Here is a 144179-nt window from a genome sequence, read left to right as displayed (position 1 = left end):
GAGACACTATTACAGTTTTTTTATGGCAAAAAAGTGCCAAAAACAGGATAATACAGAGATTTGACCCGTGGAACTGCAAAACCACAGTTATAGTTATGTTGCGTACACCAGACTCTTTTAAACAGATATATTGGTGTCTGACCAGTCAGGGAGACACTATTACTGTACTTTTTTACGGCAAAAAATGCCAAAAACAGGATAATACAGAGATTTGACCCGTCGAACTGCAAAACCACAGTTCTATTTTTCTGGCCTACACCAGACTCTTTTAAACAGATATATTGGTGTCTGACCAGTCATGGAGACACTATTACTGTATTTTTTATGGCAAAAAAGTGCCAAAAACAGGATAATACAGAGATTTGACCCGTGGAACTGCAAAACCACAGTTATAGTTATGTGGCGTACACCAGACTCTTTTAAACAGATATATTGGTGTCTGACCAGTCAGGGAGACACTATTACAGTTTTTTTATGGCAAAAAAGTGCCAAAAACAGGATAATACAGAGATTTGACCCGTGGAACTGCAAAACCACAGTTATAGTTATGTTGCGTACATCAGACTCTTTTAAACAGATATATTGGTGTCTGACCAGTCAGGGAGACACTATTACTGTACTTTTCTACGGCAAAAAATGCCAAAAACAGGATAATACAGAGATTTGACCCGTCGAACTGCAAAACCACAGTTCTATTTTTCTGGCCTACACCAGACTCTTTTAAACAGATATATTGGTGTCTGACCAGTCATGGAGACACTATTACTGTATTTTTTATGGCAAAAAAGTGCCAAAAACAGGATAATACAGAGATTTGACCCGTGGAACTGCAAAACCACAGTTATAGTTATGTGGCGTACACCAGACTCTTTTAAACAGATATATTGGTGTCTGACCAGTCAGGGAGACACTATTACAGGGTTTTTTTACAGCAAAAAATGCCAAAAACAGAATAATACAGAGATTTGACCCGTGGAACTGCAAAACCACAGTTCTATTTTTCTGGCCTACACCAGACTCTTTTAAACAGATATATTGGTGTCTGACCAGTCAGGGAGACACTATTACTGTTTTTTTTATGGCAAAAAATGCCAAAAACAGGATAATACAGAGACTTGACCTGTGTAACTTCAGCAAAACCATAGTTCTATTTTTCTGGCCTACACCAGACTCTTTTAAACAGATATATTGGTGTCTGGCCAGTCAGGGAGACACTATTACAGGTTTTTTTTACGGCAAAAAATGCCAAAAATAGGATAATACAGAGATTTGACCCGTGGAACTGCAAAACCACAGTTCTATTTTTCTGGCCTACACCAGACTCTTTTAAAAAGATATATTGGTGTCTGACCAGTCAGGGAGACACTATTACTGTATTTTTTACGGCAAAAAATGCCAAAAACAGGATAATACAGAGATTTGACCCGTGGAACTGCAAAACCACAGTTATAGTTATGTGGCGTACACCAGACTCTTTTAAACAGATATATTGGTGTCTGACCAGTCAGGGAGACACTATTACAGTTTTTTTATGGCAAAAAATGCCAAAAACAGGATAATACAGAGACTTGACCTGTGTAACTTCAGCAAAACCACAGTTCTATTTTTCTGGCCTATACCAGACTCTTTTAAACAGATATATTGGTGTCTGACCAGTCAGGGAGACACTATTACAGTTTTTTTTTACGGCAAAAAATGCCAAAAACAGGATAATACAGAGATTTGACCCGTGGAACTGCAAAACCACAGTTCTATTTTTCTGGCGTACACCAGACTCTTTTAAACAGATATATTGGTGTCTGACCAGTCAGGGAGACACTATTACAGTTTTTTTATGGCAAAAAAGTGCCAAAAACAGGATAATACAGAGATTTGACCCGTGGAACTGCAAAACCACAGTTATAGTTATGTTGCGTACACCAGACTCTTTTAAACAGATATATTGGTGTCTGACCAGTCAGGGAGACACTATTACTGTACTTTTTTACGGCAAAAAATGCCAAAAACAGGATAATACAGAGATTTGACCCGTCGAACTGCAAAACCACAGTTCTATTTTTCTGGCCTACACCAGACTCTTTTAAACAGATATATTGGTGTCTGACCAGTCATGGAGACACTATTACTGTATTTTTTATGGCAAAAAAAGTGCCAAAAACAGGATAATACAGAGATTTGACCCGTGGAACTGCAAAACCACAGTTCTATTTTTCTGGCGTACACCAGACTCTTTTAAACAGATATATTGGTGTCTGACCAGTCAGGGAGACACTATTACAGTTTTTTTATGGCAAAAAAATGCCAAAAACAGGATAATACAGAGATTTGACCCGTGGAACTGCAAAACCACAGTTATAGTTATGTTGCGTACACCAGACTCTTTTAAACAGATATATTGGTGTCTGACCAGTCAGGGAGACACTATTACTGTACTTTTTTACGGCAAAAAATGCCAAAAACAGGATAATACAGAGATTTGACCCGTCGAACTGCAAAACCACAGTTCTATTTTTCTGGCCTACACCAGACTCTTTTAAACAGATATATTGGTGTCTGACCAGTCATGGAGACACTATTGCTGTATTTTTTATGGCAAAAAAGTGCCAAAAACAGGATAATACAGAGATTTGACCCGTGGAACTGCAAAACCACAGTTATAGTTATGTGGCGTACACCAGACTCTTTTAAACAGATATATTGGTGTCTGACCAGTCAGGGAGACACTACTACAGTTTTTTTATGGCAAAAAAGTGCCAAAAACAGGATAATACAGAGATTTGACCCGTGGAACTGCAAAACCACAGTTATAGTTATGTTGCGTACACCAGACTCTTTTAAACAGATATATTGGTGTCTGACCAGTCAGGGAGACACTAGTACTGTACTTTTTACGGCAAAAAATGCCAAAAACAGGATAATACAGAGATTTGACCCGTCGAACTGCAAAACCACAGTTCTATTTTTCTGGCCTACACCAGACTCTTTTAAACAGATATATTGGTGTCTGACCAGTCATGGAGACACTATTACTGTATTTTTTATGGCAAAAAAGTGCCAAAAACAGGATAATACAGAGATTTGACCCGTGGAACTGCAAAACCACAGTTCTATTTTTCTGGCGTACACCAGACTCTTTTAAACAGATATATTGGTGTCTGACCAGTCAGGGAGACACTATTACAGTTTTTTTATCTCAAAAAAATACCAAAAACAGGATAATACAGAGATTTGACCCGTGGAACTGCAAAACCACAGTTATAGTTATGTTGCGTACACCAGACTCTTTTAAACAGATATATTGGTGTCTGACCAGTCAGGGAGACACTATTACTGTACTTTTTTACGGCAAAAAATGCCAAAAACAGGATAATACAGAGATTTGACCCGTCGAACTGCAAAACCACAGTTCTATTTTTCTGGCCTACACCAGACTCTTTTAAACAGATATATTGGTGTCTGACCAGTCATGGAGACACTATTACTGTATTTTTTATGGCAAAAAAGTGCCAAAAACAGGATAATACAGAGATTTGACCCGTGGAACTGCAAAACCACAGTTATAGTTATGTGGCGTACACCAGACTCTTTTAAACAGATATATTGGTGTCTGACCAGTCAGGGAGACACTATTACAGTTTTTTTATGGCAAAAAAGTGCCAAAAACAGGATAATACAGAGATTTGACCCGTGGAACTGCAAAACCACAGTTATAGTTATGTTGCGTACACCAGACTCTTTTAAACAGATATATTGGTGTCTGACCAGTCAGGGAGACACTATTACAGTTTTTTTATGGCAAAAAAGTGCCAAAAACAGGATAATACAGAGATTTGACCCGTGGAACTGCAAAACCACAGTTATAGTTATGTTGCGTACATCAGACTCTTTTAAACAGATATATTGGTGTCTGACCAGTCAGGGAGACACTATTACTGTACTTTTTTACGGCAAAAAATGCCAAAAACAGGATAATACAGAGATTTGACCCGTCGAACTGCAAAACCACAGTTCTATTTTTCTGGCCTACACCAGACTCTTTTAAACAGATATATTGGTGTTTGACCAGTCAGGGAGACACTATTACAGGGTTTTTTTATGGCAAAAAATGCCAAAAACAGAATAATACAGAGATTTGACCCGTGGAACTGCAAAACCACAGTTCTATTTTTCTGGCCTACACCAGACTCTTTTAAACAGATATATTGGTGTCTGACCAGTCAGGGAGACATTATTACTGTTTTTTTTATGGCAAAAAATGCCAAAAACAGGATAATACAGAGACTTGACCTGTATAACTTCAGCAAAACCATAGTTCTATTTTTCTGGCCTACACCAGACTCTTTTAAACAGATATATTGGTGTCTGACCAGTCAGGGAGACACTATTACAGGTTTTTTTTACGGCAAAAAATGCCAAAAATAGGATAATACAGAGATTTGACCCGTGGAACTGCAAAACCACAGTTCTATTTTTCTGGCCTACACCAGACTCTTTTAAACAGATATATTGGTGTCTGACCAGTCAGGGAGACACTATTACTGTATTTTTTACGGCAAAAAATGCCAAAAACAGGATAATACAGAGATTTGACCCGTGGAACTGCAAAACCACAGTTATAGTTATGTGGCGTACACCAGACTCTTTTAAACAGATATATTGGTGTCTGACCAGTCAGGGAGACACTATTACAGTTTTTTTATGGCAAAAAATGCCAAAAACAGGATAATACAGAGACTTGACCTGTGTAACTTCAGCAAAACCACAGTTCTATTTTTCTGGCCTATACCAGACTCTTTTAAACAGATATATTGGTGTCTGACCAGTCAGGGAGACACTATTACTGTACTTTTTTACAGCAAAAAATGCCAAAAACAGGATAATACAGAGATTTGACCCGTCGAACTGCAAAACCACAGTTCTATTTTTCTGGCCTACACCAGACTCTTTTAAACAGATATATTGGTGTCTGACCAGTCATGGAGACACTATTACTGTATTTTTTATGGCAAAAAAGTGCCAAAAACAGGATAATACAGAGATTTGACCCGTGGAACTGCAAAACCACAGTTATAGTTATGTGGCGTACACCAGACTCTTTTAAACAGATATATTGGTGTCTGACCAGTCAGGGAGACACTATTACAGTTTTTTTATGGCAAAAAAGTGCCAAAAACAGGATAATACAGAGATTTGACCCGTGGAACTGCAAAACCACAGTTATAGTTATGTTGCGTACACCAGACTCTTTTAAACAGATATATTGGTGTCTGACCAGTCAGGGAGACACTATTACTGTACTTTTTTACGGCAAAAAATGCCAAAAACAGGATAATACAGAGATTTGACCCGTCGAACTGCAAAACCACAGTTCTATTTTTCTGGCCTACACCAGACTCTTTTAAACAGATATATTGGTGTCTGACCAGTCATGGAGACACTATTACTGTATTTTTTATGGCAAAAAAGTGCCAAAAACAGGATAATACAGAGATTTGACCCGTGGAACTGCAAAACCACAGTTATAGTTATGTTGCGTACACCAGACTCTTTTAAACAGATATATTGGTGTCTGACCAGTCAGGGAGACACTATTACAGGGTTTTTTTACGGCAAAAAATGCCAAAAGCAGAATAATACAGAGATTTGACCCGTGGAACTGCAAAACCACAGTTCTATTTTTCTGGCCTACACCAGACTCTTTTAAACAGATATATTGGTGTCTGACCAGTCCGGGAGACACTATTACTGTTTTTTTTATGGCAAAAAATGCCAAAAACAGGATAATACAGAGACTTGACCTGTGTAACTTCAGCAAAACCATAGTTCTATTTTTCTGGCCTACACCAGACTCTTTTAAACAGATATATTGGTGTCTGACCAGTCAGGGAGACACTATTACAGGTTTTTTTTACGGCAAAAAATGCCAAAAATAGGATAATACAGAGATTTGACCCGTGGAACTGCAAAACCACAGTTCTATTTTTCTGGCCTACACCAGACTCTTTTAAACAGATATATTGGTGTCTGACCAGTCAGGGAGACACTATTACTGTATTTTTTACGGCAAAAAATGCCAAAAACAGGATAATACAGAGATTTGACCCGTGGAACTGCAAAACCACAGTTATAGTTATGTGGCGTACACCAGACTCTTTTAAACAGATATATTGGTGTCTGACCAGTCAGGGAGACACTATTACAGTTTTTTTATGGCAAAAAATGCCAAAAACAGGATAATACAGAGACTTGACCTGTGTAACTTCAGCAAAACCACAGTTCTATTTTTCTGGCCTACACCAGACTCTTTTAAACAGATATATTGGTGTCTGACCAGTCAGGGAGACACTATTACAGGTTTTTTTTACGGCAAAAAATGACAAAAACAGGATAATACAGAGATTTGACCCGTGGAACTGCAAAACCACAGTTCTATTTTTCTGGCCTACACCAGACTCTTTTAAACAGATATATTGGTGTCTGACCAGTCAGGGAGACACTATTACTGTTTTTTTTATGGCAAAAAAGTGCCAAAAACAGGATAATACAGAGATTTGACCCGTGGAACTGCAAAACCACAGTTATAGTTATGTGGCGTACACCAGACTCTTTTAAACAGATATATTGGTGTCTGACCAGTCAGGGAGACACTATTACAGTTTTTTTATGGCAAAAAATGCCAAAAACAGGATAATACAGAGATTTGACCCGTGGAACTGCAAAACCACAGTTCTATTTTTTTGGCCTATACCAGACTCTTTTAAACAGATATATTGGTGTCTGAACAGTCACAGACACACTCAATTTTTTTTGGGAGGGGGAAAAAATACCAAAAGGTTAATAAGACAGGTATTTGTACAGTCTGACTGAGGAAAAAAATAAATACAGGATTTAGATGAAAAAAAAAAATTTTTTTCCTGGCCCTGAGACCGGGGTGATAAGTCTAGCAATTTGACCAACAGGAGCACACAGAACTGTAATGCAGCGTTTGCTGGTATAACCACTGCGTCTTCTATACAGCCTGCCTGCCTGATATCTGGGATGGATATTAGTCCTGAGAAGGACTGTTTGTTTGATCTGGCAGGCTTTAGAGACCCTACACTACCTATTTCGCACTATATATCTCTCCCTAACTCAGCAGCACTGACCCTACACTGGCTGATCCGGAGTGACTGTGTTCAAGATGGCGTCGCCCGATTTTAAATACTCGAGGTGACGCTGTGCGGCCAGCCAATCACTGTAATGCCCACAAACAACATGGGTGCGGCACTACAGTGACTGGCTGGCAATCCCTGCATGTTCATTGGCTCTGTAAAGAGCGCCAAACGTGCAGGGCGGAGACCTGAGCTCCCGCCCGAGTAACCCAGAAATGCTTGGTGCTCGCCGAACATGCCGAGTAGCGTGATACTCGGGTGAGTAACGAGCAGTGTCGAGCATGCTCGCTCAACACTAATAAAAATACATAATGATATGGCACATGCAAAAACCATTCTGTGAGACCCACATGAGGCTATGTAGCCATGTGTACTAAACAATGAGTACTCAATAAATATTGACTGTGGTCACACTAATGTAGATCTTAAAATTTGTGTGTCAAAGGTATGGCAGCTATTGATAATGCCAGGTATATACTAGTTGTCACTAGATAGCAATGCATTTGACGCGCCCCCGGGGCAATGGGGTACTCGGCAGCCAGGCCTCTATGGATGTTGGTGGGAGATATCACAGTGGCTGGCCCGGTCCGTGACCCAGGGCGGTCAATAAAAAGGGGGGTGTTTTTCTATTTATAGGGGATTTATAAAGTTCGTGACGCCACCTGTGGAATGTGGCCAAAGGGAGCCACCGCTGCGGTTGCAGTCCTCTGAAGCTGATGTTACTGCAGCAGGGATGGTGTGGCTCTCCACAGGAAGAGCTAGCTCCAGGGCAGTGTAGATATTGTCGTCACTGCATTCTTGGTCTTCTATCCTTTGGATTACGATATCGGAGAGAAGAAGACACAGGACAGGATGTTTGTGTCTAAACATACTCTAAACTTTATTACAAAACACAGAGCTAATATACACCCTGAAGGCAGGAAACGGATTTGCCATATATGGTTCGATTATACAGTTTAGCTGAACAAGCGAAAAAAGCTAGTTTCTGTATGCTTTAAAATATTTAATTAGACTTATCTGGTTAGCAAGGCCATTTATCTTCTTGCAAGAACACATTATTGCTACAAGAAGAAACATCTGGCCAGGGAGAACACGTTATCTTTTTAGCAAGGACACGCTATTGATACAAGAAGGAACATTTCAGCTTGCTGTTTTTTTTTACCTAAAATAACTGTCAGACTTATATAGCATAGATGGGGCCCTTAAACTTGAGGGACTCCATCTTCTGCTATAACATTCCATCCTTTTGTTCCTTCATTTATCAATACGAATCTCTATGTTTTCTTTTAGTACAACGCTGAATACACATTAGAAAAAGCTTAAAAACCAAATAAACCGCAAGACACATTAGCAAAACCTGTAAAATAGCTTGCACTATACCAGCCAACCACCCACCGATACCTTTAAACCAATTTGCGGGATTTAGAAAGGAAAATCTCTGTGTGGAATTATTGGCCAAAGTATCTGAACAGTTCACCCAAAAGTTTATCTCTTCCCATGAGACTGGGACAGCGAGAAAGGGTATGCTAGTGGACGTCACAGGGGCATGTGTACATATCCAACAGTTAGCAATGGTCTGGTTTTGCTCCTTTAGTCCATCGATTAGAGCAAGATGGTGTTTAATGAATCTATTGTCGTCTCCATCTGTGGCGCTCAACCTAGTCCATGCACCTGTGGTTGTAAGGATGCAGGTAAGTATAAACAATGTCTTCATTCTTTGTCCTCTGATTCTCCTAGTATCTTTTTGCAATGGGATGCGTGGATCTAGGTCTCTTTTCCCTCTAGCTTAATGGCTGTACTTGTGGTCAGCAGAACTTGAAAGGGTCCGTCAAACCGTGGATCTAGGCTTTTCCTCACGTGTCTTTTTATAACCACCCAGTCTCCAGGTTGCAGCGTATGGCTGCTAGAGTCTTGATCTGGATCTGGAAGAGAACTGAAGACATTATCATGTACTTGCTTAATCTTTTTGTGTAAAGCCCTCACGTAGGAACTTAGCACATGGTTGTTCATTTCTAATGCTTGCGGATAGAAACACCCTAGGCTGGGTACGTTGCCAAACAATATCTCATATGGAGAGAGTCCAGTCTTTTTATTAGGCGTGTATCTTACTGAAAACAGAGCAAGCGGTAAACAGTCCGGCCATGGTTTTCCTGTCTCAGCCATGGCTTTCTGAATTTTTAATTTCAATGTCCCATTCAGTCTTTCCACTTTACCACTACTTTGCGGGTGATATGGGGTGTGGAATGCTTGTTGAATTCCTAGAGCTGACATGACTTCATTCATTATTTCACCTGTGAAGTGTGTACCTCTGTCACTCTCAATTACCTCTGGTACCCCATTCCTGCAGACCACCTCCGCAAGCAGTTTCTTTGCGGTTGCCGCAGCCGTGGCTTTGGCAATCGGGAAAGCCTCTGGCCATCCTGAGAACAAATCAATACAGACCAACACATATTCCCATGATCAATTTGCAGTCTCTGGAACGGATAGAGGGGCCGGGGTGTGTGTTTGGGTGGTGTTTTAACTACTCTACCCTGATTATGTGTAGCACATATCATGCACCCTTGTACCAGGTTTTCAATACAGGTGGAGAATCCTGGTGCCACCCAATGTTTCTGCATCACACTCATCACACCCGTTTAAGATTGGTGTGTCGGCCCATGTAGTATCTGGGCAGCTGCTGGGTACAGTGCCTTTGGAAGGCATCGTCGTGTCCCTTTCCCCCATACCCCATTTGCTTCATTCAGGCATGCACCTTCCTTTAACCACTTATCAACCTCCTCCTTTTGAGCCTGAGCCTGCATTTGGGATAAGATGTCCTCCGACACAAAGGGGTTTTTAGGGGCACTTAACTGACGTACTGTTGACCCTTGTTGCGGCTTACAGGCTGCTGTTTTTGCCGCTGCATCTGCCATCGCGTTACCTCTGCTTACCTGGTCGGTGAGTCTGGTATGTGCTCTTACCTTTATGACAGCTACTTGTTTGGGTAGTTGTAGCGCATCAATTAACTGCTGGACCGCATCAGCATTCTTAATGGGGTGTCCTGCTGCCGTCAGGAAACCTCTTGACTTCCATATGGGACCAAAATCATGCGATCTGTGTAAATGTTAACAATACTACCTTCCGCTACTTTACAGGCCTCGGTTAGGGCCCTAAGTTCAGCTTCTTGAGCCGATTGGTGTGGGAGCATTGGTTCTGCCTTGATTACTGCATTGAGGGAGACAACTGCATATCCAGTATGGAAGGTACCTGAATCGTCCTGATGACGGGATCCATCTACAAAAAATTCAAAATCTGCATTTTGTAATTCATGTTCAAATACAGTAGGTAAACCTGCCGTTTCTTGTGCCATCATTTGTACACAGTCATGAGGAACTTCCTCTCTTGGATCTTCCTTAAAAAGCACAGTACCTGACTCCTCCTTTAGATCCGAGAGAGGTAACAAAGTTGCTGGATTCAGGGTAGTACACCTCTGTAAAGAAACATTGGGAGGCATTAACAGTGCACATTGTAACCTGAGATGACGTGCTGCTGAGAGGTGAGCGGGTTGCACTTGGTTCAACATAGTGTAGACATCATGAGGTGTTAGCACGGTGAGCGGATGATCTAGAACAATGTCTGTGGATTTATGGAGTAATAGTCCAACAGCATGCAGAGCACGTACACAGGATGGTGCACCTCTGGCTACCGCATCTAATCTGCCACTAGAATAGGCAACAGGTCTCTGATTATCACCGTGTGTTTGAGTTAAAACTCCTGCTGCATGTCCAGCTTGTTTATGAAGGTACAGAGTAAATAGGAGCTCATAATTAGGTGTACCTAAAGCTGGAGCGGCCAAAATACGGTTCTTGAGAGAATAAAAACAGTCTATTGCCTCTGGTGTTAGTACAAAAGGTGTTGGAGTAAGACAGTCATAGAGGGGCTGCATTAAAACAGAGAGGGCATGAATCCACTGTCTGCAATAGGAAACAAGTCCAAGAAAAGTTCTGAGGGCTGCAACATTAATGGGGACGGTGAATGCCTGTACTGCTTGTTTGCGTGCATTTGTTAAATGATGAGCTCCTGGTGTAATGCAATGTCCCAAAAAGGTGACTGAAGATTTACAAAACTGAAGCTTATCTTTCGATGCCTTGCAGCCAGCGCAATAGAGAAACAACATAAGCGATATAGTTGCACTATGATATTGTTTCCTGGAGGGGGCACAAATGAGCAGGTCATCGACATATTGCAAAACAACGATATGTGGTTCAGACCATCCCTCCAGTATTTCCTGCAGACTTGCAGTGTACATTGTGGGTGAATTCTGGGCACCCTGTGGCAACACTGTCCATGTATATTGACTGCCCTGGAATGTGAAAGCAAACAGGTACTGGCAGTCAGGATGTAATGGTACACTGAAAAATGCATTTGCCAAATCGACCACTGAAAAACAAAGAGAGTTAGAAGGTATCTGTGACAGAAGAGTATGCGGGTTGGGCACAACTGGTGTTAGAAGTTCTGTGGCTTTGTTAACCAACCGGAGGTCATGGACCATTCTATATGCGGCTGGTTGTCCTGGCACACTCTTTTTCTTTACTGGGAACAGGGGAGTATTGCAAGGGGACTGGGTTTTGACTAGGACTCCTCTGTGTAGTAATTTTTGGACTTGCTGGGCTATGGCATTCTCCTGAGCCGAGCTAAGGGGATACTGCTTCTGTTGAGGTAAGATTGCTCCTGATTTTAATTTCACCATTACTGGTTGAACTCTTAACCTACCAACATCTGTTTTGTCTGAGGCCCAAAAATCATGTGGTACAGCATGCTCTAATATCAGGGGAAACTCATTTGTCTCTTCTATGCTGGCAATATCTAGTGACATAATTTTGCAAAGGGTACTTGGTTTTAAACCTGGGGTCATGGTCACAGTGCCATCGGGATGATACTCTATATGTGCTTGTAATTGGGACAACACATAATTTCCCAATAGATTACATTGGCCTTGGGGCGATACCATGAGCTGGCTATGTACAGTAGCTCCTTGAATTTGCAGGGGAATTCTTTTAGTGACAGGAAGCAGGACAGACGGGGAATTGAAGGGGGTGGCAATGACATGATGTGAAAAATCAGTGTCAGTATATGGCCAATCACCTTGCGTAATTACTGAATTGTCGGCCCCCGTATCTACTTGGAAATCGATTTCATGTCCCCCTGGTAGGTTCACCTGCACTATACAACTGGGAGTTGGGGGTAAGGAGATGAGGGGGTTCATGTGCAAACTACCCTCATCCTATGGGGGCGTTGTTTGGTCGGCTGGAGGACCCGTACTCTGAGCATTTGGATACAGGTTGGTCCTACAGTTCTTTCTAAAATGTCCTGGCTTTTTACATCCGTAACACAGTTTCTGTCCTCCTCCTTCAGTCCGTCCTCTGCCTCTGTTGTTTCTGGGGGTCGTCTCTACTATGTGTATTCTGGCAGCTCTTTTTGCCTGCGCTATGTCATGCTGTGCCCCCTGAGCTATTCTAGCTAAATCTTCGGCCTTCGCTGATCTCCAGTCCGGTCTACTTGCTTTTACCTTCTCTGCAATCTCTTTCTTTAGTCCATTCATGCAAGCACTTGCTAATACCCTCTAACTAGTCTTATTCCCGGGGTTGAACCCCATTTCTGACCAGGTTTTCTTTAGTGCATAGAAATAATCCTTAGGATCTTCCTCCTTCCCTTGCACTCTATCTTCTAGTGTAACTTGCTTTTCTGCTTGCCTGTCTTGACATGCTTTTACCAACGCTGCTGCGAATAGGACTCCAGCTTCTGCATCATTAGATTCTGCATCTACGGGTCCGGTCCTATTGGCATACTGTTTTTTTGTCTCATCTATCAACCTATCATAGCGGGCTTCATCTGCCAATTTTCCCTTAATTACCCCCTGCAGATCTATTCTAGTGGCATGGTACGTATCCTGTATGGTGGTGATCATTTTAGCGAAACCCATCAGTGCCAACTGCTCTGAAGGACTCCATGGTCTATACATTAACATTGTACGAGCTTCCTGACCTGGAACCACTGCATCCCCCCCTGCTGCTGCTGCTGCTCCTGGTGCTCCTGGCGCAACTACCGTCCTCATTGGGAATAGACTAGCTGGGTGGGGTCTCGGTCCTCCACATGCCACACAGATGTCTACTGTCAAGGGGTTCTGCTGTCCACATCTGGGGCAAACTCAACATTTAGGTTCCTGGGAATTCTGATACTGGGGTGGGGGTGACGTCGGGAGCGGACAGGGAGGAAAATCTGTCATTCCGTTTTTTGTCAGTCTGTAACGTCCGTCTCCTAATTTTTCAATCTTTCCTTCAAAATAAGTGCATGCATTCATCCATACATCTACTGTCCCTAACAGACCCTTATCTTTCAGCCATCCATGATAGGAGTTAAAGAAGGATTTCCATTTCTCTCCATTCATCTCTCCATTCTCATTCATTCCCGCTTTACACAATATTTTGTCAATTCCAATCAGTGCTTGTTTCCCTTCTCTGCGTACCACTAAGTCTTTGGCTATAATGCCTTCCTTGGCATTTTGGTTCCCCATTTTTTTCGGTTCTCCTCACCTAGAAGAGACTCCTCAGTCACTTAGACAATGGTCACTTAGACAATGGGCCACAAAGGTTTCTGAACCATTCCACTACTAGCCTCTCTAGGACTTATATGCCAGCCAGAAAAACAGACCAAAAACATCAATCCTGGGACACATCCACAACACAATCATCGGATCCATACTTTCATTCTTAAATTCTCCAAAGGATAGAAGGCATGACTGATCTGAGGGGATTCTACTGGTTCAAAGGGACCTGAGCCAGACAACAATCTGTGAATTACCTGGGGAGCCGACCGCTCGGGGGTGAGGGAGTCTCTTCTATGCAGTGATATAATTAGGTAGAATATAACAGTTATTCTTACCTCAGCGCTGTATATATCACCAACAGAGAGCCTCACTCGTCCCACGTCTCGGACCGGTCGAGCACCCCTGGGTAGATTAACTCAAGGTCCCTGTTCGAGGCGCCAGCTGTCGTCACTGCATTCTTGGTCTTCTATCCTTTGGATTACGATATCGGAGAGAAGAAGACACAGGACAGGATGTTTGTGTCTAAACATACTCTAAACTTTATTACAAAACACAGAGCTAATATACACCCTGAAGGCAGGAAACGGATTTGCCATATATGGTTCGATTATACAGTTTAGCTGAACAAGCGAAAAAAGCTAGTTTCTGTATGCTTTAAAATATTTAATTAGACTTATCTGGTTAGCAAGGCCATTTATCTTCTTGCAAGAACACATTATTGCTACAAGAAGAAACATCTGGCCAGGGAGAACACGTTATCTTTTTAGCAAGGACACGCTATTGATACAAGAAGGAACATTTCAGCTTGCTGTTTTTTTTACCTAAAATAACTGTCAGACTTATATAGCATAGATGGGGCCCTTAAACTTGAGGGACTCCATCTTCTGCTATAACAATATTGTTGGTTGTGCTGGGCGTTGCAGTGCAGGGGGAAAGATGGCGCAGCTGAAATAATGGACGGAGGCAGTGCGGTGCAGTCATCTGAGTCTTTACTCACAGTTCTCATGTACGTTCCACTGATACACTGCCCGGGTGCCAGCCTCCCATGTCGCGCTGCGTTCACCAGACTGGGGTTCAGCTCTTCCTCAGGTAGGCTAGGAGCACCTGACGGAACCCCGCTTTCTCGTGTTCCTCTCTAGACCGACTTCACGCTGGGTCTTCTCCCTCCTGCCCTGCGCTTCCCCACTCGCAGTCCCGCTCGGGTGCTCTGAAGTCCCTCCTGTCTAACTGGAGTTCCCGTACCTGCTTGACCCTCACGGTGATTGGAATGAGGCTTTGGCAACTGAACTATGAAAGCCAGAAGCCTCCGGTTTTCCTAGCCGAGACCTGAAGTGACACGACTGGTCCAGGGGCCGGTCCCCTTCTTGTGGCCTGATCCCTCTGTCTTCTGATAGATTCGGGGCGTACGGGTGCCCTCCTGCACTCACCGTACCCCTTGGGATCCCTTTAACAGAACGAAACCTACTCCTCTGCTCCTCTCCTGGGTCCTGGGCCTCTAGCACTAGGCCCGACTTGTGGAGCAGAGCTCCTAAGGAGACTCTGCTTCCAGACTGACTAACACTCTCCTCTGAACTAACCTGCCGCCCTAAGATGGCTTCCCTATATACACCTCCTTCTATGGTGCTCCCCTAAACTGCTTCCTCCACCCACACCCACTACTGGTTCCCCCTACTTTTGGGTTCCCCCCACTCCAGCCAGGGACAGGGCTCAGCACTGTGCACATGCATCTTGCCCTTCCTGCCGGCCTGGAGCAGTGTAGTGTTGGATGCAGGTGTTGGGGTTCCGGGCAACACTCCCTCCTTACCTGAGAGAAGGGAGACACCACACCTCTGGGTGAGGTGCAGTACCTCTGTGGCGACTGAACCCTCTGGGGTGCCACACATTTGTTTGTATACTTATAGATAAATGAATGTTTTCATACCCAGGTAGAGGACCACAGGATACAGGAGCTCACAGAGGGGCCATGCGTCCACGCGTTTCGGCGCTGCCTTCTTCAGTGGGCATGAGGCCTCTGCTATTATATAATCCATAGGTGCTATTTATTTTGTGCCACTAATTAAATACCATGGATTTGCACCAGTTGAAAATAATAATATATATATACAGTATGCAGTATATCCATATATATTTTAGCAACAATAGTAAGTATTGAATTCCTATACATAAAATAGAATTCCAGACCAAACTGTATAACATAATATAAATCACCCTTTACTATATTACAATAAAATCCCTATAAAGAATACCTGGCTGGTAATAGTGGCTAAATGCACCTAAAGTCAGTACACCTACAAAAACAGCATGCAAGCCAAAGTATTAATATCAGTCTTATAGGGGTTGACCATTATTTGGACCACCCTTTTCAATCCGTTTGTTTCTCCCTCATAAAATAATAACATCTATATTCACCTCCGCGCTGCTCCAGCTGATTGACTGCAGGTATCGGGTGACAAAACAATGTCACGTGATTCCTGGAAGAGCCAGTCCCAACACCGCTGTAACAGCACGGGCACCAGAGGTGAGTATGAGTGTTAATTATTTTACTGGGGCAAACATATAGATTAATAAAGGGTTGTTTGAGTAGTGGCAACCCCTTTAATGAATCAGTGCTTTAATGTTTATCAACTCTGTGTTCCCAAAATTTTTTTGTACAGTGGGGAAAATAAGTATTTGATACACTGCCGATTTTGCAAGTTTTCCCACCTACAAAGAATGAAGAGGTCTATAATTTTTATCGCAGATACACTTCACCTGTGAGAGACAGAATCTATAACTAAAAAACAGAAAATCACATTGTATGATTTTTACATAATTAATTAGCATTTTATTGTATGTGTAAGGTGGCTAATGGTCGCATAGTCGATGGGAGGTAGGTATCACAGATATGGCTGGTCTCTGATGTAACCCGGAGTGTTTCTCTAGTTCACGCATGCACTAAGTCGTCTTATTGGTGTACCTGGGAGACGGGTTATGGGTTGTTAGGAGAGAATGGGTGGGTCCAGCAACCCACATACCTCACCTCTGGGTGTGGTCACCAGTCTATATAATGGAGGCTGTTGTTTGGCACATGGTCTGTGTGTCTTGAGGGAGAAGGCCTCCGGTGTGTGGTTGTTTCCAGACTAGGCCGTGTACTGGATGCTACACCAGCCTGTGTGACCACAGTGCTGACTAACCAGAGACTTTTGCTAAAAGGACTGTTTACTTTGCTTTTTGCCTGCACTAAAGACTGTTACGGATCCGGGTGGTGGAACCTCTGTGCTGCGGTGCAAGGAGGGACCAGAGGGGCGTAACTAGGTATCAACTCGGACCGACCAAAGTCGACGGCGGCTTAATCGACTCCGTGACCAGGGAGGGACCGAGCAGAGGGACCAGGTGCTACTCTGGGGACCGACCTTGTATGAGAGCAGGTGCCTCCCATGGGTCAGAAGGCAGGGACTGACCGGTATAGCAGATGAGCACGGCAGGCAGGCTGACGGGTGATCCAGACAGACGGACTGGCAGGCAAGGCAGGTAACAGGCAGGAGCCTCCAGGTAGGCTGGCTGGTAAGCACGGCAGGTAACAGGCAGGAGCTTCTAGGTAAGCAGGCTGGCAGGCACGGCAGGTAACAGGCAGGAGCCTCCAGGTAGGCTGGCTGGCAGGCACGGCAGGTAACAGGTGGGAGCCTCCAGGTAGGCTGGCTGGCAGGCATGGCAGGTAACAGGCAGGTGCTTCCAGATAAGCAGGCGGGCAGAGCCCATAGACAGACTGGCGGACTGGCAGCAGGCAGACTGTCGGGCTGGAGAGTAGACAAGCAGACGGACTGGACTAATAGCCCGGATGGCGGACTGGACTTGTAGTCTGGCTGGCGGGCTGGACTTGTAGTCAGGCTGGCGGGCTGGACTTGTAGTCTGGCTGGCGGGCTGGACTTGTAGTCTGGCTGGCGGGCTGGACTTGTAGTCTGGCTGGCGGGCTGGACTGGTAGTCAGGCTAGCAGCGGGACCTGAGGGCTGAAGTAGAGTATCACACACAAAGCTACAACCTTGCACGGGCACCTCCATATTGGAGGAGGCGCCTTCTATAGGGGAAGTCCTCCGGCCAATGGCCGGGGAATTTTTAGGACGGAGCGCGGGGCCCCTTTAAGAGGGCGGGAGCATGCGCGCCCTAAGCACAGGGCCAGGGAAGCTGCGTGCACCAGCAGCAGCTGCAGGGAGGCCAGAAGACGCCGGAGCAGGACCGCGGGGGTAAGGGTGACGGCGTCTCTGCCGGGCAGGAGGCAGAGACGCCGATGCTACAAAGACTACTTGTTTGCATTTTACGTTCTGGTCGGTTTATTAAACCAATAAACCGTACTGCACCTGAGTGAGTATACATGAAATAAGTATTTGATATAATAGAAAAACAGAACTTAATCTTTGGTACAGAAACCTTTGTTTGCAATTACAGAGGTCAGAAGTTTCTTGTGGTTCTTGACCAAGTTTGCACACACTGCAGCAGGGATTTTGGCCCACTCCTCCATACAGATCTTCTCCATATCTTTCAGGTTTCGGGGCTGTCGCTGGGCAACATTGAGTTTCAGCTCCCACCAAAGATTTTCTATTGGGTTCAGATCTGGAGACTGGCTAGGCCACTCAAAGACCTTGAAATGCTTGTCACGGAGCCATTCCTTAGTTGCCCTGGCTGTGTGTTTCGGGTCATTGTCACGCTGGAAGACCCAGCAAAAGGTTCTATTTTGGTCTCATCTGATTACGTGACCTTCTCCCATGCCTCCCCTGGATCATCCAGAAGGTCTTTGGTGAACTGGGCTGATTCCTGACCTTTCTCATAATCATCCTTATCCCACAAGGCAAGATCTTACATGGAGCCCCAGACTGAGGAAGATTAACAGCCATCTTGTGTTTCTTCCATTTTCTAATAATTGTGCCAACAGTTGTTGCCTACTAACCAAGCTGCTTGTCTATTGTCCTGAAGCCCATCCCAGCCTTGTGCATGTCCACAATTTTGTCCCCTGTGTCCTTAGACAGCTCTTTGGTCTTGGCCATGGTTGGAGTGTGATTGATTGAGTGTGTGGACAAGTGTCTTTTGTACAGGTAACGAGTTCAAACAGGTGCAATTAATACAGGTAATGAGTGCAGAGTAGGAGGGTTTCTTAAAGAAAAATTAACGGTGAGAGCCAAAATTCTTCCTGGTTAGTAGGTGATCGAATACTTATTTCATGCAATAAAATGCAATTTAATTATTTAAAAATCATACAATGTGATTTTCTGTTTTTTTTTATTTTAGATAAATGCAATTTAATTATTTAAAAATCATACAATGTGATTTTCTTTTTCTTTTTTCTTTAGATTCTGTCTCTCACAGTTGAAATGTACCTACGATAAAAATTACAGACCTCTCCATTCTTTATAGGTGTGAAAACTTGCAAAATCGGTAGTGTATCAAATACTTATTTTCCCCACTGTATGTGTCTTTGTGTGAGCTTTTTAATGGATGTAATTTCTATTGTTTATTAAAAGAAATTTGTTATCTGATTTTAGCTATGTAATCTGAGTGCAGCATAATATAGGGCAAGATAGTTTCTTACTGGACCGGTTGGTGCAGTTTTGATAGAATCCCTGTTTCTTCTGCTGTAGATGTAGCAGTGATCAGAATGGTGATCAGAATGCTGAGCTGTGTATAACCCCACACATACCCTTGACTGGTAGTTTCCTGTGTACACTTGCCAATCAGTAGTGGGGGCGGGTTTACACAGATTAGTTTGACTGCTGTGTACATGAGACCTTGTCAGGTAGTGATAATCTCTTACTGATAAAACACTGATTGCATTGAAACTACAACACACAGCCTATTAAGTGACACATCTTTGGAATCAGGCTCACTTGCTCTTGGTTATGCTGCTGTCAGATTAAAATGAAAAACTTGCTGACAGATCCCCTTCAATAAGGGATTTATTTTTATTATGTTGATATTTGGCTTTCACGGTGTTTTTGTAGTTGTACTATATTATAATAAAAGTAAAAAAAAAAGTAAAAAAAAATATAATAGTGAAATGCTCCATAAAAACATGGCTAAGAGAATACTCATCACAGTAGGACAAAATAACACTACATGCAAATTCAAGATCATCAGTAGTCAGATATTACATATATCTATAACCAGTACTATCAATGAAGTAACCTAGATCTTATTACCTTAAGACAGAAAATGTTGGGTTTACAAGACACGATCCAGGTTAATACGATTATTCTGTGCCCATAGAATGTTGTGTTATCGGCAGCATATCTCTTTTTTATATGGGGCGATGTGATGCTGATTACAATTATTTTTTAAGCCAACTTAAAAATCATCGCACCCAATGACAAGAGTTTGGCTTCATCGTCTGGTGTTTGCTGGCCTGTTTTGATAGGTCGATAGTCAGGAGTCAGCTTTCCTTTCCTTGGTTTTTATACCTTGAGAAAGGTGCCGGTACGGCGCAGAAACGCGTTGGTATTAGTAAAAAACGTTTTGGTATCCCAAAGCTCTTCATTCCCACAGCGCAGCCCGCCTATATGTGCCAGCTTCAATTTTTGCCCTTCCTATGAACACTCATTGCCCAATTGATTCATCTAAATAGTCCAAATGTTAGTTTCACATTTGTAAATTCCTTCAAGAAATGTATGCTGCTGATGGTAAACTTCGATTTGTTCAGGGTAACGACTACATACACTGATTAATTAAAGGGTTATTCCAACTACAAACATTATGTTATTTAGACAGATAGTTAATAAATTGCAAAGTGGTCGTGCTTGTACCCGACTCTATTACTATGGGAGTGTGGAAACTGCTGAGCAGCATTCATTGTGTAAATGTCTAATATTTATGCAGTTGTTTTGAACCCATGACAAGAGTGGAAGTAAAAAGGAAAACATCTTTAAGGCTGGGTTCAAACCACAAATTAAACCCCATTCATGACACCGTCTTCGACTTCCTTTTAGAGCCTTGACAAAATGGATTCAGACTGGCCCCCAGTGGAGCCATACACTTCAAATATACAAAGTGAGTCCAAACAATGCAACTTTAGATTCTGTTTGACTTTGTTTCACAGTTCATCTTTTTTAGCCTAGTAGATTACAGTGTTGTGTCCAGCCTAGAAGACAAACAGCAGAGAAGAAAAGGTTAAACAGAGTCCAAAATTGCATGTTTTCAGGGCACGTCTGAATTCTAGTTTTCAGAAGGAAGTCTCCCCAAGTCTCTGCACAGTGACCTCCACCCCAGGACACTTAGAACTAATCCTAGAAAACTCACCAAAATGGGGATAAAAAGCATAATTACAGAAAAACGGTGAGGTTCCAGTAGACTGATTTACTCGACTATTAACCCCTTAACAACATTTGACGTACTAATACACGTCTGTGCCCTGGGACTTAAGAGCCAGACCCGTAATAGTACGTCACGGCGATCGCGCGCGCACACAGGCTGTGCGGCCGCGATCACCGCCGGGTGTCAGTTGATTGTCACAGCTGACACCCGGTACTATGTGCAGGGAGCGGTCACGCACCACTCCCAGCACATTAACCCCTGCGATGCTGCGATCGAAGTCGATCGCAGCCGATCGCAGCATTGCGGGGGCAAGGGGAGGTGATCGCAGATACTCACCTCCTCTTCCGGCTTCCAGCGCTGTCTGCCGTGGCTTCCAGGATGTTGCCATGATGACCCGATGTCGTCATGACAACATCCGGGTCACCAGACAGCAGGAAGATTTTTTGGACATGCGCAGTGCATCTCCAAACAATCTTCTCCCTGTCCAGCGCTGACAGCCTGCATGACACAGGGATGGTCATGGTATCTGCTAACAATTTGAGCCGATTTTCCATTCAATTTGTTAGCGGACACCATGTTGCATTTGGAGAGTCCCTGTGTGCCCAAACATTGGAGCTCCCCCACAAGTGACCCCATTTTGGAAACTATACCCCCCAAGGCACCCATCTAGATGCATAGTGAGCACTTGTAACCCCTAGGTGCTTCACAAATTGATTCGTAAAAATGAAAAAGTGAAAAAAAAAACACTTTTTCATTTTTACGAATCAATTTGTGAAGCACCTGGGGGTTCCAAGTGCTCACTATGCATCTAGATAGGTGCCTTGGGGGGTCTAGTTTCCAAAATGGGGTCACTTGTGGGGGAGCTCCAATGTTTGGGCACACAGGGGCTCTCCAAACGCAACATGGCGTCCCCTAATTATTCAAGCAAATTTTACAATCAAAAAGTCAAATGGCGCTCCTTCCCTTCCGAGCCCTGCCGTGCGCCCAAACAGTGTTTTTTCCCCACATATGGGGTATCTGCGTGCCCAGGGGAAATTGCACAACAAATTTTGGGGTCCATTTTTTCTTGTTACCCCTGTGAAAATGAAAAAAATTGGGTCTAAAGTAAAATTTTTGTGAAAAAAGTTAAATGTTCATTTTTTTCTTCCACATTCCAAAAATTCCTGTGAAGCACCTGAAGGGTTAATAAACTTATTGAATGTGGTTTTGAGGGGTGCAGTTTTTAGAATGGTGTCACTTTTGGGTATTTTCTGTCATAAAGACCTCTCAAAGTGACTTCAAATGTGTTGTGGTCCCTAAAAAAATGGTTTTGTAAATTTTGTTGGAAAAATGAGAAATCGCTGGTCAACTTTTAACCCTTATAGCTCCCTAACAAAAAAAAAATTTTGGTTCCAAAATTGTGCTGATGTAAAGTAGACATGTGGTAAATGTTATTTCTTAACTCTTTTGTGTGACATATCTCTCTGATTTAAGGGCATAAAAATTCAAATTTTGAAAATTGCAAAATTTTCAAAATTTTTGCCAAATTTCCATTTTTTCCACAAATAAACGCAAGTGATATCGAATAAATTTTACCACAATCATTAAGTACAATATGTCACGAAAAAACAATCTCAGAATCAGGGGGATCCGTTGAAGCGTTCCAGAGTAATTATCTCATAAAGTGACAGTGGTCAGAATTGTAAAAATTGGCCTGGTCATTAACGTGCAAACCACCCTCGGGGGTTAAGGGGTTAAAGGCGAACTCAGCGAGAGGTAAAAATGAAGATCAGTCCTCTTGCTGAATCGCCACAAAGCACCTTAAAATTTGTTCCAAACATTGATTCGTCCTCTCGGTCTGACCGTTGGTTTCAGAGTTATCTTCATACACATTTTCTCTATCCTTCCTTACTTAGTCCTCTGTCTTCACCACCACCCAGCACGGCACTTCAGGGACTTCCATTATCTCCAACAACGGTACTACAGTCAGCAAGTGAGAATCCTGTATGTCAACCCACATAGTTTTCCCCTTAGGGGAGCTACTTGGTCATTATGGCAATTACTCAGCTTCTCTACTGACTGATGCCTGGGAACTACTGCTCAAGGCACTCTCTTCATCTCATATTCCCTGCTCTGATCGGTCCCGTTATCTCCTGGACTTGCATGCTCGGTATTGTGTTGCTAGGTTTCCTGCCCCAGGACCCGTCTTCAGAAAACCACTCACACTTGTCACTTTCTCTTGCCTCTTTCCTGGATCTTGCTATCCGTTCCCTTGGTCTTCACTTACTCCAGGGACATACACGTCATGCAACTCTGCTTATTTATCAGACCATAGGCCTGCTTCTGCTGCAGACTGTGCTCTAACTTCCTGCCATGAAACTGTGTCTGTCCCTTCTCTTTTGCTCCTCCCACTCTGGGCTAGTCCCAATAATTAACCCTAACTCTCCCTACAACTCCGTCACTAATAACGCATGTCACAATACGCATTACAACAACCCATGTGTCTTCATGGGTGAACATAGGCAGCATGTCTACCTCCTTACACAAGGTCTCATATGCTTATTCCTACGTTCTAAATTAAGTCTTCCTTTTTTCTCTACAAATAGCTATACTCAAGCAAGACTATTTCAGCGATTTGAACAGGTGGGTGCAGAAGGGGTCAGAATGCATTATTACTGAAACGCATTTCAGAAAGAAGCATCTATAATTAGACTGTATCATGGTTTGTGTGACAACTCTCCGTAGATTGGTAGGAGGGATCTGCTTTCAGAGAAGGGGTAAAAAAAGGGAGGGTGAGAAAGAAGGAGAGGGCTGGAAGATTGACACGACATGTGCTGGGGAAACCACTGGCTTCATCCCAAAAGTATCACTGACTCATGGTAACAAGTGGTGAAAGTCTCAGAAGAGTTAAGAGCAGCCAGGATCTCCACTCCTGCTGTTTGCTTTTCTACTTTTGATACACGGGAAAGAAGTTGTGATGGAGATCAAACCTGCAGAATAGGACAAAGAATTATGGGGAGCAACGACCATATCCTCATCACCCTATCCGGAGAGGGTCCTTGGGGCTTTAGACTGCAAGGGGGAGCTGAGAAGAGCTTACCTCTCCTTGTGTCAAAGGTATGCACTCGTTTTGAGGCCTAATACTACAAGGCCAAGTGGTAGCATGCAAAACCTCATCAAGTTACCACCATATCTAAAAAGATGCTTTACACTGATTTACATCTTAGTAATGAATATTCATGTTATTGAGATTAGCTGTGAAAGTTTCTGCTTTTTTGCACAATATGCATGTACCATTCGTATAAAATAGGATAGAGACTATTGCATATCATTACCATTCTTTAGCACTGCAGCACTAGTATAGGAACTTACTGCTTGTATAGATGCTAGATTTTGCTTAGCTAAGGCCCCTTTTTTAGCACAAGAAGACTGCCAAGAGGAGGCATAATACTGGCACCTTCTGGTGGACTGTCAGAAATCTGCTTACATTTTATATGAATTACTTGCTTTAATATTATATTTTTGCATTTGCTTTGATTACACAAGTGATGAATATATGGTGTTTCTTCGGCTCTTGTTAGGGACAAGTTCTAAGGCTCAATTCTCACTTTAAAAAAACAAAATTGCAGTCATTTACAAATATAGTTAAGTGTATAGACACACAGTCATTGGCGTAACTATAGGTATAGCCGCTGCTATGGGCTTAGAGATTGAGACTTTGTACCTTTTTGTAAGCAATAAGAAGTTGATGGCTTTCTGCAATCTAGAACTACTTTTATGTTTTCTGATATAGGGTAGGGCACAATTATTCCATGCCTTAAATTATTTCTACTTATGCTGCCGTTTCAGTCTCCAATTAGTACACATCAAGAGCCCATATCACGAGACCCTATAAATTCTCGTTATGTCCCTGCATACAGTTTCTTACTACATTACTATACCATGCTGCAGAAATAACTGTATCCAGTTGACAATTTTCAGTCTCAAAAATTTCCTAGTGTGGATTGTGTCATTTTAGTGATTTTGTAGTCAGTCATGTATATATCAAAATGCCACATTGTTTTTTTCCAGGCATTAATAAAACTTAAAACTGCCCGAAAAAATAGGGAGACATTTATCATTGGACTTCTACCAAAATTTTCACTGAAATTCCAACATTTCATAGCGTGAATGCATAGGCCAAATTTATAGATGTTTGAAGGCATTTATTGCACCATATTTTAGTCCCTGCGCCAGAATTAAAAAATTTTTGAGCGAAATGAGCATGGTTTACCATTTTGGCATGAAGTATGACATATTTATGATTGCATTTTTACAGAAAGAGGCGTAAAAAAGTCATATATTCTGCACAGTCATAACTGTTTTAAAATAGTATGTGAAACCAATACATTTTTGTCGCAACCATGCATAAATAGTCAGAGGTATCACAATATTTGACATTAACTTGCAAAATTTGTCACATTGGTCTCAGTATCAATGTGACGAGTATCAATTAGCATGCTCAAAAGTTGCAATTTGTACAGAATTATGAATTAATTTAGACATTTGACACATTAATCTTAGGTTGTTATCTAACATTGGGAAGTACACTAAACATACTTTAAAAGTTGCGTGGTTATAATTTGTACAAAGTGTATCACTAAGGTGTGTTCAACAATTTGCAGGATCCTGGTTTAGCGTCCACGTTGGTGGTCAGTGGCTGCTGAACCAGTGCCCTACGTACCTCCTTTTTCACGCCACATCGATGACGTCGTGCCTGGCCACTAATCAGAAGAGGTGCTAGCATCTAGGAGGAGGTTTTTATGGCAGCCATGAATTGCTACTATGTAGCCACTTGACAAGGAAGGGTGTGGCAGATCTTTTTTGCTGACCTCTAGTGACTTCTTAAAGGGACCTCTACTATGGCCATGCAGGTGATAGAAAAGTAAATCTATACTTACCTGTATGGCCCATAGTAGAGGTCTGATTGCAGAGAAATCTGGTTTTATAAAGTCTGTTTTCCAGAGGCTTGGCATCCGGGGGACTCCAAGCAAACCCCTCCTATCTGCTTACTATTCCCCTAAATCGCCACCTCTGTGCTAAATTACCATATTCCCTCCTCCCCTGCACATCACAGGGCCCTGTGACATGCCCTGCTCTGCCTCCCCTTCCGCACATGCGCAAAGCCCCGCTCCCATGGAGCGCGCATGTGCAAAGCGCTGCTCCCATGGAGAGCGTTTTGTTTCCCTCCAGCCCCGTTTGGCTGCGTATTGCGCCGCAGCCTTGTATCGGTCAAGCAACAGTGAGTTACTGAGACTTCCGCTCCGCTGGCGATATGCAGCCAAATGGAGCCGGAGGGAAACAAATCGCGCTCCATGGGAGTGGCGCTTTCTGCATCCGCGGGAGGGGAGGCAGAACAGGGCACGTCACAGGGCCTGTCACAGGGTCCTTTGACATGCAGGGGAGGGGGGAATATGGTAATTTAGCACAGAGGTGGCGATTTAGGGGGATAGTAAGCACATAGGAGGGGTTTGCTTGGCGTCCCCCGGACGCCAAGCCTCTGGAAAACAGATTTTATAAAACCAGATTTCTCTGCAATCAGACCTCTGCTATGGGCCATACGTGTATGTATAGATTTACTTTTCTATACCCTGTATGGCCATAGTAGAGGTCTGATATCGCCCAGGGGGTGACAGATTCCCTTTAAATTTTTTGGTGCAAATTATGCCATTGTTGAGTTTGTATAAAAAGACACAAATTAAAAATGCAACTAAAATTCACGTAAAACACTTTTAAATTGTTCTACATGGCTGGTGTTTTTTTTTACAAGTGCAGGACAAAAAGCCTGTGTTAAGTAGGCCATTGTAGCTATTTTGGCTATAAACTCACACAAAGTAGAGTTTGACAATAATAAAATTGTTCTAATAACTGGAGTGCTTTAGAAAAGTGTTGCATGTACAATTACAATGATTTTAAATATGTGACCCCATTAAAAAATGCAATTTACAAATTCTCAATAAAACAATTTTACTATAACGTATTAGTAACTTCTACAGCTCTTTAAAGTGCACCTGTCAGGAGACAGCTGTCCGTCACACTTGTCTAGCATTGTTGTAACTAACTAGACCGTACACCCACAATCACATATGTTATAAGGTAGAGCTGAATTCAAGAACGTTGGTTTAGTGATGCAGGCCACCAAAATCAGTATAGTTAAAGAAGCACTCCTCCCATCAAAATTTTTATCCTCTTAATATATTGCAATCATCATATTATATAGCACTCTGTACTTACAATTGCTCATTTTGCCTTTCTGCCCAGTTAATTCTTCTCTTTTCCATTAGGTCTATGACATCACATGATTAAAAACTGACTAGCTGAATCCTTCTAAGCTCTATGTAGAAACAGGAGGTCAATTTTCCCTGTAGGACTCATGAGTCACTGCAAAAGTCCCTGGTAGGGAGAGGAGAGAGCAGCGGGGCCAGGAGTTGAAGAGAGGAATGAGAAATGCAGGGAAAAGAGACTTCCTGTTTCTACATAGAACAGAGAAAAGAAAAGAATTATCTGGGTAGAAAGGCAAAATGAGCAATTGTAAGTACACAGCGTTATATAATATGATCATTGCAATATATTAAGATGATAAAAAGTTTGATGGAAGTGTTTCTTTAAAAGTTCAAGCTAAAGGAAACCAGACAGCAGGAATTCCCCCCATAAACTGTTAGAAGTGCTATATCAGTCTTCTAATGACATTTTTAATTATTTCTTTCCTACAAATATGTTTTTATGTATTTGCTGCAAAATTGAGGTTTAATCTTGGTGCTTCAGTCTCATGACTAGTCCTGGAGTGCCGTCACTCTGGTACAATATTTCTAACACTTTATGGGGTGATGCATCTCGACAGTAGAGAATACAGATATACTGGTGTTTACTGTGACCTGTAAAATGATCATAACAGCAGTCACAATCAACTGCAAAAGCTACTTCAGGACACATCAAAATTTTTATACAGACAAAATGTTTATGTACTGGCTAGGAATTTATGGACATTTGGCAACCTTGTCATGGGTCAAAGGTTAAGTTAAAACTCAATTATTAAGTATTCTCAAGTGAGATATATAGCATATAGCCTGTATATGTGTATGATAGATGCATGTACTGCTTCTGGGACTCGTGCAAAGGCCATGGCCCCACTATCAGTATTTGGACAGTATTCGGTCAGTATTTTTTCTCAGGAGTGGGAGCCAAAACCAGGAGTGGGTGATAAATGCAGAATTGGTGACTTGTTTCTATTCTACCTTTTCTCTGATTGTTCCTCACCTGGTTTTGGCTCCCACTCCTGAGAAACAATACTGACCGAATACTGTCCAAATACTGATATTGGGGCCGTGGCCTCATTAGAAAAATGGGAACCTACTGCCACCCTGGATAACTCCGGAGTCTGTATGTCTCTCTCCATGTGTAGGTAATAGGAGTTACAACTTTTATAAATTGCAAGGCCCATGTTTTATTTTCTCGTTGGCCTAGCAGGGTGTCAGGAGATCTGTATTCTACACATAATTAATTAGAGTATCTGTATCTATAGTATATCCTGAATGGAATACCACTTTAAGGCCACAGTCACACATTCAATATTTGGTCAGTATTTTACCTCAGTATTTGTAAGCCAAAACCAGGAGTGGGTGATAAATACAGAAGTGGTGACGTGTTTCTATTATACTTTTCCGCTGATTGCTCCACTCCTGGTTTTGGCTTTGATGTAAAAAACTCACCAAATACTCAACGTGTGCACGTGGCCCAAAGGAAATAGTCAGTGGTAAAAAGTTGTGTCAAGTGCAAAGCTTGTGGAAGCAGTTCAATATACATGGAAGAGAGGAACGTGCCCCATCACAGGCCTGCAACAGGCTAAATACCAAACTAATTTTGACTGGATATTTTGACAGCTGTGTCTTTCTGAACTATTTGGAGACAGATGGACAAGTCTATGCAGCAGCGGATGGGGACTACAAAAAATAGTATCCTCCGTAACATGTTGCCTTGAGCCAAAAGTTGTGACCCCTCGATCTATATGTTAAGTACACAGTGTTTGACCAGCTTGCTTTATGAACCATCTTACATCTAGAGACCTATTACTGTTTAGGCCCCTTCTCGTGGCTCTATTTCAGGCAGATTTTAGTGTTGTTATTACGGCTACAATACTTGAACTTCTCACAAAACCCTATTATGATCGAATTCAGATTTAGTTGAACCACAGGAGGTCGGGGAATAAGGCCGGTAAGACAAACTCTAAAATACATGGAAGTAATGTTAGTGTGAGAGCTTCCAGAGGTTATATTTCAGCTGGCCGCAGACATAAATGTCATCAACAGTGTCACTGATATTACGACCTCAATGATTATTACAGTATGTTTTTTGCGAAAAATGGTTAGTCCTAACTAATGGAAATCTGGTCAGAAGCACTTACTGTTCATTTCTAAAAATGTTCTTTGTTGTTAGAGGTAAATTGAAGTAATTAGTACTGTCTGATGATAATACCTGTAAGTCAATGCCAATGCATGGTATTTCATAAGAAACAAAACTATTTTCCGTAGAGAGAAGTATCTTTCCATGTTAAGGACCTTTTTCCAGCAAGCTTTCAATTGAAAAATAAAATGTCACTGCAAGTTGTATTGTGGTTATTAAAGGGAATCTGTCACACTTTTGAGGTTTTGGAAATAATAATATGGGCATACAGGTTGTATACAACTGAAATGAGTCATACCAGTATGCCTCCTGGATGATGCCTTGTTCAGTAAAAATCATCTTTTATACCTTCGCTCTCCCAGGCTATGGGGCATGCTCTGCCCAAAAAATAAGACTACCTCCGGTCTGCATTATACAGGTTTCTCCTCCTCTTCTCTTCAGATGTCCCTTTCAAGCCATGTGCGCGGCCGGAAGTCTCGTGCCTACGCATTCTGCCTGCCGTCGGTCCTCTGCTCTGTTCTATGGGCACTGTCTTCAATTTTGATGAGTGCAGACACCAGAGAGTCACTGTAACTTCCGGTCCCAGTGATCTCCGGCGCACAGTAGGTGAATTCATAACAATGCACAGGAGCGACTGCAGGCAGAATGCGCAGGCGTGGGATTTCCCGCTGCACACATGACATGAAAGAGATGGCTGAAGAGAAGAGGAGGAGATAACCTGTATATTAAAGACCGGAGGCAATCTTATCTTCTGGGCAGTGCACGCGCCATAGCCTGGAAGAGCGAAGGCTTAAAAGATGATTTTTACTTAACAAGGCCATATCTAGGAGGCATACAGGTATGACTAATTTCACCTGTATGCAACCTGTATGCCCATATTATTAACTCCAAAGCCTCAAAAGGGTGACAGATACCTTTTAACTGGTATAAGCCACTTGTCTACAAAGATTTCATTAACGCAAAGTTCTTTAAGACTAAGTACTGGGTTGTATGGTGACCAACATATGAAGAGTAGATCATCAGCTCAGCAGAGCTACCAAGGTCACAGTCCGGTCTGGACCGTTGGCCGGCCACAGTCTGCACAGTAACAAGCGAGTTAGTAGAGTTTATTCCTATCAATCAATAAAACTCTGCTCCAATGTTCATGCCCCATATGAGGTATAAACTTGGAATAGTTGTCATATCGAGGCCCAGTCTTTACGTCAGTGGCCAGCTTAATTGACTTCACTAATGTCAAAATGAAACAGTGAATGGTAAGTCTGCCTCAGACAGCTGCATTATGTTCATGGCTAAGCAGAATGTCAAGTGACCTTCAGTCAACCACAATGTGACTTGCTGAAGGTGCATTTGATGAGCACTTGACACCATGTTTCTCACACAGTATTTTAGCTTTCTGTCATCAACTGATAAGCCCCATCTCTAGTCAATCTAAAGAAAAGAGAACTGGGAGCAAATGTTACTATATGATGCATTAATTATCTGACAAAAAAAGCTGTTACAAGTAATTCAATTATTAAATACACCATAGGTTGAGAACCATATAGTGTTGAATAGTATACTATCCCACCAGAAATGCAAGCTTGAATGTCATCAATCTGACAAGCTTTTCTGCTACTTAAGACTTCATGAGTGTCCCAACCCCTGGGTCATTTATGACATATCAGCAGGATATGCCAGAAATGTCTGGTAGACGATGGTCCCACTTTGGGAACTGTCTAGAAAACGAGGCACGCAGGGGTTGGGACCCACATTTATCTGACACTTACATCATATCCTGTCAATACATCATAATTGTCCCACATAGAACAACACCAAATAATAGCAATAATAATTTTATTTCTATAGCGCCAAAAAATTCTGCAGCAATTTACAATTAAGCAGGGACATGTACAAACAATAAAGACATCACAAAGTAACACAGTTCAACAGTTACAGGAGGAGTGAGGTACCTATAAGGAAATAAGGGGGACACAATAGGTAGAAAGTGCTTGTCATATATGGTCCAACCATCATTATAATAAATAGGACATTTTAAAGAAGTATCTGTCTAGGTACAGTTAGCAAGTGCTATAGGGTGCAAGGAGGAAGTGGATGACGCGCCCCCTGGGCCAGTGTTGTTTGGGGGATACCCGGAGCCGGATCAGATGGGGGTTGTAGTCTCCGAGTGGCGGTGACCCGGTCCGTGCCCAGGGTGTCAAGCTCAGTGTGTGGCAGTCCTACAGATGTTACTGGATGTTCTTTAGTGTCGACTACGCCACCCGTTGATTTGCGGTCACTACGGCCGCCGCTGCAGCAGGGTCCGCTGAGGCTGGTGGTGTGTGTGCAGCTCAGGTAGTATAACCCCCAACGGGAGGGGTATAGCCTCAGGGGGTCAGTTGCAGAGGATGGTGGTTGTGGAGGTGCAGTGAGGATGGTAATGAAACTCAGAGTCGGGCTGTGCAGTTCAGGGTTTTTACTTACTGCTTTTGTGTTGGTCACTCCGGCCTTGAGTGACCGCCCGAGCCGTGCTGCGTCCACCAGGTCCTGGACTCGGCCAACCCCCAGGTGATTCTGGAGCGTGGTCCTGAGCTCCCTTTCTGACTTGTCCTTCTCTCTGGCCTTCCCCACCAGGGATCCACCTAAGTCCGGCTCCCTCGGGCCTCTTGTTGGTAAAACCCTTGTCTCTGGGTTCCCTGACCCTATTCACGGTTTGCCTTCCGGGTGGATTTAGTGGGTGGTCGTGGCAGATCCTGCCCACGACCTCCGGTCTCTGGCTAAGGATTAGGGCCCTCCACCAGCTTGGGATCCGGTACCCTTGTGCCAACTCTTCACCCTCTGGTCTAATTTTGGGTTCTTGGAGTTCCCTCTTCTCCCCCTCTGGGTCCTTCTTTCTCCTCTCTCTCTCTCTCTTGGCCTTGGAGCTGGCTGATCTTCTCTGCTCTGCTCCTCAGGTTACACTCTGACAGACTGACCAAACCTCTACAAAAGACCCTGTTCTAAGATGGTTCCCACCTTATATACTCCCTCTATGTGTGAGCTCAGGTGACCAGCACCCAATGAGCTCCTAGCATTACCCAGACTGCTCCCCCTATCTGCCCCTACACTACTGGGATGTTCCACCCCCCTCCCACTCCAGCCAGGGACAGACACTGTCGTACCTGCACATTTCTCTAGTGGGAGTACCATTGGTCTGTCCCCCGGAAATGGGATGTGTGTAGTGCATGCAGCCTACTGAGCTCAGTTCCACACTCCATCCTTACCCGGGAGTGGAATACCACACCTCTGGCTTGAGGTGTAATACCCCTGTAGCAGCCGAATCCTCAGGGTGCTACATGGACACAGATGAATAGGAGGGACCAGGTTCTGAGTAAAATTTAGAAAGAGGGAACAGGAGAGAGTTAGGTTGTTAAATTGAGGTGATAGGTCTGTCTAAAGAGATGTATTTTTAAAATACGTTTAAAAATGTCAGGGCTAGGTATTAGTCAGATCGTTTGGGGTAATGCATTACAGAAAACTTGGGCAGCATGACAGAAGTCTTGGAGATGGAGGTTTGGATTATGGAGGATATTAGTCTTAGATAAGTTGTGGAGCAGACAGCATGGGTAGGGTGATAGACAGAGATGAAGGAGGAGATATAGGGTGGTGCAGAAGTGTGGAGAGCTTTGTGGGTGAGAAAGATAAGTTTATATTGTATTCTGTAGCAAATGGGCAACCAGTGCAATCCCTGGCCCAGGGTAGAGGCATCAGTTTAGCAGCTGGATAGAAATACAACCCTGGCTGCTGAATTCAGTATGAATTGGAGAGGAGAAAGTTTGGTTAGAGGGAGATCGGTTAGTAGAATGTTTCAGTAGTCCAGACAAAAATTAATAAGAGCAACCATTAGAGTGGCTGCTCTCTGTCACTTTTCTGTGTGCTCTTATTTGAGTGTAGTTATATATACCAAAAGAAAAGTATTTATATGCTTTTTTGTGGATGTCAATGGCAGGCATATGTAACTACAAAGCTATAACTATGGAAGGTGCTGAGGCAGCAGTCTCACCTGGGCACTGGTGCAAGAGGAGACCAGAAGCCCTATCCACTTCATAAGATAACACCAGCAGTATAAATAGCACATGATAGGTGAGGGCCTTGTTACAGATTTTGTATTACTGTCCTGTGGCTTCAAGGTACATTTCTGGGGAACCGCATAGTTATACAGATCTGACATGTGTAACTGCAAGGGCATAGCTATAGAAAATACTGAGGCTGCAGACGCATCTGGGCACTAGTAGTGTCAGAGGAACCCCTAGGCCCGTCTACCTCATAAGACAGCACCATTAATTTACACAGCACATTGTAGGTACGGGTCCTGTTACAGAATCTGTATTATGGTCTTGGGGCTTCACGTTACACTTCTGGGAAACCACACAGTCATTCACACACGTTTAGGGCATATGTTAGGTAGAACATTTGAAACAGTCCAACAAAAGTAATCCCCAAATGTGATATGAACCTAGCCGTACTGACAAGTTGAACTTGTTCTATGACATTCCAATAGTCCTCCATGTTTTAATGCATAATTTGGCAAATTAGATATGGCATTCTCTTTATATATTGCATTTTGAGTGAATGTAAAAAGCTATTTTTTCTTGGGGGGGGGTGGGTTTTGTACATTCTAGAAGATAGGATAGTATGTTTCTATATTATTGATGCACAAGGCATTGGGATCACAACTTTTCCTTCTTATATAATATTCATGTTAGAATATTCTTAAAATGCTATGTTGTATCTAACTCAGGATCTCTTATATCTGATTATTGAGTTACAATTCAACTTCACAAATGTTGTATTTTGTCTTTTTAAGGGTCATTTCCAAATTGGAAAGTTATCATCTACCCACATTATAGGTGATGACTTTCTTATTGCTGACATCTTAATGCCTGAGAATGAGACTGCGAAATGCCCTCATAGCAAGGATTGGAAGCAATGCATGTGAGACACCAGTCTGTTCATTGTCTTTCGTACTGTTAGAGATAGCCTGCTACAATGTTTGGCCATTTCCAGCAGTCCCATAGAAAATGTCCACCTTCACATTTGCATGCACGAATGTCCACCTCCACGTTTTAATTCCATTAACTTTATTTAGTTTTATAAAAAATTATAAAATGGTAAGGGGCAGAAGTGGAAAGAGAAAATTAGGACAAGTATGTGTGTGTACAATATAGTATGGAGTATGGGAACATATAAGATCATGATATTATTGGAGAGTTATACTGCAAAACGCAAAAGCATACTCATAGGATGTGTGTATAAGCAATACAATAGTAGTAGTAAATATATGAATTTAATAGGTAAATCTTGAATATTCAGATGTAAAAAAAAAGTGCCAACTCAGGTGTAAAGTAGTATTGGAGGCTGGGAGCAAAGAAAATAGAAAGTGGAAATCTCAGTCCAAAATTCTGGCCGGACAGTATAGCCCCAAAACGTGTGGATAAGTGGGCTCACTTCTCCACAATTCCTCTACAGCTGTGAACTTGGAGGAATAAGTCTGTGTAACTTGAAAGAGACCAGATAGCAGTGAGAAATAATCGTATAATGTGTCTAATGAAGTGCGACATTTGACGAGGAATAGTAATCCCCTTGGATTGCAGCAGACTGTTTCTTCTGAAAAGAACGTCACCTCTACATTTTGACCTAGAGTTTCAGAACCCCATTCTCAGGATTAATGGGGGTCACAGAAGACAGTTAGACTTCCAACGGTCAACAAGTTATCTAATTTGATGTGAATAGGTGATAACTTGTCAAATTGAGAACAACCCTTCAAGATTATGTAATTATGTCCAATTTCCTACCAGTCAGAATGGCAATATGATTTCTCTAATAGCATTTAATAATAATAAAAATAATAATAATGAGAATTTATTTTACTATTAGGGGTTATGCTAATTTTCTCTGTACAGGAGCGAACCACTTCCCAACCTGCCAACTTTCGGATTGCTGGGTTGGCGTGCACTTCTGCTGGAGTGACAATTCGGCATTGAATAGATTTGCTTTTGGTCAGCAGCTGATGGCTTGAGGTGATCACCATTGTAAACCTGTTCTTGGGCTACTACATATGAAAAGTAAATGCTTAGGATACCTGTAGAATTTACTTAACAGAGAGAGAGGGGTGGCTGGGATTTATAGAGCTCTTGAAATCTTGCCCAGCCCTAAATAAATGCAGAAGCCAACATCAGATGCCAGACCCCTTGGATATGAGCTGTAAACAGCAGCAATATTCTTGGGGTTAGGAGGGGTTGTAAGGATCTATGCATATGGCACCTCCAAACTATTCTAGTTAAATCAGCACTTGAAAGGTCTGTTCATTCTAAACAGTGCTGTGTGTCCAAACAGTAGTGTCTGCCCCCCTCCAGGGTATTGCTGTGTTTTGCAAACTCAGGGATCCATTTTATCTTATTATACATTGTGAAAATGAAAAATTTGGGGCTTATTTTTTATGGCCATTACAATAAAAATTCTCTGGTACGCCCATTGTCAAAATACTCACTCCATCCCAAAATCAATTTATTTATATTTAATGGTGTAGTTTGCAAAATAATAAAATAATAATCATTTTATTTCTATAGGGCCAACATATTCCGCAGCACTTTACAATTAAGTGGAGACATGTACAGACAATAAAGACATTATCGAGTTACATATAGTTCAACAGTTACAGGAGGAGTGAGGGCCCTGCTCGCAAGCTTACAATCTAATGGTTTCACTTGTGGGGAGTTTCTACTGCTCCGGTACTTTAGGTATTCTAAAAATGGTACCCACAATCTGTTCCTGCAAAATCTGTGTTACAAATCTCAAATTTTGCTCATTACCTTCCGAATGTTGCTAGGAGCAGTTTCAGGTGCTGTCATAAAATAATTTTGTTGCATCTGTGAAGAAGATACAGTAGAACACTATATAATTGCTGTTCATACCAGTCTGCGTAGGGTCAACAAAATTTATTACCAAAGGCAAATAATATCTAACTAAAGACTTTAAAATATAACTTTTAATCACACTATTAAAGGAAAATCGTTTAAAACTTATGCATGAGTCAGTATACTCGGACACCAATGATCATTCATATATTGAGGACAACACTGTTTTTAATCTTTAAACACTCTATGCAGTTAGTGTCCATGCAATTTTATCTATCTAGTGGTTTGAGGATAGCAATGGTGCGGCCGCTACCTAAACTATCCTATTACTCATTATCAACTATTATAACTGACTGCCCCATTAAAATACAATCATAAGCCTCCCCAACATGTTTCATCAGTACAACTGGCTTCATCAGGGGATGAGGCTACAAAGATACAATGGTGTATAAGACTTACTGTTTAAAACAGAAACAGCTTGTTACAACTCCCAAAAACGGACCCTTCATCAGATGAGTTACATGATAGGAGTAGTATTGCAAGTCTTTTAAAGGAGTCATCCAGGACTATATTATTTTTTTACTATGAGCCAAAAAACTAACAGGCAGGTAGTTGCTAGCTTCCTAACCATTCAACCCGGCGCTGGCTCAGAGCAGTCATTGACCGCTTCTGCCGGCGATTCTGCTGCTTTATGTCAACAGTACATCCAACGAAGAAAAAATGCCAAGACCAAAATACATCCACATTGTTTAAAAATATGTAAATTTTATTGAATAAAAGACAAAAACAAATATTATTATAAGAATCCAACAACAAGTGTAATGATGCACAGAAAGGTGAGTGAGCAACAGAGATAGCCCAATACTATATATACTCTAATTAATTCTGCAGGCATAAAGTGACATAGTGCTCAATAAGTCTCTGATCATATAAATAATACATCAAATATATACAGTCATGGCCAAAAGTTTTGAGAATGACACCAAAATTATATTTTCACATGATCTGCTGGCCTCTGGTTTTTATTAGTGTTTGTCTGATGTTTATATCACATACAGAAATATAATTGCAATCATATTATGAGTACCAATAGGTGATATTGACAGTTAGAATGAGTTAATGCAGCAAGTCAATATTTGCAGTGTTGCCCCTTCTTCTTCAAGACCTCTGTAATTCTCCCTGGCATGCTCTCAATCAACTTTTGGACCAAATCCTGACTGATAGCAGTCCATTCTTGCATAATCAATGCTTGCATTTTGCCAGAATTTGTTGGTTTTTGTTTGTCCACCCGTCTCTTGATGATTGACCACAAGTTCTCAATGGGATTAAGATCTGGGGAGTTTCCAGGCCATGGACCCAAAATCTCTATGTTTTGTTCCATGAGCCATTTAGTTATCACCTTTGCTTTATGGCAAGGTGCTCCATCATGCTGGAAAAGGCATTGTTGGGCGCCAAACTGCTCTTGGACGGTTGGGAGAAGTTGCTCTTGGAGGACATTCTGGTACCATTCTTTATTCATGGCTGTGTTTTTAGGCAAGACTGTGAGTGAGCCGATTCCCTTGACTGAGAAGCAACCCCACACATGAATGGTTTCAGGATGCTTTACAGTTGGCATGAGACAAGACTGGTGGTAGCGCTCACCTCTTCTTCTCCGAATAAGCTGTTTTCCTGATGTCCCAAACAATCGAAAAGGGGATTCATCAGAGAAAATGACTTTGCCCCAGTCCTCAGCAGTCCACTCCCTGTACCTTTTGCAGAATATTAGTCGGTCCCTGATGTTTTTTCTGGAGAGAAGTGGCTTCTTTGCTGCCCTCCTTGAAACCAGCCCTTGCTCAAAGAGTCTCCACCTCACAGTGCGTGCAGAAGCACTCACACCAGCCTGCTGTCATTCCTGAGCAAGCTCGGCACTGCTGGTAGTCCGATCCCGCAGCTGAAACAGTTTTAAGATACGGTCCTGGCGCTTGCTGGTCTTTCTTGGGCGCCCTGGAGCCTTTTTGGCAACAATTGAAGCTCTCTCCTTGAAGTTCTTGATGATGCGATAGATTGTTGACTGAGGTGCAATCTTTGTAGCTGCGATACTCTTCCCTGTTAGGCCATTTTTGTGCAGTGCAATGATGGCTGCACGTGTTTCTTTAGAGATAACCATTGTTAACTGAAGAGAAACAATGATACCAAGAACCAGCCTCCATTTAAAGTGTCCAGTGATGTCATTCTTACTTAATCATGACTGATTGATCGCCAGCCCTGTCCTCATCAACACCCACACCTGTGTTAATGGATCAATCACTAAAACGATGTTAGCTGCTCCTTTTAAGGCAGGACTGCAATGATGTTGAAATGTGTTTTGGGGGTTAAAGTTCATTTTCTGGGCAAATATTGACTTTGCAAGTACAGTAATTGCTGTTAAGCTGATCACTCTTTGACATTCAGGAGTATATGCAAATTGCCATTACAAAAAATGAAGCAGTAAACTTTGGAAAAATTACTATTTGTCCCATTCTCAATACTTTTGGCCATGACTGTACAGTATATATAAAGAAAAGACAATATATATGTGTACACTCAAAGTGAGTATATAATCAACATAATCATAAATCAATATATTTGTGGATTAAACCTACATACATAATTGGGTACTATCCCTCAGCTTTAAGCATATAAACAATCCATGAATATAGAGAAATATAGTCACTGCTCACTCACCAACAACAAAATGCGCATTTCGCAATAGCCTCATCAGGGGTGATTAGTAAGGGAACAAGCCCTCCTTAATAAAGAGCATCAAGCCAATCAAATACATATATTTGGGGCGAGTACAGATGCTGCATAGTAAAAAAAACACTAACGTGTCACAGGGTCATCAGGCCACCGCATCATAAGGTCCTTTCAGATACTGGTGGAAGGTTCTAACCATATTGTAACATACCTGGCGGCGTCCTTGCACAGTGGTCCATCTCCCACTGTGCAAGAGCGCGCACTTGATTTCCGGTCCAGACTGCCACTCTGGCTTCTTTCCATACTGTCTGCTTTGCTCTGCTCTGGCTGCTTAGGGCGACGCCCGCCGAACTTCCTGTTTCTTGTAGCTGCTGCAGACACACCCCTAATGCGTCCTCAGCCTATTGCTGTCTGTCACCTGGTATTTAAACCAGCTCCTCCTTGGAATCCATGCCTGAGCATCTTGTTCTGTCAGTTGGCTTCTAGTCACTGATGTGCCAGGTCCTGTCTACGTTTCCTGCCTTGTGGTATCAGTTCTCATGTCTGAACTGTGTCCTGTCTGTGCACTCTAGCCAGCTGTCTTTCTGCCTTTCCTGGAGGCTGTAATTCCAGGCCCGTGTGAACACACTCTTAGCCTGTTTGTCCCGCCCTCTGGGGGCCGCATACCCAGACTCGCTCCTGTATCTCGCTGCAGTACAGTTCCTGTCTGAACTGTCTCCTAACCTGCTTCCTGTTTTTCTCTATGTCCGTACCTTCCCTTTCTCCTGCTTTGTCTGAACCAGCACTTGGCTTTACCTTGGCTCGTTCCTGTTATTGTTGCAGTAACAGTTCCTGTCTGAACTGTCTCCTAACCTGTCTCCTGTTTTTCTCTATGTCCGTACCTTCCCTTTCTCTGCAGAGTCTGAACCTGCACCTAACTCCTACTCGTTGTCGCTGTACTTCCGTTTGCGAGTTTAGAGTCCACTCGCTACTTCATTGCAAGTATCTTGTGTGTATCTGGTTCTGCCTTTCCCTTCCAGTCTGTTCCGTGTGTACTGAGCCCTGTCCCCTCTGCTCTGCCTTGTTCGCCGCTCCGGCGGTTCTTGCCTGCTCTGCCTTGTTCACCGCTCTGGCGGTTCTTGCCTGCTCTGCCTTGTTCACCGCTCTGGCGGTTCTTGCCTGCTCTGCCTTGCTCACTGCTCCGGCAGTCTCGCTCTGCTCTGCCTTTGCTCACCGCTCCAGGCGGTCTCGCTCTGCTCTGACCCTTTGCTCACCTCTCCGGCGGTCTCGCTCTGCTCTGACCCTTTGCTCACCGCTCCAGGCGGTCTCACTCTGCTCTGACCCTTTGCTCACCGCTCCGGCGGTCTGCTCTGCTCTGACCCTTTGCTCACCACTCCAGCGGTCTGCTCTGCTCTGACCCTTTGCTCGCTGCTCCGGCGGTCTCGCTCTGCTCTGACCCTTTGCTCACTGCTCCGGCAGTCTCGCTCTGACCCTTTCCTCACTGCTCTGACAGTCTCGCTCTGACCCTTTGCTCACTGCTCCGGCAGTCTCGCTCTGCTCTGACCCTTTGCTCACTGCTCCGGCAGTCTCGCTCTGCTCTGACCCTTTGCTCACTGCTCCGGCAGTCTCGTTCTGCTCTGACCCTTTGCTCACTGTTCCGGCAGTCTCGCTCTGCTCTGACCCTTTGCTCACTGCTCCGGCAGTCTCGCTCTGCTCTGACCCTTTGCTCACTGCTCCGGCAGTCTCGCTCTGCTCTGACCCTTTGCTTATTGCTCCGGCAGTCTCGCTCTGCTGTGTTTGTCCACCGCATCTGCGGTTCTGTTCCTGAGTCCCAGTCTGTACTGGGTCCTATCCACTCTGTGCTCCAACCTGTCGTACCTGCCAGTACCTCCCTGCCTGCATACCATTCGTGCTTGCCAGCATCCACCCGTCTGCATACCAGCTGTGTCTGCCTATACCCACCAGTCTGTGTGCCAGCCTAACCTGCCTGTTCCTGTATTCCCCGGTGTGGGTCAACAGCCGTGTCCGGGGTCTGACCTGGAGTAGCACCTGGTCCCTCTGCTCGGTTCCTCCTTGGTGCACTGGCATCGTATGTCGTCGCGCGACCTTGGTCGGATCGGGTGAATACTTAGTTACGCCCCTCCAGGCTTTCACTCTCTGGTACGGTCCAGTGGAATCACTACATATACACGCACACGCCAGTCAGTCCAGGCTCGTGCATTACAGCATGCTCAGGCCATAGTTCCCGTTGAGCCCCACGGCCTTCGCTCTGAGACGTTTTCCAGCGAATACGTGCATCTAGAAGAAATGTATTTTTTTGCTACTAGCTGACATCCAGGCGAATTACGCACCCGTCCAGATGGAGCTTTCTGCACCCGTTCCTGCGGATCCGCCGCGGTACTATGGGGATCCAAGACAGAGTCGTGCATTTGTGGAGCAATGCATGCTACACTTCAAGTTCTACCCTCTTTATTTTCCCACCGATCGGGTTAAGGTGGGATTCATGATGTCTTACCTAGCGGGTGATGCCTTGAAATGGATCACCCCCCTATGGGACGCACAGGATCCTATCGTCCTGGACCTGCAGGCCTTCCTGGTAGCCTTTCTAATGGTCTTCGATGACCCTAACCCAGAAGCCCCTGTTGAAGCTTCACTTCCCAATATCCCGGAGCAGCCCCCATGGGTAATGTGTGTGGGTAGCGCACTAGTCCTCCTGCCCAAAGAGACTACTGCCCACCCAGAATCCACACAGGATGACTACGCTCTCCGCAATACTTCTCCCAACCTCAAGAGGCAGTCCAGACGTGCTAGGCATAGAGGCAAGCTGTCACGCCAGGGTCTGTCCTCCCAAAGACCTCCTGACCCCAACCTTGAAGTCCCTGCTGAAGCTTCACTTCCCAGTATCCCGGAGCAGCCCCGACAGGTAATTTGCATGGGTAGCGCACCAGTTCTCCTGCCCGAAGAGACTGCTGCCCACCCAGAATCCACACAGGAGGACTTCCTGCACCCGGTATCTGATACTTCACCCACTTTACCCAGTGAGCCTGTCCAAGGGTACTCCGAAGCAGTGATTACCTCCGAGTCCGTGCACCTCTACAACCTGGCGGAGGACCCCCTGTTGCCTCCTGAATCCTCCGGGATACCACTTGATGACAAATGGAGAGAGTCTTCCCTACACCCGGTACCTGATACCTCGCCCACTTCGTCCAGTGAGTCCGACCTAGTGTACTCTGAAGCAGAGGTTACCCCCGAGTCTCTACACCCCTCCAACCAGGCGGAGGACCTCCAGTTGTCTCCTGAACCCTTCGGGGTGCTACCTGGTAGCGAATGGACAGAGACTTTCCTATACTCTGCACCTGATACCTCGCCCGCTTTGTCCAGTGAGTCCAACCTAGTGTACTCCGAAGCAGAGGTTACCCCTGAGTCTCTACATCCCTCCGACCAGGCAGAGGACCTCCAGTTGTCTCCTGAACTCTTCGGGGTGCTACCTGGTAGCGAATGGACAGAGACTTTCCTATACTCTGTACCTGATACCTCGCCCGCTTCGTCCAGTGAGTCCGACCTAGTGTACTCCGAAGCAGAGGTTACCCCCGAGTCTCTGCACTCCTCCGACCCAGCGGAGGACCTCCAGTTGTTTCCTGAATCCTCCGGGGTACCACCAGATAACAAAGGGACAGTGACTTTTTACACCTTGTACCTGATACTTCGCCCATTTCATCCTGTGAGCTTGACAAGATGTACCCCGAAGCAGAGGTTACCCCCGAGTCTCTGCACCCCTCCAACCTGGCGGAGGACTTCCACTTGTCTCCTGAACCCTCTGGGGTGCTACCTGATAATAGGTGGAGAGAGACTTCCTTGTGTGCTGTTCCTGGTACTCCACCCGTTTCGTCTGGTGCTGAGGATGGCTGGATAGGAGGTAGCATCCTAGCTACCCAGATGAGACCAGTTTTGTCTCTTCCTGTGGACAGTAGAAGTAATCTCCTTGAAGAGATGGATTGGCCCTCAAATTCCCTGCGGAAGATTCTGGCAGGCCTGAAGAAGAGGGGGCGTAAGGGGGGGGGGGGATACTGTAACATACCTGGCGGCGTCCTTGCACAGTGGTCCATCTCCCACTGTGCAAGAGCGCGCACTTGATTTCCGGTCCAGACTGCCACTCTGGCTTCTTTCCATACTGTCTGCTTTGCTCTGCTCTGGCTGCTTAGGGCGACGCCCGCCGAACTTCCTGTTTCTTGTAGCTGCTGCAGACACACCCCTAATGCGTCCTCAGCCTATTGCTGTCTGTCACCTGGTATTTAAACCAGCTCCTCCTTGGAATCCATGCCTGAGCATCTTGTTCTGTCAGTTGGCTTCTAGTCACTGATGTGCCAGGTCCTGTCTACGTTTCCTGCCTTGTGGTATCAGTTCTCATGTCTGAACTGTGTCCTGTCTGTGCACTCTAGCCAGCTGTCTTTCTGCCTTTCCTGGAGGCTGTAATTCCAGGCCCGTGTGAACACACTCTTAGCCTGTTTGTCCCGCCCTCTGGGGGCCGCATACCCAGACTCGCTCCTGTATCTCGCTACAGTACAGTTCCTGTCTGAACTGTCTCCTAACCTGCTTCCTGTTTTTCTCTATGTCCGTACCTTCCCTTTCTCCTGCTTTGTCTGAACCAGCACTTGGCTTTACCTTGGCTCGTTCCTGTTATTGTTGCAGTAACAGTTCCTGTCTGAACTGTCTCCTAACCTGTCTCCTGTTTTTCTCTATGTCCGTACCTTCCCTTTCTCTGCAGAGTCTGAACCTGCACCTAACTCCTACTCGTTGTCGCTGTACTTCCGTTTGCGAGTTTAGAGTCCACTCGCTACTTCATTGCAAGTATCTTGTGTGTATCTGGTTCTGCCTTTCCCTTCCAGTCTGTTCTGTGTGTACTGAGCCCTGTCCCCTCTGCTCTGCCTTGTTCGCCGCTCCGGCGGTTCTTGCCTGCTCTGCCTTGTTCACCGCTCTGGCGGTTCTTGCCTGCTCTGCCTTGTTCACCGCTCTGGCGGTTCTTGCCTGCTCTGCCTTGCTCACTGCTCCGGCGGTCTCGCTCTGCTCTGCCTTTGCTCACCGCTCCAGGCGGTCTCGCTCTGCTCTGACCCTTTGCTCACCTCTCCGGCGGTCTCGCTCTGCTCTGACCCTTTGCTCACCGCTCCAGGCGGTCTCACTCTGCTCTGACCCTTTGCTCACCGCTCCGGCGGTCTGCTCTGCTCTGACCCTTTGCTCACCACTCCGGCGGTCTGCTCTGCTCTGACCCTTTGCTCACTGCTCCGGCGGTCTCGCTCTGCTCTGACCCTTTGCTCACTGCTCCGGCAGTCTCGCTCTGACCCTTTCCTCACTGCTCTGACAGTCTCGCTCTGACCCTTTGCTCACTGCTCCGGCAGTCTCGCTCTGCTCTGACCCTTTGCTCACTGCTCCGGCAGTCTCGCTCTGCTCTGACCCTTTGCTCACTGCTCCGGCAGTCTCGCTCTGCTCTGACCCTTTGCTCACTGCTCCGGCAGTCTCGTTCTGCTCTGACCCTTTGCTCACTGCTCCGGCAGTCTCGCTCTGCTCTGACCCTTTGCTCACTGTTCCGGCAGTCTCGCTCTGCTCTGACCCTTTGCTCACTGCTCCGGCAGTCTCGCTCTGCTCTGATCCTTTGCTCACTGCTCCGGCAGTCTCGCTCTGCTCTGACCCTTTGCTCACTGCTCCGGCAGTCTCGCTCTGCTCTGACCCTTTGCTTATTGCTCCGGCAGTCTCGCTCTGCTGTGTTTGTCCACCGCATCTGCGGTTCTGTTCCTGAGTCCCAGTCTGTACTGGGTCCTATCCACTCTGTGCTCCAACCTGTCGTACCTGCCAGTACCTCCCTGCCTGCATACCATTCGTGCTTGCCAGCATCCACCCGTCTGCATACCAGCTGTGTCTGCCTATACCCACCAGTCTGTGTGCCAGCCTAACCTGCCTGTTCCTGTATTCCCTGGTGTGGGTCAACAGCCGTGTCCGGGGTCTGACCTGGAGTAGCACCTGGTCCCTCTGCTCGGTTCCTCCTTGGTGCACTGGCATCGTATGCCATCGTGCGATCTTGGTTGGATCGGGTGAATACTTAGTTACGCTCCTCCAAGCTTTCACTCTCCGGTACGGTCCAGTGGAATCACTACATATACACGCACACGCCAGTCAGTCCGGGCGCGTGCATTACACATATGACAATATATACATATATAACCATATAACAATGTGACCAACGCATCATCAGATCACCTGACCACTGCATCATAAGGTCCTGTACATAAATCAAATCAGTATACTAAATTACAATATACATACATATATACATACAGTACAGATCAAAAGTTTGGACACACCTTCTCATTTAAAGATTTTTCTGTATTTTCATGACTATGAAATTTGTACACACTGAAGGCATCAAAACTATGAATTAACACATGTGGAATTATATACTTAACAAAAAAGTGTGAAATAACTGAAAATATGGCTTATATTCTAGGTTCTTCAAAGTAGCCACTTTTTGCTTTGATGACTGCTTTGCACACTCTTGGCATTCTCTTGATGAGCTTCAAGAGGTAGTCACCGGAAATGGTCTTCCAACAATCTTGAAGGAGTTCCCAGAGATAGGTGTGTCCAAACCTTTGGTCTGTACTGTATATATATACACATACATATGTGACACCCCAGGGGTCTGGTTGTCACAGTAATAGAGATATTATGTCTGAGAGCAAGTGGGAGGTTTCTCTGGTCAGGAGCCCTAAGCATGCAACACTGCCCGCCCAGACCTGGTAGGGGAGGAATCTGCCCTTATAAACTGGGTCTGGGGCGGGATTAAGTCAGTCAGAGCCTGGAGTAAAGTTCCAGACACAGGAAAAGATAGATCAGGAGCTCTGTAGGAGCAGAGGCAGAAGGCCAGGGGCTGTGAGCAGAGATATAGCTCGCCCTGGCTGAAGTTAATAAAACCGGACACAGGAGTCCGAGGCTGTGGGGACTGATATATACCCAGCAGCAGAAACCAGCCGGCAGGGGATTCCAGGTCCTCTGGCCATAGAAGCCCGGAGGCTCAGTCACAAAGAAGGGACCAGCGCCGCCATCCAGGAGCGGAGGCTAACAGAAGGCCCCAAGTCACCAGCCATACGGGTGAGCACCACACGGTATACTCAGGGATGTGGGCTACTTGTAACCGCTGACAGCAAGGTAGCCAGGAAGAGTGCAGATAAACGGGGAGGCCTACAACTCCACCTGGCCAGGGGAACTCCTGCTTGCTCGCAGACTGACCAGGCCCCTTATACTAGCCAGTACTCCCGGGAGGGTCTACCTTGTACCATCAGTAAAGACCCTGAACTGCACCTCACGTCTCTGTGATTCCTTGCCGCACCAGCACCATTAGCACTGGAACCCTCACACCATCACTCCCATCATCTCTCACATTAGCTGCCCTGAGGAAAAACTTCTCCCGTGGGGAGTTATCCCATACTCGGCTGCGCAAACAACATCAGCCTCAGCGGTCGGCAGCGCAGTGGCGGTCCCCACTGACCGCAATCCACGGGTGGCGTAGTCGGACATTTGCTATACATTAAGACTGCCACTGGTTTGACCACCCTGGGCAGGGACCGGGTCACCGCCACACGGAGACTACAACCCCCAGCATTCTACAACAGGCCCGGTTCCGGGCTCCCCTGCACAACACAGGCCCAGGGGGCGCGTCACATACACATAGAGCGCACGTCACCAGATGGCCAGGTGGACACGTCAAAGTGGCAAAAAATGGGAGGTGAACCCGACAACCCCATGTAGCAATTATAGAGACATACTTAATAAATCCAACTTTATCTACCAAACCAAAAAGGACAAAACAAGGAGGAACAAAAGAGGAGGGGGGGGGGGGGAACAAAACAAAACAAACAAAAAACCCCCCACACAATAAAGTGATCGTGTACTAATTAAAAACATCAACCTGATATTGTTTTATACAACAAAACATTGGGAAAGGAGGTCAATTGACCACTGTCCCAATTGTTAGTGCATGCTTAAAATATATACATAAAAAAACACAAAATATTCATCATGTGCAAGTACTAAACAATTAATATTATAAATAAAAAGAAAAAGGAAGTACAAAGTGTATAAACATGATTAAATAAAATATATATAAAAAAGTGTAAACATTTATAGCAGCATATAATTACAATTGCAAAGTGAACAACACTCATTAGGGGGCCTCACCCCACCAATACAGGTGCATAAAACATATAAAGTGCATAAGCATATTAATAGAAAGTATCATCTAAGAAGATGCGGCATCTTGATAGATTCAAGGCGGAAAGTCCCCACATTACTCCAGCAGCATCCTAATAATGTACAAATTTCTCCATTGTACCTGCCACAATCAGATCCCTAAATGGGTATCACACTTCTGTGTAATGGAAAGGCTATGTTCAATAATCTAAAAATGAAAAATATAAAATAGTTAAAAACAAAATTAAAAGAGCAACTCTTGCCGGCACTGCAATAAAGATTCAGAGAGAGGCATTCAAAGGGAGGCAGAAATCATTTCTAGGGGGTCCAAGAACCGGGGTTTTCGTGTAATTCTCTGAAATAAGTGATTCAGACGGAACCCCTGGTGGAAGATTCCCTATAATAAGGCAGATGGAGGCACTGTGGATGCCGCCTGACCTATGATCCGACGGTGTCCATCTTTTTAGGCATTCATAACTGCGCAATCGACCACAGTTTTGTGCAAGAAGGACACAATTGAAAAGAGGTCAGACGGAATCCAGAGTAACTCTGTTGCCTCGTTAAAGTGAATGGATCCCTCAGGGTTTCATCTGAATCACGTCATTCAGAGATTTAGATGGAAACTCCAAAGTAAGTGCTCAACAAAGAGAGCAGAATAAATGTGATCCCAAAACATAATGTTCCCAATAAAAGCTTCAACTCGATCCACAAAAGCAAATCCCCACTCAGATCCATCATATGTCAATCGAAATATAGGGGGCTTCCTCATTACTGGTAGTACAAAGGCTCTGGAAAAACAAAACTGCTCCTTGCCCCCCCCCCCCCCCAAAAAAAATAAAATACAGCAAATTCTGCGCTTAAAATCCAAATGCCCCCTTCGTTCTGAGCTCCAGTGTGCCTAAACCACATTTAGCGTCCATGTGTTTGGCATTTCTGAAGCAATGAGAACCCGCCTAATTTATGAGTGCGTGTCTCAAGAAGCACGAGCTGGGTATAATGTACTGGGGACTACAATGTAGTGGGCACTACAATGGCAGTTTGCAATTTTCACTCAGCAACATCTACTGCTTCTTGTTTCTGGAAAATAATCACTACACCTGTAGATAAATTCCCAAAGGGGTATCATTTCTAAAATGGGGTTACTTGAGGGGGAATTCTGCTCTTCGAGCACTTAGGGGCTCTGAATATGGAGTCTGCAAACTATTTTAGGAAAATCTGTGCTCTTTGAGGCAAATAACGCTCCTTCCCACCCGAATCTCGCCGTATGGCTAAGCAATACTGTACAGTCATATATGGGGTATTTTCGCTTTCAGCAGAAATTGTGGGACACATTTGGGTGCCATTTTTACCTATTTCCCAGTGTGAAAATGTAAAATAAGGGACTAAAACAAAATTTTTGTGATAAAAATGTAATTATAATGTAACTATTTTTCTGCACCCCAGTTCCTATGTTTTAGTGCATAGGTGATTCACTTTGCCTTGCATTCATATTAATGGTATGGCTTTCTGTCTGCAATTCTTCCATGAAGACCACTTCTGGCTAGAATTCTCTGAACAGTAAACAGGTATAGCTGGGTCCCATTGGGTACTGCCAGTTCTGAGTTGATGGAACTGCTGGACATCTTTTGATTTTGAAGGGAAGTAGAATGATGTGTCTTTCATCTGTTGCACTAAGTTTCCTTGGCTAACCACTGCATCTGCAGTCTGCAACATTGTCATTTCTTGGCATCCTCAATGCTGAGTGAGCCCTGAGTCCTCCTAATCATAACATCATCAAGAGATCAAGGACATGAATAGACAGAAGAATTTGCACAAGCTTTTATTCACATAGATTGGAGAACATGTTTGGAACATGTTTGTACTTAGAAGAATTGATGCTGTTTTGAAGACAAAGGGTTGTCATTAGTGATGAGCGAGTGTGCTAGCCACTGCTCGACACTTGATCAAGCATTGTGGTGCTTGGGTATGTTCGTTACTCGATCGAGTATCGCGGGTGCTCAAGCGCCATGCTCGAGCCGACATCACGCATCTTTTGCGGCTGTTAGATAGCCAATAAACATGCGGGACTTGCCTGCCATACACGGTAATGCCGAAATCATGTCTTATTTAAGACCCGGTGATGCAATGCTTGGCACACTCTCCTCTGGAAGCAGTTCAGGTACAGTTGATCTAGAAAGTAGAGCTTAGATTAGAGCAGGCATATTGGCACTGTTTAATTGCTATTGCAGTACTCGTATACCGCTGCTCCGCTGCTGCACCATTAAAGCGAAAGTTCTTTTCATGGCTATATAATGTCCTTTCTCTAGTAAAACCACTGTTGCCTGCATTCAGTGTAGGGATAGCTGGTGGAGGAGGGATAGTTTTGGATTAGAGGCATATAGGCAGAGTTTATTACCTTACATTCCTTCTATAGGTATACTGCTGCTGGAGCCTAAAAACAAAAGTTCTTTTCAGGTCTACACATTTTTTTCCCTATTAATACCAGAAAGTTTGCAGGCATATATTATTTACCTAATTTACCTAGCTACCTATTATGTACCTAATTTAAAATACGCAAGGCGTGCTTTAAGGGAAGGAGAAGTGGACATGCTGCTGATGATGCACGCAGAGGCCGAGGGCCAGATAAAACTGTGCCGCCTACAGGTGCACAACAAATGTGCTCATCCACAAGATCTAGCTTTCAATCTCACTTTACCGGGGGGCGTGGGACACCACTTTTGAAGCTATAGCAGTGCGAACAGATGGTCGATTTGATGGCAGATAATGCTTCCAGTATGTTTCCCAGCACCACACTGTCTTCCACACAGACCAGTCTCACTAGCCAAGAGTCTGGACCACATAATCGTCACCCTTATCTTCCTTCCTCCCACCCAGGAGACAAGTGATATCACACTTGGATACTCTGAGGAGCTCTTTACATTTCCATTTATTGATTCTGGCCTCTCACCCTGCAAGTTTCAAGAGGGACATGAGGTGTGTAGTGATGCCCAAATATTTCAGCAGCCACAGTCAGAAGAAGACAACAGTGGGAATGGCAATTAGTGTCTCAAGAGGTAGATGATGATGAGACATAGTTGCCAACAAGTGATGTTGTTAAGTCAACAAGTCAGGAGGACTAGAGTGCAGAAGTGGACGATGAAGTCACTGACCTGACCTGGGAAGGTGCCATGTACAGCAAGGACAGCAGTGCAGAGTGGGAGGTATCCACAGCACCACAACAGGCAGGAAGAGGCAGTGTGGTGGCCAGAGGGAGTAGGTGGGCAGCTGTTCCCAGGCTAAGGGCTAGGTCTTCCCCAGTCTGGCGCTTTTTTAAAGAAAGTGTGGACAATAAAAAAATGGTCATTTGCAACCTGAGCCGTACCAAAATCATCAGGGGCCTGACCACTACCAGCCAGACCACCACCAGCATGCTCAGGCACATGTCATCAAAGCACCCAACAAGGTGGGCCGAACGCATGGGTCCACAATCAGTGTCTGCGTGTGACACCACTGCCTTATTCCTCATGTTATGTGCTTGCCAGTTTCCTGTCCAGGATGCCTTCCATCCTGCACTTGTCATTGTACATTCGCAAGCACCATCAGCAACCATGCCCAATTCTTTGTCAAAGGGCAGCATTCAGCTGTCCATACCCCAGGCTTTGGAACGCAAACACAAATACCCAGCCACCCACCCAGAGGCCGAAACACTAAACAGGCACATTTCCAGATTGATTGTCCTGGAAATGTTGTTGTTTAGGCTTGTGGACACTGAGGATTTCATGTCATGGCGGCAGGCCGTCCCTCAGTGCTCAGTCCCCAGCCACCACTATTGCTCCCAGTGTGCCGTCCCCGCCTTTCACCAGCAAGTGTCCCATAACATTTCCGGTGACCTGACCAGCACAGTTGCTGGGAAGGTCCACTTAGCGGCCACACGTGGACAAGTGCTTGTGCCCAGGGATGCTACATTTTTCTGAAGGCACATTGGGTGGACCTTATGGAAGCCGGGAGCAGGTCGGACCCTGGGATGACACGCGTGCTTCCGACGTCGAGGATTGCAGGCCCTAGTTCCATCAGGATTTCTTCCACCTCCAACACCAGTTCTTGCATGCCCTCATCCATCTCCAAATTTTTATCCCGGAGAATGTCGTCCATATCAGTCGCAAGCTGGAAGCACTGCAGCACTGCCTCGATGAAGCGGCAACAGGCTCTGCTGAAACTAATTTGTTTTGGGGACAAACAGCACACCACCACAGAGTTGTGGAAAGGTATAATAGACCAGACAAATCTGAGTCTCTCACCGCTGAACCTACAACAAGGCAGGGTTGTGTGATAATGGTAACCTGGTGGCAGCTCTGAAGCTTGGCAATCTCGCACATGTACCATGCCTGGCCCATGTGCTCAACTTAGTGGTTCAGCAGTTTCTGAAAACCTACCCAGATTTGCCTGAGCTACTTGTGAAGGTATGCCATTTCCTCAAGTAAGCTTCAGCTGCCGCCGGTCTGACAGTGCTGCAGCAGTGCTAGCAAATGCCAGCTCACTGAATGGTGTGCGACGTTACCACGCAATGGAACTCCACATTACACATGTTGGCAAGGCTTTGTGAGCAGCAGAGGGCTGTAGTTGAATACCAGCTCCAACATGCCCATCGACATTCCGGTCAGCCTCCACACATAAGAGCTCATGAGTGGTCATGGATGTCTGACATTTGTGAGGTTCTACAAAACTTTGAGGAATCAACCAAGATGGTGAGCATCGATGAAGCCATAATCAGCGTAACTATCCCGCTTCTGTGTCTACTCAAGTGCTTGCTGCTCACAATTAAAGAGTAGTGATGAGCGAATTTGTTCGAAATCTGATCTTAAACCTTAAATTCGACACGAATATGGCACATTCGGATTCGTGATCGGAAATGCGAGCAAAATTTCTTAAATTCTGTAAAAATCTGCAATGTTCAACTAATAAATGTGGGAACGTGATTGCGGGGCAACTACAGCGTTTTTAACTGTTTTGCTGGCATAGTGCTTGTGTATGATGAGCGGGGGGTATGGTATGTTAGATGACTTTGGGGGCTGGTGATAGCTTAGAACAGGTCAGATCAGCAGCGCGCTTGTCATTTTTTTTTCTTCCTGTAGGCGGTAAGGTAACTTTAAGTCAGGAAAGCAGAACTAGCCAATCAGAGACAGACGCTGCTCAGTGTGCTCCTCCTGTGTAATGAGAGATATTAGCTAAATAGATGGGCGCTTATTTGGAAGTCATATAGTGTAGATACAGGTGCATCCTACAAAATTAGAATATCATCAAAAAGTTAATTTATTTCAGTTCTTCAATGCAAAAAGTGAAACTCCTATATTAAATAGAGTCATTGCAAACAGAGTGATCTATTTCAAGTGTTTATTTCTGTTAATGTTGATGATTATGGCTTACAGCCAATGAAAACACAAAAGTCATTATCTCAGTAAATTATAATACTTTATAAGAACAGCTTGAAAAATGTTTTTAAAATCCGAAATGTTGGCCTGCTGAAATGTATGTTCAGTAAATGCACTCAATACTTGGTCGGGGCTCCTTTTGCATCAATTACTGCATCAATGCGGCGTGGCATGGAGGCGATCAGCCTGTGGCACTGCTGAGGTGTTATGGAAGCCCAGGTTGCTTTGATAGCAACCTTCAGCTCATCTGCATTGTTGGATCTGGTATCTCTCATCTTCTTCTTGACAATACCCCATAGATTCTCTATAAGGTTAAGGTCAGGTGAGTTTGTTGGCCAATCAAGCTCAGTGATACTGTTGTTTTTAAACCAGGTATTGGTACTTTTGGCAGTGTGGACAGGTGCCAAGTCTTGCTGGAGAATGAAATTTCCATCTCCAAAAAGCTTGTCGGCAGAGGGAAGCATGAAGTGCTCTAAAATTTCCTGGTAGACGGCTGTGACGACTTTTGTCTTGATAAAACACAGTGGACCTACACCAGCAGATGACATGGCTCCCCAAAACATCACTGATTGTGGAAACTTCACACTAGACCTCAAGCAGTTGGATTGTGTGCCTCTCCACTCTTCCTCCAAACTCTGGGACCTTGATTTCCAAATGAAAATTGAAAATCTGGGACCTTGTGAAGTGTGTGAATGACTGCCTTCTGGACATCTGTCAAGTCAGCAGTCTTCCCCATGATTGTGGAGCCTACTGAAACAGACTAAGGGACCTTTTTAAACGCTTAGGAAGCCTTTGCAGGTGTTTTTTGTTAATTATTTTAGTTTACAGAGATAATGACTTTTGTGTTTTCATTGGCTGTAAGCCATAATCATCAACATTAACAGAAATAACCACTTGAAATAGATCACTCTGTTTGTAATGACTCTATATAATACATGAGTTTCACTTTTTATATTGAACAACTGAAATAAATAAACTTTTTGATGATATTCTAATTTTGTGAGATGCACCTGTAAGTCCTGTGCTGTGAACCTGTTCAATCGACCTTGCAGCACATTTTTTTTTCTTGTGCAATTACTGAGATTCTGACAGAAAGAGCAGGGCCCATGCCAGAGTGTTGTGCACCGTTTGTACTGTGCTCCATGCAGGAGTATACCTGCAATCTATTTTTGCACTTGCTAATGTGATAAAGCAAGCAAGCAAGCCCTTGTAGGCCACCTTTCTGATTTTGGGGTTGTATTTCAGCTCTACAGAGCGTGCCAGTGCAGAGCTTCTAAGTGCAGAGCACAAAATCCTTTTTTTTTCACTTGCTAATGTGCAAGTGCAAGCTGTGTTAGCCCAGTTTGTCATTTTTTTGGTGGGTGAACTTCATCTGTATGCACAGTAAAACAAATATTTTTTTTCTATTGTCAGACAGAGTCCACAAAAGTATTTTTTGTGTGGAAAATGTCATACACTCTGCTATACGTCAGCTACTACGTCAGTGGCGGTGAACTTCAGCTGTTTTCAGAGTAAAAAAAAAATATTTTTTCTGTTGCTAGCAACATGCCACCAAAGATTTTTTTTGTGTGGCAAATGTCATACACTCTGCTATACGTCAGCTACAGAGTTAAAAAAAGAAGATTTTTTTCTGTTGCTAGGCAGAGTCCAAAAAATATTTTTTTCTATCGCAAACGTGTTACACTTTGCTATAAGCCACCTAGTCTTTTTAGTGGCGGTGAAATTCAGCTGTATTCAGAGCTTGTACAGAGTAAAAAAATAAATTTTTTGCTGTTCCTAACGTGATACAGCATGCTAGATCTGAGTTTGAAATAGTTTGGAGAATATCTCGTAAGTTATACAGGCGTCATCCACACTACAAAAATACTTTGTTCGGTTCCTAACGTTATACAGCAGGGACATCTCAATTTGAAACAGTTTAGGTAGAAAATCTCCTGTTATAAAGGCCTCATCCACAGTGAAAAAAATAGTTTGTTCTGTTCCTAACGTTATACAGCAGGGGCATCTCAGTTTGAATAGTTTGGAGAATATCTCCTATGTTATACAGGCTCATGCACACTAAAAAAATACTTTGTTCTGTTAGTAACCTTATACAGCAGGGACATCTCAGTTTGAAATAGTTTGGATAATATCTCCTATGTTATACAGGCATCATCCACACTAAAAAAATACTTTGTTCTGTTAGTAACGTTATACAGCAGGGACATCTCAGTTTGAATAGTTTGGAGAATATCTCCTATGTTATACAGGCCTCATCCACAGTAAAATAAATACTTTGTACAGTTTCTAATGTTTTACAGCAGGAACATCTCAGTTTGAAATAGTTTGGAGAATATCTCCTATGTTAGGAATTTCGGGGCCCCATACTGGCAAAATATTCGGGCCCCCTTGAGACTCCGCCTACACTCCAGCTACGACTCCACCCCCAAACATTCTACAGTCCCACCGCCCACTCTTGGAAAAACTCCACTTCTGCACCCCGTCCTCACCAATCACACATTACCAGTTCCCATAGCTCCCCATCTCACAAACAAAGCCAGCAGCTTTTGTTTTGGCCAAAAGATTTTAAAGCTGCCATCACAATAAGGTAGACTCTTCTGGTCGGGCCCTACTCTATTCTAACCTATTAAAATTTTCTTAAAATATCCAATACTCTTTTTAGGTATATTTTTATTTCTTTTTCTTTAAGGGAATGTGTCATATACATTTTTTAAAATGACCAATAATACCACATACAAGGATCAAATACCACCACACCATGATCACAGCACATATTACCTCCACATAGTGACCGAATCATACCACTTACAAGGATCAAATACCACCACACCATGACCAGATCACATATTACCACCACATTGTCACCGAATACTACAATACTGATCATTAATAAAAAACACAATACTGATATTACCATAAGTGCCATTATACAAGGGAGCTCTGTACATGGTATACAGTGTATAATGTAAGTGTACAGGTAATATAGTGATCACCAGTGACATTATACACAAGAGCTCTGCATATAGTGTCAGTGTACAGGTAATACAGTGATCACCAGTGACATTATACACAGGAGCTCTGTATATAGTGTACAGGTAATACAGCGATCACCAGTGACAATATACACAGGAGCTCTGTACATAGTGTAACGGGTCTGGGAGGCGGAACCTCTGGGCTACTATACAAGGGAGCGGTCCTTGTAAGGGAGCGGGTGGCGACCAGGCAGGCAGTCACAGCAGGTGACCGGGACAGTCTCTGGGTGTACGGGCAGGAGGTCACGGCAAGTGATCAGGGCAGTCTCTGGAAGAACGGGCTGGAGGTCACGGCAAGTGACCGGGGCAGTCTCTGGAAGAACGGGCTGGAGGTCACGGCAAGTGACCGGGGCAGTCTCAAGGTAAAGGGTAGGTACGACCTGTGATGGCTGAACCTCAAGGTAGGCTAGCAAGGCAGATGGAGGATGTGTGCTCCCAGGTGAGCAAGCGAGAGTCTCTGGAATAGCAGGTGGTCACAGCACGTGACGGCGGAGCCTCCAGGTAGGCAAGCAGGCAGGTAGCGGAGAAGCGCTCCCAGGTGAGCGGGCAAGAGTCTCTGGAATAGCTGGTGGTCCCAGCACGTGACAGCGGAACCCCCGGGCAGGCAAGCAGGCAGGTAGCGGAGAAGCGCTCCCAGGTGAGCGGGCAAGAGTCTGGAATAGCTGGTGGTCACAGCACGTGACAGCGGAGCCTCCGGGCAGGCAAGCAGGCAGGTAACAGGAAATCAGGCAGGATTAGGACAGCAAGCTGGCAGGAATCTGGCAGGTAACTGGCAACGGGACCTGAGGGCTGAAGCAGAGTAGAACGGTGCAACAACATTGCTCGGGCACCTCCATTTTGGAGGAGGTGCCTTATATATGGTAAAGTCCTCCGGCCATTGGCCGGGGACTCCTTAGGACGGCGCGCGCGGCCCCTTTAAGAGGGAGGGAGGGCGCGCGCGCGCGCCCTAAGCACAGTGGCCGGGAAGGAGCGCGCGCTGCCAGCACAGCGGGAGAGGGACGCCGGGCACGGAGCAGAGCGGTGAGGGGAACAGCGTCCCTGCCTAGCAGAGGGCAGGGACGCCGGCACTACACATAGTATATAGTGTCAGTGTTCATCTAATACCCTTACTCACCGGTGACGTCTCTAGGTGAAGTCCATCATCTTCGCTTTTCTCCTTCATCCAGCGCAGACCGCCATCACTTCTTCAAGCCAGGACTTGTCTCTACATAGAATAATACAGTTATGTAGCGCACATTCCCCAACTTCTACATTACACAGCTGAATACAGACGTGCACCCACCATTAATATACAGTACAGACCAAAAGTTTGGACACACCTTCTCATTTAAAGATTTTTCTGTATTTTCCTGACTATGAAAATTGTACATTCACACTGAAGGCATCAAAACTATGTATTAACACATGTGGAATTATATACTTAACAAAATAGTGTGAAACAACTGAAAATATGTCTTATATTCTAGGTTCTTCAAAGTAGCTACCTTTTGCTTTGATGACTGCTTTGCACACTCTATAAAATAGAGACACCATCTTAGTTCAGGCAGACAGTCAGAGGAGGAGAAGTGACAGGAGCAGAGGCTCTGTATGAGCTCTGCTTCATAGGCGGGCCTAGCCTGTGAGGCCCAGGACTGAGGGAGAGGGAGCAGGAAGGCTCCAGGAGGAGAAGAGAAGGGACCCTAGGGGTACGGGCCGTGCAGAAAGCCACCCGTACTCCCGCTGCTACCAGGAGGTAGAGGGGTCAGGCCAGATAAGGGGAACCGGTCCCTCAAGTAGCGGAGAAACAGCAAGGCTCAACTAGTAACCGGAGGCTGCAGCACTTTATGTACCGTAAGTCAAAAGTCCACACCAGTCTCACTAAGAAGGTAGCCACATTGGACCCAGGGGACGGAACACACGTCGCCCGCCAAGGCCCGAGGGTACCGGATAGAAGTGTCACTGGGTGTGAGGTGCAGGGAGAAGGCCAGAGAAAGGACACACAGAAGGGGGTCCTGCTAAATACTCCGGAGTTACCTGGGGGTCAGCTGAACCCCTCACTGAGTGAGCACAGCACGACGAGGGCCGTTACATGGGTCCCTGTAACCAGAACTGCAACAACTGTGAGTAAACATCTTGGGACTGCATTACACGGACTCTGTGTTCATTACTGACTCCCTGCACTACAACCACCATCATCCACCCACACTGCCCTGAAGCTCCTGTGGGGAGTTATACCACCCTTGATGCCAAACCATCAGCTTCAGAGGACTGTTCTGCAGCGGCGGCCTCATTAGCCGCACTCCACAGGTGGCCTAGTCGGACATTATAAAAACCCATATAAATAACCCCTTGAATTGACCGCCCTGGGTCACGGACCGGGTCACCGCCACAGTGACTACAGCCCCAGCATCTACCGGCCCGGCTCCGGGTACCCCACGGCCCAGGGGGCGCGTCATCTACCATGGGCATCAGAAGCGTACTCCAAATATTCACATAGTCAAGAAGAGGAGGAAAGCATCTGCACTGATGGCCAAAATTTTTTTAGGTTGGATTCGGGGCAGGGCGGAGTAGGGTCCCAGCAGGTTCCTGACCCTCGTCACCAGACGTTAACCACCGGGGAGGTGATCCTGATGAGACTCAGATACCTGAGGCTCATACGGACTGTTCCGTGCTGTCAGGTCAACAAGAGAAGGGTCACTCTGAGGGCGAGAAATGGAGTAACACATTGGATGATGACGAGGTTGAAGAACCTACTTGGTTTGAACTCAGAGTCATGCAGCCGAGTAGCTCATCTGAGGAAGTGAAGGAGGAAGATGAGGAGGTTACCTTTCGCCCTATGGTGCAGACACAGAGTGATGCAAGCACGAGAAGCACTGCATCCTTAGCCACAACTGTGGCTGTGGCCAGCAGCGGTCGCGGGTCTGCATCTCGCAGAGGTGGCAAGGGTTGCCTAGCCTTTTTTGAGACCGCAAAGTATGAGCCAGCTCACTTTATCTGCAAACTTTGCGCTTAAAAACTCAGTAGAGGTAAAAAGTGCAAAAATTTGACTACTACATACATCAACATTCACATGCGCAATCAACATGCGTTACTCTGGCAATCTCACTGCAATAAAATGCATACCTCAAAAACAATAGGCGGACTATAATGATGGCAATCTGGGCTACCGCCCGGGACCCGAGGCTCCGGGGGGACCCATGAATTGCCCCCAATATAATTTGCAATCCCATGTGTTTTTGTGCATCCTCGTAGGCCCTCTTGCACCAGCCGGTGACCCCTTTTCACATGTACCGTGCCACGGAATAAATGTCACTGTAATAGTAATAATAATTATAGTACTTGTACTCTGGGTCAATTGATGGCACTTTTCTTGTGTCTACCCTTATTTGATGTGTTTTGGCAGATTTTGGGCCCGTTTGAAGGTATTGTATATGCTTTATTTTGTCCCCCCCATTGAATCCTATGGTGTTCGGTAATGTTCGATGTATTAATCGACGAATAAATTCAACGAATTTCTAAATATTCGGCGAGCATTTCCGAACCGAACATTGAAACGTTCGCTCATCTCTATTAAAGAGGAAACTTTGCATGTGGACCAGGAGGAGAAGGGAGGAAGAAAGTACATAGGGTGATACTACCCAGCCTCATCTCATCTTCTCAGCGCCGATCAGATGATAATGAGAAGGAGGAGGTGGAGGAGGATGCTAAGGAGGAGGAAGAGGAGATGGTTGCCTGAACTACATAGGGTACTACCCACACCAGCTTCATCCCATTTGTTCAACGTGGACGGGCTGAAGAGAATGAGAGGCAGGAGGAGGAAATCGAGAATCGTCCTCCTGGTAGGGACAGAAAAGTCTTGCCTGTTTGAAGTTTGGCACACATGGCTGCCTTTCCCGTCACCCTCGCATTATATGCATTTTGGCCAACACTGACTACTGGTTGTTCTACCTTCTCAGCCCACGCTAGAAGGAGGACTTTCCATCTTTCCTTCCTGCAGCAGTGAGTGCTAGTAAAATGGTGCAATACCAGAAGGCCCTAGTCAAACAATTAGTCCAAAAATTCCCATCTGACAATGCTGGTGGCAGAGGTCATAGTTCCTTGGGAAACAAAGGAGAAGAGACGAGGGAGACACACACTAGGTCCATCAGAGTCAGGGTTTGGGACAGTTTCATTAGACCCTCCGAGCGCCCAGGCCCTGAAGCGCCAGGTAGACTGACAAGGAGGGACAAGTTTTGGAAGATGGTGAAGAAGTACCTAGCCGACCGTACCAGTGTTCTCCATGATTCCTTGGTGCCGTACAGCTATTGGGTATCCAAGCAGGACACATGGCATGAACTGGCTTTCTACGCCTTGGAGGTGCTGGCCTGCCCTGCCGCTAGCATTTCGACAGAGCGGGTTTTTAGTGCCACCAGGGGCATAATAACTGATAGACACATCCGCCTATCAACTGAAAATGCTGACAGACTGACTCTTATCAAAATGAACAAGGCCTGGATTGGCCCAGTCTTCTCAACCCCACTGGATGACAGCAGCGTAACATAAAGCCAATTCAAATGTTCCTTTTTTTCTGGTGTATTCAAATGCAACCCTTCCAACCCAAAAAGGGTATACAGTTCATTGTTTCTTCTTTTTCTTGTCCTCCTCCTCCACTATATCAACATCATCATCATGTGGCCCTCACTCATAATTTTTAGAGGGTCATTATGTAGCCCTTGCTCATAATATTTCCAGGGTGTGTTTGATGCCCTCCTTCAGTTCGTGCCTTGTCTGCATAGGCTTTGTGAGTTTCAGAGTCCCTTCTTCATAAATTAAACAGGTTGTGTCTGACCATGTCACACACACCACATACCCAGATAAGGTAGTAAAATGTTAAAATTACATTTACCAGTGACTACCGGTAGGTGTAGTTTTATTTCCACCTCTACTATGTCATCTACTGCAGTCATAGACAAAGGGGAAATGTGGTGAGAGATGACCTGGCTATTAAGGGGTGAAGGAGGCATTTTTTTTCTTTTTTTAATTTTTCCTTATATACAAGTCATTATACAGAAAAGGATTTTTCCCAACATTTTTTCCTGTAAAATCCATTTTATGTTCGGTTTTGTATGTTTTTTTTGTCAGTCTGTGAAAGTGGAGTAATACCCTGACAACATTGTTCCCAGCAGCGACCTGGGAGTCAGAGATGCGTCTATGCGTCTTCCCAATGCTATTCTCATTCCTTTCGAGTGCTGTTTCCATCCATTTCAGCGATTTTCCTGCCTCTCCAGGTAGGGTTTTCTGGAAAAATACTCAAATTTCCCATTGACTTCCATTACACTTGGTGCTCAAATCGAGTCCGTCCGAGCATCTGACCTGCTTGATTCGAGTACTGAGCACTCGAGCATTTTAGTGCTCGCTAATCACTAATGGTAACTCCAAATTTTGATTTCACTTAAATTTCTCTTGTTCTTCCTGTTTGTATTTTGTTAATTGTTAAAAACTATTGACATTTCTATTTATGAAAGCATTCTTACTTTGCACAATTTTTTTCTGACACCTGCCTAAACATTTCAACAGTACTGTGCGTTAAGGTCACTGTGAGAGTGTTATATACTTATTTTCAGCTAAATTGGAGTACTTACAATTTGCAGCAAATCAAATATTTTGAAAAAATCCAGTGAAATTGACAGATTATAATTTCAAAAGATTTACTGATCTTGATTAACTCCAAAATATTCCACTGTACAGGCATAAAGTGGCACATATCTTTTATATGCTTTTTTGTATGCAGATAAAAAAGATACACCTAACTCTACCAACCTGATGAAAGCCAAAAAGAAACTCTTTTCCTGGCATAAACACCAAAGTAGGACTCAAGTGATGTGAACAAAGTCATTATATATAAATGAATGATAACTAAAGACGCACCTTGGCTTTATTGTCACAGATCTAGAAAAAAACTTATTGTGAGCTCCTATTACAGTAGACAGACATTTTCCATCCACTTTGGCAACTGCTGTTTTCCTGATCTATTTATATATCTATTTGTAGTAACATTATATCACAGTGTCAGACAGACCTATTGGATACATTGTAGCTAAATCTCAGCTGTAAGAAGTATTATTTCTATCCACTGTCCCCCAGTGGCTACTGTTGAAGTAGCAAAAATCTGCATGGATTTTTTTTACTTTTCAGAACAGTACGCTATATTCTGCTGCAGGCAGGTGGCAGATTCCCATTTGTCATTTCCAAAGGTCAAATATCTGTCTATAAATATAGATTTTATTTCCAGCATGCTCCTTTTTTCTATGATCCAATAGGAATGAATGAGAACAGTTGCAAATATGGGTGCCTAACTCTTCATTCACTGTTCACATTAATGCAGCGGCCAATGGGAGGTGGAATGAAGGTCTGGCGAACACCATTCCTGGGATAGGTATGGGTCCCTGACATGGGATACATGGACATTCCAAACATTTTTGAAGCGGGTCTTTCCATTTTCCATGATCTTAGAAACTAGTAATTGTACATATTATGTCACTTATCTGTCAGCAATTGATATACATTTTGTGACAGCCAACATGAGGAATGAGGAGAATACCTGTTTTATGTGTCATGAAAAAATGCGGTTTATCTATGGGGAACATACAGGCAATGTGTAATATGATGTAAATTGCGAAGGTTTAAGCAAAATCTAGTGTATATATGGGGAATGCACAGCCGAAATGTAAGCTTTGCTGTTATACCTTTTCTATTCATTTTTACTTTGTGCTGCACAAATTTCTTGCAAATCCTCCTTATTGGCACCACGTTTTTATTCTGCAGATCTCCCTACAAACATTTCAGTCCATAGTTCCTTATTAGGGCTCGTGCACATGACCGTTTAAATCGGACAAGTGCTATGTGTGGTTTTGACAGATAGCACTCATACCCATCTTATTCTATAGGGCTGTGCACATCGGTGACATGTCCGATTTTCATCTGAATGTCGGATCAAAATCAGCAATGCAAGTCTATGGGTCCGTGAAAAACATCGAATCGCACTTGAATTGCATTGGTGTGCATTCCAATTTTCACGGACTGACTGAATAGAGACCATGGAGATTATTGGACTGTTTTTCTCCGATGGAGAGAAAACAATTATGTGACTCTACTCTTAAAGTAATTTGCTTATATACCCTTCTAGCTCTGTAGTAAAATTGTGGTTTATTAATTTTAGATCAAGTTTATTCCACTTATTGCCCTATAGGTGGCAGCAGTGTGCACACTTCCGCCTACGACTAAATGCGCTTCTTGGGAGCATAATACAAACTATGAAGCAGAGCTAGATGCAACTGGATTTTTAACTAGTTATCGTTCTATAGAACAGTATATTTTGAATATTAATTGAAATATTTCCAATATAACTTGTATAGTACGACACCATTGGTCCATGTATTATATTGCTTAGAAGTCATAGGTTACCATGCACAGCTGTAGGTTTTCTATGAATGACAATTTAAATATTGCTGCAGTACATATTAGTAGTGCGCTGTGCTTCAATGATGTCCTCACTTCTACATGAAGTGAAGGTAAAAAAGGCTTTCTTCCTGACCCATATACAAGAGATAACTAGACTAATCTTTTAAAGTAGTTGAGTTCCCCTTTCCTAAAGGTCCTGTCCTCCAAACTTTTTAGTGTGTCGTGTAATTCAGTCTGATCCCAGAATCTTTCTAAAATCTCCTTTCAGGAATGTTCAGACAGCTGAAGAGTTGGCCTTTTATTTTTAGCCTGAACTGAGCTCACAGAATAAGTTCTCTTCGATGTCCTATACATGGGGCTAGGCCGAAAAGAGAACTATATGACTGGAATCATCTGTGCCCTCTGCTGTCAGGGGCTACTTTTACTTTATAAAGGAATTTTTGTGTATTTTGGGAAATGGTCCATAAACCAAGATATGATCTAGTGCCCAAAGATACAAAAAGCCAAAAATGTCTTATGTTCTGATTACAATGGCATTTGTTTCTGTGTTGGTCTGTCCTATCATTTCTCTAGAACAATGTAGAGAGGTTTTATAGATATTGACCCTGTTTATTACAGCCACATATCAGTTGGTCTTCCTTCAATCTGGTTTTCATTGGTTTAGGAGGGCTGAATAGTTGAGTATTTTGGAGCCATAGCCTTTTCTGTGCCTCCATGTGGTTGATCTATGCGCCACCATGTCCTCCTCTAGAACTATATAAAAAGTCAATATGTATTATTAATAAAAACTACCAATCATAATTATGTGAGATTTCCACTAGGGGGAAAACATTTACTCAGACATCTTTGAACCCTTTTTGTTCAGAAAGACATTTGCAGTTTGGGAAGAGGCTAGCTAGCGCCTGCTTGTGGCCAGATAAAACATGGTACTGTTTTCAACATGATTATTTCTTATATTGTGAAGTATATTCAGTATAGTTATGGGAAAAGCATGAAGGTGCCCATACACCTTATGCTACATACACACATCCATGTGCCTCGGTCCTTGATGCACGGACGTGGTTCTCCTGACCCATATCACACAGGGGAGCTCTCCATACCTTTATGTAGGTTATTGATGCCCTTTGGGATGTTTTCCATGCATTTGCACTTTTTTGCTTTCTTTGCACATATCCTAGCTACAAGGTTCTTAGGGCTGGCCACCTAATTGTCCAGCCAGATGTGGGTCCATGCTATGCTCTATTACGTTACGTGTGGGTTCTTTGCCTTGTAGCATTGTTGGTCTTATTATTTTATTCAACCGGCTCTTATGGTGGTGGTGGTGGTGGGGGGGGGGGTAACCCTTGCCTTTACCTTGGGCAGGTTTCAATTAATTTTGTGGGGGTGTTTTTATTTGTTTTTAGATGTTTGTGTTGGTTGTCATAAATATGTGTCAATAAAATAGCATTATTCTTTATTAGTACTTTGCTGTGAGATCCCTGTTTGTTGCATATCTTTTTCTTGTTGTTCATACAGTGACACTTATTCAGTGGGTCGATCTCTGGACATTATTGAGTGGTGCCCACTTTTATTTATTGCTGTTATATATATAATTACTTATCATTATCAACTGAAAAAGATCCTTGACAACCATGGGCGGATTAAGAGTAGCCAGGACCCTAGGCAGTTTAGAGGGTGTGGGCATCCCAGCATCCGATGTATCACACGACATGTCATATGACCCCTTGTGATGCAGAATGGTAGATATAGTACATTTTTTTCCCTTATGTACAGCGCTATAAATAATATAAATGAAAAAGGATACTATGCACTAAGAAACAGCAGTATATATAACAAGAGGGCGCTATATAATCCGGGACGTAATAATATGTAACAAAAGGGTATTTTATGTAATAAGGGACAGCTGTGTGTAGAACAACAGGGGATGCTATATAATAGTGGATGGATCACTCAGTGTGCATCGTTGTTAAAACTGGTAGTGAGAAACTAAATTTCTGTCACTGTGACGGAGTTCATTGCTGGTCTCTGCTTGCTCGTTCTCTTCTTACACTGTATAATGCCAATGCACTCTGTTGCTGGCTCGTCACTTCTGATCAGAGCCAGTGAGAGAGCGCATTGTCACTGTACCCTGAGAAGAACAGTGCACAGTGACATGAATTTACTGAGGATACGTTAGAATTGACAACTGAGGCATGCTCAGTAAAGCTGGGACTTGCAGGATTGTAGGAACCCCATTCACATGATCTTAAAGATGATGGGCAGGTGGCAGGTACCTTTTAATTTATTTTGACCTCTTCTTTACCACTACCCACCCTTAATTCATTAGAATTTGCTATCTCTCACCCTCTAGTCCTTATAGTGTCCTCTCTTCCTCCACTTCATTAATTTTATTGAAGGAAAAAAAAGGTTTTCAAACTTACCTCTCCATACTACCTTCTGCTTCTCCACATCTTCTTGTGGCCAGCGAGCCTATGCTGGCTGATGACATCATCGCGCCGGCCCCAGCACCAGCACGTTACAAAACAGGCTACCGGAGCTCCCCTGGACCTCCACGGCTATTCTGCATTACCGGCAGTAGAGCTCCAGCAAAGCTCCCTGCCCGGAGATGTGCTCCACCGATGCACTAAACATTATAATGAGGGCAATCTTACCATGGGTTCCCCTGGAGCCCAAATTACACTCATTATAATCCGCCTATGTTGACAACCCTTGTGAGCAAGAAAGAAGTTTAGCTAGGACACATCTAAGACTTTAGCGCTTTACTGACTCTGTCTGTGGCTGGTGGCAAGGACATAGCACTAAGTGCACACTGACCGCATGGGATAGGAATAGAGATAGCAGGGGAACAGAAGTATTCCTTGAGTATAGTAGGCAGATGGATGTCAGACATTTTCATATGTTTGATCCCAAAAAATATATTTTGAGTTAGAAAAAAAGGATATGTCCACATGTTACATCATTGACCTCTATTACGAAAAAAGGTATATGACTTGATTACTTTTTTGACCAAACCGATAGTATAAAGTCTTACCCTATTCCCCAGTCTAAAAATATCAATATGATTCATTCAAATGACGTACAATTTATTAACTTAGTTGTTATATATTTTTTTCAAATGCACTAATGGTCTGACACCCAATTGATGGTAGATTATTGCCAGCTGTTCAGACACATCACCTATTTAGAGATTCTGAGAACGTAGTGGACAAGTGGAGTTATTCAAATGAGACTTAGATCTTGGCGTCATCCATTTCACCACTGTGTACATCACAGTCTGACCTTTTCAGGACCACTATATACAGAAATGACGTACTATATAAAGCAATTTCAAAAAGGTTAACAATGAAGATCAACAATTAAAACTGCATCGCTAAGGGAAAATTAAATCCATTGATTGGTGTCTGCTTCTGTGTAGCGCCACCATTAGTTGCTTGTTTCCCATACAGTACTCAATAGATGTATACAGTATGAACTAAATTACATCTGTCACCAAACCAGTGCAATTTACTAATACAGTACACTCATATCACTACAGTATACAGATCTGCCCCAGGTCTATGTGCTAATTTATGTGTCATGCAGTTTAAATGGAGCTTAAGTATGTGCATATATCTTTCCAGTTCATTCCCTTTTTATTAACCACAACATACACTAGGGCTGCAAAAAATATATGGCCCCTGAACGATATTGTGCGGCCCGCGGAGCTGTCTGGGAGATGCCGTTTCTTCTTTCCATATGCTTCTGACGTCATCACACTGCTGCCGGCGCCGGGGCTGCACAGGCTGAGGAGACAATGGGCACTTGTAAGCGCTCCATGGAGGAGCCGAAGATTAAATGTCACGTTATTTTAGATGAGGGACCATGGGAGGAAAGGGTAGTGTTACTACGAGGGCACATAATGTGGCGATTTAGAACATTATTAGAGACATTTTTGGACAATTTGGAACATTATTAGGGACATTATGGGGCAATTTGGGACATTGTGAGGCAATTTGGGACATTAAGGGGGACATAATGTGGCAATTAGTGGGGATTATGAAAGGGGGCATAGTTGCATAGTACAGTGAGGGTCAGTGGTGTGTGGGGGACTTGGGAAGGGGCAGTTTGGGGGATATATGGAAAGGACAGTATGTGGGGGGACATTACAAAGAGAGGTTGTGTGGGGGCATATTATGTGGGGGAGATATTATATGGAGGGGCAGTGTGGGGGATATTTTGGAGTAGGGCAGTGTGGGGGGATATAATACAGAGGGGCAGTATGGGGTGATATTTTGGAGTAGGGCAGTGTGGGGGGATATAATACAGAGGGGCAGTATGGGGTGATATTTTGGAGTAGGGCAGTGTGGGGGGATATAATACAGAGGGGCAGTATGGGGTGATATTTTGGAGAGAGGCAGTGTGGGGGGATTATTATACAGATGAGCAGAGTGGGAAGGTATTTTGGAAAAGGGCAGTGTGTGCGGGGGGTATTTTAGAAAGGGTAGTGTGGGGGAGTATTTTGAAGAGGGGCAGAGTGGGAGAGTATTTTAGAGAAGGGCAGACTGTGGAGGGTATTTTAAAGAAGGGCAGTGGGGGGTACTATAGAGAAGGACAGTGTGGGTGAGATATTCTGAAAAGGGGCATTGTGGGGGGGGGTATTTCAGAAAAGGGCAGTGTGTGGAGGGTATTTTGTGCTGGAAGCACAGTGATGAGAAATTATGTATTCAGAGTCAGAGCATGGGAGATATTCTTATTTATGGAGCACTATAATGATGCTTTTATTTTTAAGGGCACCGTGTCAGGATGTGCTGCTGAAGACGAAGAAGAGGCTAGTCTGAGAGAAGCTCTGGGCATGATATCTCATGGCGTCTGTGCTAGATGGAAACAAAAGGGATGGGAATGACTCCAATCAGAAAAGATGTCACGTATAAAGTACCTGGATGTAAAAATTTTTTTTGTGATACTGACTACATCTCATCAGTGCTATGGTTTCTGTATGGTCCGCAGTCAGATGCTAGCTGGTACAAAACAGCTCCAAGCATCTACTTACCATTTTTAAGGACATACTGGGAATTGTAGGTTCATGCAATACAAATGTATACTGACATTACAGTTGATCACTGTACTAAGCTTGGCACTGCATTCATATACTGATGGATGTTCTTTTGCTGCATTCAAGTACTGAAGGTGTTTCTGGCACTGCATTCATGTACTGACAGTGGTTCTGGTGCTGCATTTATGTACTGACGGTGGTCCTGACATTGCATTCATGTACTGATTGTAGTTCTGGTGCTGCATTCATGTAACAATGGTTGTTCTGATGCTGCATTCATGTACTGATGGTGGTTCTGGTGCTGCTTTCATGTGCTAAGAGTGTGTTAGGCATCAGTCTGGTGCTGGATTTGAAATGGGTCCAGGACCTTCTGTGGTCTCCCATTTCAGTCCAGCTGGGGCTAATGCTGCTCAGCATCGCCGTCAGCCCCAACACCTAGCTGGTCCGCGAGCACTGTTTAGCTCCCAGGTAGTTGTGCCTAGCAATGTTAAGCCTGGGTTGCAGAGGGAGACAGGGCTTGTGGAATCTAAGTCCAGGATTTGCCGCACTGAGCATGTCTGTGACCTGGCGGATCATGATTGGTGGGTTGGCACCCACCTGACCCGGTGACCTGGCACCGCCTGATTGGTCCACGGGTAACATCACCAATGGCACGTCGGTGGGCAGGGCTTAGTCTTTAAAAGGCCCGCCCACAAACTTGGCAACGTGCTCAGATCATTTTAGCAAGTGTTGCTGTTGTGTGGACGAGTGTATTCCACGTGCTCCCTAGCTGCTCTCTTCGTGACCTGCCGATGCCAGAATTCGCTCGGCTGATTAGCACAGGTCACTCAGGCAGGCTTAGATTTGCTTAGGCAGGTAGCTACGTCTTGCAGCCTGGCTCAGCCAAAGGGGTCGCCTAACACCTCGAGCAGCCTGCAGACGTCCTGTCCATGGCTATCGCCTGTCAGCCACGTGGAGTAATACCCTTCAGTCCGGTGGCATGCCGGCTGGAGGCACGTGTACCCGTCGTGTAGTCACACACGCACCCTAGCGCCGACAGAGTAGTCCCTGTGCAGTAACAGGGCTACAGATAGTTTTCCGGTCGCTCATCTCTCGTGTTGCTAACGGAGATAGAGCGTACCGCTATACCCATTCCTCTGTGGAGAAACACGGAAGGGTTTAATATTTAAGTTGTCACTTTCCTTTCCTCCCGGAAAGTGTTTGGCAGCAGTCCACCAGGCTGCATTGCGGACCCCGGGGTCGGTTGCGTTCCATTAAATTAAGTTGTTTGCAACCGCCCTCCTAACAGAGTGTTTCTGATCTTGTACAGATATAGCAATCCATAACATGTTTAATGGCTATGTTAAAACTTAAAAAGTATCAAAATTTAGAGATTTGAAATTATATGGAGGATTTGGTGAATTTCTGCTCCAAAAACTCAGTTTAAGTTAGTATTTGTCCACACTTTTTTTTGGAGCAGAAACTCTCCAAATCCTTCTCAAATACTCAAATTTTGGTTCTGGTGATGTATTAATGCACTGATGATGGTGCTGGTAATGTGCAACTACCCCTTCAAAAATTATTTGCTGCCTTTGGTATTGGTTCAGTATGGCAATGTGGCCCTTGGACCAAAAAATGTTGTGCACCCCTGACATACACCATATACTTATACTTTGAGAAACATTTATTTGGGGTTATATTTGGAGCTACAAATTCAGCATCTAAAAAATTACTACAATAGCATCCATATTTTAAGCCAATTAAATTTTATGTTTTCATTAGTTCTTAAAGAGGACCTGTTACCATGGCAAATTGTCCAGTTTTTGCTTTTATGCTTTAATTTTATTCCTGCTGTTCCCCTGAGTATTCCATATTTGTTGTCTTGAAATCCACCATATGGTTCAAGAGGTATGAGCCTTTATATTTAGTGGTAATTTGTATGGTCTGTACTAAGAGGGCATGCACATCCAAAGGTTGACATTTTTGCCCATTCTTCCTTGCAACTAGCTCTAGTTCAGTGAAATTGGATGGAGAGCGTCTGTGAACAGCAATTTTGAAATCTTGCCACAGATTCTCAGTGGGATTTAGGTCTGGACTGTGACGGGGCCGTAGTCATCCAAAAAGAATAATGCACAGCCCAAAGTCATCCATGTACTATAATGCACCCCATAGTCATCCATAAAGTATAATGCATTTCACCCCATAGTCATCCTTGTTCTAGTATGGCCACTGATTTCAAATAAATAAATACTCACCTTCCCTTCATTTCCCACAGCGCGGCGTCTTCTTGTGAAGCCTGCAGCTGACTTCGGCGTGCGACGGGAATGTGTGATGTCACTGCCATGTGCCCTGTCACGTGCACACCGATGTCAGCTGCTGGCCTCTGTATGTCCGGCAGCGTGTATTGTCGAACATGGACCTGATATGTCTGTGCGTCGCAATATACTTCAACTGGATGTGCGCCTTGTGCATATCATTTGACATACTGTTGTCAGAGTGATCCAATTTTTTGATCTGAGTTTTATCAGTGTTTAGTCAAAGTTTATGTTTTTACCATTAGTATAGTGTTTCATCAGCGATTTTACATATGAAAAGAGAAAAAAATTGCAAAGCCTCTCCTACACATTACAATGTTAATCTGACTGGCAGAAAAAAACACAGGCAATTTACCAGCTATATAGATTATTTTGAAAGAAATCACGTTATGATATTTCTAGTACTGGAAAAAACAGTACCGGTGTTATCCGTGTTCTTGTGTCCATGTGTGTGCCATCTGTGTGCACCATTCGTGTTGTAATAGAATGCAGAATAGAAATGACAGATGTTTAAGTGTTAAAGATGTGCAAAGACAGAGCTAGATAGATAATTAGATATGCTTGAGATTTTTAATTAGTGTCTTATGTGTGTAGTTTACTGTACTTGTATTAAGCTAATACAGACTTACATGTTTTTTTTTTTTTTTTAATAAAGTGGTGAATGAAGGAAAATGTCAAGGAGTGTTTATTTCAATAAAGTATTTTTGTGTGTTTTTTTGAGGTCAGCTGTGTTTTTGGACAATTCACAGCTGACATCGAGCTCAAGCACCGTTACCCCAATTGCCAACACATCAGGGCAATCTGTAAGAGCGAAGGCGAAGCGCCAGAATTGATGTGATGCTATACTTCTGGGGTGGCTGCGGGCTTGTATTTTTAGGCTATGTGCCCACGCTGCGGAAGTGAAGCAGAAATTTTCTGCTTCATTTCTGCATGTCCTCTCCCGGATAAACGCATGCGGAATTCCGCACGCATTTATCGTGCGTTTATCACGTGATTTCCACATGCGGAATTGCCTTGCGTTTTTTATTGCATTGCAAAGGCAATTCCGCTTGTGGAAACGCAAAATTAATGGACATGCTGCAGATTTTTGTACGCATCATAAACGCTGCGGAAAAATCCGCAGCATGGGCATTGAACTTGCGGAATCCCCTTGGGGACCATGGGGGGCGGATTACATAGCGTTTCACAAGCATTTACGCTGCGGGGCACATACCCTTAGGCTGGGAAGGGCCCAATAACCATGGACTTTCCCTGCATTTATCGCTGCACTTCTTTAACGAATAAATATCTGTCATTTCCATTTTGCATTCTATTCTGGTATGTGTCACATGGATGACACATGAATGTCACACAGACAGCACATGTATGCTACACACGTAAGCACGGATGATACATACGTACACGTACACACGGACTGCTAACAGAAAACCACACGGATAGTAAAACCGGACCATTTCACAAGTACAATTTTTAAGCGGACATCTGAAGGGGGCTGTAAAGATCTGAGGTTGTGGATTGTAAATAATTACCTGGGCAGGTTAACGATACGACAATATTTTATTCCTCACATCCATGGTAATACAACAACTCCTGATAAAAGGCAAAATACAGTTCTCTCAGTCCTCAAGTTCCCAACCTGGGATCAATAGTTTCACTGACTTTTTATCAGGTGATACTGTCTCCCAACTTTTGGTTGGCCCACAGATTTCGTATCTCCAGCCAGTATAGTCTGTAGCCACAGTTCATGATCCTCCAGACGACAGATAAAACAATGGAAGCACAGGTATCCAGTAGTAAAAGTCCTTTAAGAAAGTTTAAATCCCAATGACATATCCCACAACTGTAGCACGTTCATTCAGCCCAGTCAGTACTGATCTCCAAGACTCCATATGCCATCGATCCATCCATGATCCAGGTACTCAGATTAGATCTTACCCTTTTGACATCATTCCACCGACTCCTCACTAAACATGTGGCTTCTTTTATCCTTCACTGGGATAAGCCCCCTGAATGGGCAAAACTGCTCTTTCTCCCCCCCCAAAAGCTAAGTGTGCATTAGTGGAAGTATTTTTCTCAGGTCAAACCCATCACCTGGGTCTGCATGTGAGACTCCCTATGGTGACGGCTCCGCCAAATCTATTTTCAACACTCACACAATGGGCCTAGTCACTGTTTGAACAATGGTTTAAGACTCCTGAGATAAGGTTACTGAATGGAAGCATTGATACCTGAGACTGAACTGATGAGCAAACAAATCACTAATTAAAAATACAGCAAGCAAATGTCTAACAAAACACAACAATAAGATTGACGAAAATCGGTGCTCCATGCTGGAAAAAGTCTTATAGTCTTTAGTAAGTGGGCAGCTCCTCACAGGGGCCTAAAGGTATTTCATCAAAATAGTATGCCTGGAAAACCCCTTTAAATACATTAATTTTTTGATAAAGAAAAGTTGCATTAAATCTTCAGTTCTTAGTGAGGACTAACAGATATTTCATGGACAACTGCTAATACAACTCAAATCTGCTACCTATGTAGCCCATTAATGACATAATCACATGTTAATCGCCACCATATATACATGGAATTCCACAATAAAAGAAACAACAGACAAAAATTTACAAGCTCTATATTGGCTTATTACAATTCCATGGCGTTAGGATTAAGTGAACTGTTAATTCTAATACAACAAAAGAAATTCTGACTCTTGATGAGCACAACAGCCTCTTTTACTATATTAACCTCTTCACACTGAGGGAAATTTCCGTTTTTTCATCTTTGTTTTTTCCTCGCCTTCTTTCAAGAACCCTAACTTTTTTTTATTTTTCCATCCACATAGCCGTTTGAGGGCTTTTTTGTGTGGGACAAGTTACACTTTGAAGTGACACCATTCATTTTATCATATGATGTACTGAAAAGAGGAAAAAAAATCCAAGTGAGTTGAAATTGCAAGAAAAGTGCAATTTTTACAATTGTTTTTTGGGTTTTTAATTGACCATGTTCACTATATGATAAAACTGACCTTGCAATATGATTCTCCAAGTCAGTATGATTACACAGATATCAAACTGGCATATTTTTTTTATTATTTGAGTCGTCAGCAGACCCCCATCTGCCAAGGCAGCCCATCGGCGCTACGTGATCATGTCAGGACCTGCTGATGGGCAGGAGGAAAGACGGACCCCACTTTCAGTGCGTATTAAATGCCGCTGTCAGACATTGACAATAGCATTTATCAGGTTAACAACTGGAGCTCTGATCCACCTGCGGTTGTTAAATCCACAGTATAGCTGATTACATAAGCCATCATCTGCCAGGAAATATGCAGGCTCGGTGTGCAAGTAAGCATCAAAGGCAGGGACAAGACATATGACGTATACATATATGTCATTTGTTATGAAGGGGTTAAACTGCAGTGCAGCTACACAGTAATGGATGTGCTCGGTATTTCAGTGAAGTGAATGGGACAATCCTGCAATATATAGCACTGCGATTACTATGTAGACAATATGAGGGTAAATAGAGATGCTGCCTGCTTGCCGAGCATTCAGAGCCCAGTAATCACATGTTGATGACCTAGCCTAAGGATATTCTATCATTTATAACATTTTACGGTGTAAATCTATTGGGCGTGCTTGATCATGCCACCTCCTTCGAAGACACCCAACGTTTAGAAAATTGGCATGTCGGGACAAAATTACCATGGGAAAATGAGTTTAAATTGCATTCCATATTAAATCTACGTTAATATCCATTATTACCATAATTTTTTTCTAACAACATTTAAAATAAGGGCATACCGGGTTCATACCATGACATAACTCTAAATTGGTATTTTGGAGCTTACTGCCTTCTTGTCCTTTGTAGAAAAAAAGACAGCATCAATGCTTGCAATACATCCCTCAATTAATTTGCTTACATTGCTGCAATTTTATTAAAGGGAATCTGTCACCCCCCTGGGTGATGGCGATATCAGACCTCTACTATGGGCATACAGGTGGTAGAAAAGTAAATCTATACATACCTGTATGGCCCTGTAAGGCAGCGCTAGTCATCATGCTGGGGGACACTCGCTGCACCGGGTCAATTAAAGCACACCAGCCACGTTTTCCAGTATTTCACAATCCAGCAGTTTATTATACTTCCGAGTCCAACTCAGTGGATCGCCGACATACACATATAATGTCCAGGAGCCTTTCAAGTGGCAGACAGGCCCACTTGGCTCCAGTGACAGCCTTCAGCAAAGTCACTTATATCAACGTCCATATAATGCAGTGTTTTACCTTTGCCGGGTTTTAGCTGCTTCAGTCGGATTTGTTCTACCACCACTGTGGCTTTACGGCTTCCCAGATGGGGGTCTCCAGCCCTCGTTCCTTCAAAGGCTACTGGTATGTTTTCTCACCTAACATCCAGCCTCTGCCTTCCAGGACTCTTGCCTTTCAAGCCTCTGGCCCTCTAAGGCTACTGGTATCGCTTACACATAAGGATCCAGCCTCTGCCTTTCAGGCTTCACTAGGCCTCACTAGGCCTCTCCAGGCTAATGGTGTCCCACATGGGAACAGGCCTCACGCCTTACGCACCCTGTCTCAAATCTACCAGGGTTTATATATCATCTAGTGCACACACAGGACCTGTGTGATGTCACTGTCATGTGACCAGTCACCTGGGGGAGGTACATGGTCGGCCAAAACACACCCTGGACTATTACAGTAATGCCGCAAGCCGCTGCATTACAGGCCCATAGTAGAGGATTGATTGAAGAGAAATGTGTTTTTATAAACTCCATTTTCCACAGGCTTGGCGTCCGGGGGACGCCAAGAAATCCCCACCTATCTGTTTATTATTCCCCGAAATCCCCACCTATATGCTTAATTATCATTATCCTCTGCACGTCACAGGGCCCTGTGACGTGCAATGTGCTCTCTGACTTACCGGGCATGCGCAAAGCGCCGCTCACATAGAGCACGCTTTGCTTCATCCCGGTACCGTCTCTCTGTGCACTGCGCTGCAGGGTTCTATTGCACAGGCGCCGGGAAGTGACAGTGATTTCCAGCGCCTACGCAATAGAACCCTGCGGCGCAGTGCATAGAGAGACGGGGCCGGCTTGAAGCTGAGTTCGTTCTATATGAGCGGCGCTGTGCGCATGCCCGGAAGGTCAGGGAGAACAGTGCACATCACAGGGCCCTGTGACGTGCAGGGGAGGGGGGGATGTCATAATTAAGTATATAGTCAGGATTTCAGGTAATAATAATCAGACAGGCAGCGTCCGGAGGTGGCCAAGCCTGTGGAAAACAGAGTTTATAAAAACACATTTCTCTGCAATCAGACCTCTGCTATGGGCCATACAGGTATGTGTAGATTTACTTTTTATAACCTGTATGCCCATAGTAGAGGTCTGATATCTCCCAGTGTGTGACAGATTCCCTTTAAGGGCGCCCTGCTGAGGGCACTATAGAAATTGTATGAGCAGCTTCAATTGTCTCTATGCCTTTTTTAAAATATGCATTGCTTAGTCTTTTATTTAAATATGTTTTTCTTTATATTTGTTTCTTACAGGTACGGAAGCGTAGTAAGGCATGTCGTGGTGGACTGCGGGAGAATGATGAATTGGTTGGGATCAATGGGAAGTCATGTGTTGGATTATCACATGCAGAAACAATGCAGATGATAGACTCATCAGGAGGCAATCTTCATCTTCGTGTCAAGAGGTAAATAACTGAAATAACAACTTAGCTGCCATTTGCCAAATATAAAGTTTGAAACTAGGTGGAGCTAGGACAAAATATTCTAGGGCACAAAAAAAGGCTTTCAGGTGCATTTACAGTAGCTGTTGACCTGCTAAATTTATTTATTTATTTTACTCACTTATATAGCGCCATTAATTCCATAGCGCTTCGCAGACAATATTGACACTGTCCTCATTGGGGCTCACAATCTAAGTTCCCCTATCAGTAAGTCTTTGAAGTCAACTCAGGGCACATATGAGAATCAGTTTTGAGGCATAGAAAAAGGGAAAGATTGCTTACCCTTGTGTTTACACCTTCCTGCACAGTTACGTTTAAAGAAAATAAGATATTATGACATGTATGTTTTAGTGAATACCTTTTTTCCAAGCTTACAAATCACTGCACTGTTATTCCTTTTGGAAATGTATGAATAGACAACTGGGTGTTACCATTCCTCTTAACAATGGAAGCTACACAATGTCTTTGGCAGTGACACCTGTCGTGCAGCCAGACTTTGGTAGGTGTCACTGCTACATCGAAGCACAATACAAGAAAATAGGGTCATTCTGCGCCTGTGAGAGTATGGCGTCCATGACAAGCAAATCACAAAACATTTGAAGTGGTTAGACTTTTTGCGATTTGCTGGTCAAGGTTACAGTAACCTCTAGGTTGCAATGCAACCCTATTCACATGTATTGAACTACAATGTAGCAGCAACACCTAACAGACTTTGGTCGTGTGACAGGTGTCACAGCCAAAACTGCCGTTTAGACCTAGCCTAATTCATACACTTTCGGGCGAAATAACAAAAGAATGGCACAGCATAAAGTTCCAAGTAAAAAATAGGGACTACAAATACAATATATACTAGAACAGACATTTCAGGGAAACTAATAAGTCCTTTTTAGGGCTCGTGCAAAACATTGGATCGCACTCGGACCACTGTTATTCTATGGGACTGTGCACATGTCCAATTTTTTCATGGACCGAGTCAGTCTGACGAAGATGTTGCCATATGCACGAGTTGCATTAGACTATTGGACCGCACTCAGCCATGCAAGTCAATGGGTCTGTAAAAAAAATCAGACCACACTCAGATGACATCGAAGTGTAGTCTGATTATCATGGACTGACAGAATGGAGAAGATATGGAAGAAAAAACAAACGACATCAAAGCCCAAATATGAAAAGACTAATTTTATTAAATATACATATACAAAAAACTGTACAAATTACATAGAGCTTCCGGGCACCAAGTGCCACATGTGCAGGTTAAAAAACAAGACACCACAAAACCCCCCCAAAAAATATTGCTAATAGTAAAACACCCCCCCCCTCCTTTTCCCTCCCAGGGTCTTTGTTGGTGCCTGCTACTTAGGTAATTATACATGTGGCACATATCACCTTGTTTGCTGACTACTCCTGCTTAGCTGACTATTGATTACCCTCCATCTTTGCAGGCTGTGTATAATTCTACTAGTTACATAGGGGTTTTTCTAGATGTAACTTACTTTTTATGTTTCATCTTTTTTGCAATGTGATCTGGCATTCGGCAATTGTTCCCTTTAATATATATGTATTCTCATATGTGGCCCTGGTGGTCCTATATTGGACCTTTTACTATTAGCAATATTTTTTATGGGGGTTTTGTGGTGTCTTGTTTTTTAACCTGCACATGTGGCACTTGGTGCCCGGAAGCTCTATGTAATTTGTACAGGTTTTTGTATATGTATATTTAATAAAATTAGTCTTTTCATATTTGGGGCTTTGATGTCGTTTGTTTTTTCTTCCATACCTTTCATGTCTTACCTGCGATGCCCGGCTTATTTCTATCCTTATGTCCGAATATTATTGTTGTATGATTTAATGCGGACAACTCTGTGGTACATTTCCAGAATGGAGCAGATGGAAACCTTTTTTCCCCCATCTTCTCCACATCTGAGAAAATCGGATCACTGTGATCAAACTCAGCAGTTTTTTCATGGGAGTTTTTCAATTGGACAAGGCGGATGGACAGATATGGAAATTCCACTGTTTGTACAAAGTGCCTGTCTCTAGTATTAAATCCTTACCTTATATCAGTCGACATCTAGTGCAGGGGTCTCAAACACGCGGCCCGCGGGCCGCATGCGGCCCCTGAGGCTGCTTTATGTGGCCCGCAGGCACAGACCCCTTGACGATCCGGACCTGGTCCAGGAGGAGCCGCCGACAGCAGCGCTGAATTGCCGCACAGAGACTGTTTCCCAGCACTGCATTTCCAATGCCAGCCGCTGGCCAATCAGAGGCCAGCAGCTGATATCTGCGTGTCGGCGCAGCGAGTATGACGTCATTGCCATATGCAGATATCAGCTGCTGGCCTCTGATTGGCCGGCGGCTGACATTGAAAATGCTGTGCTGGAAGACAGTCTCTGTGCGGCAATGCAGCGCTGCTGTCGGCGGCTCCTCCTGGACCAGGTCGGGATCGTCAAGGGGTCGGACTCTGTGGTGCCTGCGGGCCACATCTGCAGGAAGGCCGCCGAGGGAACGGAGGACAGGTGAGAATCATCTTTTTTTTTTTCTATTTTATGTGTGTGAAGAACAGCACAGGGGGCACAGAGCCACAACATGGGGACCGGGGTGGGGCACAGAGCCACAAGAGGGGACCTGGATGGGGCACATAGCCACAAGAGGGGACCTGGATGGGGCACATAGCCACAGGATGGGGACCTGGATGGGGCACATAGCCCCAAGATGGGGACCTGGATGAGGCACATTAGTACAAGATGGGCGCCAGGATGGGGAACGTTGCCACAGGATGGGGACCTGGATGGGGCACATAGCCACAAGATAGGGACCTGGATGGGGCACAGAGCCACAAGATGGGGACCTGGATGGGGCACAGAGCCACAAGATGGGGACCAGAGCCACAAGATGGGGACCAGAGCCACAAGATGGGGACCTGGATGGGGAACATTGCCACGGGATGGGGACCTGGATGGGGCACATAGCCCCAAGATGGGGACCTGGATGAGGCACATTAGTACAAGATGGGCGCCAGGATGGGGAACGTTGCCACAGGATGGGGACCTGGATGGGGCACATAGCCACAAGATGGGGACCTGGATGGGGCACAGAGCCACAAGATGGGGACCTGGATGGGGCACAGAGCCACAAGATGGGGACCAGAGCCACAAGATGGGGACCTGGATGGGGAACATTGCCACAGGATGGGGACCTGGATGGGGCACATAGCCCCAAGATGGGGACCTGGATGAGGCACATTAGTACAAGATGGGCGCCAGGATGGGGAACGTTGCCACAGAATGGGGACCTGGATGGGGCACAGAGCCACAAGATGGGGACCTGGATGGGGCACAGAGCCACAAGATGGGGACCAGAGCCACAAGATGGGGACCTGGATGGGGAACATAGCCCCAAGATGGGGACCTGGATGAGGCACATTAGTACAAGATGGGCGCCAGGATGGGGAACGTTGCCACAGGATGGGGACCTGGATGGGGCACATAGCCACAGGATGGGGACCTGGATGGGGCACATTAGTACAAGATGGGGACTTGGATGGGGAACATTACTACAAGATGTTTTCCATTATTACTATATGATGCTAATTGTAAGACAATATTACTGTATGTGGCCAATTGGGGGAAATAAAATTGTAAAAAAAATAAAAAATAAAATAAAGCATGAAAAAATATTGGGCACTAAAAATGCTGTTTTATATGTAAACTAAAGTAAACACAAAAAAGTGCACGTTTATTATCGCCACATCCATAACGACCCAAGCCATAAAAAAATAAACACGGCAAAAATGTTCAAAAGGTGTATACAAAAAAAATGGTATCACTAAAAATGTCACATTGAACAAAGAATGCGGCCCCCCAAATTCAAATTTTTTCCATGTGCGGCCCATATACCCAGCCGAGTTTGAGACCCCTGATCTAGTGGAATAAGGGCAGAGCAGGACAGAGGCCCCAACTATTTAGCTACTTGTCCATGTCCTAGAACAGAAAAGGAGGGCCACACCCTTGTTTATACAAAGTACGAAAACTACAGCAAAATCAAAGAAATGAGCAGGACCATAAGTTGGTATATAAAGTATGCAATGCGTAAGAGCACATTAACACTGTGGCGATTTCACAGACAAAACCCAAGAAAAAAAACAAAAGCAAATTGAGCACATACCCTATAGTAAGTAAATAAGTAAACAATATTCGTACATGTAAATAACATAGGGTACTTAATTAATGGTATTTTGATCAAAAAGCATAAAAGCCACCCCTCCGCAACAAGGTGTATCCAGTCGGGAAGGTCCTAGCCTGTCTCTAGTATTAAAACCTTACCTGTCTCTGTGCACTGACGGCCGGCTTTAATGCTGATCCTGCTGTCAGTCAGTGCCGGGGGCGCGGTTACAACCACTACTCTCTATACTCACAGCGGTGACTGAAACCTTGCCAGCGCCACCCCTATGACTGAAAGCCGAACGCTGCTGGGAGGAATAATGTTAATTTCCTCTTGGCAGTGAGGCTCTTGGTGCCGACGCCACACGGCATCAGAATGCTATTAATCTGCAGATTAACCCCATATCTGCAGGTTAATAGCGTTATTTTACATGACAGGTTTCCTTTAAGTCAACATGAGAGAAACTGTTCACAGTACTGATTTTTCAATGATAAGTGTGAAATTGACTTGTTATACTGCAGTTTGTGAAGTGTTACATGTCAAGAAGTGGCTGAAATATGACCTGTAGCAAGCAGGAGACATAATAGTTTATTATAGCAGCAAAGTCAACGGCTTTACATGTCCGAAAATAGCGGTCCCCTCACCCATCTTACTTAATCTCAGCATGAAGGTCTCTCTCTCCACCTGTTGGGGTGAAATAGCATCATCCAAGCAGTAAACTATTGATTTCACATGGCATTAACTGCTTCTCTTAACAGCTCACATGTACATTGCTTGTTGGCTGAATAGTAATGTCTTTTTAACAGCTGACTGGTACCGGTGATTTGCCATTGGCAACTGATAGTTGCGGAAACATCTCTGGTAATATCCACAAGCGGGAATTTATGCTATCCTAATAATGTTTCTGTATAAGTATACCATGATGTAAGATGATGATGCATACATACTGCATAAATCACAGAAAAATAAAAGAAAATATGTAATAGCTACATATTACTTGTATTAGGACAGAATGAGAAAACCCAAATCTAAAGCAATTGTTGTTTTTTTTCTGAGATCAACTACCTGAGAATAAGTAAAATTGCCCAAGGTTAGTGTTCTGCTTACTGAGCACTAATGATTACCTGATCACACAGATAGTTCAAAATAATCCACACTTTCTGCAATAGGTGTGTTCTCAAGTTCTTACATTATTTTAACTAGACGGCATGAAAATAAGCAAGTTTTCAACTAACTTGATTTTTTATCTGCTGTCATTCTCCTGCAATGACAGCTTTTATCTTTCATAGGGCACAGCTGGTTTCCATGGCGCTTGAGCTCTAGTGCCTGTCCAGACCCTTGGCAAGAGTGTGCAGTAGCTACATTCCAGGAGAGGGGATAACCCTTAGCATTCCAATCAGCTCTCTCTGGTCCCTTGATTTCTACACAGCAATTATCTGCTCAACTCCCTCCCTCCTCTCCCTTTCATCTTCTGAAGAGATACAGTTATAAATCACCAGTCTGACAGCTTTCACAGCAGATCTTTTAATCACAGGTCACTGCTCTAGTTGTCCAGATCTGCATACTTGTTCAAACCCCTGTTATCTCTGTGTGTAAATACAGTGTTGACTCAGAGCAAATCACTAATAGCTGAATGTGTTAGAACTTGTGCTGGGCTTTACAATTCTAATAATATTACAATACCTTTTGACCAGAGCTATCACTCATAGATGAAAGCCTACACTGCTAGAAACCAGGAACTAAGTAAACTGTAAGGAAACTGCATTGCTTTGAGCTGGCAAGCATACCCCTTTAATAACCTTGGTTGCTCTTCTCTGCACTTCTCAAGTTCAACTATGTCTTTCTTATGCACTGGACCCCAAAATTGTAAACAGCATTCTAAGTGTGGCCGCACTAGTGACTTTTATAGATGCAAAACTATGTTCTTGTTTTAAGCATGTATGCCTATTTTAATGCTTCCCACAATTGTATGTACCTTGGCAGCAGCTGCCTGGAACTGGTCACTAAAGATGAGTTTCCTGTCCACAAATACGAACAAGTCTTTTTCAGCGACAGTTTTACCGTGTTTTACAATTTTGTACATAATTGTACATTTTATGTCTCCAGCCCAAGTGCATGACCTTATATTTATCTACACCAAACTTCAATTGCCATTTCTCTGCCCAAGCCTCCAGTTTATATAAATCCCTCTGTAATATTAAATTATCCTTTGTGTTCATTATCTTGCAAAGTTTGCAAACAGTAAATATTGATATTCTACTCTGTTCGTCCCCTACAAGGTCATTAATAGATAAGTTAAAAAGAAGAATGCGCAATACTGACCCACTGTTAACTGTGACCCAATCACAATGTGTTCAATTAATATCCACCCTCTGTTTCCTACTGCTGAGCCAATTGTTAACCCAGTTGCACATATTTTCCTCTAGTCCCATTTTTCTAATTTTATGGACCAACCTACTATGTGGCACTGTATCAGGCACATTTGAAAAGTCCAGATAACATCCACGGCATTACCCTCGTCCAGTCTGGAACTTACCTTCACATAGAAGCTGAGTAGACTAGTTTGACAGGACTGATCCCGCATAAACTCATGTTGATCTTGGGTCATGAGGATATTAAGATACTCCAGGATAACATCTCTATAATAACCTTCAAGGATTTTGCCCACATAAGAAGTTAAACTTACCAGCCTGTAATTTTCTTTTTGAATAAAGGCACCACATTTGTTATGCCCCAGTTCTGGGGTAAAGATCCTGTTACTTATGATTCTTTGAATATTAGAAATGATGGTCTATCTATCATGATACCTAAATCCTGCAGTACTCAGGGGTGTATGCCATCTGGGCCCTGTGATTTTTCTACTTTAGTGATTTTGAGGCTGTGCCATACTTCCAGCTGGGTTAAACACAGGTGACATTTAATGGAGAATTTATGGTATCCTTGTCTGTCCCAGGATTTTCTTGTGCAAATACTGGAGAGAAGCAGGTTTAGTAGATTGTTCGTTTCCTCATCCTCCTTCTCCATTTCACCGAGATTTTTCATTTTGTGTGGTCCAACATTATCATTTTCATGTTTCTTATTGTTTATATTGCTGAAGAATGTTTTTGGATTATTTGTACTTTGGCAGTGAGTTTCTCTGTTTCAATTTTTGCTGCCTTGATTTCTTATTTATACAATTTATTTTTTCTATAATTTCTATATATTTAATCCCTTGCCACCACCCTATTGCTTTCTTTCACTTAATGCTTTATTTTTTGCACCCTTTACAGCTCTATTTAGCTATAGTTATTTTCTCCTATTTATCACTTGTTTCTTCCCATAGAGTATATATTTTGCACAGGTCCTATTCAGGATGTTAATAAAGGTGTCCAATTTGCTTTGTCTACTGTACATTTATTTTCAAGGACATTGTCCCAGTTTATGACAATAAGATCATATTTTTGCTTTTGGAAATTCAGCTTCCTGAAGTTTAGTGTCTTTGTAGCTCCTCTATTACACTTCTTCTTAACCCCATTACCCCTGAGGGTGGTTTGCACGTTAATGACCCAGCCAATTTTTACAATTCTGACCACTGTCACTTTATGAGGTAATAACTCTGGAAAACTTGAACGGATCCCACTGATTCTGAGTTTGTTTTTTCATGAAATATTGTACTTCATGATAGTGTTAAAATTTCTTCGATATCACTTGCGTTTATTTGTGAAAAAAATTGGAAATTTGGCAAAAAATTAAAAAATTTCGCAATTTTCAAAATTTTAATTTTCATGCCCTTAAATCAGAGAGATATGTCACACAAAATAGTTAATAAATAACATTTCTCACATGTCTACTTTACATCAGCACAATTTTGGAACCAAATTTTTTTTGGGGTTAGGAAGTTATAAGGGTTAAAAGTTGACCAGTGATTTCTAATTTTTCCAACAAAATTTACAAAACCATTTTTTTAGGTACCACATCACATTTGAAGTGACTTTGAGGGGCCTTTATGACAGAAAATAACCAAAAGTGACACCATTCTAAAAACTACACCCCTCAAGGTGCTCAAAACCACATTCAAGAAGTTTATTATCCTTTAAGGTGCTTCACAGGAGTTTTTGGAACGTGGAAGAAAAAAATGAACATCCATTCACAAAAAATGTTATTTTAGACCCAAATTTTTTTATTTTCGCAACAGTAACAGGAAAAAATGGACCACAAAATTTGTTGTGCAATTTCTCCTGAGCACACAGATACCCCAAATGTGAGGGAAAAACACTGTTTGGGCACACGGCAGGGCTCGGAAGGGAAGGAGCACCATTTCACTGTTTGAATGTAAAATTTGTTTGAATAATTAGCGGATGCCATGTCGCGTTTGGGCAGCCCCTAATGTGCCTAAACAGTGGAAACCCCCAACAAGTGACACCATTTTGGAAACTAGACCCCTCAAGGATTTTATCAAGGGGTATAGTGAACATTTTTAACCCAGAGGTACGACGCAGAATTTGATTTGATAACATTAGGTCATCATACTGACTAAGTTGTCATTAGTCTTGAGCGCAAGTACTCGCCATTTGAGTTTGCATCGGGTGCTCGGGAATGCACCATGTATAGCGGGTGCTCGAGTCCCCGCCCAACATGTTTCACGGTTATTTGACACCCAAAAAAGGGATCGCTTGTGCATGGTAGGCAATCCCCGTGAGGTTTTTTTGGCCGTATAACTGCCGCGAAACATATGGGGCGGAGACTCGAGCATGTCACTCGAGCACCCGCGGTACTCAGTGCATACCCGAGCACCCGATGCAAACTCAAGTAGCGAGCACTTGCACTCAACACTAGTCACCATATCGTCATTATTTTTTTTTCTTGAAAAAATACCAACCCCAACACAACCCTAACCCTAGCAAAACCCTAGCCCTAGCACAACCCTAGCCCTAGCACAACCCTAACCCTAGCATAACCTTAACCCTAGCACAACCCTAACCCTAGCACAACCCTAACCCTAACTCTAGCACAACCCTAACCCTAGAGTTTATTTTTTACGCCTTTCCTCGTTCGGTATAAGTGATTCGACGACTTTATTCTTCGGGTCGGAGTGATTGCAGCGATACCAGATTCATATCGGGTTTTTATGATTGACAGCTGTCACACACTAAAACCCCTTTTTTTTGCAAAGACTAGTTTTTGCATCGCCATATATTGAGAGCTATAATTTTTCCATATTTCGGCTCACAGAGTCATGTGATGGGTTGTTTTTTGCAGGACAAGTTGACGTTTTTTGATCACTTTCTATTATGATTTTTGGGAGGCAGAATAAACAAAAACAACAATTCAGGAATTGTTTTTTTTTTTTGTTTTTTTTAAAGCTGTTCCGCATGGGGTAAAATTGATATGGTAACTTTATTCTTCAGGTCAGTATGTTTACAGCGGTAACACATTTATATTTTTTTTATGATTTGGCGCTTTTACACAATGAAAACCATTTTATAGAAAAAATATTTTTTTTGTATCGCATTATTCTGAGAGCCATAACTTTTTATTTTTCTGCTGATGGAGTTGTATGGCAGATTGTTTTTTGCAGGACAAGATGACGTTTTCAGTGGTACCATTTTTATTTACTTTCATCTTTTTGATTGCATGTTATTCCATTTTTTGTCTGGCAGGATGATGATAAAGCATCGTTTTTTGCTTCATTTTATTTATTTTTTTACCATGTTCACTAAAGGGGTTAAATAGTGGGACAGTTTTATAGGTCAGGTTGTTACGGGCGCGGCGATACCAAATATGTGTACTTTTATTGTTTTTTTTTCATTATAATATTTATTTATGGGTGCAGTATATATATATTTTTTTTAATTATTTTTTACATTTTTTTTCATATTTTTAAATTATTATTATTTTTTTTAACTTTTACACTTTGTCCCACTATGGGACTTCCATTTTTTGCAGGCTGATCGCTTGCACAGCATGCTGTCAGCCCGTGCAAACACAAGCTAGGTAGATTGTGCACTGAGCACGATCTACCTATCTTGCTGATGCCTGGTGACCGTGATGTCGTCATGACATAGCAACATAGCTCTTACCTGTGCTTGCACCAGAAATGCTGCAATCGACCGTGGCACCTCTCCTAGCACATAGTACCGGGTGTCAGTTGTGACAATCAGCTGACACCCGGCATCCTCTGTGCGGCCGTAATCGCCAGGGCGTAGTAATACGAATCTGGTCCAATAGGCCCAGAGTGCAGATACGTATTAATACGCCCCACGTCAGAAAGGGGTTAAAGGTTATGTGAAAAATCATTATTTTGTGATCTTTATTACTCAAGTGACACCCAATCTGACCATTTAATATTCTGTCTAGCCAGTTAGGTTTAGAAGTACCCCCTATCTAGTTAGGTCCTGCACTAGTTGTGAAAGGTAATTGTTTTTCATTGTTGTCAAAAAATCTGTTTCCTTTGCTGGACCTGCAGGTTTCTGCTCCCCAATTTATATCAGGGTAGTTGAATGCCCCCATAAAAATTACTTCTCCCTGATTCACTGCTTCATATATTTGCTTTATGAGAATATTTTCTACCTCTTCCATTATATTTGGAGACTTCTAACAAACCCCTTTCAGTATTTTATGTATTTACTGGACATTTCCACTGGTCTCACATATCTTATTACACAGGATGGTTTTTCGGGATGATTTTACATATAAGCAAACCCCTCCCCCTTGTTTATTTGTGCGGTTATTCCTGTAAATTAACCGACCAGTCATAGCTCTCATCCAGCCATGTCTCCATTATCTTCCCCATATCATAATTTTCTTCCAACAATATTAATTCTAATTCCCCCTTCTTGTTGGTGAGTCTTCAGGCACATGAATTCAGGCACATGTCTTCAGGCACATGTATTTTATGCATTTCTCTGTAACGCTATTCCTGCTTAGTGTATTGAATGGCCTAACCTCTCCCCCCATACCACCCCAATTTCATTACTCATTCCCATGTCACTGTCTACACCATTTTCTACTCCTCTACAACAGTAATTTCCCTCCCTCAGTCCCTAGTTTAAACACTCTTCCATCCTTCTAGCCATTCCTTCCCCCAGCACAGCTGCACCCTTTTCATTGAGTTGCAGTTCATCACTAGCGTAAAGCCTGTTGCCAACAGAAAAATTGACCCAGTTCTCCATGAACCCCAAATCTTCCTTACTTTTCCAATTCACAAACCACTTATTTCCCTCCCTAATTTCCTGCTGCCTCTCTGGCATGGCACGTGGTACAGGCAGTATTTTAGAAAATCCTTCCTTTTGAGGTCTTTGCCTTAAGCTTACAGCCTAATTCTCTCAAAACATTTTTCAGGGTTTTCCACCTACCTCTAACTTTGTGATTGGTGGTTTTGTTCACCATGACGACTCACCAGCCCCTACCATTAATCTGTAAACTCTAATGAGCCCTGTAGCCAATCAGCAACCTCTAATGGGCCGCTTCAGTTTCACGTTCTTGGACGAAACTGACATCTGGAGGAAGTCAGAACTGATGCAGCTCTCTCACTTACTCCAGATGTCAGTTTTTTTCAAAGAAAGTGAGAGTGAGGTGGCGCATTAGGGCTGCTGACTGGCTGCAGGGCTCATGAGACGTAACAATGTCACATGAGTCATGGGAGACCCAGCACCGACGTCGTTAGAAAGGCGCCAGCATCGGAGGTGAGTAGAGACTGTTTTTATTTTTCATGGAGAATATATTAATTGAGAAAGGGCTGTCCGAGTAGCACAAAAAAGCAAAGTAAGGGATCATCAATAGACTAATTTCATTTAAATACTTAAGCAAGCCAAAAAGTTTTTAAAACAGTTAAAAAGCCCAAAGGTTAACAATATGCTGGCCCTTCAGCCCACAGTAAGGCTGTATCCTACCCTACCCATCCACTGCAGGAAAAAACACAATCAATATGTTGTATATGCTATAACATATTAAAGCAAATAGACAAAAGGTAATGTAGGACACATAAGTCAATAGGCAATGACTAGAATAAATATAGCAATAGATGATATCCATGATAACAAAAAATAGATCAGCGTAACACAGGTTTACAGCCATAAGTAAATACAGTAAATACTACCGGTGACATATTACCGGCAGAGCCCAGAAGCTAATCCAGAAATAAGAATAACTTGGTCCACAGCCTAGTCAAAGAAAACCTGTGTATGAGGTTATGTGAAAGGTAGAGAAAGAACCTGACACATATCGCAACCAAAATCATGGCTTCCTCAGGGGCAGACTGCAGCAGACAACAATTAAGCAATATACAGTGGCATGTAAAAGTTTGGGCACCCCTGGTCAAAATTACTATTATTGTGAACAGTTAAGCAAGTTGAAGATGAAATGATCTCTAAAAGGCCTAAAGTTAAAGATGACACATTTCCTTTATATTTTAGGCAAAAAAATAATATATATTTTTATTTTTTACATTTTAAAAATTACAGAAAGGAAAATGGGCCGACACAAAAGTTTGGGCATACTTGGAGATTTGTGTGTGTGCTCAGATAACTTTGACCAACATTTCAGACCTTAATTAGCCTAAAAGGGTTATGGCTTGATCAATATCATCACCAGGAAAGGCCAGGTGATGCAAATTTGCCAGCTTTATAATAACCCATCCTCCTCTAACCTTGTGCTAAAAAACAGCAGTCATTGGTTCTTCTAAGCAGCTGCCTAACACTCTGAAAATGAAAATGTTGGAGGCCGACAAAGTAGAAGAAGGCTATAAGAAGATAGCAAAGCATTTTCAAGTTGCCCTTTCCTTAGTTAGATATATAATAGTGTTGAGCGAGTATGTTCTGTTCCGAGTATGCTCGGCCGAGCTCCGAGTATTTACAGCTGCTCTGTGATATGTTTGAATCGCTCCCGTGTGCATGATTTGCAACTGTTTGACAGCTTTATTACATGTGAGGAATGTATAAGAAATAGACATTCCTCCCATGTATTAAAACTGTCAAACAGTCGCAAATCATGCACATGGGAGTGATTCAAACATAACACCGAGCAGCTGTAAATACTCTGAGCTCGGCTCGAGCAAACTCGGCGAAAGGGTTAACAGAACATACTCGCTCAACACTAGTAATTAAGAAATGGCAGTTTAATATGAACAGAGGAAGTCAAGATAAGGTCTGGAAGACCAAGCAAAATTTCAGTGAGAGCTGCTTGTAGGATTGTAGAGCGACAAATCAGAACCCCTTCTTGACTGCAAAAGACCTTCCGAAAGATTTGGCAGACTCTGGAGTTGTGGTACATTGTTCTACTGTTCACAGACACCGGTACAAATATGGCCTTCATAGACTAGTCATCAGAAAAAAACCTCTTCTGCGTCCTCACCATAAAATTCAGCATCAGAAGTATGCAAAAGAACATCTAAACAAGCCTAATGCATTTTGGAAACAAGTCCTGTGGACCGATGAAGTTAAAATATAACTCTTTTGGCCACAATGATCAAAGGTGTGTGTGAAGAAAAAAGGGCACAGAATTTGAGGAAAATAACATCTCACCAACCATTAAGCATGGGGGTGAATAAATCATGTTTTGGGTTTGTGTTGTAGCCAATGGCACAGGGAACATGACACCATCTGTAAAAAAGCTGAAGTTGAAAAGAGGATGGCTTCTACAAATGGATAATGATCCTAAAAAATCCACAATAGATTACCTCAAAAGGCGCAAGCTGAAGGTTTTACAATGGCCCTCCCAGTCCCCTGATCTGAACATCATTGAAAACTTGTGGCTAGACCTCAAATATCAGTGCATGCAAAACAATCCAGGAATCTCACAGAATTGGAAGAATTTTACAAGGAAGAATGGATGAATATCCCTCAAACAAGGAATTGAAAGACTCTTGTCTGGCTACAAAAAGCGTTTATAAGCTGTGATACTTACAAAAGGGGGTGCTACTAGGGACTAACCATGCAGGCTGTCCAAACTTTTGCATTGGCCCCATTTTCCTTTTTTGTAATTTTTAAAATGTAAAAGATAAAAATATTTATTCTTTTTTGCCTAAAATACAAAGGAAATGTGTCAAGTTTAACTTTAGCCCTTTTGGAGATCATTTAATCTTCAACTTGCTTAACTGTTTACAGTAACAGTAATTTTGACCAGGGGTGCTCAAACTTTTACATGCCACTGTAAATATGCATAGAAATTATTAAATAATTACCAGCTGTTTGGAGGCAGCGAGGAAAGGCGTGTCCGAATATTGGCTCTTACCAGTACATAATTTGCACGCGCGAACAAACGTGTAAAAGTTAAATAAAGTAATAAGTAGCGCATGTGCGGACAAACAGTAGTAATAAACTTTGCTGATGAGATCATACGCACATGCACAGATTGTCAAATATAGATTAGAAATGCATATAATGCGCAAGCGCAGACATTGCTGGATAATGTCGAGTATAAAGATAGCAAATGTGCGTGCACATATGCTGCTTATATATAAACAGTGAGGTAGTGACAAACTCAGATCTATAAGTGCACATGCGCACATATACAGTCTTGAGGACTACCTGAATTACACCTTAGTACGCATGCGAGAATGAGCTAAAAACTTGCAGACACACCACGCAAGAGCAAATCCTAGTTTTGAGTCAATCACAGAAAAGGGGAAAATATGACCACAATTAAAAATGGCAATAATCGCAGGCTGTGCCAGCAGTATATGTGAGCTAATACAATTATAAAAATCAATGGATCCTTATAGGACTTAAAGTTCAAGTGCAAATCTTCAAGTGTCCATATTACAAGGTTCAGTGGAAAAATTCGAATTCTCAATAAAATGCCCCAATTTTTCTTAAGAATTTGGTGGATATCATACCACTAATTGTTATAAGATGTGATAAGATTTACCATCTGCATTTACTGTCTGAGCCATTGTCTTAAAGTTTCTCTACGGTCTGTATTGTTGAAGTATTGGAATGCTTGAGAAACGATCTTACATAACATGGGTAACCTCTTGCCAGATATCCCTTTGTGTGATCTTGGGTCTGGTTGCTAAAGTTCACCGTGGAGTTATAGTTCCTTTTAGACTCCAAAAATTGGCCTTTTGGAATGCCTTTCAGTAAATGGGTCAGATGAAAACTCGAGTAGTGCAGGAGACTGTTTGTAGTGGTCGCTTTGCAAAACAGTGTGGTTAGAATGCGTTCATCCTCGACTGTGATTCCTAGATCCAGAAAATTGACAGTAGTAAACGAGAGATTTGAGGTCAATGAAATATGCCAGGGGTCATGATTCAGTTCAGAAATTAAGAGTTTACATTCATCAAGTGTTCCAGCCTACAAAAACAAAGGATCATTGATGAAGCGGAACCATCGAATCACATGTGTTAAAAGCTTTTAATGTAGATACCTTGGACTCCTCAAACCAACCCATGAAGAGGTTATCGTAGGATGGGGCACATTGTGCTCCCATGGCAGTACCCGATGTGTGCCTATAAAAAGTCTAATCAAAGACAAAGTTTTTCAATCAAAGTTAGTTTTCCAATACTAGGTGCAACATGTCCAAGATGAACGAATCAAGTTTCCCTTGCCCCTGTAGTATGTAGATCCATCAAATAAGCAACCGCCTTGATTCCTAGATTATGATTTATACTCATATACAAGGACTCAACGTCGAGTATGACCAAGATAGTATTTGGCGGAATCGACAATTCTTCCAGCTGCTGGATTACATGTGAAGATTCCCTTGTATAGGTTTCAAGTAGGTTGTCCAATTTAGCAATAAACACCGAAGTCGGATCCGAGGGGAGGACCTGGTAACAGGAAGTGTTGGTTAAATGAAGTCTAGCTTCCTTAATATACATATCTGTGGACCAGATAACAATATTTCCACCTTTGTCCGCCTCTTTTAAAACAAAGATGTCATTTTGTTTTAAGAATAGAGTGTCCTGAGAAGGTAATCTCCCTCCAAATATCATTCCCTTACCTGATCCTCCCTCGTTTTCCTTCAATAAATTGAGTAAATCCTGAAAGGCTTGTCTTTCCTCATTTGGCAGGGTGTCAATAATCGATGGCTGATGGTACTGCAACTTGAATGTGAGCTGCCTACAAAAAAGGTATAGGTCCTTTACAATCCCAAACATATTTAAAGTACTCATGGGAGAGAATGAAAGCCCTAATAAAGGCCTTTCCATATCTGTAAGCGGGTAATATTACAAATTAATAACCTGAAAGTTACCTGTATCCAAATCTGAGGCAGCATCCATATCCCATACTACCGTTTCCTGTTGCCTCTTGTGTCTCTCTTGTACATGTGGGACATGTCCCTCCTGGTGTGTTTTTTTTTGTCGCTGGCAACCGAGGTTAAAAAAATCACTCTATGACAATTCACAAGGGGTAGCTGCTACCTCCTGATTTTTATTAATAGATCTCCTTTTGCCATGATGAGACCATTTGAAGATCCATTGGTTCTCAAAGTCGGCTTTATCACGATAACTTTTCTGTGTTTTGCCCTTAATAATATCCTTCAAACTGATCAATAGTAGTTTTAAGCCGTTGTTTAAAAGGTGTAACCAATTTTTGCGAATCAAAGCTGTTAAACTTTATCTCCCAGACTTTGATGTCCTCCCTAAGTCTCGTCAAAAGGGAGCGATCATGTTCTATCAACATATCAATAATAATAGATGAACATTTAAAATGGCTAGCCTCCTGTGTTAAACTTGTTGTATTCCCCTAAACTCCTAATATTCCACCATGTTTTGGAAAGCGACTTGTACAAATTAGTCCATTCCGATGATAGTTTATTAAAGCCATTATCAGCAATGGATTCATCACATGAACCAGAAAGACCTACGCCAAAATCTCCTTCAACCTGGTTGTTCCAGAATGCTTCCTTAGCCACCACTTGAGAAATTGGCAGTATATAAACCACCAAAAAACCATAACAACAATGTAAACAAGAACTAGGTGGGCACTAACCTAATACCCATGAACAGCCTCTTGCATACCAGATACAATTGGCATAAAACCACATAGAAGCACGCAGAAAAGAAAGTGATTTTATAAATCATTTTATTTAGATACTTAAGCAAGCCAAAAAGTTTTAAAACAATTAAAAAGCCCAAAAACTAGCAATATGCTGCCACTCCAGCCCACAATAAGGCTGTATCCATGTAGTGGACAACCCCTTCAAATGCAAGTATCTATTCTTTGTTCATATCTGCATCAGGTGTTCTGTTCCAGATTGCATCAGATTTATCAGAAATAATATTGCTGCTTGTACAGGTTCTGTTGGACACTGGTGGCACCTGTCATATTACTTATCCAGAAGAGTTTAACTGGTTATATCAATAAGTTTACAAAATATGATTTAGAATTATTTTATAATCATATGAGATTTATTGTAACCTACGCTATACCCTAGATGTGGCAATATAATAGTCCTTGAAGTTGGTGATCTCCAGTTGTAAGAAGAAACAGCACTGTGGTTTTAATAGCCGTATTAGCCATTACACGAGGTCACTACGCTGCAAGCATGACCTACAACCTATTTTTAAACAACAGAGTTGTCTGTCTGTTAAAGAAAGTGACAAGACTTTGTGACTCAGAGAAAGACTCAGCAGATGAAAACATCAGTAATAACTAGAAGTGTCTCAATGCTGATGTGAACACTATATCTAATGCTAATTAATTGAAATAATTATATTTCTAGATGATGGGCATCTATTGTTATAATATCTAGTACAAAAAAATCATACAAAATTCATAATGAATAGAACAGAACATAAATCAGTGAATGAATGAATGAATGAAATTTAATTTCAACTTTTTAAAATAGGAAGTAATCAGTCAGGAAAGATGTAAGTGTATAAATTGTAAGTCAAAGGGTCGATACTGACTTGTAGGATAGCTGCTTCCAACAGGTGGTGCTAGCTTATAGAGTTCAAGTCTTCTTCCTCTCTGAAGAGGCAATTTGCATGCATTGTAAGAGTGAGATGTGAATTCAAGTTGTCATCTAAAAGATTGAATTATCCGATATACAGTATGTGCTTAATAATTTGGAATAACAGCTCAACGACAGTGAGTATAATATCAGAGAATTGTGCTTTTGTTGCGTTTTTGACCCTACGTATTTTTGCTGCTTCAAAAACTCAGCATTTTACAGTTCCAGCAAAGTGGATGGGGTCTATAAAACTGTCATGCCCACTGTGCTTCTTTTTAAAATGATCTGAGGTGTATGTTTCAAATCCGCAACATGAATTTCCCTTGCAGGTAGTAGGTACGCTGAGTTTTCTGTGCGTAATTTCCCCATAGACTTGCATTAGGTGCAGAATTTCCACAGGTAAAAAATGCACACGCATTTTTAGTGCCTTTTAGTGAAGGAAACTCATCAAAAACGCATGTAATCCGCAGTATATAAATAAAGTTTTGTCAAAGTCAAATACCAGGAAGTATCAAAAACAAAGCAGCTTTATTTACAGCATGACACACCAAAAAGAGACAAAAACCGCAGCCTCAAAAATGTGAAACAAACGCATGTTAAAAAAAACGCACAGAAAAACACAATGAAGAACCATAAGTAACCTAATTTAAATAATAGGTGCAGAAATTCTGCAGGGTCAAAACCTCAGCAAAAGCTCAAAGTAGGAATGTAGCCTCATAGAGTCTACCACTTTAAGCCACTTTCACACAACAGTATTTTGGTTATTAATTTCAGTATTGGCAAGCCAAATGTAGGAGTGAAAAATATAAAGTGAGAAAGCATATTGGAAAGATTTGTACATCTTTTATGTTTTGGACCTAATCCCAGCTTTGGTTTACAAATAGGGATGCAAAATGCTAACCAATTGACTCCTGTGTAAGGATGACCTATTCTAAAGTGATAGGTCATCCCCATTGGAGCGCCCTATTGGTAATGTCTGCTTCCCTGGGGAAAAAGAGGTATTGAGATCAAAATTATCCAGCTAGAACTGTTTGTATCTCTTGTGTCCTCTAGCTAGTTCATACTACTATTGCTGGAGCCATCTCCTCTTCTGTGCACTCCTCCCAACTAAGAGCTGACTGGATGTAATCTGACTCTGATTTTTATCCCGTACAGGACAGCAGCTGGAACTCAGACACCTCGGACACAGAGAGTGCTTCCTTCATCTAGCAGCCCAAACTCTATTAGAAGCCCAGACCCACCCAGCTACTGGTCTGCATCTCCATCAATCCCAAAGACATCTGGTCAACCTCGACTGCTGCACTTGGAGAGCATTACCTCTCCTCCAGATAGTGAGGCATATTACGGAGAGACAGATAGTGACGCTGACATCCAAGCATCTTCTGGGCATCTCCACAGTGCCCAACAACACCTTAACTCACAGCAGGCACTCCCAGAGAAACACCGCAGGGCACGTAAGAAAAGTCCAAGATCTCCACCTGGGAGCAGCAGCAAAACTGAAAACGAGCAACAATCTTTATCTGAGATGAGTGGTTATGAAAGTGGTCCTGGTGGTGTTGCAGAAGGTGTTTCACAGTCGACAAGTGGAGTCGCCAAAAGAGAAATAGTATACCAGCCTAATGGCAGTAGAGCTGAAACCCCCTTCTCAGATGTGGAGGGCTTCCTGCCAGCTGAGGAGCCTGAGCAGATGTCTAATATCACTTCAACTTCACCTGAATCCATGCTCCTGCCCCATGCCACAAAAAGCATCCGAGCTGAGAGACATCTTATCCCCATGATAGGACCAGTGGCACACCCTGTAGATGAAGATCTGACTACAACCTACTCAGATAAAGCCAAAGAAGCAAGTAAGTACAAATTCAGATCTGTCTCCTAAAATAAATCTACTTGATGCCATGTCAAAGGGTTTCTAATACCTACACCGACACCGAGGTGCTAGAGTTTCTCATATTCTGAAGTGCGAGTGAAATACTCAGAATAGGGGTTTATATCCCGTTCCTTGGTAATAGATGACATGGTCAAGCACTTGAGGTTCTTCTATTTTTACTTTATTTGTAAGGCCATATTAGGTTTCAGTAAAAGTTTAAACATAAGTCAGATAATCCCTTCTGTCATTCAATATTGCTGTAAGTATTTCATACTTTCTTGAGTGTCTGCTACTGGAACAGAACTCTTGAATCATACCCTTAATTACGAGATCATCCACAGTCAGTTACACTTATAGTAACTATTAGTAGTTCTGTCAAAAGATTAATACATTGCATTAGCTAGGAGAATATACTGTAGGTTTTATAAGTTGTATATAGATGAAATTATTTAATGGCTCTCCGAAAATAATTACATTTTGACTTGTTTGTCACTTTCCTATGATCTTTACTTTGACTAGATACTCCCTGGCCTGTTAATAACAAATTTAGCATGTCATTTGGAAGACTATAGTGTTGGCTACTTAAAATCAGTCTAGGCCTCATGCATACGACCATATTATGGATCTGTGTGGTAAGGAGTCATTATACAGCGCTCATAGAAATCAGTAGATCAATAACATATCTGTCAACAACTCAATAATATCTTACTATAAGGACTCTTTTACTGTTGACATAAGATCTAAACCATATTACTTTAAACTGACTCAAATGTAAGTATATTTAAAGCACAACATTGAATCTTCAATATATCCGCAGCAGCTGCCAGATAGATAGGAAGTTGTATTTTTAGATTGTCGCTCTTTCTTTTTTAGTATTCACTTACAGCTGACACTTTATGCCTGGCATGTTAATGAAACTAGATTTCATGCCTTTTATGTAAAGAGAATTGCTGAAATGATTTATTATCAATATTTATTAAAGAGAATCTGTCAGTAAAGTCACCCCCCCCAAATCACATATATGGGCATAAAGGTCTTTGAAAGCTAAAATCATTGATATCTTTATAATTTCTATCTGTTGCTGCATTGCTAGACAATCAGAATTTTAATTCATATGCAAATGAGTAATTAAGTGCTCTGGGCATGAAAGAGCACTTCCGGAGCCTCTGCCTCTCAATGTTGTTTTCCCTCCCTGCACCAGGCTCTTTAGCTTGATTGATAGCTCGCTGTCTGATTTCCTTGACTGCTACCTGACATCACACAGACAGTCAGCTATCAATCAAGCTAAAGAGGCTGGTGCTGGGTGTGAAAACGGGCATAGGAGGCATAAACTTGGGAAGTGCTGTGTCATGTACAGATCACTTCACACCTAATTTGCATATGAATTGAAACATTGATTTCTTGAGAATGTAGCAACAGATAGAAGATATAAATGTGTCAATGAATTTAGCTCTCAAAGACCTGAATGTCCATATATGAAATTTGGGGGTGGGAGTTGATCTTGCTGACCGATTCTCTTTCATATATTTTTGCATTTTTTTCTAAATTACAATAAACATACATGCTACATGTTCTTCACCTAAATGAGTACTGTTTATGACAAGTAATGTAACTTACCATTGGCTGTATGGTGATGCACTATATACTAGTAATAATTACTAGTAAATATCTGTTTATGCCATTTAATTAATAAGATAGTGTCCAGTGTTAATTAAATAGAAGGCATTATAGAATGCACTAGAGGCCCTCTGCATGACATTCAGTTTGAGTTTGAATAATTCCTAAATTACATATAATTAATAATTATCTACCTACTTTATCTAGAAGTTCTTTCTCGTTATTGGAGCAGTTCTGGTATTACACATTGCCGAGCAGTCCAGGTATTAGACATTGTCATTAGAAATTCATTGGTATTTGCTTTGCAAAGAGAGACTTCCGGAGAAACACATACTGTACTTCAAATATTGAGACACGGAGAAAATGCGCCTTTACATCAGAAAACTAGTGCATCAGTTAGTAAACATGAGCTGCGCAAATAGAAATAATGCACAAATATAAAAAAAATAAATAACCCATGGCATCTGTAACATTTTTACCCCTGTAGAAAACATTTTCTACAGTGTGTTCTTGCCTGGTGTTAATTGGCCAATAAATATTTTAGAGCACAAAATGTCAATCATGCTTTACACATGTAGTCTATACTTAACTTTTTAAACCACACCCATCAACTTAACATTATTGGCTATAATGAGAACATGCAAAAAATAACTTCCATGTGCTATCTAAATGTGGAACCTGAATTTCTACTCCAAATCTACTGTAGAAAAGAGAGAGGAGAGACAGAAGCAGAAGAAATGAACAGGACTGAGCAGCCTGCAATGATACAGATACATGCAAGCTGCAGTAGACAAATGGTTACAATTACATAAAAGATTTTTAGCCCAAATGCATGCAAAAATACCCCAGAGGTGTCTTTAGCCCTCATTTCTATTTCAGAAAGAATTTTTACTGTGCAGCATTAATTTCACACCTGCCTAAAGCTGTTGCTCCATGCTGTGTATATATATATATATACAGGGTGCTCCAAAAGTAGGTGGACAGAAAGTGTAATAAGGTTATGAAGGGGGAGATTTATCAAACACTAAATTGCAGCTGCCTGTCTGGATCATCCTCCAATAAACCATGAATTAGACGTGGACGATAAGCTTTCCACCCAATAGATTTCTGGATTCGCATGATAGAAGCTCGTAAAATAGAGGCTCTTCTGGTGGACTTTTTTGGACTCTGAACAAATGTTTCAGCAACAAGTTGTTTATTATCTTCTGTACAGAGCTTTAATAGCAGAGCGGCAGCAGGAGCCGTGCTTCGGCTCCAGTGTGTCAGTAATTAAGAGAAATGAATATTCATTGCTCTCCACGCCCATGAGCGTGGGGAGCAGGGAATATTCATTTTCTTTAGTAGTGGGGACAGGGTAGGCTGCAGCAGGTGGCTGCTGCCTCCTGTGCCCCGCTCATCCCCCGCTGCCACTCCCCCACACCCACCACCATGCGGCCATACAATAATATAGTATTCGGACTATAAGACGCACCCCCCACTTTCCTCCAAAATTTTGGAGGAAAAAAGTGCGTCTTATAGTCCAAAAAATACGATATATATATTTATTTATTTATATATACAGTACAGACCAAAAGTTTGGACACACCTTCTCATTTAAAGATTTTTCTGTATTTTCATGACTATGAAAATTGTACATTCACACTGAAGGCATCAAAACTATAAATTAACACATGTGGAATTATATACTTAACAAAAAAGTGTGAAACAACTGAAAATATGTCTTATATTCTGGGTTCTTCAAAGTAGCCACCTTTTGCTTTGATGACTGCTTTGCACACTCTTGGCATTCTCTTGATGAGCTTCAAGAGGTAGTCACTGGAAATGGTTTTCACTTCACAGGTGTGCCCTGTCAGGTTTAATAAGTGGGATTTCTTGCCTTATAAATGGGGTTGGGACCATCAGTTGTGTTGTGCAGAAGTCAGGTGGATACGCAGCTGATAGTCCTACTGAATAGACTGTTAGAATTTGTATTATGGCAAGAAAAAAGCAGCTAAGTAAAGAAAAACGAGTGGCCATCATTACTTTAAGAAATGAAGGTCAGTCAGTCTGAAAAATTGGGAAAACTTTGAAAGTGTCCCCAAGTGCAGTTGCAAAAACCATCAAGTGCTACAAAGAAAGTGGCTCATATGAGGACCGCCCCAGGATAGGAAGACCAAGAGTCACCTCTGCTTCTGAGGATAAGTTTATCCAAGTCACCAGCCTCAGAAATTGCAGGTTGACAGCAGCTCAGATTAGAGACCAGGTCAATGCCACACAGAGTTCTAGCAGCAGACACATCTCTACAACAACTGTTAAGAGGTGACTTTGTGCAGCAAGCCTTCATGGTAAAATAGCTGCTAGGAAACCACTGCTAAGGACAGGCAACAAGCAGAAGAGACTTGTTTGGGCTAAAGAACACAAGGAATGGACATTAGACCAGTGGAAATCTGTGCTTTGGTTTGATGAGTCCAAATTTGAGATCTTTGGTTCCAACCACCGTGTCTTTGTGCGACGTAGAAAAGGTGAACGGATGGACTCTACATGCCTGTTTCCCACCGTGAAGCATGGAGGAGAAGGTGTGATGGTGTGGGGGTGCTTTTCTGGTGACACTTTTGAGGATTTATTCAAAATTGAATGGCTACGACAGCATCTTGCAGCGGCATGCTATTCCATCCGATTGGCGTTTAGTTGGACCATCATTTATTTTTCAACAGGACAATGACCCCAAACACACCTCCAGGCCATGTAAGGGCTATTTGACCAAGAAGGGGAGTGATGGGGTGCTACGCCAGATGACCTGGCCTCTACAGTCACCAGACCTGAACCCAATCGAGATGGTTTGGAGTGAGCTGGACCGCAGAGTGAAGGCAAAAGGGCCAACAAGTGCTAAGCATCTCTGGGAACTCCTTCAAGATTGTTGGAAGACCATTTCCGGGGACTACCTCTTGAAGCTCATCAAGAGAATGCCAAGAGTGTGCAAAGCAGTCATAAAAGCAAAAGGTGGCTGCTTTGAAGAACCTAGAATATAAGATATATTTTCAGTTGTTTCACACTTTTTTGTTAAGTATATAATTCCACATGTGTTAATTCATAGTTTTGATGCCTTCAGTGTGAATGTACAATTCTCATAGTCATGAAAATACAGAAAAATCTTTAAATGAGGTGTGTCCAAACTTTAGGTTTGTACTGTATATAAGTATGTGCCTTAAAAAAGTATTTGTAGCCTGTAAATTTTTCTATACTTTTTCATGTTACATCCACAAACTTAAAGAGTAACCGCCGTTTGTAATATATCTTATAAGAGAAATCTGCTTCTTTCTCTGCCAGAATTGATCGATCATTATCAAAATTCTCATTTCTGAGGTAAAATCTGTATTCAGTGAGGACACACTTTCCCATTACTGAGAGGAAATGGCAGTTGGTACAGATAAAATTCTATCTAGAAGGGATCTTCTACATAGAATCTTATCAGTACCAACTGCCATCTCCTATCTCAGTAATGGGAAAGTCTGTCCTCACTGAATACTTTATATATTTATACTTTATGAATATTTATTTTTTTCAATTAAAAAGATGCAAAGGAAATAAATAAAAGAGAAATCTACATCAAATCAATATTTGGTGTAACCAGAAAGCCATAGGAACCCAATGGTTTTTGGTGGAACTGGCTAACTAATTGATGTGCATTGGGGCCTCCCAACTCTACCTCAACAAATGATGTCATGGAAGGGAAGGGTAGGGACTTTGGAACATCAATGGATAATCCGTTTTCCAAGGGAGATAAGCTGCTGACAAAGGTGTCTTCTCTCTCCCTATTAAGAAAAATTAACGCTTGGCAGGGCTGGGTTCTCAAGTGTATGGAGAAGTTGGTATGATAGCTTTGTGCTGATCCAACATTCATTGGACAGTTATCTCATATACATGGCAAGCTTTAAACTTCCTTTGCATTTGTGAATTTTTACATTTTCTGAATAGTGTTTTTTTTATTTCAGACATTTTTTCATGCACTTCTTAAATTCCAATGGAGGCACAAATTTGAAAATACATAAAAAAAATCTAGGGTGTAAAAAAAATGCCACAAAAATACACTGTTTTGAAGCACATTTAATATTACCATGTTGACTTTCAACTAACATCTGGTCTTAGTGTTTTTCTGACAAATAAAAACTTAAAAACACGATAGCAATTCCAGGAAAACTGGGATAAAATATAGAGGGTTTATCAAGTACACAAAATGCTGAGAATTCAACCAATCTTACAACTGCAACACTTGGATCCCTTGTAGTTCTAATGATCTGAAATGAGATTACAATAGAAAGTTGTGATTTTATCAGTTTTGTTTAATGAAATAGTGGGGTTTCTTGGTGGCTGCGGGGTCAATTTTATGATAGGGAAAATATCATGAGGCCTCCCAGACAATGGCCCCACTTCAACCGTATCTGCATCCTCAAGATACAGTTGAAAACTATGGGATATCAGTGATCCATCAGTGATCCACTACCAGTCTGTGCTGTAAGCCTGCAACTGGCCACTGTAAATTTACATTTTGTAGTGTAATTGCTAAGAATTTTTTTATTGAGGCTGGTCATGATCATGTTCATGATAATATGTCATTTTTTGCAATCAGCCATCAGTTCTATTTCAGGGACAAGCTCATGAATGCAAATAATAAATACGGTATGTATAGATATAGTTAATGCTCGTGCCTAAAAGAGTCTTCTGCATTCCATTCCTTGAAGTTCATGGATGCCGGAAGAAGTACCTTAGAAATGAAATACAGAATGAGACAGGGTTCTTCAGCTATTTTTAGAATGGTACATTCCTTATCAAGAGACTCATTTATAAAAATATTAAAGTTTAGGAATTGAATGTAATGATGAACAAAATAATTGATTATAAATATAAAAGTACTTGCTACAATGGACTTCACTTGCCATAAAATTCTATAAATATACGTTTTTTACACAAGTCCTTGAATATAGTTTTACTTAAAGAGCATCTGTCTAACCTCCTAAGCTGTCTACATGCAGATCATAGAAAGCTGAATAAACTTTCTGCAATAAAGTGATACATTGATATCTGCGATCCAATGTCTTATTCCAGAGAATTCCCCTTTTATCTTATATGCAGTGGCAGAACTAGAGTTCTATGGGCCCAGGTTCAAAATTTGGACTGATGCACCCACCAGCATGTTGGTCAGATCAATTGTCCCCAGTAATAATGTTCTCTGTTCTGGTCCCTATCCTGTAATAATGTCCCCCATCCTGTAGTATTTTTCCCCGTTCTGGCACCTATCCTGTAATAATGTCCCTCATCTTGTGCCCCCTCCTGTAATAATGTCCTTCGTCCTGATACCTATCCTGTACTAATATCCCCCATCTTGTAAAAATGCCCCTCATTTTGAGCCCCATCCTAAAAATTCTCCCTATCCAATATCCCTTATTCTGGCCCCATCATCATAATAATGGCCCATGTTCTGGTCCCCTCCTTTAATAATGTCCCCTGTTATGTTATAATATCCCTCATACTGTGCCCCATCTTGTAATAATACCCCCCAACCTGTAGTAATATCCCCCATCCTAGCCCTATCCTGTAATAATCGCCTCTGTCCTTGGCCCCCTCCTGTAATATTGTCCCCTGACTTGTAATAATGTCCCCAGTTCTGGGCGCCTTCCTGTAATAATGCACCCAATGCAGTAACAATGGCTGCCATCTGGGCCCCTTTATTCAATAATGTCCCCCATTCTGGCCCCTTCATGTAATGTTCTCCATCTTCTTGTGCCCCTTACGGTAATAATATCCCCTATCCTGTAATAATGTCCCCTATCTTATAATAATGTCCCACCTCCTGACCCCTTACTGTAATAATGTCATTCATTCTGTAATATTGTCCCCATCATAGTTCCTTAATATAATAATGTCCACCATCCTGGCCCCTTCCTGTATTAATGTCCTCCATCCTGTAATAATGCCCCTCATGCTTTAATAATGGCCTCCGTCCTGTAGTAATAGCACTCATCCTTGGCCCCTTCCTGTAATAATGTCCCCACTCTTAATCCAATCCTTTAATAATAGCCCCTGTCCTGGGTTCTTTATGTAATAATGTTTCCCCTCCTGGCGCTTTCCTCAAACACATTTAAACATAAAAAATAAATGACTCTTCTTACCTCTCCTCGCTCCTGCTGCGAGCAGCTCCCTCTTCCTCCTCCATTGCTGGCACAAGGGAGCTCCAAGAGCATGGAAGTGACTTAATGAGAGAAAGTTCATCTCCACTGTACTGTGTTAGCTCTGCCGTACTGTGTTAACTCTGCTGTACTGTGTTAGCTCTGCCGTACTGTGCTAACTCTGCTGTACTGTGTTAGCTCTGCCGTACTGTGTTAACTCTGCTGTACTGTGTTAGCTCTGCCGTACTGTGCTAACTCTGCTGTACTGTGTTAGCTCTGCCATACTGTGCTAACTCTGCTGGACTGTGTTATTTCTGATATTACTGCAGAGCTATGTATGATTATGAGCGCAGATTGTCATTTAAAATAATTTCTGGAGACAGATTCTAATGCAGATCAGTATCTCGCCCGTAGATCTTAAAAGTTAATTTTCATATAAGGAAAATGTGGATTTCTCTGGAATAAGACATCAGATCAAGGTATTATTTTATTCAGCTTCCTATGACCTACATGCTCATATAGACAACTTGGGAGGGAAGAACCCACTGACAGATGGCCTTTAATGAATACAGAAAAAATTTATTTTTACGTTTTAGTCATCAACAGGGATACCTTCCTAACTATATAATAATGTATATTGTACATCCATTACATTTTTATTTGTGATTGCATTTTCTTATTAAGAATGTTATTCAGTTCTTAAAAATGCATGGCTTCTCCTTAAAAAACGCCATAGGTAGTAGGCAACAAACACATTGCAGCTATCTATTAGAGTAATCCAATAGATCGTGGCCTATCAACATATCTTCCTTACAGGCTTTGTTTCAGCTCCCGGCTTCACTTCACTGGCTCCTGATGAAGTCCAGTGCACAAGACTTTCTGATGCTGGATGGTGTGCGCTGTTATAGTGCTTGGAGCAAAACCAGAGTGAGAATAATAAGTATTTAATCTGGTCTGAGGTCGGAACTTGTTTTTGTGTAAACTGGATTCTACTTTTAATTTATTGGCTACATATTAACATAGGAATCTAAAGTCTGAATATATTTAGGGGATCTGAGGTCTGATATTAACATAAGGGTCAGTCATCAGGTTGAATATTATTATATCTAGTCCAATATATTTCTACTCTCCCTTTGTATATATCACACCCCTTAAACCAGCCACTGCCATTTTTGCTGTAACCCACTGCTCATCATGTAAAGGACTCTTTTAGGTTAATGTGAACCTGTCAGCTGATACATGCTGCCCAATCCATGAGCAGTATGTATCTGGCACTGAGTATGAACTTTATGAAAATAAACCGCAGTTATACTACAATTCCCTGAGCTCCCTGGATATCTTTATTGAATATATACTGGCAGTGCAGCATATCCGCATCTCCTTCACTTGATCTCTGTGTTGGATATTCCAACCTGCGGAGCATCAGCAGCTGAAACTATACATCGAGCTTTCATAAGAGTTGAGCTTCATCACAACCCAACCAGGTGAGCAGTGCTGCATCACCTATAGACTCTGTTGTCTGGATAACACCCTATTGCACTTGTTTTGTCCCCCAAGCTTTCTCTCACGCTACATGGGCGTATAGGCGGAGACCTGTCAATCCAAGCAGCGGGCAGAGAGAAGCTGCTGGGGACCCACCTGCCCGACTTGCCTACAGCACGTTCTGGGTCCCCAGCTAGTGAAGTATGTTTATCTCTAAAATGGCGCAGCATTTCAGAGTCAAACATACCTGGCTGAGTTCATGCAGCCAGTGCCTGATACATGCTGTCCATGGATTTGGTAATTTGGTAGCATGTGTCAGATCGCAGGTTCACTGTAACATCTTTGAAACTTGTAGGTTTGACCTATTTAATCCCATTACTATAGACACGTGCTTTTCAAATTGTGAGTCAGGGATCACGGGTGAGACACACCACTTGTTGGAGAATATGGAGCAGTAGGTTTGACAACTGCTGACTTTTCTAAGGTTGCACAAAATCCAAATCTAAAATATAACTGACTTGTTTTGTGCCTTTTTAATGCTCTACTGGGTTCAGCAGACAAATTTAGGAGAAACTGTAATAATTTCTTTTAAAAGTTGGTATTAGGTGCACTTGATTACTGCTCCAACCAGAGCCCTGTTCTTGGGATCGGTGGAAGACCCAGCGGTGGGACCCTAAAGGATCAATAAGATATCACCTATATTAGGGGATAACTTAGTATTCTGGTACAACCCTTTTTAAGTTCTTGAACTGTCCTCAAGACATTTAGTTGTATTTTTATGGCAGTTAGAAAAAAAATCAGCAGCACAAAAAAAAATTTCTGCCATAGAAAATCTGCTCTATTGGGCAAAAACACATATAGTCAATTAATATTTCTCTCATCTGTTGATGTTAAACATCTCGCTTGTGGTGTTTACCAGACATAAGTAGCCATTTTGTTATATACACTGCTCAAAAAAATAAAGGGAACACTCAAATAACACATCCTAGATCTGAATGAATGAAATATTCTCATTGAATACTTAGTTCTGTACAAAGTTGAATGTGCTGACAACAAAATCACACAAAAATCATCAATGGAAATCAAGTTTATTAACCAATGGAGGCCAGGATTTGGAGTCACCCCCAAAATTAAAGTGGAAAAACACACTACAGGCTGATCCAACTTTGATGTAATGTCATTAAAACAAGTCAAAATGAGGCTCAGTATTGTGTGTGGCCTCCACGTGCCTGTATGAGCTCACTACAACGCCTGGGCATGCTCCTGATGAGGTTGCAGATGGTCTCCTTTGGGATCTCCTCCCAGACCTGGACTAAAGCATCCGCCAACTCCTGGACAGTCTGTGGTGCAATGTGACGTTGGTGGATGGAGCGAGACATGATGTCCCAGATGTGCTCAATCGGATTCAGGCCTGGGGAATGGGTGGGTCAGTCCATAGCTTCAATGCCTTCATCTTGCAGGAACTGCTGACACACTCCAGCCACATGAGGTCTGGCATTGTCCTGCATTAGGAGGAACCCAGGGCCAACCGCACCAGCATATGGTCTCACAAGGGGTCTGAGGATCTCATCTCGGTACCTAATGGCAGTCAGGCTACCTCTGGCAGGCACATGGTGGGCTATGCGGCCCTCCAAAGAAATGCCACTCCACACCATTACTGACCCACTGCCAAACCGGTCATGCTGAAGGATGTCGCATGCAGCAGATCGCTCTCCACAGCATCTCCAGACTCTGTCACTTCTGTCACATGTGCTCAGTGTGAACCTACTTTCATCTGTGAAGAGCACAGGGCGCCAGTGGCAACTTTGCCAATCCTGGTGTTCTGTGGCAAATGCCAAGCGTCCTGCACAGTGTTGGGCTGTGAGCACAACCCCCATCTGTGGACGTCGGGCCCTCATACCACCCTCATGGAGTCGGTTTCTAACCGTTTGTGCAGACACATGCACATTTGTGGTCTGCTGGAGGTCATTTTGCAGGGCTCTGGCAGTGCTCCTCCTGTTCCTCCTTGCACAAAGGAGGAGGTAACGGTCCTGCTGCTGGGTTGTTCCCCTCCTATGGCTCCCTCTGTTATTATCTGCAACATGTACTAAGGAAAGAAAGGGGAAAGCTGTCCCTATAGTAAGACTAAGCTGAATCCCTACGATGTAGCGGGCTGCCTGTTCCTAGTGAACAGACCCACCTTAGTCCTCGGCTAGTCTGAACGATGACCTATAGAATTAAGGGAGGGGTCCCTAAAAGAACTAAGGACTGGGACAAAAATGGGACACCTCCTAAACAGAGAAGTTGTTGCAGAACACAAAAAGACAAACTGACAAAAAAGTACTAGAGGTCCCAGAGGACCAAGCGAACTTGACAGAGAAAGGCACTGAAGCACCAGGCTAGAGAAACAGTCAAACACTGAAGTCCAGTACAGCCACAAGGGCGGAGCTGGAATATAAAGGCAGATGGTCACATGACCGCAAAACACAAGATGGAAAAAACAAACAGGAGGGTTCTAACAGTACCCCCTCTTTTATGAGGATCCTCCGGATCCTCCAGGCCCAGGACTATCCGGAAACCTCCTGTGGAAAGCTTTAACAAGCCTAGGATCAGAGACATCATCCGTCTTTACCCTGGAGTTGTCTTCGGGACAAGATACTGTAATCTCCCTCTATGCCATCTAGAATTCAAGATACGAGAAATTTCATATTCGCCGTCTTCCACAACGGGAGAAACTGTGACAATGGCGTCCCTATCAGATACATCAGCTTTTTTCAACAAGGAAACATGAAACACAGGATTAATCTTCCAGGAAGTAGGGACATCCAACCTAACCGCAGATGCGTTAAGAACCTGAAGCACTTTAAATGGACCCACAAACTTAGGTTTTTTAGAGGGAATCCTCAACCGCAGGTTCTTCGAGGACAGCCAGACCAGGTCACCCACAGTAAACAAAACCTCCTTACGTTTCCTGTCAAAATACTTCTTGGACTTCTTGTTAGCTTCTTGAAGGTTGCAATGTACATTAGTCCAAACTTTCTCCAAATCACCGTAAAAATTCTCCTCTTCCGGCACCGCCGACCCCAATTTGGAGAACGAACCAAAAGACGGATGTCTCCCAGTACAGCAAAAAAAAAGGAGAACACCCAGCAGAGGAGGATGTATGATTGTTAAGAGCAAATTCTGCGAGAGGCAGAAACTCAGACCACACCCCTTGACTGTCCGCCACAAAACAACGCAAAAACTGTTCAACATCCTGGTTCTTTCTTTCAGTCTGTCCATTAGACTCAGGATGATAACCAGACGAAAATGACAAATGGACTCCCAACCTGTCACAAAAAGCATGCCAAAAACGAGCCACAAACTGAGGTCCTCTATCAGAAACAATATCCGTGGGAACAACATGGAGCTTGACAATCTCCTTAACAAACGCCTTAGCAAGTGTCTTGGCGCAGGGCAACTTAATGAATGGAACCAAATGACACATCTTACTAAAACGGTCCACGACCACCCAGATGACAATAAAACCCTCGGACACAGGAAGATCAGTAATAAAATCCAATGTGAGATGCGTCCAAGGCGCACTAGGAACCTCCAGAGGGCAAAGCAACCCCGCCACAGGAGTATGTGAAGCCTTTGACCTAGCACACACAGTACACTGACGCATCCACTTGATGACTTCCTTCTGCCATCAAGGCCACCAAAAACTGTGATTGATAAGTCTCTTAGTCTCCGAAATTCCTGGATGACCTGCCAACCGAGACTAATGACACTCCACAAACAAATCTCTCCTAAAGGCTATAGGCACAAACAACCTCCCATGGGGAGTGTTAGATGGAGCATCATCTTGAGCTTTCAGAATCCCATTCTCCAAAACGGAGTCCAATGCCGCCACCACAACTCCTTTCTGTAAAATGCTCTCCTCCTCCTCGGCACCGACCGTAGGAGAGAAGCTGCGAGATAAAGCATCGGCTTTAACATTCTTAGTACCAGGGATATAGGTAACAGAAAAATGAAACCGAGAAAAAAAAAATGCCCACCTAGCTTGACAGGCATTCAAGCGCTTGGCAGCATCCAGATAGATCAAATTCTTATGATCTGTGAAAACCTGAATAGGAAATCTAGCGCCTTCCAAAAAATGACGCCAATGTTCAAACGCAAGTTTAATAGCCAGCAACTCCCGATTTCCAACATCATAATTCAGTTCGGTTTCCGAAATTTTTTTCGAAAAGAAGGCACAAGGATGTACTCCACCCTTGTTCTCCTGAGACAAAACTGCTCCGACCCCCACCGATGAAGCATCGACCTCGACCAAAAAAGGCTTGGTCTCATCAGGCTGCATAAGGATAGGGGCAGAACTGAACCTCTCTTTAAGATACTTAAACACTTCAATGGCCTCAGTAGTCCACTGGACCGTATTCACACGTTTCCTGGTGAGATCGGTTAGATGTTTAACAATTACAGAAAAATTCTTAATGAATTTCCTGTAATAATTGGCAAAACCCCAAAAACTCTGTATAGATTTCAAACCAATAGGCCTAGGCCATTCCTGCACAGCCTGAACCTTCACAGGGTCCATCTCAAAGCCCTCGCTGGAGACATTGTAGCCCAAAAAACTAATTTTCTGCACAGTGAACTCACATTTCTCCAGCTTAGCAAAGAGTGAATTATCACTCAATAACTGCAAAAGTTCACGTACACTCTGCCAATGGGACTCTAGATCTGGTGAGTAAATCAAAATGTCATCCAAATACACAACCACATTCTTTCCAATCAAAGGTCTCAGGATGTCATTAATAAGGTTCTGAAAAAATGCAGGTGCATTGGTAAGACCAAAAGGCATCACCAGATTCTCAAAATGACCTACCGGAGTGTTAGAAGCAGTTTTCCATTCATCACCCTCCTTCACTCGTAACAAATTGTATGCTCCCCGGAGATCAATTTTGGAGAACCACTTGGCCCCAACTAACTGGTTAAACAAGTCAGGAATTAACGGCAATGGGTAGGAATTGCGTACGGTAATCTTATTAATTTCACGAAAATCCAGACATGGACGTAAACCGCCCTCCTTTTTTTTAACAAAGAAAAATCCAACTGCCACAGGTGACTTAGAAGGTCTAATGTGATCAGCAGCCAGGCTAGTCTGTATGTACTCCTCCAAGGCCTTTCTTTCGGAGATAGTCAGATTAAACAAGCGACTCTTGGGAAGAGTAGCTCTCGGAACAAACTCAATGGCGCAATCATAATCCCTATGAGGAGGTAAAACTTGCGACTCCTCCTCCGAAAAAACCCTCCAAAAATCTTGAATAGGTACCGATAATTCCCCTTTTTCCTCAGCCGCAATGAGACCATTGCAACATTTATCATAGCACTTCGGACTCCAAGACTTAATCACATTAGTAGACCAGTCCAATAAAGGATTGTGCAGTTTTAACCAAGTCAATCCTAGAACAACTGGAGAGGGTAAATTATCTAAAACAACCAAGTCCAAAATTTCTTGGTAAACTCCATTGATAGTGAGGGGAAATGCAGCAGTCTTGTGAGTAATACATTTCAAAGGAGTGTTATCAATTGCAATCACAGAAATAGGTGATGACAAAGGTTTGGATTTCAATTAAAGGTTTTCCAAAAACCCTTTATCAATCACTTTAATTGTTGAACCACAGTCCACAAATACCTGAAATTCAATCAAATCTCCCTACAACGTAGTAGTCCCAGAAAGAAATACTCCTGCAGAGCGTAAACAAGCTATACGGGCGTAACTGACCTTTTTTTTTTCTTTACTTAAACCACGCTCACAATACTTAATCAAATGGTCAGCTTTACCACAATAAAGACACAATCCCTCGGTAAACCTCCGGTCTCTTTCCTGAGAGCGGAGTGACATCGCCCCAACCTCCATCGGTTCTCCACCATCAGAGCAGATTTTCTGGGGACTAGGACCTGACATTACAGGAGTCTTTACCTCATTGAGCCTGCACCTCAGTCTCCTGTCTATAGGACCAGCTAACTGGATTGCATCCTGCAGAGTCTCAGGTGCAGGGAATGCAATTAGCATATCATTAACCCTTTCACTCTGACCAACGATAAATAAACATCTCAGCGCAGGATCATTCCACTTAACTTCTGAAGCCCATCTGCTGAAGTGTGTGCAATAATTTTCAACATCATCTGACCCCTGATTCAAACGCCTGAGTTCTGATTCAGCAGATGAGATTCGATCAGGGTCGTCATATAATAGCCCCATAGCAGAAAATAATTCTTCAACAGACCTTAAACACGGATCATTAGGCTGGAGAGAAAAGGCCCACCCCTGTGATTCATTGTGCAAAAGTGACATAATAAAACCAATGCGCTGTGATTCATTCCCAGAGGACCTTGGTCTCAAACGAAAATATAACAAACAAGCATTTTTAAAGGAAAAAAAATCTTGCTATTTACCATAAAAAAAATCAGGCAGTCCTACCTTGGGTTCAACAAAATGCGCTCCAGAACAGCTACTCACGTGTTGCTGAAGCTCGGCCACCTCCAGAGACAATCCCTGCAGGCGTTGAGCCAAATCCTGGACGGAAACCATACTGATCCCCAAATTTCATTCCTTTTAGTTTTTTGGGCTGGACTTACTGTTATGATCTGCAACATGTACTAAGGAAAGAAAGGGGAAAGCTGTCCCTACAGTAAGACTAAGCTGAATCCCTACGATGTAGCAGGCTGCCTGTTCTTAGTGAACAGACCCACCTTAGTCCTCGGCTAGTCTGAACGAAGACCTATAGAATTAAGGGAGGGGTCCCTAAAAGAACCAAGGACTGGGACTAAAATGGGACACCTCCTAAACAGAGAAGTTGTTGCAGAACACAAAAAGGCAAACTGACAAAAAAGTACTAGAGGTCCCAGAGGACCAAGCGAACTTGACAGAGAAATGCACCGAAGCACCAGGCTAGAGAAACAGTCAAACACTGAAGTCCAGCACAGCCACAAGGGCAGAGCTGGAATATAAAGGCAGATGGTCACGTGACCGCAAAACACAAGATGGAAAAAACAAACAGGAGGGTTCTAACACCCTCCACATCTCCTGGTATTTGCTCCATGCTCTGGACACTGTGCTGACAGACACAGCTACCCTTCTTGCCACAGCTCGCACTGATGTGCCATCCTGGATGAACTGCACTACCTGAGCAACTTCTGTGGGTTGTACTGTAGACACCGCCTCATGCTACTGTACCTCTAGGGGTGAGAGCAGTGGCAAAATGAAAAAGTGACCAAAACAACAGCCAAAAAGGATGAGAACAGAGAAATGGTCTGTGGTCACCACCTGCAGAACCACTCCTTTATAGGGTATATCTTGCTAATTGCCTATCATTTCTACCAGTTGTCTGTTCCATTTGCACAACAGCAGGAGAAATTGATTCACAATCAGTGTTGCTTCATACCTGGACAGGTAGATTTCACAGAAGTGTTATTGACTTGGAGTTACATTGTGTTGTTTAAGTATTCCCTTTATTTTTTGAGCAGTGTATTTTTTACTATTCATAAGAAAAGTATCATTCTACATGCACATATTTTGTGTAGTCTACTCCATTATATCCTGTGCCTTCTTCTTTACTGCTGATGAGCCCATTGGAGTAATACATACTGTTTGGTATAAATATTTACATTAAAAATGAGCAAATATATTCAAGTGGATTTGAATTCTACTCAAATATTTAAAAAATCCGCATTCGCCAAAATGTGTATTTTTTGTCTTATTCGCAAAACTTTTTTTTCAGAGCTGTAAAGGGACATCAAAAAGTTAAATGAAATAAAAAAAAATCATTATACTCACCTTACCGCTTACTTTTTCAGCCCCTGCGCTCCTTACATCACCCGATTGGTCTTTGTTGCATCTTTTTATCAGTGGCATGAGCACTGAAATACCCTCTCATTCTAGGCCGGGACTTCTGAAGAAGCCGATTCTGCCTATGCGTATATAAGATCATGGTGTGTTCTGTGTCATCATGACTTCGTGACCTTACACACAATTGCACAGAACCATCCCGAGCCTCATCAGAATGGGTAGTGCCTGCCTAGCATGAGGAGCACTCAGCTGTGAGTGACAGTGAGGAGCGGAGGAGTGGAGGACTGGAGAGGTGAGCGGTGAGGAGTGTATAAAGCATAAAAAGGGACATTAAATTCTCAGAGAATAATGTTTCTATGAATTGAATTTCCTAGGAAAATCCATGTGAACAGGCAAATTAGAATTATGCCTAATCCTCCCATCTCTGAATGACACCATAACAAAAATGGATTCATTAAAGGGGTTTTCCCATGAAAAAAGTTACTGTAATTTTAAAGTTGATTTTAATCAATAGATCTTGGAATAATAATAATTTCTACAATTGGATGTGTTTAAAAAAAAAATGTTCCTGTGCTGAGATAATCTTATAAATGTTCCCCTGCTATGTACTGTGTAATGGATGTGTCTGACTGTACAGGAACATGGTCTGATCATACCACAGCTCCTGGGCAGGGGAGGAAGGAAAAGAGTATACAGACAGGAGGTAAAGCATTTACTTGCCTGTTTTTAAATAAATATTTTACCTCAAAGAAAGAATTATTTGTGATTCCATGTTGTAATATCTGTATACTTTTTTACTTCCTCCCCTGCCCAGGAGCTGTGGTATGATCAGACCATGTCCCTGTATGGTCAGACACAGCCATTACACAGTACATAGCAGGAGCATATTTATAAGATTATCTCAGCACAGGAACATTATTTTTAATCACATCCAATTGTGGAACTTATTAATATTCCAAGATGTATTGATTAAAATGAACTTTGTTCATGGGAAAACCCCTTTAAGTAACACAGCTGTTTATTGCAGATGAAGTGACTGTTAGAATGTTCTGCTTTTAAGTTGTTAATAGCTTTATGATGGTTGAGAGTAGACGTTGACTACCAATATACCGTAGTTATGTTTTCACCATCATGGTTCATTCTATCAAAAGTGTAAGCAATGTAAAGCTGTTTTAACACACTTTACCCCTTCCCCAGTTTTCAAGCTATTTTTTGACTGGCAAGTAAGGAGACTTGTGCATGAGATCAGTTCCTAGAAAAGCATGTTCAGCTGTTCTCAGCTGTCTGATATTCCAGGCCTTGGTGAAGCAATGTATCTGTGTTTAAGACTACATTCACACATCCATGTGTCACTGTCAGTGTATGGACTAACATGCATGGACCAGCCATTGGTCTCCTGATCTGAACTTAGCAGCCTCATAGGCATATGAGGCTGTCAAGTTCAGGTCAGGAGCATCATGAACCTCAACACACAGATGGGCGAATCTAGCCTAATTCTAATTAGTTCAGCTCTCTTTTAAATTGAAACCTAAAAATACTGTGAAACTAACCTAATGATTAAATCTAGTTTTTATGTTAAACATATTTTTAAGATTTTTTTTTATATTCTATCTATCTATCTATCTATCTATCTATCTATCTATCTATCTATCTATCTATCTATCTATCTATCTATCTGTCTGTCTACAGTCATGGCACCCTTGAAATTGTTCCAGAAAATGAAGTATTTCTCCCAGAAAATTATTGCAATTACACGTTTTGTTATACACATGTTTATTTCCTATGTGTATATTGGAACAACACAAAAAAAACAGAGAAAAAAGTCAAATTGGACATAATTTCACACAAAACCCCAAAATGAGCCTGTCAAAATTGTTGACACTTTTCCAAAAATTGTGGGTAAATCACTTTGTTTCAGGCATATGATGCTCATTCAAACTCATCTGTGGCAAGTAACAGGTATGGGCAATATGAAAATCACGCCTGAAACCAGATAAAAAGTGGAGAAGTTGACTCAATCTTTGCATTGTGTGTCTGTCTGTGCCACACTAAGTAAGGAGAACAGAAAGAGGAGAAGAGAACTGTCTGAGGACTTGTGAACCAAAATTGTTGAAAAATATCAACAATCTCAATGTTACAAGTCCATCTCCAGAGATATTGATGTTCCTTTGTCCACGGTGCGCAACATAACCAAGAAGCTTATGTAGCACCCCGAGGGCTCGGCTGCTACAGGGGTATTGCACCTCGAACCAGAGGTGTGGTATTCCACTCCCGGGTAAGGATGGAGTGTGGACTAGAACTCAGTTAGCTGCATGCACCACACACACCCCATTTCCGAGGAACAGACCGACGGTACTCCCACTAGAAAGATGTGCAGGTACGACAGCTTCTGTTCCTGGCTGGAGTGGGGAGGGGGAGGAAAACCCAGTGGTGTAGGAGCAGATAGGGGCGGGTGTCTGGGCATAGGAAGGAGCCCATTGGTTGCTAATCACCTGGGCTCGGGTGTCAGAGGGAGTATAAAAGGTGGGCACCATCTTAGGAGTGGGTTTTAGTTCAGTCAGACAGAAGAAGAGTGAGAGGAGGAGTGACAGGGAGCAGCAGCCCTGTCTGGGTGCTGCCCCTGGAGGGAGCAAGAGTGAAGAAGAAAGGAACAAGAAGCAAGGAAAGAATGAAACATAAGAAAAGGCCCAGAGACATGAAGCAAGAAGGAACCCGAACACGCTAGGAGTCAGCGGGTGAAGGGTTGGCAGATCAGGGTACCGGATCCCAAACTGGAGGAGGCCACTTATCCTCAGCCAGGAACCGGAGGACGTGGCCACGTCTTGGCACGACCACTCACTACACTCACCACGAAGGCATGCCACATAGGGTCAGGGAGACCGGAGAAAGGTTTCGCCACCAGAAGGCCAGAGGAAGCTGGACATGGGTGGGTCCCTAGTGGGGACGGCCAGAGAAAGGAACGGGGAAAGGAGTTCAAGGTCACACTCTGGAATTGCCTGGGGGTTGGTCGAGCCCCGTACCTGGTGGACGCAGCATGGCTCGGGTCGTCATCACCTGCAGGACTGACGTTAATAACAACTGTGAGTAAAGCATTGAAAACTGCAATCAGTCTCTGTGTTCCATCGCACCACCAGCACCATAGGTACCGGGACGCTCTTACTATCACTCCCTTCACCCGCACCAGCTGCCCTGAGGCTATACCTCTCCCGTTGGGGGTTATACCACCATAGCTGCACATATATACCATCGGCCTCAGCGGACTGTTTTGCAGTGGCGGCCTTGCGACCGCAAATCAACGGGTGGCGTAGTCGGACACTAATACCATCATACCAATAACTGCCGCTTAGTTTGACCACCCTGGGCACGGACCGGGTCACCGCCACACGAAGACTACTACCCCCTTCGGATCCGGCTCCGGGTATCCCGCGCGCGCCCGCGCGCCGCACTACAGCACTGGCCCAGGGGGCGCGTCACTTACAACCCATGGCACTGTAGCTAATCTACCTGGACGGCAGAGAAAAATTGATGAAAGGTTGCAACGCAGGATAGTCTGGGTGGTGGATAATCAGGCCCAATCAAGTTCCAAAGAAATGCAAGCTGTCCTGCAGGCTCAGGGTGCATCAGTGTCAGCGCAAACTATTTGTCGACATTTAAATGAAATGAAACGCTATGGCAGGAATACCAAGAGGACCCCACTGCTGACACAGAGACATAAAAAAGCAGGACTGCAGTTTGCCAAAATGTGAGTAAGCCAAAATCCTTCTGGGAAAGCATCTTCTGGACCGATGAGACCAAGATAGAACTTTTTGGTAAAGCACATCATTATACTGTTACCAATTATACCAAAACGGAATGAGGCCTACAAAGAAAAAAACACAGTACCTACAGTCAAATATTGTGGAGGTTCAAAGATGTTTTGGGGTTGTTTTACTTCCTCTGGCACTGGGTGCAAGGCATCATAAAATCTGAAGATTACCAAAGAATTTTGGGTCGCAATGTAGTCTTGCAGCAGAACAATGACCCCAAACATACTTCAAGAAGCACCCAGAAATGGCTGAAAAAAAAGTGCTGGAGAGTTCTGAAGTGGTCCAACAATGAGTCCGGATCTAAATCCTATGAAGCACCTGTGGAGAGATCTTAAAATTGCTTTTGGGAGCAGGCACCCTTCAAATAAGAGAGACCTGGAGCAGTTTGCAAAAGAAGAGTGGTCCAAAATTCCAGTTGAAGCGATAGATTACAGCTATTTATTGGTGTGCCACCAAATATTAAATTGAGGATTAAAACAATTTTGTCTGGCCCATTTTTGTTTTTTTTTGTAAAATTATGTCAAATTTTCCTTTTTTCTCTTTTATTTGCGTTGTTCTAATACACACAAAGGAAATAAACATGTGTATAACAAAACATGTGTAATTTCAATAATTTTCAGGGAGAAAAACTTAATTTTCTGGGACAATTTAACCCTTTAAGGACCCTGGGATGTTCCGTTTTTGCTTTTTCGTTTTTTGCTCCCCTTGTTCCCAGAGCCATAGCGTTTTTATTTTTTGGACAATATGGCCATGTGAGAGCTTATTTTTTGCAGGATGAGTTGTAGTTTTGAACGACATTACTGGTTTTACCATATCATGTATGTGAAAACGGGAAAAAAATTCCTAGTGCGGTGAAATTGCAAAAAAGTGCCATACCACAAATGTTTTTTTGTTTTTTTTTACCACATTCACTGAATGCTAAAACTGACCTACCATTTTTATTCTCCAGGTCATTACGAGTTCGTAGATACCAAACATGTATAGGTTCTTTTTTATTTAAGCGAAGAAAAAAAAATCCAAAGTTTGCTAAAAAAAAAATGGCCCAGTTTTCCAAGACCTGTAGCGTGTCCATTTTTCGGGATCTGGGGCTGGGTGAGAGCTTATTTTTTGCGCGCCAAGCTGATGTTTTTATTGATACCATTTTGGGGTAGATACGATGTTTTGATCGCCCGTTATTGTATTTTATTTTAATCTTGCGGCGACCATAAAACGTAATTCTGGCGTTTACAATTTTTTTCTCGTTACACCGTTTATCGTTCAGATTAATTCTTTTTTTATATTGATAGATAGGGTGATTCTGAACGCGGTGATACTAAATATGTGTATGTGGGTTTTTTTTTTATTATTTTATTTTGAATGGGGCGAAAGAGGGGTGATTTAAACTTTTAGTTTTTTTTTATGTTTTTAATATTTTTAAAAACATTTTTTTTACACTGTTTGCTTGCCTCTATAGTCTCCATAGGAGACTAGAAGCAGCAACTGTCATATCGCCTCTACTACATACCACCTCTATGTAGCAGAAATGCTCCTGTGCTATGAGCACTGACGACTAGGTGGCGCTCATAGCAATCTTTACATGACAACCACTGGGGTCTGCTGCAAACCCAGGGTTGTCATGCCCACCCATCAGTGACCCGCGATCACGTGACAGGGTCACCGATGGGCAGGGTAAGTGACGCGCTTCTGGCGCGGCGCTGTTAAATGCCGCTGTCAGAGATTGACAGCGGCATTTAACTGGTTAACAGCCGCGGGTGGATCGCGATTCCACCCGCGGATGTTGCAGGCACATGTCAGCTTTAATAATCAGGTAACATGTGCTCGGTTCAGTCCGGTCAAAAGTGATAAGTCTGCAGTCACTCTGTGTGACTGCAGACTTATGAATCCCCCCAGCACACGCACTGTGAGCTGCGGAGATTCGCCGGGTTTAGACCCGGTAGCGGAGGGTATGTATGTGTTATACATACCCCTAGCCAGTGGGCGTGGCCTCGCTCTCCATACACTTGTATTGAGCGAGCCAGTGCCTCCTAGTCGGACGTGCCCACTGGCCGTCTGCGGCACTAGAAGGGGAGTGGCCATCAGTACATAAATGCAGCATCAGAATCACCATCATTAAATGAATTGTAGCACCAGAACTACCATTAGTACATGAATTCAGCCCAGAACCACCGTCAGTACATGAATACAGCGTCAGAACCACAGTCAGTACATGAAAGCAGCATCAGAAATACTGTCAGTACATGAATTCAGCACCAGAACCACCATCAGTACATGAATACAGTGACAGAACCACCATCACAACATGAACATAGCACCAGAACCACCATCAATACATGAATGCAGTGAAAGAAACACTGTCAGTACATGAATGCAGCACTAGAATCACCATCACTACATGAATTCAGCAAAAGAAACACCATTAGTATATGAATGCAGTGCCAGAACCACAGTCAGTACATAAATGCGGTGTCAGAAACACAGTCAGAACATGAATGCAGCACCATAAATACCATCAGTACATGAATGCAGCAAAAGAACCTCCATCAGTACATGAATGAAACGCCAAGTAGAGTGATCAATTGTAATGTCAGGTCAGTCCCATATACATTTGTAATGCATGAACCTACAATTCCCTTAACAATGGTAAGAGAGGCTGGGAGTTGTTGTTACCAGCTATCACCATACAGGAACCACAACACTGATGAGACATAGTCAGTATCACAAAAAAAATTACATCCAGGTACCTTATAAGTGAGATCTTCTCTGATTGGAGTCATTCCCATCCCTTTTGTCTCCATGTAGCACAGATGCCATGATGAGATTTCATGCCCAAAGCTCATCTCTCCAGACTTGCCTCTTCTCTGTCATCAGCAGCGCATCACTACACTGTGTCCTTAAAAATAAAATAATCATTGCACTGCTCCATAAATAAAAATATCTTCCATGCTCTGCCAGGGAATAAGCAATTACCCCTCACTGTGTTTCCTGCACAAAATACCCCCTCACACACACTGCCCTACTCCAAAATATATCCCCCTCACTGCCCCTTTCTAAAATATCCCCCCACACTAACCCTCTATATACAGTTATATGAAAAAGTTTGGGCACCCCTATTAATCTTAAGCTTAATGTTTTATAAAAATTGGTGTTTTTGCAACAGCTATTTCAGTTTGATATATGTAATAACTGTTGGACACAGTAATGTTTCTGCCTTGAAATGAGGTTTATTGTATTAACAGAAAATGTGCAATCTGCATTCAAACAAAATTTGACAGGTGCATAAGTATGGGCACCCTTATCATTTTCTTGTTTTAAATACTCCTACCTACTTTTTACTGACTTACTAAAGCACTTTTTTTGGTTTTGTAACCTCATTGAGCTTTGAACTTCATAGCCAGGTGTATGCAATCATGAGAAAAGCTACTTAAAGTGGCCACTTGCAAGTTGTTCTCCTGTTTGAATCTCCTCTGAAGAGTGGCATCATGGGCTCATCAAAACAACTGTCAAATGGTCTGAAAACAAAGATTATTCAACATAGTTGTTCAGGGGAAGGATACAAAAAGCTGTCTCAGAGATTTAACCTGTCAGTTTCCACTGTGAGGAACATAGTAAGGAAATGGAAGAACACAGGGACAGTTCTTGTTAAGGCCAGACGTGGCAGGCCAAGAAAAACATCAGAAAGGCAGAGAAGAAGAATGGTGAGATCAGTCAAGGACAATCCTCAGACCACCTCCAAAGAGCTGCAGCATCAACTTGCTGCAGATGGTGTCACTGTGCATCAGTCAACTATACAACGCACTTTGCACAAGGAGAAGCTGTATGGGAAAGTGATGCGAAAGAAGCCGTTTCTGCAAGCACGCCACAAACAGAGTCGGCTGAGGTATGCAAAAGCACATTTGGAGAAGACAATTTCTTTTTGGAAGAAGGTCCTGTGGACTGATGAAACCAAGATTGAGTTGTTTGGTCATACAAAAAGGCATTATGCATGGTGGCAAAAAAACACAGCATTCCAAGAAAAACACTTGCTACCCACAGTAAAATTTGGTGGAGGTTCCATCATGCTTTGGGGCTGTGTGGCCAATGCCGGCACCGGGAATCTTGTTAAAGTTGAGGGACGCATGGATTCCACTCAGTGTCAGCAGATTCTTGACAATAATGTTCAAGAATCAGTGATAAAGTTGAAGTTACGCAGGGGATAGATCTTTCAGCAAGACAATGATCCAAAACACCGCTCCAAATCTACTCAGGCATTCATGCAGAGGAACAATTACAATGTTCTGGAATGGCCATCCCAGTCCCCAGACCTGAATATCATTGAACATCTGTGGGATCATTTGAAGAGAGCTGTCCATGCTCGGCGACCATCAAACTTAACTAAACTGGAATTGTTTTGTAAAGAGGAATGGTCAAAAATACCTTCATCCAGGATCCAGGAACTCATTAAAAGCTACAGGAAGCGACTAGAGGCTGTTATTTTTGCAAAAGGAGGATCTACTAAATATTAATGTCACTTTTCTGGTGAGGTGCCCATACTTATGCACCTGTCAAATTTTGTTTGAATGCAGATTGCACATTTTCTGTTAGTACAATAAACCTCATTTCAAGGCAGAAACATTACTGTGTCCAACAGTTATTACATATATCAAACTGAAATAGCTGTTGCAAAAACACCAATTTTTATAAAACATTAAGCTTAAGATTAATAGGGGTGCCCAAACTTTTTCATATAACTGTAATATCTCCCCCACATAATATCCCCTACACAACCCTTCTCCATAATGTTCCCCCACATAATGCCACTTTCCATATCTTCCTCAAACTGTCCCTTTCCAAGTCCCCCCACTGCCCCTCACTATACTATGCCCCCTTTCTCAGTCACCTCTAATTGCCCCATAATGTCCCCCATAGTGTCCCAAATTGCCCCATAATGTCCCCCATTGTGTCCCAAATTGCCCCATAATGTCCCAAATTTCCACATTATGTGCCCTCGTAGTAATACAACCCTTCCCTTCCCTGGCCCCTCAACTAAAATAACATGACATTTAATCTTCAGCTCTTCCATGGAGTGCTTACCAGTGACCAACGTCTCCTCTCCCTGAGCAGCCCCGACGCTGGTAGCAATATGATAACCTCAGCAGCGTGCTGACCTCATGACGCTGGTGCACGTCAGGGTGGCGGATGACAAGCGCTCCTCTGCCTAAGTCCTGGTGCCGAAGTGTTCAAATGTATTCGCGTTTGAAAGATGTGAATACATTTAAATATGGAAAGAAGGATCCTGCGCTTCCCATTCAGCTCTGCGGGCAGCGCAAAATCCTTCAGTGGGCCACATGCTGCCCCCAGGCAGTATGTTGTAGAAGCCTGTTGTAGAGGAAGAACCCACTTAAAGTTGTTCTCCAGGATCTAATGATTAATTTTCTTTTCACTAGATAGGTTATGAATATTAGATTGGTGGGGTCTGACACCAAGCACACCCACCTATCAGCTGAAAACTGCAGTGGTCTCAAACCGATATAAATACGGGTGGAACACTGCAGCCTTATACATTGCTTACTGGTCGCAGACAAGTATTGTGTGGCTTATCTCCCATGGAAATGAGTGTACTTGAGTATTTGCCAGCAGCCACTAAGCAATGTGTTGTCTGACCCCCTCCGATATCATATTGAGATAACCCATAAATTATTACTTTTCTGACAACCTGTTTAAAAATTTATGGGGTGCTTGTTTCAAAAAGCAACAGCTGGATATTATGTATTGGGCATTAAGATGGCATTTGTAAATTTCACTCTGCATCATCCACTATGCACTTTCTGGAAAATGCTAGTGGGGTAAAAGTAATTAATAAATCCGTAGATTAATTCCTTGAGTATAATTTGCGAAATCTCTTTTTTCGAGATTTTTGCTGTTTTTGCACTTTAGGGGTTTTGCAAATGGTGCCAACACACTCCAGGAAACTGCGCTCCAAAAGCCAATTGGTGCTCATTCTCTTCTGAGCCCTGTTATTTGCTCCAACAGTAGTGTATGACCATATATAAGGTGTTGCCACACTTCGGGAAAAATAGCATATTAAATTGTGGGGTACTTTTCTCATATTAGCCAATGTACAAATGAAACATTTTGAGCTAAATATACTTATTATTGTAACAAAAGTAATTTTTTATTTTTGCACAGTGCACTGGTATAATCGGTGAAATACCTGTGGGGTGAAAACTGCTCATTACACCTCTTAAATTAATTCACTGAGAGATGTAGTTTCTGAAATAGGGTCACTTTGGGGGTTTTATGCTTTTTTACCACCTCAGGTGCTCTGCAAGTGGCACCCACAAACTATTAACTAAAGCCAAACAGCGATTCTTCCCTTTCAAGTCCTGCCATGTACATAAACAGTAAATTAGGACCACATATTGTGTATTGCCCCATTCGGGATAAATTGATTTACAAATTGTGGGTTCCATATTCTTATAATAATCCTTATGAAAATGAAAAAATTGGGACTGAAACAACATTGTAGCAAAGAAAGCTGAATTTTGTACATTTTTGTAAGGTGCCCCAGCGAGGTACTTGGATGTCCCCGACAGCTCTCTCAGCCCCTCCTGGGTATTGTGGCGCCGACTCCTCCTCTGGCACCACACTAGGGAAATCAGCTTTCTTGCCACTTGCGAGATCTTCTTCTTCATCACTCACAATCTCCCCCCACTGCCGCCTCCTAGGCTCCTCTGCTGGCGGAACATTGGCCTTAGGTGTGGACAGAAAGCCTTTAGGGGCTTCCCTAGCCCAGCGCTGCTTAGCCTCCCTCTTGGCCCTCCTCCTGAAGACCTCTTCGTCCTTTTCCAGGACATCTTTCCACTCGTATGGACGGGTGAGCACGGCCGCGTACCTCCCCCTGGAACATTCACACTTGACGAAGTGGACTATGTCCCCCACGCGCAGATTGTGAAGGCGGTCAGGGAGATAATCTCGCTTAATTACCTCGCGAGTAACGAACACCTTGTCCCCGGTCCACTCTTCCTCCAGGAACCCGTACCCCTCGCGGATGTGGAACTCGAGGACTCGTCCCCGAGTCTGGGAGGCCTCCACCGACTCTCTCTGCGCCATGTTGGACCCTTCCAGCCAGCCTCCGAGGAAGGTGTTGGTCCATCGCCGCTGCTCTCATGGCGTCATCGGGGGGTTGCGGGTAGTCCACTTCAGACTCCCGAGCTCGGCGTAACGCTTCACCGAGGGGGTGTTGATGGCCTCCACTGCCAGCTGCCAAAATCTCTCTTGCGGGGCTCTCTTCCTGGGAGGCCTCCCCTCCGCACCACCCCTTTCAGGCCTAGGGGCCCCTGTCGCCGTGGAAGCTGTCGCGGCAGGTGCCGCAGGCGAATCCGGCCGCTGGGGTATAGGCTGCTCACCTCTGTCAAGCCCCGCTGCAGCAGTTGCTCCGGCCCCACCGGAATGTTCTCCACCCTCGGCCGAGGGGGACGGGTCTTCCGGCATCCGGCTCCAGCACCACATACGGAACTCATGGACAAGAAGGCCCAGCTCCAGATCGGGCCTAGTGGACCACTGGACAGCCACTGGGGGCAAGGACTAACGGGCAGCATCCGCGGGTGAGCGACTCTCGATTGCGGCCCCTGGGGTACTCAGCTCCAAGATCTCCTCCTCGGCGTTCATTCGGGACAGGTCATCCGATCCTCTGGTCGCCATTCTCTCAGAGCATCCACCGCAGCACCTCCTTCCTCTCGTGCGCTGGACAGAAAATGGCGCTGGTCGCTTACCAGTGACGCGCGTCCTGCGCGTCCAACTCCTCCTCTTCCTGGGCCGGCTTTCTGACTCGACCGCCGCGTCACTCGTCACTCTCGGCAGCTCCGCCTTCAGCCGCGCCCCTTCTCTGTGCGCGCTGATACTCACGGGGCCGGACTTCACTTTACGCCGCGCCCTCTTCCTCACTGGACGTCCCATCCTGGGATGCATCTTCACTGCTGGGCCCATCCTTCTTTGGGCTGGAACTCATAGGGGCTGGACCTCTTTTCGCGCTCTCCGGCGCCGTCCACTCCCATGATAGGCGGTTCTTCTCCCAGACTTTACTGCCATTGTCACCATCTTGGAATCCATGCTTCGGGCCGCCATCTTGGGCCCCATGCCTTCCAACACTTTCTCCTCAGTGTTCTGCGTCGGCTCTTCCCCGCTTTCTTCATGCGAGGAGCTCGCATCCTGCCGACTACGCCAAATGTAAGGTGCCCCAGAGAGGTAGTCGTGGGCGAGCTGTAGCCCCCTCTCGCTCTGGCACCCTACAGACAATTCGTGTCCTCCCTCTGATGTGTGGCTATGTATGTGGTGCTCTCCACTTACTTCAAACCATCCAATCGCGGCTGTCTCCAGGCATTTTTCTTCTGGGACCAGGGCAGCAATAAATTCAGAGGACATGAGGTTCTTAACCAGAACTTGAACTTTACTTGGGGAAGAGGAATATGTACAATATTTACAGGCAGATATAATGGATAAGGCCCGACAGGTTATTATCTCTCTCACAGGCGCTGGCAACTTCTTCAGCCCTGGTTCCCTCTTTAAGTGAAGCATTTGTGTGACTCTAATCTCTAGCCCAAGAGACTCTTCTGCAATACCAACAGTGATCTGGATCCGATATCTCTCCCCCACGTCTTAGCCTGGAGTCCTATTTATCTTCCTCTGCTTCCTGCAGACTAGAAGTGCCCCGGGTCCTCACTACCTTTGATGAGTTTCTCCGGCCGGCTAACAGGACTCTTGCTCTTCCATAGGGAGACTTTCACACTGGTGATCCCACTGTCTGAGGGTATGGAGCTCCCGTCTACCCTAGCAGCCAATATATATTCAGGCTGCCCGTATGGTTCACTGTCCTATCTCTTACTGAAGAATCACTTCCTGATTCTGGGAACTAAACAGAGATTTTCCTAATGTGCCCACCCTCAGTGAGCTGTCATCACACAGCATTAACTCATCACCGTCTGTAACACTGCTAGCAGACTCAACCTGACATCTGCACCCAGGACAGTGGCATCTTGTGGCTGTTTACAGGTACCGCAGCCCACAAGGAATTATGCCAGGAACAAGCTCTATATCACTCAAGGCTTGATCAGGGCACTAAGTTCCCCCTCTACTCTACTGACTGGACCACTAAAGCTAACCCCTTAGCTTGGTCTACCAACAGTTCAGAGAGGTCTAATTACGGGAACACTTTCTTTAAATACTTCAGTGCCAAAGGAAGGCTACGTCCTTCCCCACTATTACATTTTCACGACCCAACATTATAAAATTCTGTGAAGCACCTGTGAGTGCAAAATTCTCACCACACCCTGAGGAGAATTTTTTTTTAGAGTGTAGTTTCTGAAATGGAGTTACTTTGGGTGTTTTTTGATGTTATAGAACTGTGAGCAAGTGGCACCCACTATTCCAGATGAATTTGCGGTCCAAAGGCCAATTAGCATTTTTTCCCTTATGAGCCCTGCCATCTATCCAAACAGTAGATTTCTACTATATTGTAGCGCAACACATTTATTCTTTGTTGATGAGCTGTCTTGGAGTATAGGAACTCTATATCACATGTTACTAACAATATTTCCATTGGTATTTCCAGATGTTCCACCTGTTTGAATAAATGCATAGAATCACATAGATATGAAGGTAATTAGAGGATCAAATGTTGTAAAAAATATCAATGTACATGCTTTCTATACCCGCCACAAGAACTAGCATTGACAATAGGTTAGAATCACAACCAACCTTTTTCCGCTCTGTTTACAAGAACCTCTGTCCAGAACAAAACATTTTTATAAAAGTCAATGAACATACATCTTCTATTGTTCCTTTCATCTATGTAGATGCAAAAAACATATATCTGAATCCTTTAGTAATGTACAGAAATTAGAATAAAAAGCAAAAAATAAAGAAAGATTAGAAATAAGAATGTTGGTTTCTGGTTTTAATTAGTAAAAAATAAATTTCAGACATTCTAGAACACAAACGTCTTAATACTGTAGCTCGCTGGAGTACAATATGCCAAATCTATTAAGAGGCGCAAGCTACCTAATCAATATGGTGGTGTGCGCCTCCTCTGAAATGCTATTCTAATCAAGGAAAATTTCTGCCATTAGTTATGTCACTAAAGTGGTATAACTTTTGATGAATTCGGCAGGTGGGTGCCTCCAAGCCCCATCGCACCCGTTCTCCACCCATTTTGGTAGGGCTGGCCGAGACTGATGTGAAAACACAAAAAGTCACAAATTTACTTCCAACTTCATATTGCACAAAATGGCGTAAAAATTTTGACGTTTCGGCCCCTATATGTATGTAGCAGATTGCGGATATAATCGAGATCCATACATTCTGGGTGCTTACTGTTTTATACAGCCAGAAACTGACACAGTAACTACTGTGATGGAGCCAGTTTTTGACTGCAGCAGTTCAAACCCTTAAATGCCACTGTCAATCTTAACAGCAGTTGAATAAAAGGGGTGTGGAGATCCATTTCACCCCCCCCCACCCCACTCCTGCCGCTTGATCCCAGGTTTTCTATGTATTAATAGTGTTTTCATGGCACTTGGGAGTGTACTAAAGCCCCTATTTCTGCCATACTCGTACTCCAAAAGAGATTGCTGATTTTATAATACACCACATTACTACAGTATTGCAATGTATTGCAAAGGTGATGAAGTAACTGGAGGTTTAAGTCTCCTAGGGAGAATAATAAAAATATAAAACAGTTAAACATATATATATATATATATATATATATATATATATATATATATATATATATAAACAAATAAAATAGAAAACCTCCATAACATTTCAATAACCGAGTTTTTGGGCTTTCTACTGCTGGCCATGAGGGTTCAAATGTCCTGTTATTGGTCTTCAAAAGTTTGGTAAGTATATTTATGGGTGCAAAACTTGGATTTCCATGCCATGGATTTCTCCAAGTTCATTACATGGGCATCGTTGGGCATGGTTTAATTTCTGTTGTGTGCCCTAATATCAACACCAAAAATCTGCTACGAAACTATTACAATTAAAAACACGACCGCAGATACCTTGTGTTACTACATACTGGTACAGACTAAAATATTTAATTACAAGAACATTTGATATAGGTTTACAACATTTCCATAGGAGCGTGGGGAGTTGGTGCTCCGTGACTGGGCAGCTGTTATGGGCACAAGTGTGCTGCTACCAATAGTCACAAACACTACACTGGTTGTTCTGAGATACAGCACATTTGCCCACATAGCAGTGGGATATTAAATGTCCTCTGATGTTCCCTCTTATAGAGTAGATGGGTATACTCCTCATCTCCAGCTGCAAATGGTAATCCACATATTTAAACTCTAATCTGTAGGTAAACTGTGTATATCATAAAGACACCTCAATGCATATGCCCTATTATGACTTAAAAGGTATCGGTCAGCTCATTCTGTCCCTCCGAACCAATTACATGTGAGTGTATGTTCTAAGAACACAAGTAACTTTATGCTTCTAGTAAACAAAAATGCTGCAATGTTGCAGAGAAATCCACTTTAGAGGTAATATGCTAATATGGCTGGAAGTTTCTTTTGCCGGATGGAGCATTTTCAGTGCCTTGACTCCCAACTCCATTCTTAGTCTAGCTCCATCTTCAGCTAGGTGACTGAGATATGTAATCGGTTTGAACATGTCGAATGAGCTGACAGATGGGATAGCTAGTCCAAGACTCCGGTCAAGAGCAACTTTTGGATGGCTTCTAAAAGTATGTTTCTTTGAAGTGCTGCAGTGTTTTACATGGATACACTAGCAGATAAATGAATGTCAGGTTCACTCTAGGTTATATATTTTTTCTTCATTCTAACATTTTGCAAATGGTATAAAAAATAAATAAACAATGTGCACTGGGATTTATAGGACTATGAGTCCATTGCATTCTTCCTCTAATTGATGCAGTGAATAAAGCAGGCATCGGCTATTCTAGAATGTTTTTATTTATGATATCACTGCTGTTGTTTAATAGATGATCATAGAAGTATTAATAACTGGTATCAAATATGAGAGTTATGAAAAGACAACAGCTGAAAGATTATGGGTTTACACTGGCTAATGCCAGTCATAGAAGGGAACTTTCCTAACTTTATAAATGTAAACGTCACCTCCTATAAATCTGGATTGATGCCGAAACATTTCAGTAGCCATCTAAATAGTCTAGGAGGGGTTTACAATGAGATCATTACCCAATTCTTCATCACAGACAGGTCAACGGAATTCTGAACCTCACAATTCTTTGTTTGGTAAGTACGCATCTGCATTTCCATTTGTGCATCAGGACAACACCTGTTCATATATCTATTAGGGCATGGTGACAACATCCAGGGGAGCTTGAAGCTTGTGGCCTCTCTTAATCAGCCATAGTAGAAGCTCTGTGACTGTATTTGAATGCCTGTGGTCTAATACTACATTTCTCTTGCAGCAGATGTGATGGAATGCCTAGCTGGCCATGGTTTTCCCCTGCAAAATCATCAATTGTTTTGTTTTGTTTTTTTTTTGGGGGGGGGAGGAAGTCTCATCAGAATTTTGATTCAGTCTAATAATAACTGTAGAAGCCAATTTTAAGATGAAGATGGAGCGTTAAAAAAAAAACCTAAAAATCTCAAAGTAAAAATTCTAAATTTTAATTAGATTTAATTTATATGAACAGTGTAATTTCAACAAACTTGGCGTAAATCTATAATACGAGCAAATTTAAAAAACGTAATCGGTCTTATCAGAGAAATATTCTTTTTTCCCACTAACGAGCCACTTCTCCTATGCCCTGCCTCTTAAACTCATTATTCACTGTAAGGCTGTGTTCACACATTGCGTATTTCCCTGCGTTTTTTTACGCGCGCGTATTTCCTGCTTTTTTTACCTGCGTTTTTTTACGCATGTAAAAAAAGCACCTCCATTCACACACTGCGTTTTTTCCTGCGTTTTTTTACGGAGGTGCAGGAGAAATGAAGTGGGACGAGCATGGACACCTGTATGTAATGTAATGTAATGTATGTGTCTGTGTGTCCTGTGTGTCCTGTCTGTGTCTATGTGTCGTGTGTGTGAGTGCCCCCTAGCAGTGTATGTACAGACAGCTTCTGGCTGCAGTACATACACTGCTTAAGTTATTAAAAGAAAAAAACTATGGATACTCACCTATCCGATGGATGGGAGAGGCGTCCGGTCCGGTCCCGCGGCCTCCAGCATCTGCCGTGAAGCGATCAGCTGACTGTCACGTGACCGGCTTGTATCAGCTGATTTACAAGCCGGTTAGCTAACAGCTGATCGCTTCACTGGCAGATGCTGGAAGCCGCGGGACCGGACCGGACGCCTCTCCCATGCATCGAATAGGTGAGTATCCATAGTTTCTCCTGCGCCTCCGTAAAAAAGCGCTGGAATTACGCAGTGTGTGAACACCGCTGCGTAATTCCATCGCTTATAAAGGGCACAATAGGAGAAAGCGCAGGACGCAGCTGCGTAAAGAATTGACATGTCAATTCTTTACGCAGCTGGGCTTTCGCGCTGCGTAAAATCACACAGTGTCTGAACGGCAAAGTGAATTTCCCATTCACCTGGCAGACACAAAGCACATTGCGTATTTTGAAAAAGCGCACGCAAAAAAGCGCGCAAAAATACGCAATGTGTGAACGCAGCCTAAAATAGATAAAATCATCTTAGCCAAAATAAGACAGACAGACAGACAGACAGACAGACAGACTACAAGCTCACTGAGGTGTCGGATTACAGATTGAGAGGGAATTGGGGTAGGATGGAGCCTAGTAAATCAGGTACACACACACAGTGGTACTGCTTTTGGTACATGTTATATTTCACCTCAATGCTGGATTCACAACTACACTACTGATTACTGTGTTTATTGTGCTGTGTGCTGCTGCTGTTTCTGAACACGTGATATATAGAGATGGGAGTGCAGGAATCCATTATGTCTGTGTGCTGTGTAAGGGACACCTTAGCCTCTAGTCTCCACCCACAGGCTCAGAGACAACTGATAATTACAAAATGTAGTATACAAAAGGGTGAACTAATATAAAATACAATGTAATTCAAATAATTGCCATAAATTGTGTTATTCCTCGAGTACATGCTGAACAGTGATCTGAAATGAGAGGTATGCTTTTAATCAGAATTTCTTAGACATTCTGATATTTTAACCCTTAATTTTTGCTTTTTCTCTGATTTTATTTTTATTTTTTCTTACTTTGGGCTCATTCTTTGGTTTTAGAATGAAGATATTTTTTTAGGTGTGCAAAAGCATATGCAGTAGCTTAAATGAATCAAAACTTTTAGACTGTACAATACTACTATCCATTTTATTTTTATCTCCTTCAGAACTGACCACTTTGAGCCTTCATTTTTCTTTTTTTCGTTTCTTCCCTGTCATATTCAAAGGATCACAACTTTTTTTTATTTTCCATTTGTTGTAATTGTATGAGAGCATGTTTTTTGTGGGATGAGTTGTATTTTTAATTGGCATCATTTTTGGTTGCATACAACTTCTTAATCAATTTTTATTAACTCTTCATTGGCATGCATAGAAAAAACAGCAATTTAACCATTTTTTTTTTAACATTTTATTTAGATTTGTTTACATGGTTGTTGCAGTAGGAGCCCGGCTGTATGTAACAGCTGGCTCCTTGTGCAGATAGCACAGAAACAGCTCATGTTCCCTCTCCATCTTCATGCTGTACATGTATGGCGTGCAGTAAATATCACTTCACCAATGATGCACACACTGGCATATCGCCAATGGCGACAGGCCACGTGACTGCTATGGGGCCTATGAGCTGGGGGGCCCAGTTTCAGCACCTACACGGCCCCCCCTCCACCCATCAATGTCTGCCAGAACAGAGTGATGGGGGTGGAAGTGTCCGCTGACGCTCCCTCCTACATAATCATTGCTCGCACTGATGACCAGAGGGGGCTCCGGCCATCAGCGGCCATATTGTTTTTATGCACATCCATATTCATTTTATACAAAAGGTGTGCAGGCCCTATGTTTTTTTTGTATTGGTATTGTAGTTTGGCTCCATTGAGGGATGAGATGCAATTCACCAGACAATCTGTGAAAATGTATAAGATGTTTCTGGTAGAAAGCAGATATGTTGTAAAGGCTCAGTTATGCATATTCTTTTACTTATTCAAGTGAAAGATAATTTTTTAAAACAAAGTATTATATCAGAATAAATTAATTAATTGGTAGGTCTGTAATTGCCTGTTTTTATTAATAGAAAAAGGAGATTTGATGTTTCAAAGTAGACCGCGGTAATGAATGAAGGAAGCAGTTCCAGAGTGGAATAGCAATTTCGTAGTTTTTATTTTTACTCGTTTCGTGCTCGCACCAAGCTCTTTTTCAAAAACAAACTACATAGCACAATTGTTCTTCCTTCATACAGCAACGGGGTCTACTCTGAAACATCAAATCTCCTTTTTCTATTAATCGATATGCAGAAGAGGGTTTACCCTCATTTGCCGATGGGACTGCAGTAGCTGTAATATTAAAGGGGTTTTCCCACAAACCAAACTTTATTTTAATCAATAAATCAGTTGAATAATTATAACTTCTACAATTGGATGTGTTTAAATAAAATGTTCCTGTGCTGAGATAATCTTATAAATGTGCCCCTGCTGTGTACTGTGTAATGGCTGGGTCTGACCGTACAGGAACATGGTCTGATCTTCCCACATCTCCTGGGCAGGTGAGGAAGAAAAGGAGTATACAGATATTACAGCAGGGGATCACAAATGATTCTTTTTGTGAGGTAAAACATTTCACTGCCTGTTTTTAAGCAATGTTTTACTTCAAAGAAAGAATCAGCTGTGATCCAGTGCAGTACTGTCTGTATACTCTTTTCCTTCCTCCCTGCCCAGGAGATGTGGTATGATCAGACCATGTTCCTGTACAGTCAGACACAGCCATTACACAGTACACAGCAGGGGCACATTTATAAGATTATCTCAGCACAGGAACATTTTATTTAACACATCCAATTGTGGAACTTATTATTATTCAATGATCTATTGATTAAAAAGAAACTTTGTTTGTGGGAAAACCTCTTTAATGGGCAATTATTGGAGTTGTGGCAATCACAACCCCTTCAGCTGAGCAACTCCATAACTCCTTTCTCATATGTACCATTCAATATCACCCTATGTGTGCTTGTCCCACACTTTTTTTTTCTAGCTGCCTGTTTGTATGTTTTGTTCTTTATTCAAGAATTTGTACATTTTTGTAAGGGATCTGTGAACTTTTTTGTTAGCTCTGCAATTTGTGTCAATTAAGCTACAATAATCACTATATCTTCTCAGCACCTTTCAAGTTTTTTTTCTCTACATTTTGCTTAAATGTCCCTGAAGAATTGTCTGGTTTAGAAAACCCATTTTCAATTACCCAATTAAAGGGCATTTGCACTGCAAGATAATCGTGAATGTGTGTTGTTAAAAATACTCATTTCATGATTATCTTGTTGTATAAAAAGGCTGCCGATCACCCAATGAATTAGCAAAACGCTTTTTTATTGTGTGACATGATCTTTTATGCAGTATAATAGATCATCTTTATTCATTTGTAACAATTGCTTGGGAAAAATACAAAGAGCATGTCTTTGGAGGGCCCGGCACCATTATCTTCAATAAACATGGTATATAATTTTGTCAGTGGCAGCACAGCAGTGAAATTAAACATTTTAAAATAATTAAAAATTTTGTTTTTGTGATTTAATTAATCTTCATTGCAAGGAATGACTGCAATTTTTTGCAATTTCATTTTATCACTCATCATAGCGATCTAGAATTAAAGCAAATTGCTACTATATAAACTTAAACAGCAAACTTTGCGAAAACCAAAATTTAGGTCATTCTCAAAAATTTGCCCATGACTGTAGATGCTTTGATATATGATAAAAACAAAACAGATAAATATGTCTCAAACATGAATGACAAAAAGCATTAAAAGTGTAAAAATAATTTGTTTTGTAAAATAACTAATTACGGTAAATCTTTCATATACTGTGGGGAGAATTTATCATTAGGTTAAACTTTAAAATCCATTTTGTGTGAAGTTATGTTGTCTCGATTCATGCCAAATTTATGAAAGTGTTCCATAACATTTGTTTAAATTTAGGGCATCCTTTAATATAACACTTGTGTTTAGAGATGTTTCTCCAATTTTTATGTTAATTTTCCAAGGGCTCAATTAATAAATCATGGCTTAGACCTACATACATAGGTAGCCACGTTCACTTTCCTACCCACGTTTCAAAAGTATTGAGAGCGGAACAAAACTGCTCAATGCAAATCTTTGCATAAAACAATAAGCAACAAATGTGCAACTTTTTAGTTAGAAAACTAATACAAATGCCTTGATAAATAGTAATCAAAAACCAGACATACAAGTAAATGGATGGCACACCTAAATATAACAAAAACTTATTACAACATTTTATTGGCTCATTACAAAATATCTATACAAAGACACATTACATTTAAAACCAATTAAAATATGGTACAAAACTCAAGGTCATGGATATCATATAGTCAGGTGACTCATACATGGTAACACCAATATGCAACAAACCCCAGTGAGTAAAATACAGTATAACACCTAGAAAGAAATACCCCCCCCCAAAAAAAAATGAACAAGTCACGATACAAAATAACATAATGAAATAATATACATGGTAGAAAAGAATCTAAATATAAGAAAATAATATTCCAAAAAGGGAGACCAGTAAGGTATATACCTAGGTATCCACTGATGAAGCCAGCTAACCAGCGAAACATGTAAGGCCTTTAAAGCCACATGACCACATTATTGGTAAATATATCCTAGATTATATGTATATCTTCCTTTTCACTGTCCTAAACTTAGAATTTCAAATATACACCTCTTATGAAAAAGTGCAGATTTGTACTAAACTGTTCCATATTTTCTGGCGTAAAGCTTAATATATTTGTATAAAAGATGGAAGTCAGGCTGCCTCCTGGTACTCCATGTATACTTTTCATCTTTTATTAGGCACGCTTCAGAAATCCAAAATTTACCACAATTTGCAATTTTTTTTTGTCAATTTTTTAAAAAATTTCTACTTCAAAAACTGATATCAACTGCTTGATAAATAAGGGTCGCAATGTATATTAACATTTTATGATCACACCACTCTTGTGGGATCTGCGATCAGTATAATTTCTATGTCTACCAACATAGCCTATCATTGTCACCTATACTATCTTGTTTTTGTTACGATAAGTACCTAAGCATTGGAAGAGGATCGTCAATTCTGTTCTTGTCTTGAATCTTATTTTAAAGGCTGTACCAGAAGTCTTGTCTAAATTTACATCTAATTAGAGATAATGAAAAGCCTCATATGGTCAGTGAAGATGGTGTAATGTGGGAACAGGTGATTTTGCTGCATATGAAGCAGTTTCTTTAAGTCCTCGGAATTAACACCATGATCCAAGCAATAATATACTTATCTCCAGAATATGAGGCAAAATAATTATTTTGCAACTTGATATTCATCACACTTAAAGTGGGATGACAGAAAAATCTGAGTCATCTGTTGCATATTCCATACATGGTTGGTCCATGCTCCCTAGCGATAAGGCTGCTTTATTACCAGGAGTGAAAAAATCACTGTAGCAAAATTAAAAGGAGGAGCTGATCCCAGCATCTTCTCCGAATGTTTTCATTTTTTTCCAAATATTACACAAAACCATCCTAAGATGATAGAAATCTTTTTTCCATGTGGAGCTAGAGCATTCTAGCTCCATTTCCCTGTAGAATTGGAGTTTCCTAGTAGTCTAGGACTGCTCAAATACTTGACGAAGCAGGAATTTGTCTTTAGTCTTGTATCACTCACATTGTGTATAATGCCGAAAACGTAAGACATTTTAACCCCTTATGACAAGGCCTAATTTGACTCTAACATCCACCTATCTTCCTTTTTTTTCATTATCACATTTCAGGAGCCATTTTTTTGTATGAACGCTTTTTTTTTTCTGTGATAAGTTGTATTTGTCAGTGACACCACTATGGGATACATACAACCTAGTATTTAACATTGGAGAAAATTGAAAAATAATAATTCTGCTGTTGCTTTTTTGCCTTATTATATTTTACACTTTCCATTTGCTGCACAAATAAAGTGTTACAGGTCTTGTCCAGGTTTATCACGAAAGTCTGCAGTCACTCTATGTGACTGCAGACTTGTGAATTTGCACAACACATGCGCAACACTCGTGTGACCACAAGTGTGCAATATGCATACTCTTAGAAACATTTTGACCATTGAGTGACATCTAGTCACAATGTGGCCAAGTATGCGATATTCATACTTCCAGGCAGAACCTGTCTAGTGGGCGTGGAATCGCACCGCCCATTAGATGGCTATGCTCATTAGACAGGGCATGGCTTCGCTTCATACACACTCACTAGACGGGTTCTGTGAAGGAGTATGCATAATGCAAACTTTACCGTGGTTCCCGGGGCAGACAACAGCGAATCCTCGCAGCGCGCAGTGTGTTCACTGGGAGCATTCACGAGTCTGCAATCACACAGAGTGACTGCAGACTTTTAGACCAGACAACCCCTTTAAAGGTATTTCAGAATTTATTTAAAATTACTTAATTATTTATTATTTCTATTCTCTGGGTAACCCATTTAACTTATGGGAAATAAGAGCTAAGCATATAAAATCACATGAACATGAGGAAGCTCATGTTGCTGTAGGTTAGGGGTTATTTTTTTAATCTTCAAATGATGGCTAAGGGGTTGTAATTAGTGTTGAGCGAGCGTGCTTGTTTAACTCTTTAAATAAGCATGCTCGGGTGCTCGCCGAGTATTTGCTGTGTGCTCGGCATCTAGGTTTGATCAGCTGCGACACAATTCAGGGATTGCATGTGACAATTGCTGCCCGTAAAGTTCTATGGAGAACTGTAACTTGTTTCAGGAGAACTTGCTACAAAATGTATGTGTCTGCCTCTAGCTCCTCCCTCCATAGAATCATATACACACCTACTGCTATCTCAGTATCTCCTATCTCAGTAGTGGGAAAGTCTGTCTTCACTGAATACAGATTTTACACATTTTACCCAAGAACTGAGAGTGAAAGATCAATCTAGGCGGAGAAATAAGTGGATTTTTTAATAAGATACATTACAAAGTTGATTATTTTCAAGTGTATTATTTATTTCTGAAATAAAAATTATATCAGTGATTACTCTTCAAGATAGAAAGCTGCTTATTTAAATGGAGCGATCCTGTGTTTGAATCGGGGTTGCCAATCTTCCAGAAATTCCTGGACAGTCCAGAAAATTGAATCACTTTTTGGCCCTGTCAGTAAAAAAAATTCAAGGTAATTTTGTTTGAGGCCGAAGAAACATATACAGGTTATTTTTTACTGTGATTATCTTCATTTAACAGTTTCCAGTGAATGCCGGTGATGTCTTCTTATTAGAATTATGGGATATAGACATGTATCACATAATTATAACGATTTATTATGGTTTTCCAATGTGTCCGTAAAAAATATTGTCTGCCCGTGATTTTTTGATAAGCTGTCCAGAAAAAATAAAACGTCAAGTTGGCATCCCTGGTAGGAATCCTTATCAGTCATCTGTTAGTAGGCCCCCATAGTCATCCACGTTATATTGAAATGTGTGTGGCATCTTTTGGTGTTACTTCTGTAATCCTCGGACTATAATACTTACGTCTAACCTTACATACAAGCATTATCTAATTTATATACTAAATATCAATGTGACCATGCCTTTTCAACAGTAACTATATTCGTAACGCATTTCTTCTTACTTGTTTGAGTGTACCAAAAGGAATATTGATTCTTCTACTGTGGTCTTTATGGATAAGGGAGGTATTTTAAGAGCATTGACCTCATGTTTCCAGAATGGAATATATATCATTGTTTCACACTTCATGTAAAGTGGAAGGAGGGGCTTTGAAAAATTGTGGCAGACTGAAAATATTTCTTTCTTACCCAACCATAGTCAAAGAGGAACATAGCTGAAGTGACAGGTGACATTGTCCATAGCCGGGTCCAGTGATAAGCCTGGGGACACAAAAATAGACTCTATGATCTCATCAGCTTCTGAAAGCCAGTGAATCCAGCAGCTATGCCAGGGGAGACAAAAGTGGGGACTTAAAAAGGCTTGTAGAAAGGGCAGCAGGGAGCTGGAGAGATTTTCTAACTTTAGTTTGGCTCCAGCTTGGAGTACATTTGTCCCTTGTCGTCTCTATATGGAACATTGTGACTCTAATGGTGTATGTGACATGCCTGATTCACCGGTATCTTCCTACCACAGCACAGATAATCTCTATGCAGGTAATTCACATCTTCTAGTGCCCTATATCATACTGTCTTTTGATTTCTTATTATTTGTCAATGTCTACAGGGAACCTTGTGTGATATGATATCACTTCAAACAAGGACACCTTGGGGTTTTCTTTCTCACTGATTTGGCATGACCTGTTTTATGTACTGTGTATGTCAGTGTAAAGTGATCAGCTTGACAATTTGAAGAGCTTTGTAGGACAAGTGTAAATAAAGTGTTCTGACCTGCTTCAATGATATTAACACCTCATGGATATTTTTTGTTTCACTGTGCTTACTAAATCCTCAATTAAGAGTAAGTTGCACAACGATAGACTTTGTTTTCATAATGAAAATTTCTACAATTAATGGAATCAACAATCTAACAATCATTTTAATTGAAGTCCTAAACCAATACTCAATATTGTTACTGTTGAAAAACATAGGAAATGTTTAATTCCTTAACGTGTAAATGTGTTTGCTATTTTTGTTACATTTTTCTATTTTCTATAACACTGAATGAGTGATAGGAGATTAGGATAAAAGTTATCCCCAATTTTCACTAGACTACAGAATTTCTACACATTGAGTTATTTTTTTAATTATATGATAGTCACTGTGGACGTTATTTTAATATTCTCATATCTGGAATTTGGCAGTAATGAATTATCTGAAACTTTCAATTGAACATTTTTAAAATAATCATAAATTTGACAACTTGAAAATGTCTCGGGGTTAATTTTTTTTCTCTTTGACAGTGGCAAAAAGTTGACTTTTAAGCATGGATTTTAAAATGCACTTTTAAGATTTGCCATGCAGGCTATTTTCCATTCATTAGTAAAACACAGGTAACAGAATTACTGTGTAAAATCATCATATGATGTGAATATAATTTCCACAGTGATAAATTCGCTATATGATGTGCAAAGTTCTAGTTGACCAGTTTCATATGTCAAAAATGATTATAGCATTGCTCATCGTTATATGATATAAATACTTCATACTGTTCCCTCTTTAGTAATGTCAAGTACTGGCAGATGTAGAAGGACACTTAAATAGTAGGAAGTAACGGTAGTGCTGTAAGACAAAGAACACCAATTCATACATTTAGCAAACATGATACTTCTTAATCATACTGTACTTATTCATGGTAATTTGAAAACATACATTGACACTTCTGAGTTTTCTTTCTCTCTCTTTTGTGTTGAATATATGCGTCTATAACTAGGCTAAACTATATGATTGTTGTGTTTTCTTTTGCAGAACTTAATCGCAGTGAGAGCGTACAGGAGAAAAATGTCAAGGAGGCTAGAACCAAATGTAGAACAATTGCATCACTTTTAACTGATGCTCCAAATCCTCACTCAAAGGGCGTTCTTATGTTTAAGAAGAGACGACAAAGAGCAAAGAAATATACACTCGTAAGTTTCGGAAGTGTAGACGAAGATCGTTACATCGAAGACGAAGACGGGGTCCTTCCCACAAGTGAATCAGAATTTGACGAAGAAGGATTTTCTGATGCCCGTAGCCTAACAAATAATTCAGACTGGGACAGCACCTATATGGATATTGAAAAGCCCAAAATGGAACATGAGGCACAGGAAGAAAAAGGTCTGAGTGAAGCCTCTGGAAAGGGAGCAGCATTGTTTGAATTGCAAAGGCAGAAATCTGAACAGGTGGCTGACAGTTCTCCCTCACAGAATTCACAAGAGCATCATAAAACTCCCGTTGCTCCTCCTCGGAAATCAGTTGTTAATGGAAACGCTATTCACACAGTAAATTATGATAAAAGTCAAGAGTTGCGGGGCTCAGAGAATACTATGGTGACAAGCACACAGATATCACTAACCCCTGCTCATTCTCAAGATACACAGTCACCTGGAAATGTCATCTTCAACAGGTCAGCAAGACCATTTACTCCAGGTCAAGTTGGACAGCGGACAATGGCTTCTTCAGTTGTGTTCAAGCCCTCTCCACCCAAAAAAATTGAAAGCTTTCCTGTGCAAAATGTTGCTTCACCTCCATTCAACCCATTTTTAGCTGATACAACTGCTAACATACAAAAAAACCCAGTAAGTTCTGTTGCATCCCTTTATATCCCAGCACCAAGTAGGGCAGTGTCATCACCAGTAACTCAATACAATGAGATTCCAAAGGAGAACCTCTCAGCTCCAACAACACCACGGACTACAACAGCTTCAATATATCTATCATCTCCTTCTCGTCCATCAGAGTCTCATACTGTTACTTCTCAGTCAAATATAGTAAAGTCCACTCCGGTGAGTCAGTCAACATCTACAGTGTCACAATTTATTAGTCCAACACGCATTACACATTCGTATATAGCACCAGTTACCCAAGTAAACCAGTCACCTGAGTCTGTAAACTCCAGAGAACAAAGGATCTCTGTACCCATAGGACGTACTGGCATCCTAAATGAAGCACGAAGGAGAGGTGGCAAAAAACAGATGTTTGTTAAAAAGGAAGAGAAAAAGTGTTTGCCAAACCCAGATCTCTTGTCAATGGTGAAGAATATAGATGAGAAACCTAAACAGGAGCAACATGGAGCAGGTTTTGAATCTGGCCCAGAAGAAGACTTCCTCAGCTTAGGAGCTGAGGCCTGTAATTTTATGCAATCATCAGCACGAAAATTTAAGGTGCCTCCACCTGTGGCTCCAAAACCCAGTTTTAAAACAACATCAGAACAACTTATAAATGGAAGCCAAGATATTCCTGAGTTAAAGGGTAAAGGAGCGGAACTGTTTGCAAAACGTCAAAGTCGTATGGATAAATTTGTAGTTGACTCAGAAAATAGATCTAGCTCCAGGCCTAACTCAAGGCCAAGAACACCTTCACCAACACCATCTCTTCCATCATCTTGGAAATATTCACCTAATATTCGTGCACCTCCTCCAATAGGATATAATCCACTGGTTTCACCATTCTGTCCATTAGCTGCATCGAAATCTCAAGGTGGCAAAGTAGATAGCAAAGTTAAGAAGGGTGCCGCTGGCAAGCCACGAATGCAAGCTATAGATTTTATGCGCCACCAACCTTACCAGCTAAATTCAGCTATGTTCTGCTTTGGGAATTCTCCTAATAGCCAGGATACTCAGAAAATTAATTCCACTCTAAGTAGACAAGTTCCTGTGAAAACTGCTAGAGCGCATGAGATTAAGCGATTCTCAACTCCTACTCCAATGTCTTCTTCAACTAACATGACTCCTACAGTGTTAATGCCTAGATCAGCAACAACACTTGCAGAACCAGTTTGGAGAACCGACATATCATGCCAACCTATGACAACCAATGTTCCTGGGCCTGTGCCTTTTTACGCTCCCATCCAGGAGGTTCCACAGAAGAATCGGGAATCCTCAGTCCTTAGTCCTATAAACTCATTTACCTCCCCTAGATCATCAATGTCTAAAATTCAGGTGCCAAAGCCAAGATTCTCGGCTTCAAAAACAGGAATGCAAGCCAATGTATGGAGACCAGCCAAAGTCCACTTCTGATTATTGAGAAATACAATAGCTTTAGTGTTATCCACCAATTGTTGAAAATGCTCTTGTGCTTACTGGCTTAGCTGTTTATTAATTTGTGTGTATAAAATAATCATCATCCTTGCATCTTTCTCAGACTGTTATTGACTTGGAAAAAAAAACTAAGCAATGAATTATCGAAAAAGAGTTGGAAGAAAAGTATGGTATGCTGTATGATTGGCTGAAAACGGAAATTTAAAGAAAAGATTTTCAAAGAAGGCAAATTGTCTTGGGATCATTGAATCTGAAAAAATTTTGAGGCAAAAGATTTGAACTATACAGAAAGTAACAGAAATGTAATATGAGCATCTTTATATGGAACAAGCAAAGATGGACATAGTATTAATGGTGTTGAAGTAGACTTTGGTTTGTTATAAGACTTAAGGGGCCTTGAATGTGGGACATATTTTATATTGCACCACCATCATACTCGAGGTGACAAATACTGAATCATTTATATTGTACCACCATCATACTCGAGGTGACAAATTACTTTAGCTACATAAATGGGATGCATGCAGTTTCTCTTTGATTATACTTGAAATTCTGGAATGTACAGAGAATATAATAATATTCTGAACTACATTACAATTTAGCCGTATTGCTATCACATATGAGAACTGCATGTTCCTTTTTTTTCCTATTAAGTCTGCATGATTGGACACATTTTCTGCACAAACAATTGTTTGTTTTATTCACAAAATTTGTAGTGTAAATTTTGTGTACAAAATTAACTTTTTTTTTTTTATCCTCCCCAAAATTCTAATTAAGATGTACACTCTTGTAGCATTAAAGTAAATGTTCGGGATGATTTTGAGATTTTCAGTTTAATGTAGAGGAAAACATTGTTACCATAATTCCTAAACTGACTTTTGTAACAAAGCTTTGAAGCAACTTTTATTTGAAGTGATATATACTTAGTTAAAATAAATTCACAGTAAAAGTATTAATGCCAGATCTTCTTTATTTTCACCAATATTTACACAGTGATATTCCAATACACAGCATAGATGAAAATGTAGAATAACTAGTCGTCTGACTGCTGGGACTTCTAGTAATCCAGAGAATGGGAGTTCCAAAGTTCTTACAGGAGGTTCCAAAGTTCTTATACTATCTTACAGTGTCCCCAAATATGGACAGTAATGAGAAATATCAAATGTCCAAGGAAGTTTGAAAAAGACAGCACTCACCAATGGATGCCAATAAAAGATCCTTTCATTTCAGATCCAGCATACAGACTTTGCGGCTTTGTCAGGGGTGCGGGGGTGAAAGAAAGACAACGGTTGTTTCGCGCACGAGCAGCGCTTCCATGGGACCAGAATAATACTGTGTCGTCCTTCTTTCAACCGCACACCTGAACCAGCCTCAACATCTGTATGCTGGATCTGAAATAAAAGGATCTTTTATTGGCATCCATTAGTGAGTCCCGTCTCTTTCATACTTCCTTGGACATTTGATTAGCACTGCTTATTTAGACATAGCACCTCCTGATGTGGATAGCCGAGGGCTAGAAAAACAATCATAGAAATATTTTTGACTAAACAGGCAAGATTTGGGACCTTGTGCCGGCTTACTTCACTTCTATGTAGTAATGAGAAATATAAGTACATCCTTATGGAATTTTATGGTTTTAATTATTAGGATCATCATAAAAAAATCAAGTCCTTAGAAAATCCTAAAATTAGGTAGATACAACTGCAGGTGAACGACCACACATGAAAAATTTCATTGTGTCGTTATTTATTTAACACAAACTTTGCCGAAATGCAGAAGCATCATATGAAAAATTGAGTATCCGCTTACTGCTTCCATAGGCATTAAGAGGGTAAGTAGTATCCAGTTGCTGCTAATCAAATGACCTTGATTAAATGGAATCTGTCACCAGGTTTTTGCTATGTAATCTGAAAGCAGCATGAAGGGGCTCAGACCCTGTGATAGAATCACGGTTTTATCTGATACAGATCTAGCAGTGCTCAGAATGCTGAGCTCTGCATAACCCCGCCAACACTAGCTCTCTGTGTTCACTGTACATTGAAAGAAAGCTGCTAATCAGTGGTGGGGGATGGGGATACACAGAGCAGTTGACTATAAGGCACTAGACCAGGGGTCTCAAACTCGGCTGGGTATATGGGCCGCACATGGAAAAAATTTGAATTTGGGGGGCCGCATTCTTTGTTCAATGTGACATTTTTAGTGATACCATTTTTTTTTGTATACACCTTTTGAACATTTTTTCCGTGTTTATTTTTTTATAGCTTGGGTCGTTATGGATGTGGCGATAATAAACGTGCACTTTTTTGTGTTTACTTTAGTTTACATATAAAACAGCATTTTTAGTGCCCAATATTTTTTCATGCTTTATTTTTAT

At 42.5% G+C, this 144179-nt stretch overlaps 1 protein-coding gene across 2 annotated transcripts; it reads left to right on the top strand.

The window, feature by feature from the left end:
- Positions 1-23812: 23812 nt before the first annotated feature.
- On the top strand, positions 23813-142756 carry SYNPO2L (synaptopodin 2 like). 2 transcript variants are annotated; one of them, XR_012322113.1, is made up of 5 exons: positions 23813-24109; positions 75974-76125; positions 95353-96044; positions 139536-142246; positions 142293-142756. XR_012322113.1 is itself a non-coding variant. In XM_073685788.1 (4 exons), the coding sequence occupies exons 1-4, from the start codon at positions 24005-24007 to the stop codon at positions 141782-141784; spliced, it is 3198 nt and encodes a 1065-aa protein (XP_073541889.1). In that variant the 5' UTR covers positions 23813-24004; the 3' UTR covers positions 141785-142756. The 2 variants fall into 2 exon arrangements, 1 of the variants encoding a protein (XP_073541889.1); XM_073685788.1 differs by having other exon boundaries at positions 139536-142756.
- The last annotated feature ends 1423 nt before the right edge of the window (positions 142757-144179 follow it).

The sequence above is a fragment of the Phyllobates terribilis genome, unplaced genomic scaffold (assembly GCF_046119375.1).
Source record: "Phyllobates terribilis strain yellow unplaced genomic scaffold, ASM4611937v1 Scaffold_5__5_contigs__length_657084704, whole genome shotgun sequence".
NCBI classification, from domain to species: Eukaryota; Metazoa; Chordata; class Amphibia; order Anura; family Dendrobatidae; genus Phyllobates; species Phyllobates terribilis.
Note: the sequence above shows the minus strand (reverse complement) of the source record. Positions and strands in the feature narration are given on the sequence as shown.

Coding starts and splice junctions, on each gene's coding strand:
- SYNPO2L (XM_073685788.1), top strand. CDS start 24,005: ATGGGGAGCAACGACCATATCCTCATCACCCTATCCGGAGAGGGTCCT. Junction 76,126..95,352: donor CTTCATCTTCGTGTCAAGAG/GTAAATAACTGA, acceptor TATCCCGTACAG/GACAGCAGCTGGAACTCAGA. Junction 96,045..139,535: donor AGATAAAGCCAAAGAAGCAA/GTAAGTACAAAT, acceptor TTTCTTTTGCAG/AACTTAATCGCAGTGAGAGC.